The 144,179-nt window shown below is 39.4% G+C and overlaps 1 long non-coding RNA gene across 1 annotated transcript; it reads right to left on the bottom strand.

The window, feature by feature from the left end:
- Window positions 1-68,206: 68,206 nt before the first annotated feature.
- On the bottom strand, window positions 68,207-134,401 carry LOC113880917. The gene is made up of 3 exons (XR_003507878.1): window positions 134,190-134,401; window positions 69,140-69,272; window positions 68,207-68,512 (listed from the first exon to the last, which is right to left on the bottom strand). It is a non-coding gene; the product is annotated as an uncharacterized LOC113880917 (long non-coding RNA).
- Between the last annotated feature and the right edge of the window lie 9,778 nt (window positions 134,402-144,179).

Here is a 144,179-nt window from a genome sequence, read left to right as displayed (position 1 = left end):
GAAGAACAGACTTTTTACACTTTGATGAAGTCCAATTTATCATTTTTTGTTTAAGAGCTTAAGTTTTAAAAAATTATAAATTATAATTTACATACAAAACTAAGTTTCAGGTGTAAAATATATATTCAATATTTCTCTACAGCAGATATGATTGCCACAATAAGTCTACTTACTATTGGTCTCCACACAAACTTATTACAGTATTATTGACTATATTCCTATGCTGTACAGGATGGTTGGTGTGAGAGCAGCCATTTGTAGTATGATATAGGACTCCCTTACATGGCCACTCCTAGCTGCAAGAGAAGTTGGTAGGGTGAATCTTTTGCTTTGCCAGATTCTATAATATATAAAATTTGCTATCGAAAGAGGGAGGAAAGGGATAAATTCAGCCAAACAAAACACATGCCATGAGTACTTCCTCCAAATATCTCATTATAATATGCCTAGATTTATTTGGTGTCTTAATGAGCCCCTTCAATAAGCTCTTATATCTCTCGATTATTTAAAGAAAAATTCAGGCATTCTTTCCTTTTATCCACTTTTTCTTCATCCTGGGTTTTTTTTTAGAAAGATGATGAGGTATTTCTCTCCTCTATATCTCCTTTCTCTCATTTTTTCCCCCAGATCTTTCTTTTTTCCCTGTATCTTCCAGGAGAGACCCCAAACTTGAAATTTTAATTTGCTATATCATCTTTCAGCTGTATTTGATCTAGGATTCAATCCATGCATTGATTTATTTAATAGCTACAGATTTTATACCCATTTGCTCCTAATGGTTCTTCTTCACAAATTCTTCATACTCTTTCTCTTTCTCATAATCCTCAGTTATCTGTCTGAAAATAGTCTCTGTTTGCTCTGGCTTATGAGTTCTGTGCTTTAATGCATAGATTAATATCTTGTTTCCTTCTTCTCAAGTTTTTTTTTTTTTTTTTTTTAATATTTATGTATGCCTGTATTTGGCTGTGCTGGGTCTTAGTTGCAGTATGGGGGATCTAGTTCCTCGACCAGGGATTGAACCCAGGCCTCCTGCATTGGGAGCATAGAGTCTTAACCACTGGACCACCAGGGAAGTCCCCTTCTTATAGTTGTACCCTCTTCACCATTGTTCTCAAGAGTTTATAGACAAAGGGATTACAAGCATATTTTGCTTTACATGATGAAGGACAAAGTCTAGACTCCACTTAATGCTCTTCCAGGTGAAATGACAGCATGAGGTGTGGTGCTGTGCCTGTCAGGGAGCCTCTTATAGTACAGTCTTGGGTGATTCCTCATTTGCCTACTACTTCAGATGACTTTGACCCTTAAGGCACCTTTTAATACTTCTGCCCTGAAGCCTCTCATTTCTAAGAGTTTCTACCTGAGCCACAGTCACAGGTCCAAAGAATTGAAGGATGGGAGAAGAGTCAGTCCCAAGGCCCATCCATCCCACCTCTATTTGTTATGATGGGCTCCCCACTTAACCTGGGCTTCAGGACTGTTCTTCTGCCCCCCAACATCTCTGAGTGCTGTGGGCACTGACCTGTTCATGCCCTTCCAGAGGGGTGGAGTTAACTATGTTGTACCAGGAACAGTATAGAGAAGATGAGGGGCCATAAGCAGAAAGTTCTCTTACTCCCCATCTGTCTCCTATCTGTGATGTCTGTTTTTCTCCCATTCTAAATTAAGCATTTTTTTTTTCCACATTAGGACTGTAATAGGTTGAATTGTTGTTATTGTTTAGTTACCAGGTTGTGTCAGGCTCTTTTTCGATCCCCTGGATTCTAGCCCACCAGACTCCTCATTCCATGGGATTTCCCAGGAAAGAATACTGGCGTGGGTTGCCATTTTCTTCTCCAGCAGATCTTCCAAACCCAGGGATCCAACCCACACCTCCTGCACTGGACATGGATTCTTTACCACTGAGCCACCTGAGAAGCCCCAGGAGGTTGAATGCTGCTGCTGCTGCTAAGTCGCTTCAGTCGTGTCCAACTCTGTGCGACCCCATAGACGGCAGCCCACCAGGCTCCCCCATCCCTGGGATTCTCCAGGCAAGAACACTGGAGTGGGTTGCCATTTCCTTTTCCAATGCATGAAAGTGAAAAGTGAAAGTGAAGTTGCTCAGTCGTGTCCTACTCCTAGCGACCCCATGGTCTGCAGCACACCAGGCTCCTCCGTCCATGGGATTTTCCAGGCAAGAGTACTGGAGTGGGGTGCCATTGATTTCTCCGAGGAGGTTGAATAGTGTCCTTCAAAAGTTAATGTCCTCCCAGGACATTAGAAAGTAAAATTTGGGGGAAACTGAGTCTTTGCAGAGGATCCTAACTTAATTAGTAAGTTAACATGGATCATATTGGATAGGATGGGCCCTAATCCAATGACTGGTGTCTTTATAAAAAAGGACAGAGCCACACAGAATCCCAATGAGACAGAGGAAAAAAGGCAGTGTGAAGGCAAAGGTAGAGATCTGGTGTAGCTACAACAGAAAATGCCAAGGATGGGGTGCTATCAGGCCAGAAAGAGGTGAGAAAGAATGCTCTCCTAGAGCCTGCAGGAGGAGCATGGTTCTGCTAATACTTGTTTCCAGAATCATGAGAGAGATTTCTATTGTTTTAAGTCACCAAGTTGATGGAAATTTGTTATGGAAGCCCTAGGAAACACATACAGGGGCCCAATCACTTTTTTGTTGTTAAAGTCTAAAATTCTTCAACTCTTCTAGTATCTCTAGAGTTAGATGTGGAGAAGATTACCAGAAACTTGTATTGATTGAATAAACTATCCTCCACCCTGGTATATCAGTTAGCAGCAAGCTACTGAAACCTCAGTTTTCTCATGTAACATGAAGCATTACAGTTGGTGGTTCAGGGTTGGAAGTGAGGTTTCACAATGCTGCTAACAACCTAAATCTCCTCGCTGTCATTCTGTACTGTAATTCATAGCATGTGGCTTTTGTCACCTTGTCTACAGAATGTCTGCTTTACCTCTAGGCAATATCTGAGTTTCAAGTAATAAGGGGTGTGAGGTGCAAAACACAAAAGGAATATGCAAGGTGAATTCATTCCTGTGGAAAGTAATTGCATTCCCAGATGTTCCAACTAGTATACATCCACTCACAGCACATTAAGGAAAATATGCCACGTGGCCACTGCTAGCTACAACTGAGCCTAGGGAATTATGCATTATTAACTTGGTATATTTACTTCCTCTAGTAAAACAGAAAGGGAGAACAGATATTGAAGAAGCAACTTAACACTGTCTGCCACAGGTAAAAAGTTTGACAAAACTTCATTTTGGTGAGAAACTTTCCCTAAGAAAGCTAATTTGCAAAAGCAGTGCAAATACAAAACCAAATTTCTAGAATACACTTATATAACAGACTGTCACTTGGTCTTCCTAGTGGGATATACAGAGAAGAACAAAGGCTTTAGAGTGCAGCGGTCCTGGCTCCAATCCTTATTTCTCTAACTCAACTGCAGGTATTGGTTTCTTCTCTTATCCTAGTTTCATTACCTATAAAAATGAAGCATCTGCTACACAGAAGGAAGGGCTTCCCCAGTGGCTCAGAGGTAAAGAATCTGCTTGCAAAGCAGGAGACACAGGAGGCATGGGTTTGATCTCTGGGTCAGGAAAATCCCTTGGAGAATGGAATGGGAACCCACTTCAGTGTTCTCGCCTGGAGAATCCCGTGGACAGAAGGGCCAAAGAGTCGGACAAGACTGAAGCAACTTCACACACACACACACAGAAGGAAACCTACTAGTTTCTTTGTCTTCCACCTAATCAAAAATCTACCCAAGTCGAATACTATCTCTTCATGAAGACTTCCCCTATCATTCTGATCTCCACCTTCTCCTTCTACTTAAGAAATCTTGGATATTTCAGAACTCATTTTTATCAAATCGAAATACGTTACAACTTGCAAATATCTTAGAAATCTGTTACATGTCATATATTTTAATAACATGCGTGATCACCAAAGATACCAAAGACAGAGTAAGAATGGAACTCAAGTATTAACTCTGTCCACCACACTGTGTTCAGTTCAGTTCAATTCAGTCGCTCAGTCATGTCCGACTCTTTGCGACCCCATGAATTGCAGCACGCCAGGCCTCCCTGTCCATCACCAACTCCCGGAGTTCACTCACCACACTGTGTATTTCAGTACTAATCATATTGTCTGTTCTCTATAAAGACTGCTGCTTCTTTTCCTGTGTGTCGCCTCCACATCCAGAGCATGATTCATTCATTTGTTCACTCACTAACTTATCCATCAGTTAGTTAGTTAGTTATTGATCATGCACATAAATCAGGCACCATTCTGGATTCCAGGTATGCAAAAACAAAGAACAAATGGAACAGCTACCCCATTTTATACATACCCAATTATAGTATTAGTTACATACTGAGCACATAATTGCTCAATAAATACTTTTTTGATTGACCTTTTAGAAACAATTGTATCTAGCAATAACTAAATAAGCAATGATTTATAATTTAGGTTTCAAACTGGAAAAACAACCAGTGATTTTGTTCCCAAATCATGCTACTTTTCTTTTTTATTTCCAGGATAACTTTTTTCCCAGGAAACATCTTCAAGATTTAAGCAAATAACATGATTTGTATTTCTTAACCTATTTGCAAGAGATGGCCAGACATCTGAATCCCAGAAATGTGTATAAGTTGGGCTGAAGCTTGGGATCCTTGATGAATAATAAAAACAGAAAAGTACTTTAAAAAGGCAAGAACATATAAAAGAGGTTCCATACCCAATATTATTATAGGAAATGTGCTGGAAGTGATTAATATTATTCACTAAAAATTAGTATAACCAAAAATGCTTTTAGGCACACTTACTTTTAATTATATTTGTTTTAGCAAATTTGGTTTGGTTAAATGAATCTCTGGAGGAGTGACCCAGTAGAAACAATAGGAAGCTTCTTCCACTGAATTCCTGATATTTGGGAAACTGAAATGCAGGCAAACCAGGTATTTGTGTCCTGGATAAGTGAAAAGTATCTGGCAAGAAATTCAGTGTAATCCAGTCCTCATCTCCCCACCCCCGTACTCCCATGCACTGACAGCAGAACAATCTGCTAAATCCTAAGGACCATAAAACCAACTTTTTCTTTAAATCTGGAAGACAGACAGAGTGATGTGGCAGAAAAATCCCAGAACTGAAAACATATAGGTACTCGTACATTCATTGTGTGATATCTCCAGAGACTCTGATTCTATAATCTGGTGTTTAATGTCTTCACCTGTAAATTGTGGCGTGTGGCTCATGGTAGAATCCCAGTAACTGACCGCCAGCCACTACTGCCATCACCACCATCATCATCAACGTCACCATGACCCACCACCAGTGAAGAAGACGATAGAGTAGAAAGTAGAACTATTTAGATTTAGTGGCTACATGATTAAATATTATTATCTTGCACAGGTGAAGTGGTACGTATGCATCACTGTAGAAATGGATCCCATTTACCTTAGGATAACTTGCTCTAGACACCTGGCTAATGTTCAGCTCGTTAAAATCCTCCGTCCAAATCCTGCCCTTTACCTTACTTAAGGCCAGTGTTGTCTACCCAAGGACCTGAGACAACTTCAGTGGCCTTGACATCTCCTGTTTCTGTCCTTTTCTCTCCACATCTCTCCCCTCACTTTCTCCTTCTACCTTAATTTGTCTTTCTTTAAGTTTCTTTCTTCTTTCCTATTATCATTTAACCCAGGTTGGATATGTCAGATGAAACACAGCCAAGATCCCCTTCTCTGAAGTGATTATCATGATGATAATTGTGATAATAAGAGGAATTCACATTTTGAGCACATCAGACACGCTAGTCACTTTCTTTCTAAGGTTCTTTTTACGAGCTACCTTTAAGCACATTTCAAACACGGTCGTTCATTCCTTACAATAACCCTATGAGATGACTATTGATAAGTTTCCTTTTTACAGATGGAAAAATGAGGCTCAAAGAAGTTAAGGTACTTACTCAAGATAAAAACTGTTATCAGTTACTGAAACCAAAATTCTCTAGGTCCATAGAGATTTTCATACTGAATGAAATAAATCAGAGAAAGAGAAGTATAATGTGATATCATTTATATGCAGAATCTAAGAAGAAATGATACAAATTAACTTATTTACAAAAAAGAAACAGACTCAGACTTAGAGAATGAAATTCTCCTTCCCCAGAGGGCAAGGCTGGAGGAAAGGGATAGTTAGGGAGTTTGGGATGGACTTGTACACACTGTTATATTTAAAACAGTTAAGCAACAAAGACCTCTGGTACAGCACAGGGAACTCTGCTCAATGTTATGTGGCAGCCTGGATGGGAGGGGCGTTTGAGGAGAATGGATATATGTATATGTACGCCTGCTTGCTTTGTTGTCCACCTGAAACTATCACAACATTGTTAATCAGATATACAGCAATATAAAATAAAAAGTTCAAAAAAAATATCTCTAGGTCCAGAGTTTATACACTGGAAGGAATTTTGTGCCTTTTTTTTTTTTTGGAGCACATAGTAGAGGAGTTTTGGAATGTGTTGGCAAGGGCTTCTGACATTACAGCATCCCACAGTGAAATACTGCAGCCTAAGCATTTCACCACTTTCTGAGCTAAATCTTACTTGAATATAGCAGCAGCTGAACTTGCAGTTGCTCATAGGGAAGACTGGGACACAGATAGCGTGCAATATTTATTTTGTGTTCATATTATTTACCAAGAGGATCCATGCTCAGTTGTCTCAAAAGAAGATGGTGATGACAAGTTTTTATGCTCAGCATTTAATGAATAAATCCATAGTCTCTGTGAATCCCATTGTCTCAGAAGTGAGGGAAATAGAACTACCAAGGGCCTCATTGACTTCAGAATTATGGGAAGTCCCTGACTATATTACAGGCTATTTATCCAAATAAATTTCCGATCATTCCACAGTATGTCAATTCTAAGTGCCTACACACATGCTTCAGTTGCTCCTTGGGGGCCATTTTTCTCTATAGAACATGTTCCTGGAAAATACAGTACGTGACAAGGGAGCCCTGCCAAGCAGAAAACACACGATGGGGTTTGTGGGTGGGCAGTGATTCTTCAGGCATTCAGGAAATTCTGATCATAGAGTCTGAGCCACTTAAAAACGACAGTCAATGATACAGGCCTGGGTGTAGGTGGGGGCCGGGTATGGGTAGAATTCTAAGTAGCCCTGAGGAAACAAGGAATGAAATCTGAGCAACTTCATTTAAACATTAGAAGCATCTCAGACAAAGTGGGTTAAATGGTGATTATTGCTTTGCTGGGAAATGACATTAACTAAGCAGCTGTGTTTTTATTATTTAAAAGAAATTTCTTATTACAAAGTTTAGTGGGTTTACTGTATAAAAGAAATGTAAACAAAAAAGAGAAAAACATGAACTGCCACGCCACTAATCAAACAGTGTTATCATTCCGCCACATGTACTTCCAGATTTGTTTCAATTTATTCATTCAGTGTTATTTAAATATTGCCTATAAGTTAAGTCCATGGGGTCGCAAAGAGTCGGACACAACTGAGCGACTGAACAACAATGAATTAGCTAAGTACAGGTCTAGGCTGGGAATACAGATGAGATTTTTATCCATAACAAACATATATATATATATATATATATATATATATATACACACAAAAATTGGAGCCATAGGATACATACATTGTAACCTACCTTTTGGTCAGTCAACAATGTGTTATTAACATCTTACCATATAAATAATCTTAAGGATGTAATTTTAATCGTCATGAATCATTACATTGGCCATGCAGCAATTTAATTTACCCTGAGGTCAAAGTATGCTTATTTTTGCTTTTTAGCTATTTTCCAATTAAGAATAGCTAAATTTTACGCCCATTAACAATACCTTGATGAATACTTTTGTGATACTATTTGTCCATATCACATCGTATAAATAATCAAATATAAGTTTTAGGCATCAACAGAATGGTTCAAAAACACATCAGGAAGTCTTTTAAGTTTTCAGACAGGTTCCAAATTCCCATACAAAAACATCTTCCAGGCTGCGTAATTCCTGGGATAAATATGAAATGCCTATTTCACCTCAATCTTGACACTCTCAAAAAATATTAAACATTCTTTTGACATATTTTATGACAAAATACTATCTTATTTGGTTATATTTTGCCTTTATTTGATTATTAATGAGATTAAATAGTTTTAATATATATACTGCTTATTCTTATGTTGTTTTTCTATTTGCTAATGATTTTCTCTGTTTTCTCATGGAAATTGATAGCAGTCACTTTTTAGGAAATTTTTAGCTGTTTTCATCAGATTAAGAATTGACGCTTACTTCTTTGGAGAAACTAAAACCTGATTGGGGAATAAAAATATCACGTTTAAAATACAAACATGCAAACAAAGCAAACACTGCTCATACCCAAGTTAGTATTGTAAAAGTTAAGGACATAACATTAACTACATTAAATACAATATGGTAAATGCTGAGGCAGTTCACTGGGCAAGGGAAGGGGAGGCCTGAATCTTCTGCCACAGTGGAACATGCTGAGACTGCTAGTCAGGCAACCAGGTTCCTGCATGTACCAGGTTTATTAGCATTAAGCAAGCCAACGAAGGTGTCTGGAACTCTGTTTTCTCATTTCTAACACAAAGGTAGACAAAACTATACCTCTCTTCTCTGCAATTCTATGTAGCTATATTTGCAAGAGTTGACAAAAATATGGAAGAAAGGGGTATAGCATTAAGCATTGGAGAAATTAGAATAATCATAGATGTTAAGCCCACGGCCTCTACACTTCAGTGTCTTTGGTACTTAATAGTGTTTGCTAATATGTGTTCCATAGGGCATAACATTTAACACAAAATGTTAAAGAATGATATGAAATACAAGAGTCCTGTGGTCATGTAAGTCTAGAAATTAGGTGCATTTTTGCATTGCATGACTTTTCAGATTCTTTAAGATGCTTATGTGCATGCAGAACCTGTAAGAGGGAGACAGAGTTTCTGACATTTGTCAAGTTTATATAACCATAGAATCCTTTTTTGAAGTATATATTAGGACTAGGATCCAACAGCACATATTTAAGAAAACAGGCATAAACAAATGCCATATGGCATTCAACAGATATCTGTCAAGTGGACAGATAGCTCTTAAGCTTATCTAAACTTTCACCTAGTCCTACTCACGTGGTCATGTCCCCTTCATGGGCCAGGACACGGTGTCACTGAGCAGATCACCCAACTATCTTTAATGGCAAAACCTTTGTGCTAAATTAGATGCTGCTGCTGCTGCTAACTCGCTTCAGTCATGTCCGACTCTGTGCAACCCCAGAGACAGCAGCCCACCAGGCTCCCCCATCCCTGGGATTCTCCAGGCAAGAACACTGGAGTGGGTTGCTATTTCCTTCTCCAGTGCATGAAAGAGAAAAGTGAAACTGAAGTCGCTCAGTCATGTCCGACTCCTAGTGACCTCAGAGACTGCAGCCCACCAGGCTCCTCCGGCCATGGGATTTTCCAGGCAAGAGTACTGGAGTGGGGTGCCATTGCCTTCTCTGCTAAGTTGGATAGGGAGCATCATTTTCTGCTGAGATGCTGAGAACTTCCAAAACTGAGCCACTTTTTCCACCCTCACAATTCTTTCTTTAGAATTATGTTGAATCTAAAATAGTCTTCTTCCAGTAACAAGATAAAAGTTACCACACTGCATCATTATTTCTTGATGGTTGAAACTCAAGGATCAGAAAACATGATTTAAATAAAACAGTTTCATTCAAACACATTTATTTAGTACCAGTTACTTGCTAGTTATTATGCCTTGCTTTGAAATAAGACATTAACGGTCTTGATTTCAGTTCTCAGGAGATTGGGTCACATTTTATTGGTGTATGAGGAAGGGAGCAAAGAATAAATGGACAGTTTTGCACAAGATGATAAGAGCGTTGAGGAATGGAAAGGTTGTTTTGGAAACCCAAAACAAAAAGTCATCTCACCTATATCACAGATGCTTATGAAAGCCGCATGGAGACAGCAAGATGGATGAGTAGATTACCAAATAAACAACATAAGGGGAGGCATTCCACATAGAAAGACAGAATGTCAATCAGACAGAAATGAGAAAGAGCTTAGGATATAGCAAAGAGTTAAGTGTTAGCTGAACCTAGTTTTTTGCCAAGGTGTATGTAGTAGGAAATGAAACTATGGAGAGAAGCAAGACCTGATTATAAAGAACTAAATGCAGAAGATAAAGATTTAGGCTTTCCATTAAAAATAATGAAATAAGGTCATTTGCAGCAACATGGATGAACCTAGAGAGTGTCATACTGAGTGAAGTAAGTAAGTCAGACAGGAGAAGGAGAAATATCATATGGCATCCTTTATACATGAAATCTAAAAAGAAATGATACAAATGAACTTACTTACAAAACAGAAAGAGACTCACAGACTTAGAAAACAAACTCATGGCTATCAGAGGGAAGGGATAGTTAGGGGCTTTGGGAAGGTCATGTACACACTGCTATATTTAAAACGGATAACAACAAAGACCTATTGTATAGTACATCTGCTCAACGTTATGTGTCAGCCTGGACGGGAGGGGGATTGGGGCAGAATGAATACATGTGTATGTACGGCTGAGTCCCTTCACTGTTCACCTGAAATTATCACAACATTGTTAATTGGCTATACCCCAATACAAAATGGTTTTGGTGTTAAAAAATAAATAAATTAAAAAAAAAGATTTGGGCTTTCTTCTGAGATTATGGGAGAATTATTGAAGAGTTTTAAGTGAATGAGTCATGGGAACAGATTTGAGCTTTATTTTAAAAATACTAACTTTGGCAGTGATAAAGGATTCGATTGGAAGTTTGGATGAAGAACCCCCAAGACAGAAGCTGTTTATTCCAAATTTAGTTAAGAAATAATTAGGGCCTGAGCAAGGCAGTGGCATGAACTGCAAATCATTACTAAGACTAAGCCTTCCTTTTAAATGAACTTTTCCAGAAGGATGATGTTAATAAGAATTACTGGGCAAAACTTTAATAGACATGTTAATTTCTCAAAATTGCCATTGATCAAAATTAACAAAGTGTGATAAGTCAGTCCATTTCAGTTATATGCTCAACCAATTTTTTTTAAGCTAACCACAGCTGAGATTATCAGGAGTAGTATTTTTAACAGTCATATTTTGGGGGCATTTTCACAGTACATAAGGTACTAATTTGATTGCTATTTAAACACTGACTACTGTGAAGTTCTTCCTGTCAAGATCATTGTATCTGGTTCAGGAATAAACTGAGTTAAGAAGAAAGATGAATATGGTGGGAAGAATCCAAGTATTCTTCAAACCCAGGGTCCAGAGGCCACTGAAATCTTAAGGGAAACAAAGTCTGGACCTAAGAGGTCTTGGTGAGAGAAAACTCTTTCTCCCTCTAGACATTGAAGCAGAGCCACACTCTTTCAGGTTCAGAGGCTCAAATGTCTGAGCAATGATTAGTTGCCTCTGGCCTATTTTCAAAAAAGGCCCACTAAGAGTCATTGGTTTGGAGTGGACTCAAAAATCTTCCCTGAATTCTCCAGCTTAATGCCTGCCTTCCTGACCAAGCTTTTTTCTTAGACTAGCCCATGTTGTTGTTCAGTTGCTCAGTCATGTCCGACTCTTTGCGATCCCACAGACTGCAGTACATCAGAATTCCCTGTCCTTCACTATCTCCTGGAATTTGCTCAAACTCATGCCCATTGAGTCAGTGATACCATCCAACCATCTTATCTTCTATTGTCCCCTTCTCCTCCTGCCCGCAATCTTTCCCATACAGACTATGTCTATACAAAGATTATTCTGATGCTCCTGCTACTGCTGCTAAGTGGCTTCAGTTGTGTCTGACTCTGCGAGACCCCATAGATGGCAGCCCACCAGGCTCCCCCATCCCTGGGATTCTCCAGGCAAGAACACTGGAGTGGGTTGCCATTTCCTTCTCCAATGCATGAAAGTGAAAAGTGAAAGTGAAGACGTTCAGTCGTGTCCGACTCTTCGTGACCCCATGGACTGCAGCCTACCAGGCTCCTCTGTCCATGGGATTTTCCAGGCAAGAGTACTGGAGTGGGGTGCCACTGCCTTCTCCGATTCTGATGCTAGCTTCTCAATAAAGTTATTTAGAGTCCCCACTTTTCTCAGTAATAATAAGCAGTTTATGTAATTTAATTTAATTTCACTACAACCTATGAAATGGGTACTCTTATTATCCTCATTTTACAGATGAGAAAACTGAGGTCCAAAGAAGCTAGTTAAATTCCTTGAGGATTCACACCTAATAAACAGTAAAACCTGGGTGTGAGCCCAAGAATTCTGGGTCCAGAACCTGTGTGCTTAAACATGGATTCTCCACCCACTAAGTACTGTGTTCGCCATGGAGAGAGAGGCTGGTCCATTTCAAATGGTCTATAACTATCAGTTAAAATTTTCAGTTCAACTGATAATTTAAAAACAGGAATCTGCCAAGATGAATTGTAAAATACTATTTCAGAAGTGGTCACTTTCAACTTCTCAGAATATTTATGGCCCAGATGGTCTCAGGTGCCCAACAAATTATGGAGAGACCTTTACTGAGAACTCAGAGCACTGCCTTCCCAGGGGCACCGGTTTTTAAGAAAGGGAACAATGCTTGTCTTTGTAAGGAGATCTTGAATCCAGATTTACATGAGATTTTATTCTAAATAGAACAATTGCATAATGTTCTAAGACACCCAATTATTCCATTGAGTTAAGCGTTAAGAGAACAGCTATTTATTGATTGCCACCAGATGAAAGTCTGTTTGCTTTTACATTTTTTCCCCCAAGGGTGTTACAGCAATAAAGCCACAAAATCAGAACTCAGAAAAGAATTTTGAGTTTGACAAGTATTGAAGAAAGGATTTTCATGGTCAAGGAAAAGAAGAAAGGCTTAAATGTACACTGAAGAGTGTTCCACAGGACTTTTTGGTGAGAAACATTTATCCATCTCTCTCTCTCACACACACAGACACACAAACTTCTAGTAGTACAATAACCCACTTGCCTGTCACCCATGAGTACAACTGAACTCTTCCACTCCAGCTTATTATGATAGAACATGTCTAAAAGACAACCATAAACATAAAACCTTGTACAACATGTGAGTTGAGTGACTGTTGAATGTTTACTTCAGGATTTGAATAAGACTTGGAATCTGTGAAAAATAAAAGTACTGTGGTTATATAAATGCTGGTATATGGGATATTTAAAAAAAGAAAAAAGTTTCTTTTGATGAACCATTTCTAGCATATACACACCTTACATGGAAAGGAACTATTTGCTCAGAAACTGGTAATTTCCATTTTAAATGCATCTGAGATTTCAACTATTTTTAGTGGTATAAAATTTTTACAACCTTTGACTCGGTACCTCCTACTAAACGCATCCTTTCAAAAGCATGAAATGTTGAAGGTCTATCTATATTATTCAAACCAGCAATTAGAACCAGATGTTACTGCACTTTATATTTAGACACTACATTTCAATATCTAAAAAAGAAAGAATGCTCATGAAGGACAGAGAGAATAATTTATAAATGCAATTAAAGCATATTGTTTAGATTCCTTCTCACTAATTTACCTGATTGCAAAGTAAAATTAAATGAATTCATATTTAAATGCAAAATTGGGCCAATGAGTAATGAAAATTTTTAAACTGTGTGTATAGGAAAAGAAGATACCACGTAAACTATTGTTGTGTCAGATATATTTCTTTATCAATTTTACACATTTACTATAAAGGTATAAGATACTTTAAAATAAAGGTATACAGGCATTTTCTTCATGATGCAGTCAAATTATAGGTCACATAATGTCTAAATTTATATTAACTTTAAAGAAAATGTATGGACTGTTTAGAAAAGAGGAACTTGAAACTAACTGTATGCTGTATATCATAGCAAAGCTTTTCATAAGAATCTATAAATATTGCAGATATCACATGCCTTCCCTGAAGTTTGGCATGTTCTTTATTTGGGGATATAATAGAATGAAGATCATATGTCCCCTTCAACACTATTTGTAAAAGTATGTCATACATATGGAGCATAAAGTTAGGCAGAGCCAACAAAATAGAACTTCTTCAAGTTTGACTGACCCAAAATGATTGATGCTTGGAAAGATACAGAATGATAAGCACATTTTCCCTCAATTATTATATAATCCAGTAAGTACGCCTTTTAATATCGCATTTGCTTGTGCTGGATTTTCTTCCCAGCCATGGTCTCTGTTTGGGTAATATTAAATAGACTGGTCTTTTCTGAGCGTATGTCATAGGCTTGTGGTAGCCTGCCATATATGTCAGTAGCAGAGGAGCCCAAAACAGGTTAACAGCCTGATGCTATGAAAGATGCACAACCCTGAGAACTGAAAGCAGGGACCATATGAGAAGTTGCTGAACTAGTGAGTGGTGAATGGCTTTTGAGTCCTGGGGCTCCATGCCAACAGGGCACTATTGTATCTAGATGTCACCAGAACACAAGGTTAATAACCCTCTTTAATCTCTAATTGTTTTGCTTGTAATTCAAGGGTTAATGGAAGCTGCAGTGTTCTTAAAGTCACTTTTCAGGTTATTATGGTAAACTTAAAAGTAAATAGAAGTAGCTCATTCATTAATTTTAAAATGTTAATTAAGCACCCACTTTGTGCCAGGCATTACTTATATGTGCTGAGCATTTGCACTCACTACTATCAGCTTATGATGCTAAAGCTGAAACTCCAGTACTTTGGCCACCTCATGCGAAAAGTTGACTCATTGGAAAGGACTCTAATGTTGGGAGGGATTGGGGGCAGGAGGAGAAGGGGATGACAGAGGATGAGATGGCTGGATGGCATCACCAACTCGATGGACATGAACTCTGGGAGTTGGTGATGGACAGGGAGGCCTGGTGTGCTGCAATTCATGGGGTCACAAAGAGTCGGACATGACTGAACTAAACTGAACTTGTGCCAGGCAGTAGTTATATGTGCTGAGCATTTGCACTTACTATTATCAGCTTATTCTGTAATCTCAAAACTGTGAAAATAATTGTGGCTCAAATAATAAAAAATAGTTATTGTTTATATAGTGCTATCCATGTGCCAGCACTGTTCTAACCATTTTATATACACTATCTCATTGATTCCTTATAGCAACCTCATGGGTGAAGTTTATCATTAGACTATTTGATAAATGAGGATCAGTTCAGTTCAGTTCAGTCACTCAGTCGTGTCTGACTCTTTGCGACCCCATGAATCGCAGCACGCCAGGCCTCCGTGTCCAACACCAACTCCCGGAGTTCAATCAGACTCACGTCCATTGAGTCCGTAATGCCATCCAGCCATCTCATCCTCTGTCATCCCCTTCTCCTCCTGCCCCCAATCCCTCCCAGCATCAGAGTCTTTTCCAATGAGTCAACTCTTTGCATGAGGTGGCCGAAGTACTGGACTTTCAGCTTTAGCATCATTCCTTCCAAAGAAATCCCAGGGCTGATCTCCTTTAGAATGGACTGGTTGGATCTCCTTGCAGTCCAAAGGACTCAAGAGTCTTCTCCAACACCACAGTTCAAAAGCATCAATTCTTCGGCGCTCAGCTTTCTTCACAGTCCAACTCTCACATCCATACGTGACCACAGGAAAAACCATAGCCTTGACTAGATGGACCTTTGTTGGCAAAGTAATGTCTCTGCTTTTCAATATGCTATCTAGGTTGGTCATAACTTTCCTTCCAAGGAGTCAGTGTCTTCTAATTTCATGGCTGCAGTTACCATCTGCAGTGATTTTGGAGCCCAGAAAAATAAAGTCTGACACTGTTTCCACTGTTTCCCCATCTATTTCCCATGAAGTGATGGGACCAGATGCCATGATCTTCGTCTTCTGAATGTTGAGTTTTAAGCCAACTTTTTCACTCTCCACTTTCACTTTTATCAAGAGGCTTTTTAGTTCCTCTTCACTTTCTGCCATAAGGGTGGTGTCATCTGCATATCTGAGGTATCAAAGTCACATAGCTAGTGAGAAATAGACCCAAGACTCAATCAAATCCAATCTGGTCTCTGAGCCTTTATTCTTTACCATGATGCTAAATTTCCCTCAACTAAATTAGAGTGTAGTCTGTTCCAGCTATGCAGTCTGGGCTGAGTTGGTATGTAAATACATAATTGTCAAGGCCAAAGATTCCTTTATTGTATTGTTCTGCTCTCTTCTACATACAACTTCTAATCATATTCTAAAATGGCTGCTTTAACACTGACCACTCCAGTCAAGCCAGAAGATAGGAGAAGAAAAAAAAGGGGGGAGGCAATTAAACTCTCTTCTTCCAAGGACTCTTCTCAGAAGTTTCACAAGATACTTAGGATATATGTCACTGGTCAGAACTTAGCCACCTGACCATAATGGAGTCTGGAATGTGTAGACTATTCTAGATGACCCATGCTCACCTGTACTTAGAATCTAAATACTGAGGAAATAGGGAAGAGCAGCATTTTTCATCAAAATATTAAAAAACGAGCTCTGAAACAATTGCATCTTTCAGAATATTCCTCCTGTTGCCCTAATGTTTCTTTCTTTCTAAGTCAATCTTTTTGAATCCAGACGCTCTGGGGCCATTGGTCGACCTGGGTTCTGCTGGCTCATCCTCATGCGATATCTGAGAAACAGACAGCACCTGTCTCTAAGTTGTATGGGTAAATGGAAACTAGCAACAGTCCCCAAGCTGAAGATCACCAGTATTTCTCTCCATCCTTTGGTTAAAAAACTGATAAAATGATTTTTCATCAAGATAACATACTTTCATCAAATTGGGGGAAATGGTTTGTTTGTTGACTAATATCATCTATGTGCACATTTTTATTCCTATGATATTACAAAAACCAAAATAAGAGTAACAGAGCCATTGATTAAGAATTAAGAAAAGAATACAGTACTATCAGATTCATGACAAAAATATCCAGGTACCTTACAGTACACTAAAAATGCTAATGATTTGGAATGTTACAGAGTTTAAGACCCTCCTCCTTCTAAAAATATATCGTCATCAGTGGTCTGGAGTGCCTCTTCATTTCAGATCTCAACAGGAAGACATTCACCAGTGAACATAATTTCCCTTCCCCCACTCCACTTTCTGAAAGTCTTTAGATTATGTTCTCCTTGAAGTTGAAAGGTAATGAGTAGGAGTTATTGATACAACAAAACAGGATGCCAACTCTCATAATTCCAAGTTGGTGGAAATAGTTTAGAGTAATAACAGGAACCAATGTTCCCCCTTCTTCCCAAGAACATTAAGAAAGTAGTTAGCCTCCAAGGATCCTGGAAATACGTGGATTAACTTGGAACCATAAATACTGTGGAGATGACACTAACCTGAATTATGTGTATGAAATGGACCACTTTGGTTTCTGGTAGTCCTCATTTGATTTTCGGAACCCTTCCATGCTCCTGCTGTCCTCCACTTCCTTAATTTCTCACAAGCTCTTCTATGCATTCTCACTCCCATTGTACAGAAAGCACCAGAAGCCACCAATACCTTAGGCCCTAGTGTCACGTATTCACAAGAGTAAAACCTTTATAAAAGATGTTTTCAAAGGGAAGAGCCCAAATGAGTAGCTATTTCAAAGAAAATTCTTAGAGTTCTAGAACTTACAAATAGAAGGTATTTTAAATGACTATATACTCCTAGTATCATCTTCAAATTGCTTCATGAACCAGGTATTCCACACACGGCTTCTATGAGAATCACTTGGAAGCTTCTTAACCATGATTCTCTGGCTCCCCAAATCAAAATCCTTAACAGTAAAACCCAGGAATCTGTATTTTTAAGAATTTTTCAGCCATTTAAAATCTATAAACTATTTGAGTGACTCTGCTTTAAAGCCAGATTTGGAAACCACTAACATGAGCTAGCATATAACCTGTGAAAAATAAGATGTCCTTGCTTATAGAATGACTAGATTTGATGCAAGGTTTTTTTCTCCCTTTTTTGGCTGTTACATGGGACTTGCAGGATCTTAGATCCCTGACCAGGGATTGAACCCACGGTCTCAGCAGTGAAAGCGTGGAGTCCTAACCACTGGACTGCCAGGGAATTCCCTAAATTTGAGGGAAGACTGAATATTCTCTGAATCTATAAAAGAACATAACACTCAATTTTGTCATATGCAACTCTAGGTACTGTCTGTTATTAATTATCCAAAGAACAAGAATACTAAAATGAACAGAATTCCTTTGTTTGGTACCATTTAATGATAATTGAGGTTTACAATAATAACCTTGAGGTACTACAAGATACTCAATTATCTCTGACATTACTAAAAGAAGATTAAAATCAATCAGTATTATTTTATGTAGTTCTAAATATATTCCAGTTTTTGGACACTGGTTGGAGATCCAACCAGTCCATCCTAAAGGAAATCAGTATTGAATATTTATTGGAAGGACTGTTACTTTGCCAACAAAGTTCCATCTAGTCAAAGTTATGGTTTTTCCAGTAGTCATGTAGGGATGTGAGAACTGGACTATAAAAAAAGCTGAGCACCGAAGAATTGATGCTTTTGAACTGTGGTGTTGGAGAAGACTCTTGAGAGTCCCTTGGAGTGTGAGGAGATCCAATAAGTCCATCCTAAAGGAGATCAGTCCTGAGTGTTCATTGAAAGGACTGATGTTGAAGCTGAAACTCCAATACTTTGGCCACCTGATGTGAAGAACTGACTCATTTGAAAAGATCCTGATGCTGGGAAAGATTGAAGGTGGTAGGAGAAGGGGACGACAGAGGATGAGATGGTTGGAAGGCATCACCAATGCAATGGACATGAGTTTGAGTAGGCTCCAGGAGTTGGTGATGGACAGAGAAGCTTGGCGTGCTGCAGTCCAAGGTCGCAAAGAGTCAGATACAACTGAGTGACTGAACTGAACTGAACTGATTTTACATGTACTATGATGACCTTTCAAATAGCTGTGAAAAGAAGAGAAGTGAAAAGCAAAGGAGAAAAGGAAAGATATAAGCATCTGAATGCAGAGTTCCAAAGAATAAAAAGAAGAGATAAGAAAGCCTTCCTCAGCCATCAATGCAAAGAAGTAGAGGAAAACAACAGAATGGGAAAGACTAGAGATCTCTTCAAGAAGATTAGAGATACCAAGGAAACATTTCATGCAAAGATGGGTTTGATAAAGGACAGAAATGGTATGGTCCTAACAGAAGCAGAAGATATTAAGAAGAGGTGGCAAGAATACACAGAAGAACTTACAAAAAAGATCTTCATGATCAAGATAATCACAATGATGTGATCACTCACCTAAGCCAGACATCCTGTAATGTGAAGTCAAGCAGGCCTTAGAAAGCATCACTACGAACAAAGCTAGTGGAGTTGATGGAATTCCAGTTGAGCTATTTCAAATCCTGAAAGATGATGCTGTGAAAGTGCTGCACTCAATATGCCAGCAAATTTGGAATACTCAGCAATGGCCACAGGACTGGAAAAGGTCAGTTTTCATTCCAATCCCAAAGAAAGGCAATGCCAAAGAATGCTCAAACTACCGCACAAATGCACTCATCTCACACACTAGTAAAGTAATGCTCAAATTCTCCAAGCCAGGCTTCAGCAATATGTGAACCATGAACTTCCTGATGTTCAAGCTGGTTTTAGAAAAGGCAGAGGAACCAGAGATCAAATTGCCAACATCCGCTGGATCATGGAAAAAGCAAGAGAGTTCCAGAAAACCATCTATTTCTGCTTTATTGACTATGCCAAAGCCTTTGACTCTGTGGATCACAATAAACTGTGGAAAATTCTGAAAGAGATGGGAATCCCAGACCACCTGATCTGCCTCTTGAGAAATCTGTATGCAGGTCAGGAAGCAACAGTTAGAACTGGACATGGAACAACAGACTGATTCCAAATAGGAAAAGGAGTACGTCAAGGCTGTATATTGTCACCCTGCTTATTTAACTTCTATGCAGAGTACATCATGAGAAACGCTGGACTGGAAGAAGCGCCAGCTGGAATCAAGATTGCCGGGAGAAATATCAATAACCTCAGATATGCAGATGATACCACCCTTATGGCAGAAAGTGAAGAGGAACTAAAAAGCCTCTTGATGAAAGTGAAAGTGGAGAGTGAAAAAGTTGCTTAAAGCTCAACATTCAGAAAATGAAGATCATGGCATCTGGTCCCATCACTTCATGGGAAATAGATGGGGAAACAGTGGAAACAGTGTCAGACTTTATTTTTCTGGGCTCCAAGATCACTGCAGATGGTGACTGCAGCCATGAAATTAAAAGATGCTTACTCCTTGGAAGGAAAGTTATGACCAACCTAGATAGCATATTGAAAAGCAGAGACATTACTTTGCCAACAAATGTCCGTCTAGTCAAGGCTATGGTTTTTCCAGTGGTCATGTATGGATGTGAGAGTTGGACTGTGAAGAAGGCTGAGCGCCGAAGAATGATGCTTTTGAACTGTGGTGTTGGAGAAGACTCTTGAGAGTCCCTTGGACTGCAAGGAGATCCAACCAGTCCATTCTGAAGGAGATCAGTCCTGGGTGTTCTTTGGAAGGAATGATGCTAAAGCTGAAAGTCCAGTACTTCGGCCACCTCATGCAAAGAGTTGACTCATTGGAAAAGACCCTGATCCTGGGAGGGATTCGGGGCAGGAGGAGAAGGGGACGACAGAGGATGAGATGGCTGGATGGCATCACTGACTCAATGGACGTGAGTCTGGGTGAACTCCGGGAGTTGGTGATGGACAGGGAGGCCTGGAGTGCTGTGATTCATGGGGTTGCAAAGAGTCGGACACGACTGATCGACTGAACCGATGATATCCTTGGGGCTTCCCAGGTGGCGCTAGTGGTGAAGAATCCTCCTGTCAATGCAGGAGACGTAAGAGACGTGGGTTTAATCCCTGGGTTGGGAAGATCCCTGGATCAGGAAATGGCAATCCACTCCAGTATTCTTGCCTGGAGAATCCCATGGACAGAGGAGCCTGGCAGGCTACAGTCCACGGGGTCACAAAGAGTCAGACCTGACTGAGAAACTAAACAACAAGAACAAAATATGACTATTTCGGGGAGTCATAGAAGAGAAACCCAGACGCTGCAGGACACACTGCAGAGGCTTAAATTTGGGGTCATCACTTGGACTTTTTAAAATACCAAGTCCCCTCGTTACCACCAGAACTCTGAAGCAGGAGATAGGATGGGGCCCAAGAACATTTAACACATATTTTTGGTGTTACTGATGGAGGTTGTCAGCAAACCCTCACATGGAGATTCTCATCCTTTAGGATTACAATCACAAAGGTTAGAAGGTTGCTATATAGAAGTTTCCATGCTCTTGCTTGTGAACATTCCCTATTTTGAAAAAAGTCCTTCTACCACTTCTCCATCACCTCATCCCCCTGGTAATTAAGCACTACTTCATTTTCAATGCTTAGTCAGAACACTATGAAAAGTTAGCTTGACAAAGAGCAATTTGTCCCTTCTATTTTAAACCAATATTTACAAATCTGTTATATCTTGGAACACAGCTGTCCTTGTGTGCATCTTAAATGGTTTTGAGAGACCAAATACTGAAACCACTTCATAGGATCCTCAATTTCTTCACTTTCTTCCATAAAGTCTGTACCTTCTACCTGAAAAGGCATGCTAGCATATGAATCAGCAGGCACTGCTGAGTCTATAAGATGGAAGAGAAGGGATGGCATAAAAAGATTAAGAACAATGAAACTTACAAATTCAGTTACAAGGTTTGAAACACAATGGTGAATATCATCTCTGAAGTCTCAGGCTACATTTTCTATCCCATGAAAGGGGCAATCAAGAGTGTGGTTGAAGAGAAAACCTCCTCATCTTGCAAAGGCAAGCAAGCAAGGGCAGCTGATATAAAAGGACCAGAGGAAGTTCCATTCTCCATGGAAGAAACACCTTCCTAAGAAGGAAGCTGCTTGCAGTTTTTTCTGCACCTCATACGAAGGACTGGCCTCCCATATACACAAGATATGAAGGGCAATGTGGAGGTAATTATGAAGCTTCTAAACAATTACAAATAGCTATCTACAGAAAATAATCAGAACTCTTGATTTACCCACAAACTTTTCCCCCACACCTTGGTCTTTCCAAACTTAGTAAATGATAATATTACCTTCCAGCAGCTCAGTTCAGAAGCCTCCGTCATCCTTGCTTCCTACTATCCTCTCACATTCCATATCCAATATATCAGCAAACCCTCCCTGCAGGCTCAAACTTGGAATCATAATCAGAGCCAGACCGTGTTACACTCAGTTAACCGCTAAGTCACGCTAGCCAAGTCACCATCCTTCTTCACCTGGTTTACAGCAAAAGCTGCGTACCTGATCTGCCAGGATTCTCAGCTCCCTACACTTTATCTTGAAAACAGTACACAAAACGATGGATTGCTGGAGGAGTTTTCTCTTCCCACTCTATGCTTCGCCATCCCTGTTTGTACCTCAACGAGCGTCTCTCTCCACACTCTTGCATGGTGGACAGAGGTTGTTTTTAACATGAAGGCAGGGGTTTGATAAGTTCACGGTTGTCCTGGTCCAGCCTCAGTCTTAGGTAGGTCCTGTGTCCCTGGGTCTCGGTGATAGGGCTTAATGATACTGTTTCTCACCTCTAGCAGCTAAATCCTGCCCTGTGTCTTAGGCAATCCTTCTGTAGGACAGTGCTTCCTGTCCAGCAGAAGGGGATCTCTAATGCCCTTGGCTCAGCAAAGCTTCCTGTCCTTCCCCCAGGGACAGGCTTTTCTTTTACCTTCCTCCAGGTGACATTGTGTCTTCCCTCAGGCCCCAGGACAACAAAGTTTGGGGCCTTACCCCCAGTGGCCTCAAGCTTTTGTTGAGGAGACAAAGGTCTCAGCCAGGATTCAACCGTTTCTTGTCCAGATCTCTTTCTTCCAATCTTTCTCTAGAGTATCCTGTGGAGAGTCATGGAGAAGAGTCTACAAGCGAGGACGAACACCACTGTCTCTGCAGCGCTGAGGGGTCTATTTAGTTAATTCCTTAAAATTTTACCTGAATGCTTCTTACTCACTTGTGTGGCAGCCCTAATTCTGCCCACACTTTGCCACCATAGGCCAATGCTAACTTTTCAGCTTCCTGGAGGCACCTGTATTTTCTTAGATTTTAGACAAATTAGCTACTCTGTGAACTCAGCACTCTGATGGCACCAGAAAAGTTAAGATCTTCTAGTCTGCCCGGCTTTTTCTTGTTGTTAAGCTAAGGGATATTCTTTTTGCCTTATAACTGGATTTTTGCAATAGTCTTACTAATTAGTTTCCCTGTCATCCTCCTCTCTCTTATCTCAAGTCTATTTTTTTCCAGCGCCTATTTCATTATGTCCTCCTCCAAAGTAGTCAAAGGTTCTGTATTTCATAACCAGTCAATTCTTATGCTATAAACTGACAGTGCAGAGAATCACACTTTTCAGTGCTAGGAAGGACTTTCAGAGCTGTTCAGAGTCTAATTCCAATTACCTTTACAACCTTCTCTCTTTTCACCCTTCAACCCAAAGCCCTTCTCCTTTAGGCACAATTCCTCAATGTTTCAACCCACAAACACTCACTGGGAACCTGATTATTATGCCTCACATTGGGTACTTTTTTTTAAAGCTTTGTATTTTGTTTTGGGGTATAGCTGATTAACAAAGTTGTGAAATTTTCAGATGGACAGCAAAGGGACCCAGCCATATGTATACATGTATCCATTCTCCCCTGAACTCCCCTCCCATCCAGGCAGACCCATAATATTGATCAGGGTTCCCTGTGCTACATAGTAGGCCCTTGTTGGTTATCCATTTTAAATACAGCAGTGTATACATGTCCATCCCAAACTCCATAACTAGTACATTGGGTATTTCAGATTCAGAAATCAAATACAAACCCTTCTCTCATGAAGCTACAGGTGAATGTACATTTTGCTCATTTATTTTCATTACTGCTCATTCTGTGCCATCTGGCAATGGTCTTCCATATTCACATCTCTGTAACCTGTCCTCCATACAAACCTTAGACCAAGCATCACGATCTCCATGATGTTTTCTTTAACCACTGTAGTCTTATCCTTTATTCTTCCCTGTGTGTTTTACAGTACTGTGTTTTACTGAGTTTTATAGTACTTCATTTATATGATCTCCCTATATCTCTAATTAAATTATAAGGATTATGAAAGAATAGACCAACCTTAGCAAAACTTTTTATCATACCACAGTAGTATCTGACATTTGAGGTGCTTGATGCATACTTATTAAATGAGGTTAAATAGCACAGTTATTAAAAGTATGGACTGGGGTCAGACAAACTTGAGTTTAAATTCTGACTTTGTCATTGTGTGATGTGAGGCAATGTGTGATGTGAGGCTTTGTAACCATAGCCTTATTTTCTTCATTTAAACAATGAAGAATATAGGGTTACCATAAGGATAAATGAGATGTTGTATATAATGTGCCTCACGTGTCAAAAAGTATACAGTAAACAGAAAACTACCGTATTAGTTCTAAATTTTGTTGTTGTTATTGTTTAATCATAAAGTCGTGTCAGACTCTTTCCAACCCCATGGACTGCAGCATACAAGGCTCTTCTGTCCTCCACTATCTCCCAAAGTTTGCTCAAATTCATTTCCATTGAGTTGGTGATGCTATCTAACCATCTCATCCTCTCCTGTCCCTTTCTCCTTTTGTCTTAATCTTTTCCAGCATCAGGGTCTTTTTCAGTGAGTTGGCTCTTTACATCAGGGGGCCAAAGTACTGGAGCTTCAGCTTCAGCATCCGTCCTTCTAATGAATATTCAGAGTTGATTTCCTTTAGGATTAACTGGTTTGATCTTGCAGTCCAAGGGACTCTCAAGAGTCTTCTCCAGTACCACAATTTGAAAGCATAAATTATTTGACACTCAGCCTTCTTTATGGTCCAACTGTCACATCTGTACATGACTATTGGAAAAACCAAAGCTGTGACTATACAGACCTCTGTTGGCAAAGTGATGTCTTTGCTTTTTCATAGGCTAAGTTTGTCATAGCTTTCCTTCCAAGGAGCAAGTGTCTTGTAATTCATGGCTGCAGTCATCACCCACAGTGATTTTGGATCCCAAGAAAATAAAATCTGACACTGCTTCCACTTTTTCCCCGTCTATTTGCCTTCAAATGATGGGACAGGACGCCATGATCCTCGCTTTTTGAATGTTGAGTTTTAAGCCAGCTTTTTCATTCTCCTGTTCTACCATCATCAAGAGGTTTTTAGTGTCTCTTCAATTTCTGCCATTAGAGTGGTATCATCTGCAAATCTGAGATTGCCGATATTCATCCTGGCAACCTTAATTCCAGCTTGTGATTCATTTAGCCTGCTATTTCGCAGATGCACCCTTCACAGAAGTTACATAAACATGGGGACAATATACAGCCTGTTTTACTCCTTTCCCAATTGTGCACCAGTCAGTTGTTCTATGTAAGGTTCTGTTGCGTCTTGATCCACATACAGGTTTCTCAGGAGACAGATCAGGTGGTCCTAAATTACTGTGCAGTAACTGGCTCAGTGGTAAAGAATCCACCTGCCAATGTAGGAGACGTGGGTTCGATCCTTGGGTCAAGAAGATCCCTTGGAGAAGGAAATGGCAACCCACTCCAGGATCTTGCCTGGGAAATCCCATGGACAGAGGAGCCTGGCAGGCCACAGTCCATGGGGCCACAAAGAGTCGGGCATGGCTCAGCAAGTAAACAACAATGAGCACTCATATGGAGACATAGGCTATATCTATCCTGGTACAAAGGGTTTCCCTGGGGGCTCAGTGGTAAAGAATCTACCTGCCAGTGCTAGAGACATGGGTTTGATTCCCAAGTCAGGAAGATTACCCTGGAGAAGGAAATGACAACCCACTCCAGTGTTCTTGCCTGGGAAATCCCATGGATAGAGGAGCCTGGCAGGCTACAGTCCATGGAGTTGCAGAGTTGGACACGACCTTGTGACTAAACAACAGCAACAACAAACAGACAGCACAGTCGTTCATGGGGAAAGCTCCACAGCATCACTGCCTACTTTGAGAATGACAGAGAAACCAGATGACTCAGCTCTTTCACTTCTACTTGGAAAACAAATCTGAAAAATAACAGAACACTAATCTGTAAAGATATATGCATCTCTATGTTCATTTCAGTTTCATTGACAATAGCCAAGAAGGAAGATATGGTGCACATGCACACACACACACACACACACACACACACACACAGACCCCCCCTATGAAATACTACTCAGCTATCAAAAAGAATAAAATTCTGCCATTTGTGACTACATGGATGGACCTGAAACGTAGTATGCTAAGTGAAATGTCAAATGGAAAAAGACAAATATTGTATTATTTCACTCATAGGTGGAATATAAAAACAAAGAAATGAAACAATGGAACAAACAAAATGAAACAATAACAAACTCATAGATATAGGCAACAGATTAGTGGTTACCAGAGGGGATGAGGGTTGGGGGTAGGCGAAATGGGTAAAGAAATCAATTGTATAGTGATGGGTGGAAATCACATTTGTGATGGTGATCATTGCATAGTACATACAGATTATAACGCTGTACACCTGAAAACTATACAATAAAAAATCTAAGAAATTAAGTATAACAAGTTACCCTGAGTTGGGGGAGAAAAAGAATGACAGGTGAGACCTCTGACTTCTAGGAAGAAAACCAGACTGAGTGGCATTTAAGTAGCAATTTAAAATAAATATATGGAAATGAGAGTGTTTATCTGGGCCAAGCTGTAGTACTCACTGAAAAATCCCTTTCTAAACATGTGAATATAGGTAATTAGTGGTCAATATGTCTTTAGTTTTTTAATAGTTATAATTATATGACTTTAATAAAAAATGCTGTAATTGGTGTTCTCATGAATGTTGAAAGCTTAACTCTCTGTTTATCTCTTGGACTTTTGCTAACCCAACAAGGGTCATTCAGAAGAATCTTACCAAAATTGAAGGCAGGCATTTTGTTTAAGATGCTGTAACTAATTTCTTGGAGCTAGCTCTAGCATATTTAAGTGTTCTTTATTCTATCATTTATTCAACAAAGAAGCACTGAGCACCCAGTTTTCCAAGTTCTGTGACTCACAAGCTAATCTGCCTGTCCTGTTAGCAGTTGACTCACTCTATCTTGTCATCAGATGATAGCTTAATTATATATATATATATATATATATATATATATATATATATATCTCATGAGATTGGGGGTGGCTATCTGCAAGATTAGACCAGCTGTCTGATCTTGAATCAATGTCCTGCCTCACATGAAGAATAAGATAAGGTTCTGCTTCTGGCAATATGAGTGAAGTGAAAGTTGCTCAGTCACGTCTGACTCTTTGTGACCCCATGGACTATACAGTCCATGGAATTTTTCAGGCCAGAATATTGGAGTGGGTAGCCATTTCCTTCTCCAAGGGATCTTCCCAACGCAGGGACTGAACCCAGGTCTCCCGCATTGCAGGTGGATTTACCAGCTGAGCCACAAGGGAATCCCCGGCAGTATGAGAGGCTCAGTTAAATCTATTCACAAGGTATATGTGTTAGTGTTTGTGTATGTGTACACATGAATTTTTATATATTTTCTACAATGTGCAGAGGCATAGGCTGGTCCCCAGTGATCAGCATCACAAGCCTGAGGCGATGAAAGAGACCAGTCTTATCCTGGTAGGATAAGTTTAGATGGTGAAAGCTTCAGAGTCAATCAGGAGCTCTGAGCCCAAAGGCCTGGCTTGGATCACTAATGGGATAGCAGTGCCTTGGAGAAGATGGAGGATTGAGTGGGAAGACAAGAGACTGTGGAAACGTAGTGTATGTTGGAAAGAAAACTAAGTAGACACCACAGCATCAGGTTTCATCCAAATTCCATGAGATCACACAGCCCAGTGAAATCTCTCAAGGTCATCCACAGGAAGCAACAAAAGACAAGGACCAGCAACGGCAGTAAGATGTTGTAGCTTGAAGGGCGGATACCACTGGGGACCAAGACAAGGTTAGAAAAGAATAACACAGAATCCTCACATAAGGATGAAGTGCTTGCTGGGAAGTACTTGCAGGACCATGCACAGGGGAGGTCAGAAATTGGTGGAGTCTTTAAGGAAACTGGAGGTCTTGGTCTGCTATTTAACATTAGCTGTCACTTAGAAGAGATGCTAGGAAAGCATCCCTGAAAGCAAGTGTAGAGAGACTTACTTTCAGCATCAAAGTTTATGCTTACACATGAGAACGAGCAATCCAAATATAGGAAAGGCTATCAATGTCTCACTAAGCAGTACCTCTTGCTTTCTGTATCTGCACTTTGTCTAAAGTCTGGAAGAGTCAGAATGAAAAGGTTAACGATAAAAAGACAGTAGCTGAACAACTACCAAATTTTGAATAAGATCCATAGAGTAGATAACAATATTGTATCAAAGTGAATTTTCCAATTTTGATAATTTCTCTATGGTTATGTAAGACAATGTTCTTTTTCTTAAGGAATGTGCACTAAAATATTTAGCATAAAGAGGCATCATATTTTACAACTTTCAAATCACACAAAAAATGTACATAGATAAATAAAAATATAGGTTAGATAAATAAATATGAAGAGGAGGGGGAGAGAGCGCGAAAACAAATGCAGCAAAATCCTAACAATCAGAGTACGTGGGTAAATGTTATATAGCAGTTCTTTTATCTTAAAATTTCTCTAAGTTTGAGGTTATTTCAAAATAAAAAGTTATTCTAAAAAGACTGCCAATAACAGTAAGGCTAACACAAATTAGAGCTATTCTTAAATGTAGATAAGGCTTCATAAGCAATGGGATCTGAGCCATGTTGAAAATTTAGCATGTTCACTGCAAAATACACCCTGCCTCTCCATCCAACATCTTTAATTTTATGGCAATCATTCTCAGGGATTAAAGCATATTTCAGAAATCTCTGATAATAAATTAAAATGTCTTAGTTGAAGGGGTAATGACTTAATCACTGTTCATTATCCCAGTGGAAGAAAGTAGGATCCTAAGGATTCTTCCTCTCTGGTTTTTGTTGTACTTACCCAACCAATAGCCTTGCCCCTCTATTTCATAAATATAGGTTTCAGTATCACTAATCATGTAAAATCACATTAAACTCCCTGTGGGATAACAGTAATATTTAATGTGAAAATAATTTCTTTTGATTGATATACCATGCTTCCAGAATAGGGTTGCAAAAATAAAAGGTTGTTTGTGTTTCTTACAATCACCAGACAATAATACTAATGGCTTGGTCTATTATCCAGAGTAATTTTTGTTCTAAGTCCACTAAGGATTTAGTATTGAATTCCCACTTAAGTGATAGTCATTATGTTGATTTACATGTTTCACGTTTTAATGTATTATATTTATGAAGCTTTTATCCAATGGTGAAACTTTCTTAGATCAAAAAATATTATACCATTTTACAGGTGTTTTGGAGAGGGATCTTTTCATTTCTACCTCAGCATTTCAGCCTGAACTCAGAAAGTAAAAGCAACTATCCACTTGGCAATTTCTATTCATTCCCAAATGGAAGGCTGATATCACATTAGTGAAACTGAAAAGCAATTGGGTCTGCTCACCTTCCTCAATGGCACCCCACTCCAGTACTCTTGCCTGTAAAATCCCATGGACAGGGGAGCCTGGTGGGCTGCAGTCCATGGGGTCACTAAGAGTCAGACATGACTGAGCGACTTCACTTTCATTTTTCATTTTCATGCATTGGAGAAGGAAATGGCAACCCACTCCAGTGTTCTTGCCTGGAGAATCCCAGGGACGGGGGAACCTGGTGGGCTGCCGTCTATGGGGTCACACAGAGTCGGGAACGACTGACGCGACTTAGCAGCAGCAGCACCTTCCTCCTATCTCTGGATTAACTAGCATTCTTCTCTGTTCCTGTTTCAGGGGACACCAACACAGGGGTCAGACGAAGACCTACTTTCTAGAAGTTCTGAAAGCCCATCTCATTCCCTATTTTGGGACTAAAGAGTATAAAGCAACAGCCCTCAGCGTGTCTGTTTTGGAAAGACCATTCCTGTCTTTCCAATAATAATGATATTTCATTCTCTATCTTTCTGACTCTTTTGCCTATTCACAAAAATTTATTCAAAACTCAAAAAAGGAATAGAAGAGTACTATTTAATGCCCCCCTAAAATGTTATCAGTCTTATTGCCTAGTTTTTCTGCTTCTAGATATGTGGACTTTCCTTTCGTGAATTCATGTTACATTGAGGTTTAAAGGCAGCTTTGATTTCTACTAGGGATTGATAACTACCAAAGCCTCTATTTATATTTCGAAACAAATAGTTATTCACTTACTTCGCTGCCTGATGGGTTATGTGTTCATTATAAACCATTAGTGACCATTAAGAATTGCATTTCTTTTCATTCCCTAAGGCTCTGCTTGAACTTCACAAATTACATGACAAGCTCTGTCAATACCTTCAAAGAGATGCACCAACACCACTCTGATGATGTCAATAAGAATAAGCAGAATAACTGGACCAGGACTGGATGGAGCTTGACTCTACGGGCTAGGCAGGAAGTGAAGCAACTTGTGACTGGCAGAGACTACGTCACTGAACTGGGCAGAACCAAGGGAGCTGACCCAGCGATCAAGACTGACCACTTCCAGGAGGCTGGTAGTTGTTGGACAAGTAAATTCTTCTTTTGGAACTTGCATTATGATCAAGTGAGACTAAGCCTGAGAATGATGTCAAATCAGAGGGAACAAAACAAACAGACAAGAATTCAACCCAGTGAGATGAAGTTTGTCATGCCATGAGACCTCCAAACCACCTACAATCCATATAAGAGCCATTAAATATACAATTTTGCTTAAGGAAGTTTTGGCTGGTTTTCCCCATCTTGTGGTTGAATGAATATTAACTATAGTACAGAAGGCCTACTTACATTTTTCAGTTTTCTTTATTTTGTGCAGAAGGTAAGAGCTGTAATGGCATATCATTTAGCTTAAAGAAGGAAAATTAAAAATGATGCTAAATATTGAAAACAGAGGAAACTTAATACAGGGAATTGGTTCCTCAGGTCATGAAAGAGCTGAAAGACAAACAGAGAGGGGATGGTGAGACAGCTTGATGATTAGCAGCAAGGGGCCTGGAGGAGAAGGGTTACTGAAGCCCAACAGCCAGCATTACCGGGAGGAAAGTGAAACCATTGAGAATGAGAGCCATGGAAGACACTTGGACACTGAGACAGCCATTGTCTGAATCAGAGAGGGGGGTAGATATACCCTGGCTTTTCCCCCTTTATTCTCCCTCTGATCTCTCGTCAGTACCTCTCATTCACCAAACCCAAGTGGAAATCAGCTGACACAGAGCCTGGGAAGGCCTGCAGGGACTGCTGCTCCTCCCCCAGCCCCACATCCAGTGATATTCAGTGAAGCATGAATGCATCTGAATGCAAATGAGGTCCAGCACAAACAATATTTGCAAATCAGCACATATCTTATATCAAAGTGTCAAACCAGAAGTATTTGCTTTCTAACCAGAAGTATTTGCTCACCACTACCATTCTTTTCCTCATTTCTCCTTTGCAAACCATAAGGAATAGAGAAAATGGATATTATATCTTTAAAAGTATTCCAAGTAATTCAGATTATGTTTTTGTTGCTCTTCCTGCTCTTACCTCCCACCCCCTTACCTGGAGGCACTATCCTACCTCATGTCAAAATTCAAAGTTTGAGCAATGGTGTGCTTAAATGCTGATATCCTTGACAGTTTCCCCTTCTTTTCTACTTTAAAATTAGCAGAAAACAAAAACCCTACCAAAGAACAAATCGAAGGAAATGGTTTTCTACATTAGGGATCCCAAGACCACAGAATCAATACTACTGCTTAATTATATCAAAATGTCATACCACAGTTTATAATAGAGGAAACAAAATGTAAGGAAAACTTCATGACTTTATGTAGCACTTCAAAACAAACCTATTGTAAAGTGTGGTTTTAATATATAAATTGATTTGTACATTTCAGAAGGGAAAAAAGACACTCCCTGACCTCTCAAGTACCTAACTAGAAATCTTGGCACCATCTATAATGATTTGGCCCCAATCCTATCTATAATAGGAAAACTAGAGGCACCAGAAGCTGGGTCTGAAACTAGGGGATAATTAGTTCCATCCATTAGTGAACATTTTATGAGTTCAGTAAATGAGGAGTGTCTGGTTGAGTGCTTAGAAGGAAAAGGGGAATTTGGCACCATAAAATCATAATATACTATTTATTAGGAACTTTCCCAGGAATTTAAAGGTCATCTGCCTCCCAGTCCCAAAGAAATACAACCCTGCAGAAACCTCCCTGGCCATTTACAACCTACCTGGCTAAGCCTTCCCTCGGGGCCTGAAGGACTGACCTATCTGCAGCTCAGGCAGCAGACTATCCTGAGGCCTGCTCTAAATCTTCATATCCAGCCTCTTCTGTCCTACACGGGCTACGAGGCTAACATACTACCCATGCATGTGCCCAAGCTGCAGTTGTCAGACTGAGTCCCTGTTCCAGGAGGTGGTATTTGGGTAGGTAATTATAAAGTGAATAATGAGGTTCTTCACATAACCATGAGAAAGTCACCTCCATGAGAATTCAGAAATCTAAAGTCCAGTGTGATGAGATATGATCACAAATGGGGTGGGATTCAGCTATTATGTGGTTCTGACAAATCTTTTCAATAACACCTTTTCTATCAACTTGGAAATAGTTCTCTAAGATGCCCAATTCTGATGTCAGCTAGTCTTCAGGGAATGCAAGCAATATCACAGTGCACCAAGGACCACCTAGGGGGCAAACTATCTTGAAGATCCTTATTTATTTATTCATTTATTCCTTTGACATTGCCTTTCCTTCCTTTCCATGTATTTATCCATCTGTTTATTCATTCATCTATTTATTCATCTATTCATTTGTCATTGTCTTTCCTTCCTCTCCAGCTTTATATCAGAACAGGTTTGAACCACAGATGAACAAAATGAAGAAGTATTTTCCAGATTAACAAAATTCTCTCCCCATGCTGCTGCTGCTGCTAAGTCGCTTCAGTCGTGTCCAACTCTGTGCGACCCCATAGACGGCAGCCCACCAGGCTTCCCCATCCCTGGGATTCTCCAGGCAAGAACACTGGAGTGGGTTGCCATTTCCTTCTCCAATGCATGAAAGTGAAAAGTGAAAGTGAAGTCGCTCAGTCGTGCCCGACTCTTAGCGACCCCATGGACTGTAGCTTACCAGGCTCCTCCGCCCATGGGATTTTCCAGGCAAGAGTACTGGAGTGGGGTGCCAGTGCCTTCTCCATAAGATGTTATTTTCCACGGGGATGTTTAGTGCTTTTGAATGATGATAAAATTCTCTTGCCAATTGAAAAGTCACTTATAACTTACTCACTTATCATAATTCACTCTATCCCTAATTTTTAAATTGTTTGTTTTTATTTATTAATCTGTAATTAACCCTGCTCTGTTCAAAATTGATTAAATTTGCTTCATAAGGACATGTATATTTTATTAAAATAATATACCTTAAGTGTATAAGAAAAAAGAAAGCAAAATAAGGATAAGACATAAAAGGGTGCTGGAAAGTAAATCTGATGCCAAAACATCCACACACAAACATAGGAACACTACTCAGTCATAAAAAGATGAAATCTTGCCATTTGCAACATCAACAGACTTTGAGGGTGCTTTGCTAAATGAAATAAGACTTCAGGCAGAGAAAGACAAATGTCATATGATTTCATTCACATGTGGAATATAAAAAGCAAAAACAAAACGAATCAATGAACCAAACAAACACAAATCCATAGATACAGAGAACAGACTGGTGGTTAGTAGAGCAGAAGGGGCAGGGAGAGGGTGAGGTGAAAGGAGATCAACTGCATGGTGACAGATGGAAACTAAATTTTTGGTGGTGAGCGCGCTATAGTGTGTACAATAATTATAAATATAATGTTGTTTTCATGAAACTTACCTAGTGTTATAAACCAATGTTACCTTAATAAAAAGAAAGTTTCTACCAAGGGGGTTTTAGGTTAGGCAAAGTACTGATTAGATGAATTTATAAGTACAACTGGCTTCATTTTAAGGTAGAACTCTCCAAACTGCAAAGATGCAGAGCAGGTAAAAAGGAAGCAGAAATTCACTACACCAATTAATAAATTCATACCCATATTTTATCTTTTCAAACAACAACATAAAAGATGTTGAGAAAGTGAGACTGAAAGGAAAATACCAATAGCTAACGTACTGATGTACTGAGCATTTGTCTCTGTTCTAGTCATTTTCTTCACAACAGTCCTCTGAGATCAGCATTATTATTATCTTCATTTTATAAACAAGAAAATCTAGTTACAAAGACTCCAAAAAAAAACAACTTGTTCAAGGTCATCAGCTAGTAAATTGTTAAACTGAGGCTTGAACTTGGGTATCCTGGCTCCAAAGCCACTATTATGTCATTACTATTGTAACAAATATTTAAAAATCACCCAAGATGAAAAAGTAGAGGCATAATTAGGAAATTAAAAACAACATCTACTATATTATGTATCATTTGAAATAAGAAAATAAAGGAAGAAAGAATGGAAAGGAAGGAGGAAAGAAGGTAAAAAAATATTTGAAATAGAGAAAAATGAATAAGCTTATCTACATAGGAAAATCTTTGGTGTGTAGATAACCTCAGTAACTGAAAATTATTTATAGTAGTTTTTGGAATGCACACACACACATATTCACATCTTTATATATCACAGAGATAATATATTACATAACATATATGCATGTACTACCTACATAACACATTCATACACATATGTATGTTATATATATAATACATATAAATAGGTCTTCCCTATAGCTCAAATGGTAAAGAATCTGCCTGCAATGCAGGAGACCTGGGTTCGTTCCCTGGGTTGGGAAGATCCTCTGGAGAAGGGAATGGCTACCCACCCCAGTATTCTTGCCTGGAGAATCTCATGGACAAAGGAGCCTGGCAGGCTACAGTTCATGGGGTCACAAAGAGTCAGACACAACTGAGCGACCAATACTACTATGTATATACCAACATATAATAAATGCTCAATAGTATTTGTTGAATGAATGCATGAATTAATACATACATATATGCTTTTGAAACCTACATATGCACTGTTCAAAAAAGCCTTCAATAGAAAGGCTGGACTTGGGAGATAAAGGCTTTTACTTTCATGTTATACTTTTTGGTATTGTTTGCAACCATAATTATCTAGAAAACAACATTATAGGACATATGTGCTTTATATATTTACATTAAAACACTAGTACATAATAAGGAACACATTATCTATTGACTACTTTTTCTATATGCAGCACAACTTAACTTATATGCAGAGCACATCATGTGAAATGCTGGGCTAGATGTATCACAATCTGGAATCAAGACTGCTGGGAGAAATAACAACCTCACATATGCAGATGATAGCATTCTAATGGCAGAAAGTGAAGAAGAACTAAAGAGCATCTTAATGAGGGTGAAAGAGGAGAGTAAAAAAGCTGGCTTAAAATTCAACATTCAAAAAACTAAGATCAACTTCCAATTCAAGATGGTGGAGTAGAAGGATGTGCACTCATGTCTTGCAAGAGCACCAAAATCACAACTAACTATTGAACAACCATTGACAGGAGGACACTGGAACCCATCAAAAAAAAAAAAAAAAAAAATGATAGTCCACATCCAAAGACAAAGAAAAAGCTTCAGTGAAATGGTAGGAGGGGCACAATCATGATAAAATCAAATCCGATACCCACCGGATGGGTGATCCACCAACTGGAGAACAATTAATATCAAAGAAGTTCTCTCACTGTTGTGAAGGTTCTGAGTCCCACGTCAGATTTCCCAGCCTGGGGATCTGACAAAGGGACTGGGAATCCCCTGGGAATCTGACTTTGAACACAAGCCTTTGATTATAGGGCTTCCACAGGACTAGGGGAAACAGAGACTCCAGTCTTGGAGGGCACAAACAAAATCTTACACACACCAAATCACAGAGGAAAGGAGCAGTGGCCCCACAGGAGGCTGCACCAAAACTCCCTGCTTGTGTTTGATGGTCTCCTGTGGAGGTGTGGGTTAGCAGGGGCTCACCACAGGGATGGGGGCACTGGCAGCAGAAGTCCAGGAAGGTCCCCCTTGGCATAAGCCCTTTTGGAGGTCGCTATTAACCCTACCATAAAGCCTGTGCCCCAGGTGGTTCTAATGGCAAAGAACTTGCCTGCCAATACAGGAGACAAAAGAGATATGGGTTTGATTCCTGGGTCTTGCAGATTCCCTGAAGAGGGCATGGCAACCAACTCCAGTATTCTTGCCTGGAGAATCCCATGGACAGGGGAGTCTTGTGGGCTACAGTCCAGAGGGTCACAAAGAGTTGGACACAACTGAAGTGACTTAGCACACACAGCACACAAAGCCTGTAGACCCCAGGGCTCAGCCATACAGCTACCAGGGAGGGAGTGAAACCCAACCATCAGTAGATAATCGGATTAAAGCTTTACTGAGCAAGACCCTGCCCACCAGAGCAAGACCCAGTTTTTCTCACTGCAAGTTCTTCCCACTGGGAAGCTTACACAAGCCTCTTAGCCTCCACCATCAGAGAGCAGACAGAAGCAAAAAAACCCCCAGTCCCACAGCAGCTAAAACAAAAACTGCAAAGTTAATCAGGATGAAATAAAACCCCAGAAAAATAACTAGATGAAGTGGAGATAGGCAACCTTCCAGAAAAAGAATACAGAATAATGATGAGTAAAGAAGATCCAGGATCTTGGGAAAATAATGGAAAAATGCAAGAAATGTTACCAAACACCTAGAAGAACTAAAGAACAAACAAACAGATGAAAAAACTAAGATCATAGCATCTGGTCCTATCACTTCATGGTAAACAGATGGGGAAAAAGAGGAAATAGTAACAGATTTTATTTTCTTGGACTCCAAAATCATTGCAGACAGTGGCTGCAGCCATGAAATTAAAAGATGCTTCCTTCTTGGAAGAAAAGCTATAACAAACCAAGGCAGCTTATTAAAAAGCAGAGACATCACTTTGCTAACAAAGGTCTGTGTAATCAAAGCTATGGTGTTTCCAGTAGTCATGTATGGATGTGAGAGTTGGATCATAAAGATAGCTGAGCACTGAAGAATTGATGCTTTTGAACTGTGGTGCTGGAGAAAACTCTTGAGAGTTCCTTGGACCACAAGGATATTTGATCTCCAAACCAGTCAATCCAAAAGGAAATCGACCCTGAATATTCATGGGGAGAACTGATGCTGAAGCTGAAGCTCTGATACTTTGGCCACCGGATGTGAAGCTGACTCATTGGAAAAGACCCTGATACTGGGATAGATTGATGATAGGAGGAGAAGGGGACAACAGAGGATGAGATGGTTGGATGGCATCACCAACTCAATGGACATGAGTTTGAGCAAACTCCAGGAGATAGTGAAGGACCGGGAAGCCTGGTGTGCTGCAGTCCACGGGGTCACAAAGAGTTGGGCACGACTTAGGGAATGAACAGCAACAACGCTTTTTCTATAATGTTAGAAATCAAAGGAAAATACACATACACATTTTGTTTACATAAAATAATGCAGAGCAATACAATACATGTTATCCAAAGAATGGGATTTGGGGATTTGTTTGTCTGTTTTGGTTTGTTTTTGGTCAAAAGGCTCATTCCATGAATGTCCAGTTCCCCAAGTAAAATAAGTGAAAAATCAGAGGGGAGAGCATCACTGCAGTCAGGTGATAAACACAGTCACCTCTATTTCTTACTTTTAAACCTCAGTGGTTATCTTCTACTAAACATCTTGTCATTTTTTTCCTGTAGATCTCTAGCTCAACAATCATTTGGCCATAATTTAACTAAGTATTAAAACTAAAATCCTCTTAGAAATAATCCTCCTCCATACTCATCTTTTTGCCTTTCAGTAATTACTGTACTAGTGGGCAGGTGGTATAAAGGCTACGAAGTATTTTAATACATTTTTTGATTTCATGATTAACTGATACAAACCTGAAGTGTTACCACTCTTAAATGTAATCAAGTAAAGATTACGGTTTTGATTAGCCATTCAATAGGTCCAGTAACATAATCAGATACTTGCCTATTTTGTCAACCTATGATTTAGAGTCTTTATTGCAATTGAATGGCCTTAATCTACTAACAAATAAGATATCTGATTTAAGCAGACAAGGAAGAAAATGGTTTTGCTATGAAAAATTTCCTTCTCTCTTGTAAAGAGATTGGCTAAAAAAAAGAATATAAGGATTTGATATGAAAGGTAAGATGACTTTCAGTATTCTGATATGTTAGAATCTTTATTTTATTATCTCTTTTCTCAAATCAATCAAAAATACTTATTGGACTGTTACAATATAAAGCACCAGGGGAAGAAGAATCATAATCTCTACCCAGAAATGTTCACCTTATTAGACAAATAAGATACAACTAGGTAAGAAAGAGTAGAAAATTAAACTTTCTATTGAAGTATATGATTGCACCATACAGATAATAAATCTTCATTTTCTTTCTATTTTTGTCACTCACAAATTAAAAAAAAATAGTTCCTCTACTTTCTAATACTGGAATATCTTTGGCTCATTTTTCCACCTACCAGATCACCTGACCTGCCTCCTGAGAAATCTGTATGCAGGTCAGGAAGCAACAGTTAGAACTGGACATGTAACAAAAGACTGGTTCCAAATAGGAAAAGGAGTATGTCAAGGCTGTCACCCTGCTTATTTAACTTATGTGCAGAGTACATCATGAGAAATGCTGGGCTGGATAAAGTACAGGCTGGAATCAAGATTGCCAGGAGAAATATCAATAACCTCAGAAATGCAGATGACACCACCCTTATGGCAGAAAGTGAAGAGGAACTAAAAAGCCTCTTGATGAAAGTGAAAGAGGAGAGTGAAAAAGTTGGCTTAAAACTCAACATTCAGAAAACGAAGATCATGGCATCAGGTCCCATCACTTCTGGCAAATAGATGGGGAAACAGTGGAAACAGTGTCAGACTTTATTTTTTGGGGATCCAAAATCACTGCAGATGGTGACTGCAGCCATGAAATTAAAAGATGCTTACTCCTTGAAAGGAAAGTTATGACCAATCTAGACAGCATATTAAAGAGTGAGACATTACTTAGTCAACAAAGGTCTGTCTAGTCAAGGCTATGGTTTTTCCAGTAGTCATGTATGGATGTGAGAGTTGGACTACAAAGAAGGCTGAGCGCTGAAGAATTGATGCTTTTGAACTGTGGTGTTGGAGAAGATGCTTGAGAGTCCCTTGGACTGCAAGGAGACCCAACCAGTCCATCCTAAAGGAAATCAGTCCTGAATATTCATTGGAAGGACTGATGTTGAAGCTAAAACTCCAATACTTTGGCCACTTGATGCAAAGAACTGACTCATTTGAAAAGACCCTGATACTGGGAAAGGTTGAAGGCAGGAGGAAAAGGGGACGACAGAGGATGAGATGGTTTGATGGCATCACCGACTCAATGGACATGAGCTTGAGTAAACTGGGAGTTGGTGATGGACAGGGAGGCCTGGAGTGCTGCAGTCCATGGAGTCGCAAAGAGTCAGACATAACTGAGCGACTGAACTGAACTGAACTTTCTAATATTGGATTATCTTTAGGCTTTTTCCACCTACTTCCCTTATATGCACCTTCTCACATCTTTTCTCTTGGCTTTGAAACCATATATACAATTCTGGTGCTTCCTGAATGTATATGTTCAGTACAGACTTCAGACACGATAGTATATTGCCTTTTCTATATGCGTGCTTAAATATCTCAAATGTTCCTAAAATTCAATAGCTCCAAACCTGAACTCTTGATCACCTTCCTCCCACACCAAATCTGCTTCATCACTAGACTTTCCAACCTCAATTGCTATAGCCAGAAATCTAAGAGCTATCCTTAGTATTTTACCACCCATCCTTAACTCTTGTATCTAATCCATTAGGAAACGTGATCAATCCAGCCTCCAAAATATTACTTGAATTCACTACATCTCTCTTTTCATTCAAATTACTTACCTGGCCTCCCTGCTTTTGCCTGATTTTGCCCTCCTCCCTCCATCCATCTTCTACACAGTAGCCAAAATGATCAATTCAAAGTGAAAATTACATGACACTCTTTTTCTTAAAAGCCTTCAAAGAATTGCCATTGTACTTGAGATAAAATGGGAAAACAATTAGAATTATATCCCTTGCCACCTTTCCATATCAAATCAAATCATTATTTTTTCAACAAACCATTGTAATGTGTTGATATATTTTAAATGTGTGGCTTTCATTTCTGCTTTAGTTTTGTTGGTTTGCTGTATATCCACCTCCACTAGACTCAGAGCTGTATAAAGCAGGAACCATGTCTTCTTATATACCTGATCTTGTTTAATACTCAAAGTATCAACTTACTATCCCCATTTTACAGATGAAGAAAATATGACTTAGAGAAGATGAATCTTTCCTGAGGATACAAACCTGATATGATGAAAAACTGGATTTAAACCAAGATCTATTAATATTAGAAGCAGATGGCTATATAGTCGTTTATGATGCTGTATCATCCCCTCAACAAACATTCCCCACTGGAGATGCCCAAAATCATAGCCATACAAGAGAAATTCCTCTTAATAATTATTAATGAGTTAAAATCAACATGAAATAAACTCTCAAAAGTGTCAAATGCCAAGCAACTTTTTAATTGCATGATTATGAGGGGGGTAGACTGTACAGAGTCGGACACGACTGAAGTGACTTAGCAGCAGTAGCAGCAGAGTAAGAAACGGTTTCCCTATTTTTCAGGGGGTTGCACAGGGTATTTATATATATAGAAATCTCAAGTGCTAAGGGCCTTCAAGAAAGACCCAAATCTCAGTTCTTGTATTTCAGTTTCCTAATGGTTTTGTGTGTGTGTGTGCTCAGTCGTATACAACTCTATGCAACCCCATGGACTGCAGTTCACCGGGCTCCTCTGTCCAGGGATTTTCCAGGCAGGAATACTGGAGTGGGTTGCCATTTCCTACTCCAGGGTATATTCCCAACCCAGGGATCGAACCCATGTCTCCTACATTGCAGGCAGATACTTTACCACTAATGCCACCTGGGAAGCTCTCAAACAATTTTAGGATTTAAGAATTAAATGAAAAACACACCAATACAGTATACTAATGCATATATATGGAATTTAGAAAGATGGTAACAATAACCCTGTATACGAGACAGCAAAAGAGACACTGATGTATAGAACAGTCTTTTGGACTCTGTGGGAGAGGGAGAGGGTGGGATGATTTGGGAGAATGGCATTGAAATACGTATAATATCATATATGGAACGAGTCACCAGTCCAGGTTCGATGCACGATACTGGATGCTTGGGGCTGGTGCACTGGGATGACCCAGAGGGATGGTATGGGGAGGGAGGAGGGAGGAGGGTTCAGGATGGGGAATACATGTATACCTGTGGTGGATTCATTTCGATATTTGGCAAAACCAATACAATAGTGTAAAGTTTAAAAATAAAATAACAAAAAAAGAATTAAATGAGGCAATATATCTTAAACATTTAGCATAGTCTTGCATTCAAATATTACTTATTATTATACTAATTCATCTTTTTTTTTTCATTACAGCTGCACAATCATGTAGTGAGAGAAGAGACACAAAGGTGTGTGTTCTCTGTCTTCAGTCTGAAGGTACCAAGTAGTCAAGTAGCAGTGACTGCAGTCCTGCAAAGTGGAATTCCCCAAGGCTTAGGATTTGGAATGCACTCTAGTTTCCCTGTACTTGATGGTGAGTCCTCTAAAATTGATGGAGAGCTTTACAGATGAGTTGAGTTCATGGTTCTTTCAAGCCCTGACCTTATCATTCAGTTGTAACTATCAAGATTATTTTCACTTTATGTTATGCACTGAATCTCTCCTTTGGTATCCTTCAAGGCCTGGCTCATGCCTTGCTCTTAGCAGCCATTCTCAGGGACTGCGATGTTTGTATCCCTAGTTCCCTTCTTAGAGCCAGCTCTTCCCTTCTCCACCTGCCTGGACCAAGACATACCATGTAAGAAAATATTGGATTCCCTGTTGCTGTGCCCTGCAGACCTGATGAGAAACTCTCCCGTGAGTGGGAGTGATCTTAACAGTTGTTTGCAGTTCTGTTTTGGGGCACCTTGTTCTGCTAATAGTCTATTCCTCCTCCCTTCTCCCTGTCCACAACACAAATGGGTAGGTTCCGAAGTCCACTCTTTTACCAAGTGTGGATGTAGTAACGAAATCAGATTCAATCCCTTTATTCCAGAATCTGATGTAATTAATTTCTTTGCTAATCAACCCCTAGCAAAAAATTAAAATTCTAAAGACCCAAGACAAACACAGTGTACACTTACAGACGAAAATACTTGGGTGTGGGATAAATTTCTAACATCCCTTCAGAATTCAGTTAATATATTCAAACATAGCTGATTAATAGCATAGTTTTTTTAAAAACCACAGGGAAACTGCCATTTCTTTAAAACTTATTTTTAAATGTAGCTAATTATGAATTATAATCATTAAAACTACTTAAGGAAATAGTTTCAAAATGTTCATATATTATTATTGACCTTGGGGAAAACCAGGAAGGAAATCACTGAGGAGCCCTCCTAGTTTTCCTATCAGTCTTATCCTCTTATTTCAGGTGATCCTTCGTGCATTCGTGAATGCTGTCCACTTCTCTTACGATGGATAATCACCACCCAGCAGGGATACTTCTCCAGTCTGTTGTCTGTATCCATCACATCTCATCATCCTGGTCACAGACCCTTCCTTCCCAGGCCACACCACTTCCTGCTGACTGTTCTTTCCAAGTCCCTTGCTCTCTTCTCTTTCTACCTCTAGTGTCATAGGGCACAGACCACACTCCAGGCTCAGACTCCACTCACCCATGAAGCTTTATCATCCCCTTCCCAATAGACTCACAAGCATTCACTTCATAGTTGGGTGCTGCCAGGTTAGCAACTTGCCACGTTCTTTGTAACAATTTGTTGAAAACAAATGAATAAAGAACAAGTAAGGCTTATGAGAAAAGGGGGGCTGAATCCATGAGTCCATGACTCCTTTCCATTGACAATCAAAGATATTCAAGTAAGCCACTGAGCTAAGGGCAGGGTCCAAGTCAGGCTCTCTGTGTGTTTGTGCTCAGTCGCGTCCACCTCTTTGCCATCCCATGGACTGTAGCCTGCCAGGCTTCTCTGTCCATGGGATTTTCCAGGCAAGAATAGTGGATTGGATTGCCATTTCCTACGCCAAGGGATCTTCCCAACCAGGGATCAACCTTGCGTCTCTTGCACTGGAAGGCAGATTCTGTACCACTGCACCAACTGCAGATTCTAACTAAGAGCAACAGGAAGCCTAGCAGGGAACTTAACAGAGAAGACAGAAGGAGTTTGGAAGCACGAGTATGTTTGTTTATCAAAGCTATGGGTGAGGTGAGAGTACTAGTTCTCCCCACATATACCATTGAAAATTCAATTACTACTAGCACAGTTAATTTTGGTCATATGAGTGTATTTCATGGGCCATGGCAGAGTGAGGGGCTCTGAGCTGAAAGAGACTTTACCACCTGTGAAGCTATTGCTTCTGGAATAAATTAACTGGCATCCATGGAAGGAATGAATACAGAGCTTCAGTGGAAGGTGTCTGGATCCACTGACGGTAGCAGTGGAGGACCAGAAAGAGTGGTCATTATGGTGTTCATCCTCAAGGAGAGCATCAGTTTCTGCTTCCCTAGTAGGAAAATCATGAGAGAGTAAGAAATGGTTCATGAACATACTCCTGGGGACCCTCAGAGATATTTAGGGAAAACTCCTGGGAATATTAGGAAGCTTTACAGCAAAGTGGATAGGGAACACAAATTCTTAAAATTTGGGATAATATAACTGTACTTTTTTGTCTTTTATTTATAAAATGCTAAAATTTCTTTATACCCTTACTCTTTTCTACAAATGCTTGAACTTCAGTGAAATCCTGATTTCCCCAATATCATTTTCTGGATATGAGAGAGACCACCGCCTATCTTTAATAGCAATTTAACTTTTTACTGGATACATGGTTTCTCTGAGTACATATTACATTTCTCAATCTCTGTTCTCACCTAACCTCCCGAGACTGTTGAGTGACCAAGAGCTGCCTCAAATGACATTAAAGACTTTGGCAACATGCCTTCAAGACTGTCACTCTCCACACCTTGAAAACTCCCACCTTTTACCCAGGCTTTTTTCCCACCACTCAAATAACCTCCTTTTAATCAAGTGCAATAATGTGTGCCTAGGATCAAGACCATCAGCCACAATAAATATTAGTTTCAAAACAGAAACAAAATTCATATGTCATTTTCTTCTGAGATCACAGGCAATATCCCTAGGAAGAACTAACCATTGCATCTTCCCTGCTTCCCCAGAAGTTCATCTTATTATGCTTACATTTACTATAACACATACCACATTTTATCGAAGTTGGCTGCTTGAACATTCAGCCCATGCCCCTCTGTCAAAGGTTGCAAATGGGATCAAAAATCATGTCACTGACTGGTTGGTTTGGCCAGCACATTATTGGTGAACAAACGAATTTGAAGGGTTGGCAAGCATCCTTCACTTTCTCAAGTGCCAACTCTCCCTGGGGTCTTATTCCTGCTTTACACACATTACAGATGATTTTCTGCACCTCCCTTCCTTGGAAGATTAGAGATCAAGTCTTAGTAATCTCAGTTCCTAACATATCACACTACACCCTGTTCATTACAGATACTCAACACATGCTAATAAGAAGTGAGAGAAAACCTTCTTTGTTATTTTGGCCCTACCCAGAGTCTAGGATAAAAAAAAAAAGAATTATAAAGTGTTCCTGAATGTTTGCATGGTCACAGGAGATTTCAACACTATAAACCCTTCAGTGTTTCCTCTAAAGTTATCTTTAAGGGCAGGTTATAAGGCTGTTGCTGTTGTTCAGTCTCTAAGCCACACCCAACTCTTTGTGATCCTATGGACTCCAGCATGCCAGGTCTCCCTATCCTTCACTATCCCCCAAAGTTTGCTCAAACACATGTCCACTGAGTTAGTGATGCCATCTGCGATCTTGTCCTCTGTTGCCCCCTTTTCCTCCTGCCCTAATCTTTCTCAGCATCAGGGTCTTTTCCAATGAGTCAGTTCTTCACATCAGGTGGCCAAAGTATTAGAGCTTCAGCTTCAGCATCAGTCCTTCCAATGAGTATTCAGGGTTGTTTCCTTTAGGACTGACCTATTTGATCTTGCCATCCAAGGTACAGGATACTGGATACTGAGATAGTTCAAGTGCTTTCCTGAGTTCCGCATTCCACCCTGGGAATGAGCAGGTCAGGGAACAATGAACAGGATGTCTGACAAAGGAGTAATGGTTGTGTCTGCTTCCCCAGCAAGCTAGGGCAAGCACCAGTCAAATCATTGCCTTCATCCTCCTCCTCTTCTTTAAACCGGTCACAGCAGTGCCGAGAGCTTTCTCAAAATACAGAATTGTTTTTACTTGCTTTTAACATTAACATAGAAGATGAGCTTCCTTCCAGCATACATTTGAAAGTGGAGAGTCTTACTTAACCCAAATAAACTCAGTGCATCTCATTATAGAGAGGGAAAAAAAAAAGGAGAAAGAAAGAAAAATGCACCACCTAGGAATATGAATACATTTTTACAATTGCTTCGAGATTCGGGGCGTGAATTTTTTAATACTTAATATCCTAAGTTGTTTTCTTCATTTCCACAGAAATAACTCTGCAAGTTCAGAGTTTATTTTTTTAAGCTACCTTTTTTTTTCCAAATCAGTGGGAAAAAAATTACCATATCTTTCAGCTATATAAAATAGTTTTACAGTTTAGCACTTGAAGAACAACCCCCATCAATCACCTGCAGTAACTGAGGCACTTTATGTATCAAACAACTTAAGCTGAAATTGAAACAGCACTGATTGGCAAAACAATTTTGCCTTTCTAGTTTGTGGCCCGTCTTCTCATCAGTAGGTGTTATGTCTAAAGGCAAGTCCATCTTGTGGGCTTCCTTAAAAGATTTCTAGTCTTGGGAGTGGGAGAAGGAAAATTCTATCCCATTATTAAAAAGTATGATGCAACTACATGTGTTTGCCTGCAAATACTTACTGCCTGAGGAAAATTCCTTAAGGACGTTATTATCTTTCGAATGCCTTATAAGAAATATTTAATGATCTGATTAAATATATGTTGAATTTGCCAAGTAATGAAAGCACATTTTGGAAGGAAATAAAGTTGTTTATTCTTCACGAATTGTACTATATTAATATCTAAACCAGCTACCCTCTATGCCCTCCCCTTCCCCCACAAAGAAAAAAGTCTTGCTTTTCTCTTGTGTACCGTTTTCTGCCAGAAAGTTTCATTTCTGCCCAGTAGTTAGGGGGAAAGTTATTTTTGTGGGAAGGCATGCTAGAATAGCATTCTAGAACTTTACTGTGAACACATGAGCAGTCTGCAGTGTACTAAAAGATCAACTCTACATTAAGAAGTTTAATTTTCAATCTAAGTTACAGTATGCATATTACGTATTTATTAACACACATTTTAGATCTTCCCATATGATAAAAGGAATTATATTTAAGGTACTTTTCTAAAGTCTCCCACTTTTCCTTATGGGAGGGCAGCCAATTTCATAGCCAACAACACTGGAGAAATAACAGGATAAAGAAATAAGAGGGTTAGGTAGTAGATCTGCAATCTGTTTATTTGTTCATTCACCACCTATTTGTTACTCGTCTCTTCTGGGCCAGGCAGTGTGTTAGCTACTGACGCACTGTGCTGTAGAAAACTTACAGTCTAAGGAATAGCTTGTGACTTTTAGAAGCTAAGTGGTAACTAAGGAAGACTGTCCCCACCCCCAACTCTTCCTAGATCTGAAGAGAAAGATTCTCCAACATGTGAAATAAGTTCTACTTCCACTCTCTCTGTGATTTGTTCAATATAATATACTTACCAGTCCCTTTGCAGCAAAAGTGAACTAGGGATATAGACTACAATTAACCACGATCCAAGGGTGGAGTTTCTTGTAAGTAGCATTTTTTTCATTAGATTCTGTAATAAATTATAGAGATGGTATTTAAAAAATGAATACTTTATAAATGTGAGTCCTCATTAGAATGTATTAAATATTATTTATTAGAACATTAATAATTTATTAGTTTTTTTTAATTAATCATCAAACTGCTTTACACAATTAAGTCTAATTAATGCAGAGGGATTTCAGAGGGAGGGTGTTCTAAAATCTCTCTTTATTTTTATTAAGGAAACAGCACAATTTGAAGTTGCTACACAACCCTTAGCCACAGCTCAATTACTGGACAAGGAGGGAGTTTTGCAAAACAGCATACTTTATGGTTTGGGCACTAGGATCAGTTGGGGCTGAGAAAATGAAGTACTTTTGGGGGGTTATAAATTGTAGAGTGAGAAATTTAAGGGTTCCTAGAGTGGCTATCTGTTCGTTTGGGAGAAGCTCCACAGGTAACTCTAATAGTTCTTTCTTCTTTCTTCCACCTGCTGCACTAGGCCTTAAGTTCTTAAGGACAGGGTGATGTCTAATTCATCTCTGCATGCCATTATCTATCACAGTACCTGACGCCTAGTATTATAAACTCAATGTTTGCGTTGCCTCCAAAACTCACATGTGGAAGCTCTATTCCCCAGTGTTGCTGTATTTGAAGTAAAGAAGTAACTGAAGTAAAGAAGTTAAATAAGATTTTAAAGGTGGGGACCTGACGCAACAGTAGTAGTGTCCTTATAAGAAGAGATACCTTGTTCTTTCTCCATGCGGGCACCCAGGAAAGGCCATAGGAGGACATGGAGAGAAGCCAAGAAGAGAGCTCTCGCCAGAAACTGAACTAACCAGCACTTTGATCTTGGACTTCCAGTTTCCAGACTAGAAGTAAGGGCATCTCTTGCTATTTAAGTCGCCCAGTCTATGGTTTTGTTATAGCAGCCTGAGTGGACAAGCACACAAACTAACTATTCTGACTAACAAATGATCTCTTCAAAAGAATCCAGGCCTTCTGAGGGCTCATGCCAAGGGGCACCTCCCAGGATGCTGCTGCCAGTACCCCGTCCCTTCAGTGAGCCAAGCCTCCACAGGAGACCCTCCAACACCAGCCAGCCTTGACTACCGACATCTCTGAAGGCTCATCATTGCACCTGGAAAAGCTTTTGGCATCACTCTAACTTTGAAGTGAACTTTAACTCCTAAAAGAAATCTGTGATGACACAAAAGGCCTCAACTAGAAATCAGGAGGGAATATGTACATGAGTTTCAGCAACAAGTCACTCTGAGTTATGAGTGTGTGGACGAAGTTACAACAGAAGAACTCATCACCTGCTGTGTACTCAGGAAGTCCTGTGTTACACTGTCATGGAGAAAATTTAAAATATGCCCAAGAAAAAAAAAAATTCCAGGCTTTCTGGTTCAAACATTTGTTGAACATCTGCTGTGGCAGGAACCATGGCAGTCAAACTGTCATGAGATGGAAGAGGATTGCAGTTATCTGTTTCTGGCATCTATAGAATGGGAACAACATTAATACTTGCTTAGATGTATGAGGAATGAATGAGATAAAGAGGTCTTAACTCAGTCAGTGCTGAGGAACTACTTCACCATTTGTTATATTGTGTCTCAGGGTACAGTGCCACAGAAGAAAACTATAGGTGTTTTTTTCTCTTTCTGTTGACAGAGATGCCAGGAATGTTGCTCATCTCATCCGCCATTTTCATGGGTACAGTCCTTGTATTGTCTTGGGCACAGGGCTGGAACTTGGGTGAGGGAAGAAGAGAGACAGATATCCAAAATTTAAAGAGGCACCTGCTCTCAGGGTCATATAAGTAAAACCCTGTACTAGAAAGACACAGAGAATGAACACCGCCTACATTTTACACTCTAGTTACCTTTCTACCTCCCAGCTCTGTTGGGGAATCTTTTTTATGAGAATGAGTCACCTAATAACTATTAGCAGTATCCTTCTTAGGAGTGTTGGAAGCTATCCCCATTGTGTGAGGGAAGAGATAGCCTAAGATTGTCTGGATTTTGAACATTTAAGAAAAAACTGCTTTTACTGAGTTGAGTAGTGTTCCCCCAGATTCACGTCCACTAAGAACCTGCAAATGTGACCTTATGTGGAAATAAGGTTATTGCAGATGTAATCAAGTTAAGATGAGGTCATAATGGATTAAGATATGCCCTAAAATCCAGATGACTAGCATCTTCATAAGAAGAAGGAAATTTGGACACAGACACACAGGGCAGAAAGCAATGTGTAGATGGAGACAGGGATGAATAAAGCATCCATAAGCCAAGGAATGCTGAGGATTGCTAGCAACAACCAGAAGCTACCAAAGGCAAGGAAGGATTCTTCTCCAGAGCCCTAACAGGGTTTCAGACTTCCATCTTTCACAACTGTGCAACATTTCTCTTTTATAAGCCATTCATTTTGTGCTTATTTATTTTAGCAGCCTTGGGAAACTAATATATAGCTCAACTGTTAGATATGAATCTCTGGAAAAGAAGAGAAAGGGTGGCCTGGATCTGTGGGGTGCAGGACAGAATCAGTCAGGACCCAGTGTTTGTGTGGCCTCCTGTTTCTTTGGGAGGAAACTATCCATGCGAACTGAAAGGCTGAGCACTAAGATCTGAAACCCTGGGAGCCGAGAATAGGGCTTAGCTGTGACTAAGCTTAGCACTGGTGCTGGTGGTGTCATCTTCTTCAAAGACACATGGAAGTCCCTGGAGGAATCTCACCATCATTGTCAGGAGAGTAGAAGAGCATCTTCTCACATCCCTTGAGGGCCAGTGCTCATCAGAGACAAGTACCAGCAAGAGCCAATGGGAACAGCATTTGCCTTTCTATGTGAGTATGGAAGTTTCACTGGCCATCTTCTCTTCTTTGGGCTCCCTATACTCTCAGAAATCCTGGGCAGTTTGAATATGGGTAGGCTTAAGACAAACTGAAATGCGAGAAGGAGGAACCCTTGCAGAGGTGACACACACAGTGAAGGACAAAGGGGAGTCAGTCGAGATGAGAATGAAGGGGCAATTTTAAGAAGAGAGGCTAGCAAAAATCAGGGCTTTAACTTGATAGAAAGGTGGCACACTGAACCTGTGAAAGAACTGAGAAAGACTAAATGAAGGAGTTCTGAGGCATGAGATGGAGAAGTAAATGTCTCTATGTGGTAAGCTGAAAGTGATGGAGGTGGTGGGGTGGAGGAAAAAATATTAGACACTAAAACCAGGGCCACAGTAGAGGTAACTGAAACCCCAAACACATTTCCAAATGGGTATTGGTTTCATCAGTCCAATTATATCACACAGTTGCATTGTAAGTTCAATAGATGTTAGTGGGCTAGCCTAGGAATTATATTAGTATTCTTAATAATGCTTTGTATAGATTATGATCTTCCTGAATTTCAAACAACCAACCTACAAAGAAGCCCAATTCATTTCTAAAGGGCAAATTAGCTATGCTAGTGAATTACATACAGTTACAGTTGCAACAGTTAGAACTGGACATGGAACAACAGACTGGTTCCAAATAGGAAAAGGAGTATGTCAAGGCTGTATAATGTCACCCTGCTAATTTAACTTCTATGCAGAGTACATCATGAGAAACGCTGCGCTGGAAGAAGCACAAGCTGGAATCAAGATTGCCGGGAGAAATATTAATAACCTCAGATATGCAGATGATACCACCCTTATGGCAGAAAGTGAAGAACTAAACAGCCTCTTGATGAAAGTGAAAGAAGAGAGTGAAAAAGTTGGCTTAAAACTCAACATTCAGAAAACTAAGATCATGGCATCCAGTCCCATCACTTCATGGCAGATAGATGGGGAAACAGTGGAAACAGTGGCTGACTTTATTTTTCTGGGCTCCAAAATCACTGCAGAGGTGATTTCAGCCATGAAATTAAAAGACGCTTACTCCTTGGAAGGAAAATTATGACCAACCTAGACAGCATATTAAAAAGCAGGGACATTACTTTGCCAACAAAGGTCCTTCTAGTCAAGGCTATGGTTTTTCCAGTGGTCATGAATGGATATGAGAGTTGGACTATAAGGAAAGCTGAGCACCGAAGAATTGATGCTTTTGAACTGTGGTGTTGGAGAAGACACTTGAGAGTCCCTTGGACTGCAAGGAGATCCAACCAGTCCATCCTAAAGATCAGTCCTGGGTGTTCATTGGAAGGACTGATGTTGAAGCTGAAACTCCAATACTTTGGCCACATGATCCGAAGAGCTGACTCATTGGAAAAGACCATGATTCTGGGAAAGATTGAGGGCAGGAGGAGAAGGGGACGACAGAGGATGAGATGGTTGGATGGCACCACCGACTCAATGGACATGGGTTTGGGTGGACTCTGGGAGTTGGTGATGGACAGGGAGGCCTGGTGTGCTGTGGTTCATGGGGTCACAAAGAGTTGGACATGACTGAGTGACTGAACTGAACTGAACTGAACTGAGTGACTTACCACACCCTGAAAGGGCCTTGAAACTTGGGAGCAGATACAATTCAGCATAAATTATCCTCTGCTACCAATATGCTCCAAATTGTTGATAAGCAAAATCATCACTTCTCTTCAATATTCACATGCTCTTTTTAGAAAAACTGAAATAGCCAGAAGTGCCACAATAGATCCAGATAAAACTAAGCCAAAAAAACAGAACCAAAGTACAGTTTGAAACATACCATTCCCTTCATGCTTACCACTGAGCCATTAGTAGGGTTGCCCGGGAACTACCCAGAGAGCCTGTTCTACCTGCCCTGATCTCAACCCAGCCATCCTTGAATGAACTCCAGAGACAGCTGTATTTTCATAGGAAAACCTACCCTTTTGATTTTAGTGCAAGAGAAGCTGTAAGTCCAAACTCCTAGACTTACATAAAACACAATGGAGATTAAATAAGGGTGACAGTGAATTCCCTTCCTGTCCAAGAATTAAATCCTCTTAGAGGTGAGACTCGCATCACCACAGAGCCTGGGGAAAGGACATGACTGATTGAGTTCATATTGTAATACCTGGTACCTCTCCTGCCTTGGGGAAGGAAACATAAAAGAAAGATGCCTATACCATGAAATACTCAAATATGTTCTTCAGAATTCAAGGACTTAAATTATTCATTGACTGGGGCATTTCTTTTTTATTTTATTTTTTTGAAGGAGAATAAAAGAGGTAAAAAATACTCTAATCTTTCTGTCACAAAATAAAATATCACTCCTAATATACAAATTCACCCTCAGAACACAGCATAATCTCACATTATAACCAATTTTGTAAAAAAAGTGAAAGTGTATGCAAAATAAGATAAACAAAAGGAAAAGAAAGCAACTGAGTACAAGAAAATAGCTCACAGCAAATGACATTTGGAATGAAAGATAGAAAACCCACACTATTTTGTTCTTTACCTAAATAGACAGAGAGCAGAAATGCACTGGAGACATTTGATAATCAATAAAACATTACCCTGAGGGTGCTATATACAGCTATAATCTTTAAAACAAAACTCAAGGAAATGGAACATTTAAATTAGAAGGACTTTTAACAACAACATGGCAAAAAAGAAAAAAAGGCTTAATGTCCTTTTCTATCAGGGAGTTCTTAACGGTTATTTTTCACAGCCAGTTTTTAATCAAGCTATATGAGGAGAGAAAAAAAACCTTATGTCTTTCCTGTCACTGTAGCCTTCATAATCACCACAATTCAACATGACACCATGGCTTGTAAGAAATTCTCCCCGGCATCCATTTAAGTGGACACTAATTGGAAAGTTCAGTGAACAGAAAAAGGCTGTGAACAATATATATTTCACAAGCTGTATCCAATCCTGACCTTAAATGACAAGGAGGAAAAAAAATGGATCAACACAACCTCTGCACTCAGCACTGTATTGTGAAACCTATATGTGAGGTAGCCCTGGGATAAACCACAGGCTTGTGCTAAGGCTGCAGTCAAACCTGAAGACTCCAGGAGGGTCAATCTGCTCCAGACAGCTGGCTCTGTAAGGGAGCATCTGGGTGCCCAGCGCTGAAGGCGGGAACTCCACAGGCAAGCAGGTAACCATAAGATGTCACTGAAAACGGGAGCTCTCAACAGGTGAACAAGGATTCCAACCTTTGATCCATCGTATTCTAGATGTATGTATCACCTTGGGCAGAGAGCTCCACCTCTCACATATGTCATCTATAAAATACTCCAGTGTTCTTGCCTGGAGAATCCCATGGACAGAGGACCCTGGTGGGCTATAGTACAAGGGGATGAAAAAGAGTCAGACATGATTCAGCAATTAAACAACAATTCAGATGATGTAAATATAATATGTATGGACGTGAGAGTTGGACTGTGAAGAAAGCTGAGTGCCGGAGAATTGATGCTTTTGAACTGTGGTGTTGGAGAAGACTCTTGAAAGTCCCTTGGACTGCAAGGAGATCCAACCAGTCCATTCTGAAGGAGATCAGCCCTGGGATTTCTTTGGAAGGAATGATGCTAAAGCTGAAACTCCAGTACTTTGGCCACCTCATGCGAAGAGTTGACTCATTGGAAAAGACTCTGATGCTGGGAGGGATTGGGGGCAGGAGGAGAAGGGGACGACAGAGGATGAGATGGCTGGATGGCATCACTGGCTCGATGGACGTGAGTCTGAGTGAACTCCAGGAGTTGGTAATGGAACAGGGAGGCCTGGCGTGCTGCGATTCATGGGGTCGCAAAGAGTCAGACACGACTGAGTGACTGAACTGAACTGAACTGAAATATAGCATAGCACCTGTCACATCATAAGTGCTGCTGTGTTAATAGCTATTAATAGTATCCATCCAGGGCTTACTACACACTATTAAAAAAACTTTTGTCTCTTGAAATAACCCTGTGAACTAGATATTATAATTCTTCCCGTTTTATAGAGGAAAAAATTAAGGCACAGAAAGAATAAGTAACTTGCCTTGGTCACACAGGTGTTTAGCAGTAAACTAACACTTAACTCTGGAATTCTGGTTCCAGTCTACACATGCTGTTTCTAATTTAGTTTCATTAAATGAATGGTAATTATATTTTTATTCTTGAAGACTTGTAATCGTATTGAAAAGTGATAGCAACACTGTAATCATAAAATAAGATCCTATATAATCAATAGTTCTCTTTAAACCTCCAGAGAACCAAGTCCTACAAACAAGAAATGGGGACAGAAAGGGTTTAAGAATCATTATGAGAGTTTCTTCAGTGTCAGGGAAGGAACTACCTGACTGCCTACAGAAGATCCTAGGCAACCTAGGGTTTAGGGAAGCTGCCCCCATCCTGACTTTTGGTAGTTTCTTTTTTATTGTTTGTTTTTTTGTTTTTTAATTTTATTATTATTATTATTATTTTTTACTTTACAATATTGTATTGGTTTTGCCAAACATCAACATGCATCTGCCACGGGTGTACACGTGTTCCCCATCCTAAACCCCCTTTCCACCTCCCTCCCCATACCATCCCTCTGGGTCATCCCAGTGCACCAGGCCCAAGCTTCCTGTATCCTGCATCGAACCTGGACTAACAATTCATTTCTTATATGATATTGTACATGTTCTAATGCCATTCTCCCAAATCATCCCCCCCGACACAGAGTCCAAAAGACACTGTTCTATACATCTGTGTCTCTTTTGCTGTCTCGCATACAGGGTTGTCGTTACCATCTTTCTAAATTCCATATATATATGTTAGTATACTGTATTGATGTTTTTCTTTCTGGCTTACTTCACTCTGTATAATAGGCTCCAGTTTCATCCACCTCATTAGAACTGATTCAAATGTATTCTTTTTAATGGCTGAGTAATACTCCATTGTGTATATGTACCACAGCTTTCTTATCCATTCTTCTGCTGATGGACATCTAGGTTGCTTCCATGTCCTGGCTATTATAAACAGTGCTGTGATGAACATTGGGGTACACGTGTCTCTTTCCCTTCTGGTTTCCTCAGTGTGTATGCCCAGCACTGGGATTGCTGGGTCGTTGCTCTGCTAATCCATCTCTTTCCCGGCAGCAATGAGGGAACTCACCTTTATTTTACACTCTGGATCCCAAGATTCCCAAATAACCAGTTTTCTGTGTCTAGATCTACACTTAGCATCTAAACTTAACCTTGGGAGTTGCAGTTCCATGATCCTAGAGACACTGAAAGGCTATGCCTCAGAACGGTTAAGCCTTGGTGATTGGGGACCAAGGGTAAAAACTTCATATATTATATCTGCATAATCTTTTTTTATAACTCACATTTCTTGATCCATGCAAAAATCCTTCACAACTGAAAGGGCTCAGGTCCAAAGATATAAAACTCGCACAAGGTCACAGAGTATAAAACACCGATCTAAACCCGGGTCTTTCTAGCTCTGTTCAGCATCCTCTTTGTCCTGATCCTTTACAACTACATAACGTGCAAATTCATCCCCAAGTTGCAATTATGCCTTAAGGTTAATTCTAAGAATTCCTAGAATTTTAGAAGGCCGTTGATAAGATAACTGCTTGGTCTTCTGTCATATTAATACTCTGGTTGCTAGATATTCTGACCCAGCAAAGAGGACTCTGGGAGACTATGAAATCTATGGTTTGATTACCTTTTGTGAGTCCTGCCTTCTGTTAACAGATTCTACCTCATAGTCCTTGGGTCCAGTCTATGGTCCAGATTGATCAATTACAAAATCCATTTCCCACAACACAGTGGTTAACTCAGAGATGAGCACATAACCCAAGGGAAGCTGATCAGAATCCTTTCCTGGATTTGCTACACACACACTAGGAGAAAGAAGTTCTCTATCACGTGATGAGAAAATGTGAATCTGGCATCTTCGATCAGTCTTCCAGGTTTTCAGCATCTACATTTCATGCCATGGGTCAAAGCCTGTTTTCACAATGCTGAGACTCTCTACCTCGCCTTGTATACGACCCCTGTACCAGAACATGGTGAACAATCCTCCTTTCTCCCCAAACCTACAAGTGCTTCACAAATCATGCAGACTTTACTGACGGTTTCTGAGAAGGGAGAGCTTCCCTCAGACAGCAGAGGCCTCCAAAATCCACTCTAAACATACTTCTCTTTCCTCAGAAAACAAAACAAAACAATTTCTCTCTAGAACAAGCATATCTCCTCTCCATTTTTCCAATGACCACCTTGAGCTCTGGTTTCCTGCCACACATACCTCTTAATATCCCCTCACCTAAATCAAACCCTGCTGGCTGACTGAGGAGTATCACTGGGAAAAAATAAATAAGTAACAAAGCCAAAATCAACCAGGGGAATAAGGAGAGTTTCCAATCACCCTTCCAAAAGCAAGTAATACATTTAAGCATGTACTATGTGACAGGCATTGTTCTTGGACCTGGGGATACAACCATGAAAAAGATAGCTTAGAGCTTATGTTCTAGAGAGAAGATCCAGACATTCAACAGCAAATACATATGTCAGTCTGGTGCTATGGTAACAATGACCAAGACTGGTGGGAGAAACCTACTTTATATTTCACAATAAGCAAGTGCTTCTCAGAGGAAATCTGAGATCTGAATCCTAAAAGAAAGGGAATGGCCATGAAAAGATGTGCTTTCTAGAAGAGAAATCACCAAATATAAAAGTCATGAATCAATCCTAAGAGGGTCAGGAAAGCTGGGGCTAAATGAGGGAGGAGGAAAGAGAGAAGACAGAGAAGTATGTGGGAAGGCATTTATGAAGTCTGGAATTCATCCTCCATAGAGTGGGAAACCTGTGCAGGAACTGAGACAGTGATGGACATTTTGTAAAGTATGATCTGACTGCTGATTGGAGAATGACTGTGGAGGCTCAGGGAGGAAGAGTGAATGGAAGCTCCTCACCCGCTCCACCCCAGGCTGTTTGGTGCTGGCTTTCTCTGGGCTCACGGTATCGTGTGGGTTCTAAAATATTAGCCATCCTGGTGGATGTGTAGTGGTATGTCACTGAGGGTTCAGTTTTCTGTTCTTAGTGTCTAGTAAGATTTAGCATCTCCTCATGTGTTTACTGGCCATTTATAGATCCTGTTTTATCAAGTACTAGTTAAAGTCCTTTGCTCACTTTTCTATTAGGTTACTTGCTTTTTCCTATTATTTTGTAGAAGTTTCTTAATTATTTTATACCTCTCCTGAGTCAGTAAGTTGTTGTTCAGTCACTCAGTTGTGTCCGACACTTTGAGACCCGATGGACTGATGCACTGCAAAAACCTTTCACTCTGTGGCAAGCATTTTCACTTTTTATATTTCTTAATTTTAACACAGTCTGGTTAACTAGTACTTTTCTTTTTAGTTAATGATTCTGTGTATGTGTCCCTTAGCTTGTTTTAGCTTCCACACTTAGCTCCATGCACCAGTTTCTTTTTTTTTTTTACATATATGAGAGAAAGGTCAACATTTCATTTTTTCTATATGAATATCCAATTAACTCAGCAACATTTATTGAAAAGATCATCCTTTCCCACTGCACAGCAGCATTATCTTTCTCATTAATCAAGGGACTATAAATGTGTGAGTTCATTTCTGGAATCTCTCTTATATTTACACTTATTAAAAAGGTTTCTGTCATACCAGAATCTCATTGCTTTGAAGTTTTTCTCATCTATTCCAAGTCTATATGTCTATTCTTGCTCACGTATCACATTGTCTGAATTAGATTTGATATCTTGTAGTATAAATCACTTCTAGATCCCACATGCCATGGAGCTACTAAGCACCACAACTACTGAGTCTGCATGTTCTAGAGCCTTTGGGTCACAACTAGAGAGAGGCCCACATGGGGAAGTGAAGAGCCCTCAGGCTGCAACTAAGACCTGATGAAGCCAAAAATAGATACATTAGTAAACAGAAAAAAATCACTTCTCTTAGTGACAGCTTGTATTATATGTAGTCACCTTTGTTTTCATCTCTCTGATTGGCTTACTATACCAGAAGCAGAAGATATTAAGAAGAGGTGGCAAGAATACAGAGAAGAACTATATAAAAAAGATCTTAATGACCCAGATAACCAATATGGTATGATCACGCACCTAGAGCCAGACATCTTGGAGTGTGAAGTCAAGTGGGCCTTAGGAAGCATCACTACAAACAAAGCTAGTGGAGGTGATGGAATGCCAATTGGGCTATTTCAAATCCTAAAAGATGATGCTATTAAAGTGTTGTACTCAGTATGCCAGCAAATTTGGAAAACTCAGCAGTGGCCGCAGGTCACTTTTCATTCCAGGAAAAGGTCAGTTTTCATTCCAATCCCAAAGAAGGGCAATGCCAAAGAATGTTCAAGCTACCACACAGTTGCAGTACATGCTAGCAGGGTAATGCTTAAGATCTTTCAAGCCAAGCTTCAACAGTATATGAACTGGGAACTTTCCAGAGTTACAAGTGGGATTTAGAAAATGCACAGGAACCACAGATCAAATTGTCAACATCTACTGGATCATAGAAAGAGCAAGGGAATTCCAGAAAAACATCTACTTCCATTTCATTGACAACATTAAAGCCTTTGACTCTGTGGGTGAAAAATTCTTAAAGAGATGGGAATACCAGACCACCTTACCTGCCTCCTGAGAAACCTGTATTCAGGTCAAGAAGCAACGGTTAGAACAAGACACAGAACAATGGACTGGCTCAAAATTTGGAAAGGAGTACATCAACATTGTACATTGTCACCCTGCTTATTTAACTTGTATGCAGAGTAGATCATGTGAAATGCTGGACTGGATGAAGCACAAGCCAGAATCAAGATTGCCAGCAGAAATATCAATAACCTGAGATATGCAAATGACACCACCCTATGGCAGAAATCAAAGAGGAACTAGAGACTTGATGAAAGAGAAAGACAGTGAAAAAGTTGGCTTAAGATGCAACATTCAAAAAACAAAGATCATGGCATCTAGTCCCATCACTTCATGGCAAATAGATGGGGAAACAATGAAAACAGTGACAGACTTTATTTTCTTGGGCTCCAAATTCACTCCAAATGGTGACTGCAGCCACAAAGTTAAGATGCTTGCTTGCTGGGAGCCAGCATGAGGAACTCTGCCCATGGGAAAGGTCATGAGGAAGGAGGCTCGGCATACGCAAAGGCGGGATCGAGCCTCAGGAGTCCCCCTGGAAATTCTCGAGCATCTACCCCCAAAACCAGAGTCTGCCTACTTTCTGCTTTGTGCTCTCACCTACACCTCTGACTCTAGTGGGGGCTGTCCCCCACCACCATCTCTCTCCTGAATAGTTTCTTCCAGTCACATGTGATTGTTCAGAGCCTTCCAACCGTGAGAGGCATGAGATGTTCTAAACTGTCTAAATATAGATTCCTTTGAGCAGTTAAAAGATTGATTAGAAATTGTATTGGTGAAGGGTTTTTCACTTTTTGGGCCAATGTTTGCTGCTAAGTTTCCATATCCCTTACCTGCTGTGTCCCTGGCAGTGTATTGATTAATATGATTGGTGTAAGTAGTAGCTTTAATGTTTGTAACCTTGGACCCTTGAGTTAATTCTTTTTCTTGTTATAGCCCACCACACCTTTGTCCTGTAGGAATGCAACTTTATCTAATGCTTTTGGAGGGTGGCGCCTGACTAATCACCTTTAGAGAAAAATAAGTTTTCTGAAGAAAGGGTCTTAAAATGTTAACAGGCCTCCAGGCCAGAAGATGATGCAAATCACCTAAACTTTTGCATATGATAAGTTTGCAGGAAGAAAGCCTGGCTTACTGCATGACTCTACCCCTTCCCCCATTATCTTCTACGCATAATTTAAGGTATAAAAACTACTTTGGAAAATAAAGTGTGGGTCTTGTTCACCGAAGCTTGGTCTCCCCATGTGGTTCTTTCTCTCACCTTCTGGCTGAATTATTCAGCCTCTTTTCTCTACTGAATTTTCTCACTGAGCTATCCTTATTTAACCACTCTTTATATCCTTAATTAACGTTTAATTAAGCAATTGTTTCCTGATCCTCGCCGACGCTGTCCCTGCTTCGAATTCCCTGGATCCACCATGGCTGGACCCCAGCATTTGCTCCTAGGAAGAAAAGCCATGACAAACCTAGATAGCATATTAAAAAGCAGAGACATTACTTTGTCGACAAAGGCCATACAGTCAAAGCTATGGTTTCTCCAGTAGTCATGTATTGATGTGAGAGTTGGACCACACAGAAGGCTGAGCACTGAAGAAGTGATGCGTTTGAACTACGATGTTGGAGAAGACTCTTAAGAGTCCCCTGGACTGCAAGGAGATCAAACCAGTCAATCCTAAGGGAAATCAACCATGAATATTCATTGGAAGGACTGATGCTGAAGCTGAAGCTCCAATACTTTGGCCACCTGATGTGAAGAACTGACTCACTGGAAAAGACCCTGATGCTGGGAAGGATTGAAGGCTGGGAGGAGAAGAGAACAACAGAGGATGAGATGGTTGGATGGCATCACCAACCCAGTGGACATGAGTTTGAGCAAACTCCAGGAGATGGTGAAGGACAGGGAAGCTTGGTGTGCTGCAGTCCATGGGATCCCAGAGTTGGACATGACTGAGACTGAACAATAACAACACCAGGTTGTCATTTAAGGTTTTTGATGAGAAGATGAAATGCTCATTGTAGTATGTTAGGAATCTTGTGATACCATGGGTATCTTGACATGGTGTGAAGGATGATCAGTAAGGACAAGAGAAAGGAAGTGAAAATGAACTTAGATAAATTATGATAGGGGTCTACATTTAATATTAGAAAGAGAAATGAAAAGACAGATTTAAGGATGTAACAAAAGTAGTCAGGAGGGTTCATGCTTGACCGGATGGCTGTAGGAAGAAAAGGCAAGGGAGTCATCAAAGATTATAGAAAGGATTGAGGCATAGATATCTGAAAGACTGGTGAGACTACTCACTGAAATAAGAAAGAAAGGATCAAGAGCTGGTTTGAGGAATGAGGGGAAGATGAGTTCAACAGACCAGAAATGGAATCCACAGGATTTAAAGAACCATAGCTAAAAGTGTTCTGCAAGCAGCAGTGAACAGTGGATTGGATGTGAAAAGAGATCAGGGATGGAGAAGGAGAACTGGGATGATATATACAGTGTGCTCTCAAAGGCAGAGTGCACGGAGAGAGGACAAGGGAAGAGGGATAGTAGAGGACCCAGACAGAAAAGGAGACCAAAATCAGAAAGAGACAGATGAGGAATGAACAGAGGAAGGAGAGAAAGAGGAAGAAGGGGAAAAGTGAGGAGGGAGGAAAAGAAAGAAAAGGATTTTTTTTGTCAGTTAATAGAAAAGCAAACTGGAAGTGTCCAACTCTTTGCAACCCATGGACAGTAGCCCACCAGGCTCCTCTGTCCATGGAATTCTCCAGGCAAGAATATGGAATTGGTAGCCATTCCCTTCTCCAGGAGATCTTCCTGACCGAGGGATCAAACCCAATTCTCCTATACTGCAGGCAGATTTTTTACTGTCTAAGCCACCAGAGAAGTTAATAGACAGAGCTAATGTCAAATCCATGTATTGCTCAAGCATTCTACTAGAAAATTACCTTGGTGGGACATCACCACAGAGCTTTTAAGATTCTATCTCCCTTCCTGATGTGCTCTTCTGTGTCCACAGCTGTCTCCTTGCCAGCAGAAGACCTGTGGGCTGATGGGGGAATATTTGGGAGCCCCTGGATTTCCTATTGTTGGGTATGCATTTGAAGTGATGGTAGGTGGGTGGGTACTGATTCCTTATATTATTAGAGTGGTCTTCCAAAGAGGAATTAATGCAGAAATTCATTGACTTGGGGATCAGGGGAAATTATGTTGCATATTATAATAAAATCATAAAAATAATGCCTTGTTTCCTAATTGCATTCAAGAATTTTTATTGCATTGCTTATCTTTTATTACACTTAGTCAAATTTTGGAATGTTGATGATTCACAAATAAAAGATCATTAAGTATTCCTAATGGCCTGTATACAAGGTTAATTTATACCTGGAAGCCATATGAGGTGTTAACTATATTCAGGTTGCACTTCAGTGGTTTGAAAGGTAATTGTTTTATATTCTCAGAGCTTAAAAGGACTTCCTAAAACAGAGTTGACTATCAAACACAAAGAGACAGTAAAACACTTGAATTGTTTTCTTAAAATTCTCTTCCATTCTCTGATTTATCTAACACCAAAGTATTTCATAACACATATTTAATAGTGAGACATTTTGGAGAAAGTTCTACCATCATTGATTAGAGTTTTGGGCCTTGAACAATTTTTTTGCTTAAACAAAATACTGAAAAATTAGAAAATGAAAAAAAAACAATCTTTCGCCTTAATCAATCTGATAAATTCAAAGAACTAAAGCATACTCAGCAGTCATGTCCGTTCCTCTTTCACCTATCTGACCCCTTGGGGAAAACAAGCTGAACGTGAAAAGTGGAGAATTCATCTTATGTATGATGTCACTTAAAAAAAAGCACTCCTTACTTGGACATGGAGAAGTAAATTTAAGCCAGCAAAGAGGTCTCACCGCAGCATTTTTCTCCCCTCTCCCCCACTTTTTTAAAGGATAATTTTGTTAAAAATATTAATAAGTGAACACACCAAGTTAACCTGCAGTCACACACATGAAAGCCCACGTGTCCAGAGGCACAGTACCGTGATTGGGAACTTGACTACTTGACTGCTAGAGCAACTATCTCATGACACAGTTATTATGATACTCAATAACCAAAATATTTCTGGATGGTTTTCAGAGCCAAAAAAGAAACTGGAGTGTAGCAATCAAAATTATGATGCAAAAAGAAGACAAAATAATTTGGCCATGTGAATAAACCCAGAATTATTTTTGAACTGAATTTCAATAATTCCCCTGGCCATCTGAGAGATTCTCACTCCTAAGACCTCAAATATCATGTGTTATCATCTTTACATTTTTGAAATAATAAAAGTTGTAAAGATCAAGTACATATAATCTTTGCTTGTCTTTCAAAAAAGTAACTTAAAAATGTGAGAGAGAGAAGGTTGGTGTATATGTACTTAATCCATTTTTCTATATTTAGTTATCTTGATTAATAAAAGTCAAATAAATTAAAATAGATATTTCAGACTTCAGAAGTTAATCTGTTTTAAAAAATAAGCATTAACTTTTAATAAAGACTCCTGAACACAATCTAAGAGACATTTGGAAAAAAGTCCCTCAAAATGTTGATTTCTAACCAGGAAGTGGATCTGAAAAAAAATCATAGCCCAATTAGCGTCACTCATGACTTTATAGTCTTCCTTTTATGTTTTGAAGAATGCAAGAATTTGAATTAGATGAAAATTACAATTCCGAGGTTGAATTCAGTTGTGTACTTGAACATTGTGTAAATTCACTGAGCTGAGGCCCACATTTGTTTACCTGAGAACATTTCAATAAAGTCTTTATAATGTGCTTGCAGCTCCAAAGTGCTGCTAAACTCAAAAATTCTAAAGCTATGAATAATTTTTGTGTGAAATGGTACACTGAAATTAACACTACACTTTTTGAATAAAAAACCAAGGTGGTACATAGAAATGTCTTCAATTTTCTTGGCTCGGGAAACACAGCTGAAGCCGTGTCTATCAGGAGGCTAGGTAGCAATTTCTTAAGGTAGTACTGGAGCAACCTCCAGTCAAAGACAAAAAAAAAAAAAACCGCCATCCCACATTGGACATGCTGTGAAGTCTTCTGCTTCACTCATCCCCTGACTTGTGAAGCACCTGGCAGGATTCCTAACATCGCCTATTAAACTTTCCCCTCCAGCTCTCCTGGAGATCACAAAACCACATTTTATTTTCAAATGGAATGTATCCCACTTAAATTGTTTTCAATCCCCATTAATCTCCAACAGAACAGTATGAAAATGGGAGACCTTTGTCATTTGATGATGCTAATAAAATGGCCAATGTGTATTATACACTTATTGTGCATTAATCACAGCAATAACCCTTTACCTATGTTATTTCACTGAGTCCTCACACAGTCTATGAGATAGATTCTGTATTTCATCATCTCATGGAGGCCATCAGCACATTATGCTTTTTTAAATATACAAATAAAAAAGAGGGAAAACATTGCCAAGTAAACTATGACATAATGTTTTCTGTTACTTCGAATTTATATTTTACATTTGTTGAAAGCACTCTTGTACCATACCACCAAAAACTCCTTTGCAATTTTTTCCTCAATATATGAAGGGATTTGGAATTTTTCCTCTGTGCAGTTCAGTTGCATGACTTGGTGTGTGATAAGTAATCCTTTTGGTATACCTCAGCAACAAAATAAACACAGTTTCAGCTACATGTGGGTATCTTCCTCTTTGGGATATCATTAAGCACTTGATTTTCCTTTGCAAGAAAGTGTGTCAAGATGATCATTCTTCTAATGATGAATGTTTGCTTCACAAATATCAAATTTAAGCCCCCTGTTCTGTTTCTGTGTATACAGTAAATTTTTGTCTTAAAGCCAGTGCATTGTGTAATCTTTCTGAAAACAACTTAAATGAAAATTAACTTAGCATGTGCAGTAACATCAGTGCCCATAAACTCCGGTAAAGTGATAACAGGAACAGCAATGACCAAGTATGGTTCAATGCCAGCTGTGTCTCAGCTGCCACGAGGCCAGTGGTGACCGTAAAATATACTGTTCTTTGTATGAGTCATCTCAATTTCTGAGATATGAAAATGTATAAATAAAATGTTTATTTTATATCTATAAAATATAGTGAGTTCAAAACAGTATATAATGGTTAAGATGCCAATCCAGAAACTGTTACCCAGGAAATCGGACTCTGGACCACATTCTCTGAATTGCTACAGTATACTAGTCATAGGAAAATTAAGGAAATAAGTCCATACCCTTATCTTAACTTTGCCATAATGAACTAAAGTTGGAACTCAATATAACTTTCACCTTAGGTCTGTGGATTTAATTTAAAAACTTTGTTGCTGCTTCTTGGGTTTTTATTAAATAGTGACACCAGCCTTAGTACTCTGTACAAAGAGGTGATGGTTTTTGACTGGAGAGTTTATTATCTAAATTAGACTGGACAAAACCTGGGAAATGAGATGACAAAAGATCATGAGAAGTTGGTGTTGGTTTCGATTTGCTTAATTTTCATGGCGCCGATTTTCTTAGTGCTTCCTCAATTTACACTTTCTGTCTCTTTTCTCCCATTATTTTGAGGTATGTCAAGCAGCTAGTATGTTCCCTTTGTTGAAAGTGAAGAATCTGTGCGTACTAGTATTCACACAGCCAGTAAGTAGATAAGATGGTTCTAGCCTCATACTATCCCTGTATTAAGAGCACATCTATGTTCAAAAAATTATAATCTTGTTGCTGTGTTTAACAAATGGCTGAATACAATGATCCTATATGATGACACAAAAACTCTCCTTCAAGAGGAGAATTTGACGATGCACCAGATGTAAACATTTACCTTGAATTTAGTGAAAACAGCAAAGTGGAACGGTGAACAGCATGTGCTCTGGAGCCAGCCTGTCTTGGTCCATATTCTGGCTCAACCACTAAGGAGCTTTGCAAGCTTGGTCAAGTTACTTAAACTTTCTGTGAATTGGCTTCCTTATGTTGTATATGGCAGGGATCATATTAGCAACAAAAATTCTGGATGTAAAGAAAATGAAAGACTAAAACTCTATCAATAAATAAGATTGCATATATACTAGAAAGAATGGTCTTTAAAATAGACAGGAACCTAGAAAGGATGAGTAAAGAAATTTGAGGGAAAAAAGGAGGCACTCTGTTGTTATATTAAACTTGAATTGACTGTCAGTTCACCTCACCTTTGGTTTTTATATACGTTATTATTCATCCATACACATCTAATCTTTGTAGTGACCCTCAAAGGGTTATCAACTCCCAGTGCAACTCTTTTGCTCACTGAATAATACTTCCTGTTTAAATTTCCAGAAACATATCCACATATCGTATCATAGTCCCAGTTCTATTTGTTTATATGTCTGGGCAAGAACATCTGATAAACACATGCTGTTGTCCTCAAGCCACTCTGACTTCTTGGTATTCGTGAGCACACTCAAGAGACTTACTAAGTGAATGAACGCCTGCGGAATCCATACTTTCACCTACTGCCCTTATAGTACCAGAGATAGTTACCAGCTCTTCTCAGGACTGTTAAGAAGCATGTTTACACGAAGATAGTATGGAAAATAATTTCTCATTCACAGCGGTATTAAAGTGCTCCAAAAGGGTCATGGTGAAGAAGCATAGTACAGCTGTGGTGAAATTTCTTAATTCATCAAGGAGTCTGTTTTCCCAATACGAAAATCTAGGCTTAATATGTGTCCCATAGGCATATAACTACTACTTCTGCTTAACACACTCTTCATATTATTGCAGGATGGAAGGGTGGGGAATAACCTCAAACATCAGGAAATCATAATGCTTTTGTTCATGGTAGACAGTGGTAACTCTAGCTGGCCTTTCATATTTCTCTTCTTTGAGCCTTCAATCACCAACATTCTCTCCACACATCCCACCCGCCCCTGCCCCCCATGCATACTTAGGAGAGGACCACATGACCCCGGCTCCTATAGTCACAAGACTCCATCCTCAAGGCCTCAGTGGCTCAGGAATAGGCACGTGACCAAGACCAGGCCAATCAAGAGTCCTTCTTGGGAAACTTTTCACTTAAACTGAAAGGAAAGATTTTGTTTTCTTTCTGTTACAGTGTTGGAAGAGTAGCAGGTTCCCAGCCTGTGGTGTTGGAGAAGACTCTTGAGAGTCCCTTGGACTGCAAGGAGATCCAACCAGTCCATCCTAAAGGAGATCAGCCCTGGGTATTCTTTGGAAGGAATGATGCTAAAGCTGAACCTCCAGTACTTTGGCCACCTCATGTAAAGAGTTGACTCATTGGAAAAGACTCTGATGCTGGGAGGGATTGGGGGCAGGAGGAGAAGGGGACGACAGAGGATGAGATGGCTGGATGGCATCACCGACTCGATGGACGTGAGTTTGAGTGAACTCCAGGAGTTGGTGGTGGACAGGGAGCCCTGGCGTGCTGAGGTTCATGGGGTTTCAAAGAGTTGGACACGACTGAGTGACTGAACTGAACTAAAACAGTTTTAAGGTAGGTGTTACAGTTGTCCTTACTTTATGCATCAAGAAACAGAGGCAGAGAGAGATGACAGGTTACATAACTTTCCTGGGTCACAACACTTATACAGATTCAAATGGAGGAAATGGCACTCCAGCATCTGTCTTTGCCCAGAGTCAATACATGGTGCTCGGATGCTCTGCCCCAGACCCGAGAGTACATTTTTTAATAGCCTGTGCACCTGGGTGCCTGCCCTTTTTAATTTCCACTCTCATATCTTGAGTCTGTGTTTCCTGTTGCATGAGCTCTGCAACCTGTGTGCCTATGGGGCCTGACTGCCCCTCCTGTTCTGTCTACCTTGGCTCTATCTTCGTACATGTGGCCCATGTGACCAAAGGTAAACTAATGCTCACTGAAACTGCCCAGATAATATTTGCAGTACTTGATCCCATACGCTGACAACAGAAGGATGGCCAAACATGAGGCAGCCCTGAATGAACTAACATTACCAGCAGGGAAGACCCAGAGGACCTACAAGTAACAAAAACTGCCTCTAATATTTACCTCCTTTTTTTTTTTAACCTGTTGACATTTGATAATATGAAATATTGCCTAAGATAAATTATTCTCTTCCTGAGAATTCTGGGGCTAGTTATCTGGTTTTACTCACTGTGTTTACTAAAAGAATTTGCACTATATTTGCAGAGAGTTCAAATATCAAAGATTAATTTTTATAAAAATATAAGTTACTAAAGGGATACTAGGTGTTGAAACTGGAAAAGGCTTTGAGGTTGATAAAAGGGTACAAACTAAGTTATAAGATGAATAAGTTCTCAGGATCTATTATATAGCATGATGACTGTAGGTGATTACAGCTAATACTACTGTATAGTATACTTGAAATTTTCTGAGAGTATTTGCTATGCATACTCACCAAAAAAAAAAAAAAAAGTAACTATGTGAGATGATGGATGTGCTAATTAACTCAATTGCAGGAATCATTTAACAATGCATATGTACATCAAACTACTTTGTATACTTAAATATGCTGCTGTTTTATTTGAAAAGAAAGGAAGGAAGAAAGGAGTAGGGATAGAGGGAGGAAGGAAAGGAAACTAGCCTTCAAAACAGAACAGGGAAAATCACAAACCAAGACAGCTTAGTGATTCGACTGACTCTTGGGTCCAAAGTCCAAATGCTGGAATGAATGAGCTTCAAATAATCTTTTTCTCGATGCAGTCAGCCAAAGGTTCCAAGTAAAAGCAAGCATCTAGACTAGCTTTCAGTTAGGACAAGGCAGGACACATGACTGACATATTCATTCATGGAGTTTCCCTTTTGGCTCAGATGGTAAAGAATCCACCTGCAATGCAAGAGTCATGGGTTCAATCCCTGGGTCAGGAAGATCCCCTGGAGAAGGGAATGGCAACCCACTCCAGGGGAGGACACATGACTGACATACTCACATTGCCCACAAATAGATGAAATTCACCCAAAAGTCACAGGAAAATTAAGAATGGTTGATGGTTGCTAGGCAGCAAAATAACACACCAAGGTCTCCTCTATAGTACTGACTTTAGCGCTACATCCTTGACCATGAGTATTGGGTAAGTTATTCCCAGTTTCAGTATCTACATCTAATGGTACCAAGGGGTGCTCCTATTCCGAACTTCATGAAGATGACAAAAATATTTACTGAGATCAAATAACTCCATACTTGGTAACGTTGCCTAGATACATGTTAAAATACAATGAACTAGAAAGGATACATACAAGGTTCTGACAACCTATCTGTCACACAAAGAACTTATGATTAACCTGGAACCAGGAGGCTAAGGGAATGGCCTGGCCCAGAACAGTATCTCTCTCTGCGTTCCATATTTTCTGTGCTGGGGCATGGACTTCAGTCTGAAGGGTTCCACAACTTTGCTCCTGCACCTATTTAAAGTCACCACCATTATCAGTGAATAGTTGTTAAGGTTTGCCTTACCTTAAGTATTCTGTTACACTTGGCTTTGTAATAAATACAGAGGTTCTCTGCCTCTCAGACCAGCACTCTCCAAGTCTGTGGCTGTATTTTTTTTGATGACTACCTTCTCATCAGAGGATCAGTCATCTTCAGGCTGCAAGTATGACATAATATATCTTTTAAAAAGGGGATCACTCCTTCGACATAACAATTGAACACTGATTCTCCTTTTCAAGGAAACATGGGCACCATGATAACTGCTGGATAAGACCATATAAAATCATTAATCTTTGCTCACTCCAGTCCTTGCAGTGAGTCCTCAGGATTAGGTACAAATATTATTTTTAAATATCTAATAAGATAAACTTTCTTCCTAGAAGTTATTCCACTAACAGGATCAATGAAGTAAATCAAAATCCCACCTTCCTTCTTGATAGTAAACATTTACTATCCTGATGAGAACAGAATTTAGTTCTCATACATAATTGTTGTCAGATTTTAAAACTTGACTTTTCCTTTTTTTTTTCTTTTTCTAATTTTATTTTATTTTTAAACTTTACATAAATGTATTAGTTTTGCCAAATATCAAAATGAATCCGCCACAGGTATACATGTGTTCTCCATCCCGAACCTGCCTCCCTCCTCCCTCCCCATACCATCCCTCTGGGCCATCCCAGTGCACCAGCCCCAAGCATCCAGCATCGTGCATCGAACCTGGACTGGCAACTCGTTTCCTACATGATATTTTACATGTTTCAATGCCACTCTCCCAAATCTTCCCACCCTCTCCCTCTCCCACAGAGTCCATAAGACTGTTCTATACATCAGTGTCTCTTTTGCTGTCTCGTACACAGGGTTATTGTTACCATCTTTCTAAATTCCATATATATGCGTTAGTATACTGTATTTATGTTTTTCCTTCTGGCTTACTTCACTCTGTATAATAGGCTCCAGTTTCATCCACCTCATTAGAACTGATTCAAATGTATTCTTTTTAATGGCTGAGTAATACTCCATTGTGTATATGTACCACAGCTTTCTTATCCATTCATCTGCTGATGGACATCTAGGTTGCTTCCATGTCTTGGCTATTATAAACAGTGCTGCGATGAACATTGGGGTACACGTGTCTCTTTCAATTCTGGTTTCCTCAGTGTGTATGCCCAGCAGGGGGATTGCTGGATCATAAGGCAGTTCTATTTCCAGTTTTTTAAGGAATCTCCACACTGTTCTCCATAGTGGCTGTACTAGTTTGCATTCCCACCAACAGTGTAAGAGGGTTCCCTTTTCTCCACACCCTCTCCAGCATTTATTATTTGTAGACTTTTGGATCGCAGCCATTCTGACTGGTGTGAAATGGTACCTCATAGTGGTTTTGATTTGCATTTCTCTGATAATGAGTGATGTTGAGCATCTTTTCATGTGTTTGTTAGCCATCTGTATGTCTTCTTTGGAGAAATGTCTATTTAGTTCTTTGGCCCATTTTTTGATTGGGTCGTTTATTTTTCTGGAGTTGAGCTGTAGGAGTTGCTTGTATATTTTTGAGATTAGTTGTTTGTCGGTTGCTTCATTTGCTATTATTTTCTCCCATTCTGAAGGCTGTCTTTTCACCTTGCTAATAGTTTCCTTTGATGTGCAGAAGCTTTTAAGGTTAATTAGGTCCCATTTGTTTATTTTTGCTTTTATTTCCAATATTCTGGGAGGTGGGTCATAGAGGATCCTGCTGTGATGTATGTCAGAGAGTGTTTTGCCTATGTTCTCCTCTAGGAGTTTTATAGTTTCTGGTCTTACGTAAAACTTGACTTTTTAATTTGAGCAAGTGTTCTTCACAACTGACAACCAAAGAATTATACAAATTCATTCAACAGGTAAATCCATTTTTACATCTGGGGTTATATTTTACTATTAACTCAATTGACACATGCATCAGAATTAATCAAATAACATCCCATATAAATGCTATTAAGGCTTTTTTTTTTTTTTTTTTTTTACCAGTGAGAATAGGATAGCTGGGGCTATGCCACTGACTCCCAAATCTCACTGAATTTACACAACAGAAGTTGATCTCTCACAGAGATGGCTGATGACCTCCAGGGCAACTGCCCTCCCTGTAAAACTCAGCTTCTTTTAATCTCCAGGAATTAAAGCTTTATGACGTCTTTGTGCTACACATACTTGTTCCTTCCGAAACTGTAGACTTTCTCTCTCTCTGACAACTATCTTTAGCCCTTAGACATGCAGCTGCCTCCCCTCATTAGTTCTCCTTTCCTCTCCAAGGCTCTTCCCTCGCACACTCACATGTGTCATTTCCTCCTCCACATTTCGGAAACTCCCAACTAAGATGTCATCAGCTGCTTAGTTACCCTGACTACTGCCATTTTCCTCTCTGCCAGTGCTCCTTTGTCACCTATCCAATCTATTTAAAATCCCTCTGCCAAGATATTCTATTCACATAAGCTAAGACCAAGACAGCTGTGTTTCTTCCCACCCACCTCTAACTTCCCTTCCTTCTCTGACTTCTGGCTACTTTCAATCCAACAGTCCACAAAATTTACTAATTTGTTTGCAGGATACTATAAACTGCACTAGGAACTCTATTCAGGAGAAAAGGATAACATAGCTTCCATCATCAAGTATATTTCAGTGTTTCAGGAATTTTTATTTGATAATCCAAATAAAACTGAAATGTAATACATTATACTTTTAGGTGTATGACCATCAGAGGGAGTTCAGTAGAAGGAGATGGATGCTTGGACTTGACAAATTAGAAAGCCTCTAATTCAGTGGTTTCCAATCATGACTGATCATTAGAATCATCTAGACATGGTAAACAAAAAATACCTCAGATGAATGATTCAGCAACTCCAGGGATAGCAAGACTGGGATCTACAATTTATGTGTGTGTGTGTATGTGTGTAGATATTTTAAGTGCATAAATGTATACACAGGCATCTATGTATATGAGTAAAAATGCCTGGTGGCTCAGATGGTAAAGAATCCGTCTGCAATGCAGAAGACCCAGGTTTGATCCCTGGGTCAGAAAAATCCCCTGGAGAAGGTAATGGCTATCCACTCCAATATTCTTGCCTAAAGAATTCCATGGACAGAGGAGCCTGGCAGGCAACAGTCCATGGGGTCACAAAGAGTTGGACATGACTGAACGACTAACACACACATGCATTTATATACAAGCACATATGTATAAAGCATGTATGTATACATAAATACATACATTCACACATTATAAGTAAAAATAAACACCTCTCCAAGTGATTTTTATGATTTCTATGATCTTTATGATCAAAGTCAACTTCATTCCTATATCTTGTTAACCAAATTGAAAAGTGAATTGTAGACAGGTTTAACCATTTTAGATAAATCACACAGCTAAATACTGACAAAACTGGGATGTCAGAAGAGCTTTCTTGACTCACTGTCCCCAAACTCCTCCAATGTTTTGTACTCCAATAAGATGGTGGGAATATTTGGAGCTTCAGTTGGAAAATGAATTGTGGCTAGGTTTCATAAACATGAGGAACAGATAGAGTATTCAAGAGAAGTTTCTTCTCATCTCTGTTCCTATCCTACTAGTTTAAATTCAAGGCATATTTTGCATATTTATTGAGAGGCTAAAATATATAAGGCATCAACCTGGACACAATCAGGGAAGGTTTACCTTTGAGAGGATACTGCCCTTTAAAGTCTTTGTTAGCAATGGGGAACCCCTGAGGAGCATTTTCAACATTCAAGTTCTTTTTGTCTACCTCAGACTACCGAACTAAAATTTCTAGAGATGGGACACAGAAATATGCATTATTAATGTGTTTCTCAATTGATTCTTATGCACAGTAAATTCTAAGATACATGGTAAAGGGGAATAAAGACAAGACAATGGCACAGATAACGATTAAAATCAAGATAAGGGTTTTCAGCTCAGAGAGGGAAAGAGTGTTGTTTCAACTTTGTAGCAAGGTCAAAGTTGTACAAACTTTTCTTCACCCATTAAAGAACTGAGGTTGCAGGGCCACCAAGTAACCTGAAGTCTGGGGAGATAAGGGTGCTTTGGGGGAGAAACAGAACCAAGTATTTGTTTACCTGGAGCGGACAACACTAGACACCACCTTAGCTGGAAAGAAGGATGCAGCTAATTTTTTAAACAAATTGCTAGAGGATAAGGGTGAGCTAGCATGAAAGTGCCAAGTACCTAAGGATCTCAGCTACAGGGGCCTTCATACCCTCTTGCAGGATTTGACTCCAGGAACCCCACCCTGGCTCAACCCTTCACCTCTATTTTCCTACAAAACAAAAGCTTTAATCTGCAGGAGGAAGAGCATGAAAACTGCCATGTTAAGGCCTGAGTGAAAACCCACTGCAGCTAGAGGATAGGACAGAAAAATAAAGCAAGAATCACATTACCTCTCGGAGAGGGGCAGAAGCATATAAGAAGGCCATAAGCCAGAGACCCATGAATTACTGAACATGAGGTTATATGAGTATACACATACATGTTATAACCCATACCAATTTAGAAAATCTAATTGTCTGAAGTACAATTAAGAATTAGTAGGGTCTGGAAATGTAAATGAGTGCAGCCTCTATGGAAGAGAGTATGCTGCTGCTGCTGCTGCTAAGTTGCTTCAGTTGTGTCCAACTCTGTGCGATCCCATAGATGGCAGCCCATCAGGCTCTCTGTCCCTGGGATTCTCCAGGCAAGAACACTGGAGTGGGTTGCCACTTCCTTCTCCAATGCATGAAAGTGAAAAGTGAAAGTGAAGTCGCTCAGTCATGTCCGACTCTTCTCGACCCCATGGACTGCAGCCAACCAGTCTGCTCCATCCATGGGATCTTCCAGGCAAGAGTCCTGGAGTGGGTTGCCATTGCCTTCTCTGGGAAGAGAGTATGGGGATTCCTCAAAAATTAAAGATAGAATTACCATATCATCCAGCAATTCCACTTCTAAGCATATATTGAAGGGAAATGAAATTCATTGTTCAAAGAGATATCTGTGTACCCATGTTCACTGCAGCATTATTGACAATAGCTCAGACATAGACACAACATAAGCATCCATTGATAGATGGATGGACAAAGATGTGACGTGTATACATATATACACACACACACACATATATACATACATATATATATATATATATATATATATAATTTAGCCTTAAAAAGGAAGTCCTGCCACTTATCAATGAGATCGGTAGACCTTGATGGCATTATACTAGTGAAATAAGTCAGACAGTAAAGACAAATACTGTTAAATCTCATAAGGCAAAATCTAAAAAGACGACATTCATAGAAACAGAACAGATTGGTAGGTACCTAGTACTCTTGTCTGGAAAATCCCATGGGCGGAGGAGCCTGGTAGGCTGCAGTCCGTGGGGTCACTAAGAGTAGGACATGACTAAGTGACTTCACTTCCACTTTCCACTTTCATGTATTGGAGAAGGAAATGGCAACCCACTCCAGTGTTCTTGCCTGGAGAATCCCAGGGACGGGGAGCCTGGTAGGCTGCCGTCTATGGGATCGCACAGAGTCGGACATGACTGAAACGACTTAGCAGCAGCAGCAGCGGTGGCCGGAAGTGGGGGTTGGGATAAATAGGTGAAGATGTTAAGAAAATAAAAGGAAACCTTGAGTAAGAACCTCTCAGTTGAGCCAGGCAGTCAACAGAACTGAAAGAAATAACAAAATGGTTGTTTTACACCAAAGAAATATTGGTCTACGTCCTGTCTTGAGCAAAACTGAAGTAACTTGTATCTAACATAAAGTTGGGTCAACCATAGACTTTCTAGTCCCACATCAAATTTCTCAAAACCTCATGTTTCCTTTGCATTTGATTCATCTTGAGTTCCTGTCCATCCTTCATAAGAGTAATTCTGTTTGCTGAAAGATCTGGTTGCCTATCAATTATCTTCAAAAGGTTCATAATATCCATTCATTTTATTTATTTAATATCCAAAAGCTTGCTTTACCCACAAAATTTAATGAATTCAAAGTAAACTATTTAGGTAACTTTCTTCTGGCCCAGAATTTAGGTCTGTACATTAGCTAAACTGCCTAATCTAATCAGGTTTTAAAATTTTGAACTCAGATATACATGGAACATTACGCCAGATACACTATCACTGGGAAGATAACTTCTGAAAGAGATCACTGTCTTATACCAAAGCAATACGTTCATTTTCTAAGAATGCATTTGTGAAGAGATTCCTTACTTTTAAAAGACAGATTGTAAATACCTTATATAGTAAGCATATGGAGAAAGCAATGGTACCCGACTCCAGTACTCTTGCCTGGAAAATCCCATGGATGGAGGACCCTGGTGGGCCACAGTCCATGGGGTCGCTAAGAGTCGGACAGGACTGGGCAACTTCACTTTCACTTTTCACTTTCATACATTGGAGAAGGAAATGGCAACCCACTCCAGTGTTCTTGCCTGGAGAATCCCAGGGACGGGGAAGCCTGGTGGGCTGTGCCGTCTATGGGGTCGCACAGAGTCGGACATGACTGAAGCGACTTAGCAGCAGCAGTAAGCATAACGAAAGAGTAAAGGTCTAGGATTTGCACTCAGAGACCTAGCTTGCAGTTTACTATCCATATAAATTTAAACCTCTCCTAATTCTAATTAAATAAGTAGTGCATGTGTAAGCACCATGTCTCCAAAATACCATGTAAAAATGTTTAATTTTGTATTATTAACATACACACTATTGTCTTTCTTTCATTCATTCAATAAACTTCTATTTAAACCTCTTTAGAAATTAGACAATATTTTCTTCAAGTGACTTTTCCCAACCTTCTCTTCCCTATCTGGGCTCTTCAGACTGAGTCTGATTCATCTAAGTAGCTATGTAATTTAGTTCATGATCTGACACATAGCAAGTACTCAATAAATATTTATTAAATAATTTCAGTCACTGTCAGCTTCCTCTTCCCCTCTACTTCCAGCAACTAATATATTCTAAATTATGTGTGGTAAAGTTATTCAACAGCACCCAGATTCACTCCATGACAATGTGTAGTTTTTAAAAGAACATTTCCACTTTGAATCTGTCTAAATTTGCCAGAATTAAGATAATTAATGGACATTCATACTTTAAATTTTACATCTTTATTCAAACTTCACCTTTATAAAAAAAAAATTAATCACGAAAGGCCCACCATATGTTCAAAAGCTATTATGATTGTTTAGATAGAGAGAGACGGGTGCTCCCTCTTCTGGTTCTACAGAGAAAGATGATGACAGAAAACCCTCTGCAGAGTCAGACTCACATCCTGGGTAGGGAGGCCTGCCTACGCAAAGCATTATTTCAGAATTCTGGGGTGTGGGAGGCTACATAATGACTAAGTTTGCTATACATCCTTAACTGACTTAAAATACTGCATTGATACAAATGCTTGCCAGATGGGAAAAATATTATGAAAAAAGAGATCCTACTAATCTTACTCAAGGTTTGAAAAGCTATTATTTAAAAAGAAAGAAAGAAAGAAACCCAAGATATAAAACAGTAAAATATATATATATATATATATATATATATATATATATAATAAAACTTGACAGTTTATCCTAAAATGACAAGTATAAAAAAAAAACAGACAGTTTCTTTCTTGGTGTGAATGGCTGTTAACTTTGCAACCCCCAAATAATATATGTGTAAGGTATTTTAAAGTTGCAACACAGAACGATGAGCATTATTTCAGTTGGTCCTCACAATAGATGCTATAAGTCAATAAACCAGGGAATGAATATTATCATTGTTGTTTCCTCCAATTTCAATGGAAGTACCTATACAATGATGCATAGCTTTTTCACAGGGCTTGCAAAACAAGCCCATGACCACTTCTATGCTTCAGATATTAATAATGGCTAAATTCTAAGTGAAGGTTTTCTATGGTCAGGCACTGAAACAATCGGTTTACAAGTTATGCCTCATTTAATCTTCATAATAATTCTATGAACCATTATCACTCCCATTTTACAGATGAGGAAACTAAGCACTTTTACAGATGAGGAAATTGATCACTTTTCAGGGCCAAATTCAAGATTATGCCCTATCGTCTAAAGTAAACATGTGAAAACTCCCTAAAGTCAACTCAAATACACATGAGGAATTGCTTGGAAATCACAGCACTCTTCACAGAATGCCACAAAATATTGATATATTTAGTCCCATTTTATAAACTAGAAACACATTTTCTAGCAGAAAATGTTACTACAATATATATATATATGTGTACCAACCAAGTTATACTTCCATCATCTATGTTTAAACATAAAAGTAAGACATAAATCAACTCTAGATTTAAATAGGGATCTTATGTCTCAGAATACCTTTAACTCTAACACATACAGACTACCCCATGTCTTGCAGAATTATGTATTTTACTCACCGGATTTTACAAAAGTTGAAAATTCTCCTGGATATGTTTCAGCTGTTTTCAAACCAGTCCAGAAGTCTTCCCATACCCCTCTCCAAGATAAAAGTCAGCATGAATTAAAATTTCTTGACACCTTAGGGCCCAGGGCTTCCGTGATAGCTCAGCTGGTAAAGACTCCGTGTGCAATGCAGGAGACCCCAGTTCAATTCCTGGGTGGGGAAGATCCACTGTCAAAGGGATAGGCTACCCACTCTAATATTCTTGGGCTTTGCTTGTGGCTCAGCTGGTAAAGAATCTGCCTGGGATATGGGAGAACTGAGTTTGATCCCTGTGTTGGGAAGATCCCCTGGAGAAGGAAAGGCTACCCACTCCAGTATTATGGTCTGGAGAATTCCATGGACTGTATAGTCAATGGGGTCGCAAAGAGTCAGACATGACTGAACGACCTTCACTTTCCAGCCCCCATGATTAGGTATAAGGTTTGTTTTTTTCTTTTTTTAAGATCAGCATGTCCTCCCTGTAGATCTTTAAATAAATTTGACTGAAATCTTGGCTTTTCAAATGACTTGAAATAATCTGCAGTAAAAATGTATGGCAAAAATTTGCACAGAAACAGAAATAACATGAGACTGAAATCAAAGATCTTTTGCTGACCCTAATTTTTTATAACTACATCTTCCTCTTTGCTTTGCAGTATTTCTCCACAAGACTACTCTGAGTTTCTGCAGGCAATGCAAAAATTTTTAATCTCTAAAATGATACAGGTCTCCACATTCCCAAAACACACAAAAATTTTCAAGAAAACATTTTATCAAGTTAAAACCATGTAAGATGAACCCAATTACTTTATGAAGTCATGAAAAAGCTTGATTGGCTGCCCAATTTGCCATTTTCATGCTCATTGTTTACCCAGCTGCATGAGCCACTGAGCAAACAGTCAGCAGCAGTTGCCAAGGTTTTACCATAATAACAATTATGAGGGAAAACTTAGAATTCAAAAAATTCTACACAGAAACTTAACTACTTTCTGAGTACTGGGGAACATACCAGTTTAGTGAAATGTGGCAGCAAAACCCCACTGTTCTACGGGTGTGTGGGAGAGTAGTTTGAGAAGCACATTTCCTTGGATTCAGACTTTGCTCCTCTTCGACCATCTAACTTCCCTTCCATGGATGCCCTAATAGGAAATCCACAGTAATTATCATACAAGAAATTAAACGGTGTGAAATTGCTCTTAATTAAATTTTATATTTGAAAGAAATTGAATTAAAACAAGCACCAGTGGACTAGCTCAGAGGTAACAGAACATGGGAGAAAATGCACAGGCTGCCATGAAGTTGAGTAAGAAAAAATCAACTGACCCTTTAAAGAATCGGTAGTGGGTCCAATTCCTGAGTTGGAAAGATACCCTGGAAGGGGAAATGACGACCCACTCCAGTATTCTTGCCTGGAGAATCCCATGAACAGAGGAGTCTGGTGGGCTACAGTCCAAGGGCAGCAAAGAGTCGGACACGACTGAAGCAACTTAGCACAGCACAAAGGGCTGTGGGTAATACAACAGGATAGGCTCCCTGGCTGCCCCATACACAAGTGCAGTTGGTGCTAACTCCAGGTTCTTTTCCAGAGACGTCAGCAAAGGTGCTCATGACAAAAACAGGGGCATGGTGGATACCCTGAGAGAGTCCCCCTTGGAAGTAGAGGCTGGCAAGAGGGAAACAGCTGCTTCTGTGCGCAAAGCATGAAATTCAGGCACCTGGCTCAGACCATTCTCTCACAAACAGCAAAAGCCTGTAGCTTCCATGAGAGGAGCAAAGGTGAAGACCCATTGCTGATGGGAGAATGCAGAAGAAAAATTGTCTACCCTGGAGTAGGGCCAGTCCAGAATCCTGGGTTAAAGCCATTAGAGGTGTGCTGTTCCCGCTGGGAAGGGCCAGGAGACTCTCTCTTCTGTACCAGGATAGCAGAGAACCTATCCTGTCCTCTTCCTTCACCACCCTTAATCCCCACCAGCAACATACAATTACCAGAACAGTCAGCAATTTCATTCGAGGTATGTGCCCAAGAGAAATAAAAGCTTACATCCTCACAAAACCTGTAGAGAAATGTTTAGAGCAACTTTATTCACAATTGCAAAGGAAATAACCTAAATGTCCATCAACTGGTGAGTGGATGACAAACTATATTATAGCCGTTCAGTGGAATACTACTCACCAATAAATAGAAATAAACTACTATTAAATATAACAACATGAAGGAATCACAAATGCAGTAAGTGAAAGAAGGCAGACACAAAAGGCTATATACTATTAATATATACTTCTATGCATACAACATTCTAGAAGAGCAAAATTCTAGTGACAAAGAGAGTTCACTGGTTTCCTGGAGGTGGAAAGTGAAGGTGTGAGTTGCTCAGTTGTGTCTGAGTCTTTGCAAGACTCAGTAGTCTTTGCAAGACCCATGGACAGTAGCCTGCCAGGCTCCTCTTTCGATGGAATTCTCCAGGCAAGAATTCTGGAGCAGGTGGCCATTTCCTTCGCCAGGGGATCTTCCCAACCTAGGGATCAAACCCAGGTCTCCGGCATTGCAGGCAGATTCTTAACCACCTGAACCACCAAAGAAGCCCAGAGGTGGAAGAAGGCACAAAGGAATTTTGGGGGAATGTAATCTTCTACATCGTAATTGGAGTAGTGGTTACATGTCTGTACAAACCCATCAAGTTCATAAACAGTGAATTTTAAAGTATATAATAAACCTGACTTAAAAAGTCAAAATACTCCATTGATCAATATTTCTGTCTTTGTGCCAGTACCATACTGTCTTGATAACTGTGGCTTTGTAGTAGAGCCTGAAGTCAGGTAGGTTGATTCCTCCAGTTCCATTCTTCTTTCTCAAGATCGCTTTGGCTATTCGAGGTTTTTTGTATTTCCATACAAATTGTGAAATTATTTGTTCTAGCTCTGTGAAGAATACTGTTGGTAGCTTGATAGGGATTGCGTTGAATCTATAAATTGCTTTGGGTAGTATACTCATTTTCACTATATTGATTCTTCCAATCCATGAACATGGTATATTTCTCCATCTATTAGTGTCCTCTTTGATTTCTTTCACCAGTGTTTTATAGTTTTCTATATATAGGTCTTTAGTTTCTTTAGGTAGATATATTCCTAAGTATTTTATTCTTTCTGTTGCAATGGTGAATGGAATTGTTTCCTTAATTTCTCTTTCTGTTTTCTCATTATTAGTGTATAGGAATGCAAGGGATTTCTGTGTGTTGATTTTATATCCTGCAACTTTACTGTAGTCATTGATTATTTCTAGTAATTTTCTGGTGGACTCTTTAGGGTTTTCTATGTAGAGGATCATGTCATCTGCAAATAGTGAGAGTTTTACTTCTTCTTTTCCAATTTGGATTCCTTTTATTTCTTTTTCTGCTCTGATTGCTGTGGCCAAAACTTCCAAAAAGGAGGCAAGAATATACAATGGATTAAAGACAATCTCTTTAACAAGTGGTGCTGGGAAATCTGGTCAACCACTTGTAAAAGAATGAAACTGGACCACTTTCTAACACCATACACAAAAATAAACTCAAAATGGATTAAAGATCTAAACATAAGACCAGAAACTATAAAACTCCTAGAGGAGAACATAGGCAAAACACTCTCCGACATACATGACAGCAGGATCCTCTATGACCCACCTCCCAGAATATTGGAAATAAAAGCAAAAATAAACAAATGGGACCTAATTAACCTTAAAAGCTTCTGCACATCAAAGGAAACTATTAGCAAGGTGAAAAGACAGCCTTCAGAATGGGAGAAAATAATAGCAAATGAAACAACCGACAAACAACTAATCTCAAAAATATACAAGCAACTACTACAGCTCAACTCCAGAAAAATAAACGACCCAATCAAAAAATGGGCCAAAGAACTAAATAGACATTTCTCCAAAAAAGACATACAGATGGCTAACAAACACATGAAAAGATGCTCAACATCACTCATTATCAGAGAAATGCAAATCAAAACCACTATGAGGTACCATTTCACACCAGTCAGAATGGCTGCGATCCAAAAGTCTACAAATAATAAATGCTGGAGAGGGTGTGGAGAAAAGGGAACCCTCTTACACTGTTGGTGGGAATGCAAACTAGTACAGCCACTATGGAGAGCAGTGTGGAGATTCCTTAAAAAACTGGAAATAGAACTGCCTTATGATCCAGCAACCCCGCTGCTGGGCATACACACTGAGGAAACCAGAAGGGAAAGAGACACGTGTACCCCAATGTTCATCGCAGCACTGTTTATAATAGCCAAGACATGGAAGCAACCTAGATGTCCATCAGCAGATGAATGGATAAGAAAGCTGTGGTACATATACACAATGGAGTATTACTCAGCCATTAAAAAGAATACATTTGAATCAGTTCTAATGAGGTGGATGAAACTGGAGCCTATTATACAGAGTGAAGTAAGCCAGAAGGAAAAACATAAATACAGTATTCTAACACATATATATGGAATTTAGAAAGATGGTAACAATAACCCTGTGTACGAGACAGCAAAAGAGACACTGATGTATAGAACAGTCTTATGGACTCTGTGGGAGAGGGAGAGGGTGGGAAGATTTGGGAGAATGACATTGTAACATGTAAAATATCATGTAAGAAACGAGTTGCCAGTCCAGGTTCGATGCACGATACTGGATGCTTGGGGCTAGTGCACTGGGACGACCCAGAGGGATGGTATGGGGAGGGAGGAGGGAGGAGGGTTCAGGATGGGGAACACATGTATACCTGTGGTGGATTCATTTTGATGTTTGGCAAAACTAATACAATTATGTAAAGTTTAAAAATAAAATAAAATTAAAAAAAAAAAAAAGTCAAAATACATATTTTAGCTTCATTTTTATCAGAGTTTGAATCATTTTGAAAAAATTTTAATTTACTTGATAGATCAGCTTTTATGGAATACATACTAATATGCTATGCCATGTTCTATCTAACATGAATTAGTTACGACCCTTTGAGATTATACAGTGTCATACACTACTTCTTAAAATATCTTCAGCAGCTTATGGATTAAATATGAAAATTAACATATATAGAATTATATATGAGACATATGGCTCAGCAGGTAAAGAATCCACCTGCAACGCAGGAGATCTAAGAGACGTGGGTTGGATCCTTGAGTTGGGAAGTTTCCCTGGAAGAAGGAATGACAATCCACTCCAGTATTCTCGTTGGGAAAATCCCATGAACAGAGGAGCCTGGAAGGTTACAGTCCACGGGGTAACAAAGAATTTGAATCAGCTGAAGTGACTGAGCACACACATACACATGAGATAAGAGGGGGACAGGGCACAATCTTTAAATGAATGACACAGCTGTGGAGGACACAACATGAACTAGGTAGAGCAAACTAGGTCCAAGATGGTGGATTTGCCAACTTCCACTAAACCCTGAGCCTCATTATGCACTCACTGTAATACATCAGCAAGCTAGATGACACATCGACCAGCGCCATGACATTTCTGAGGCCAACCATAAAAGGCCAAAGTGAGCAGCGACCCAATTCCTGGAAATCCACCCCTTACCCAAATAGTTGCAATAATCTTCCCACTTATTAGCCTATGAAATTACCCAGCCCATAAAAACTAACCACCTCATATTTCAGGACTGCTCTCACTTTCTGAAATGGACTGCATTTTGTTTAGGGAGTGTGTGTGTGTGTGTGTGTGTGTGTGTGTGTGTATTAGCGCACACAGACACTAAGTCGCTTCAGTTGTATCTGACTTTTTGCAATCCTATGGATTGCAGAGCCCACCAGGCTCCTCTGTCAATTCTCCAGGCAAGAATCCTGGAGTGGATTGCCATGCCCTTCTCCAGGGGAATCTTCTCAACCCAGGGATGGAACCCAGGTCTGCCGCTTTATAGGCAGATTCTTGACTGTCTGAGACAGGTACAGAGGAGGGAAGATATAAAACCAATGTGAGAGATCTGCAGTTAAGTTACAGAGAGTAACAAAGAGTAAACAGTGAAATAAGCACTTTTTAAAAAATATCTATATTATAAGTTTCTACAAACAAAAAAAGAAAAAGACAATTGACTAGAAAGGTGGGGAAAGGAAATGATTTGGTAATTCACAGGAAATAAACATCACTGCATTTTTTTAAAGAAGCAGTGAAAACTACAATGCTGAAAAAGTAATGTTCTAAAACTTCCTCATCATTTTTGCCTGAATTAGTTATTTAACTTATACAAACATGTAGGACAGAATACTTTTTTCTCCATGCACATTCTTTCCAGGCTTCTCAGCAATGCTAATGGACTCCAGATCACTCCAACCACAAACATTTATCAGGGAGAACAAGATGGCAGAGGAGTAGGTGAATGTGGAGTACATCTCTCTCAATGAATACATCAGGAATACACCCTCAGACACAGAAGAGCCTGCAGAACATCAGCTGAGAGCAGGCATGAGTACTTGACTGTGGGAAAAGAATATATAGAACCACGTAAAACTCAAAACCAACAAAATTTGGTAAAGCAATTATCCTTCAAATAAAAAAAATTATCAGGTATCTGAGAACAAGTACATTCTCAAATAGGATGAATTTAGTCTGCTTCCTTAATCAGAACCTTCCCAACTTGTGAATTAAAACGGATGTCATTACTTCTCAATAATAACAGCCAAGTTACCACTACTATTTTTAAAATTTCAACTTGCTTTTTCTCACACCCTTGTTAGCAAGACCCCAGGTAAGTTGAGTAGTGCCATTTTAGCTAAACTGGCTCCACTTATTTAGAAAATTGATTTAAGAAACAATTTTTTAACCTGATGGTATTTGAAACACTGAATAAGTGCTGTTGCTTCTTAAGAAAAAATAATTGGGAACTAGGTGATAGAGACTTATTTATTTTAATGTAATCCTGACATGTACAAAACAGAAAAACAATATAGAAAACCTACTCACTCTCTAATGGAAATGGCTTCATAAAACTAAAAAGATTTGGTAATACTGAGCATCAGTCCATGAGACAATGGTTATTATCAACACTCAGTGCCTAGCTTGCTAGTTAATGAGGTGAGAAGAAACCAAGAATGGTTAATAATCCCACAAACTGATCATAATCAAATCATCACAGTGTTAATAAGAGAATTAAGGGGGTTATAACCTGAAAAGAAATATAAATATAAAATCATTATTTTGACTATATGTATTATGGCAAAGCTATTTTCTAAACCTACATGGAAGTCAAAAAAGATTAAACTTTCTTCCACAAAAACTTTTTTCAAAAAAAAAAAAAAAATCAGGTCAAGCAGATTTTATTGATAGCACTTAAAAAATATTTATTCTTGCTTTGTCATTTAAGTCTACAAAGGAAACTCTCAATCAATTTGCAGAGATATTTAATTTCCTAGACATCATATACACTAAGACAAACTGTTTTCTGATTATGCTATAAACTTAACTCTGTTAAATTTAAGTTACAAATCTAGTTTCTCAATCTCTTACCTATATTTTCAAGAGCTAACTGTTTTCATTCTACAATATTGATATAGATATTCTTGTTTATATACATGACACTAACAAATATTTTCTCATTACACATTTTAACAATAATCTAACCTCAGGACAATTGCCTCTTTTCATTGGATTTGTCAACCTTTATAACAAACATTTAACCTAATGAAGACAATACATTCCCAGTTATGTACTGAGAACATAAACTTTTTTTCTGAGTATAAAATAATTGATTCTCATTGCAAATATTTGAAAAACCCTGAAAAGCTGAGAAAAAATGGACCAGTATAATCTCACAAATCAAAGGCAGCTACTATTAATTTGTATTCCTTCCTTGTTTTTATCTTTTTAAATAGTTAAAATCTCAGAAAGATATAAATTTGTTTTACACTATTTTCACTTGAAATGATTAAGAAAAAGCACTTTCTACCTATAAGGAAAAATAAGCTGGAAAAGAATATATATAATGGGATTATATATGAAACATACACAAATTATACATGAAACGTACATGATCAGTATCAGTTCAGTTGCTCAGTCATGTCCTACGGCAACCCCATGGACTGCAGCACGCCAGACTTCCCTGTCCATCGCCATCTCCTGGAGTTTGCTGAAATTCATGTCCATGGTCAGTGACGCCATCCAAACATCTCATCCTCTGTCGTCCCCTTCTTCTCCTGCCTTTGATCTTTCCCAGCATCTTTTCTAATGAGTCAGCTCTTCATATCAGGTAGCCAAAGAATTGGAGCTTCAGCTTCAGCATCAGTCCTTCTAATGAATATACAGGATTGATTCCTTTAGTATTGACTGGTTTGATCTCCTTGCTGTCCAAGGGACTCTCAAGAGTCTTCTCCAACACCACACTTCAAAGGCATCAATTCTTCAGCACTCAGCTTTCTTTATGGTCTAACTCTCACATCCATACATGACTACTGAAAAAACCATAGCTTTGACTATACGGACCTTTGTCAGTAATGTCTCTGCTTTTTAATATGCTGTCTAGGTTTGTGATAGATACCAATATATGTAATGAAGGTTATTAATAATTTGTCATATACATAGAGGATGAGATGGTTGGATGGCATCACCAACTCAATGGACATGAGTTTGAGCAAGCTCTGGGAGTTGGTGATGGACAGGGAAGCCTGATGTGTGGCAGTCCATGGGGTTGCAAAGAGTCAGACACGACTGAGTGACTGAACTGATATACATAGTCAAATAACTTGTCAGTTTCTCTACCTTTAAACTTATTCATAACACTCCTGATTTTGAGAAATTTTACATTTTTCTATAGTCAAAACTTGGAGAAGGAAATGGCAACCCCACTCCAGTTTTCTTGCCTGAGAAATGCCCTGGAAAGAGGAGCCTGGTGGGCTACAGTCCACAGGGTCACAAAGAGTCAGATGTAACTTAGTGACTAAACAACATAGGCAAAACTATTACTCCTTTCTTTTGTGAATTCCCTTATCTAGAAATTGGAAAAAAATCACCTTTTATTTCTACTATAGATCTATTAAGTTTGATATTGTTCAGTTACCATTTTAATTCTAATGTTTTGGTTTATGCTGTTAAATGAGAATCCAAGTTGAATTTTTCTCCAATTAGCTAAACAATTTCCCAAATAAGATTTATAAAATAATCCTTCTCTTTCTCATTAACTCATAATGTTTCCTTTATGATATATAAAACTTTTATACATAATACTGTTCAATCTTACAAGGCACCAAAATTAATCAAAGACATTATCCATTGTACCTGATCTGCTTTTGAAAGAGCTGCAATTAAAGATTCCTCTGCAACTCTCCACGAATTGTCTCCCTTACCTGCTGGGCTGAGGAAATTTCCCAAGACAAGAAGGAAGGATGCACAAAAGAGGATACAGAGTAACAGAAAAACATTTTCCACATTTTCATTCATGGTCAGTCCTTTCCTCTCGCATTGCCCACAAACCTACACCATTAATGAAACGAGGTAGAATAGAGGCAATATTTACCAAGCCTTTATGGTGTTCCAGATCCTTTCATCCCCTCAAAACCTATGATACAGACATTCTTCCCTAATTTTGCAATTATGGAACTACCTTCAGTAATTTTACCTAAACTGCCCATTCCCATACAACCAATAAGTAGCCAAAATTGATAGGATTTGAGCCTCAGTTGCTTTGAATCAAAAATCATGTGTTGAAAAATACCCTTAGTTGGAAAGAATCAGCCTCTTTCTCTCTCATGTGATCATTCCTTTCCTGGAATAATATTTTCATATTAGCAGGCCCGTGCAACACAGACCATAAGTTGGAGCTTTTATACATTTCAAGAGTAAGTCTGAATGTGAAGTTGAAGGGATGAGAAGGGAGGACTCTCATGACTGGGATGAGGGAACCCAGCAACAAAGGGAGTTACTGTCCAACAGAAGGTTAGAAGAGGATGTGACATCTCAATAAGTCACCAAGGTTAATAAGGACAACATCAGGACCAGATAATACCTGTTATAAATTAAAGGATGCAAGTTCAGTGTGAAAGAGAACACTAACAATGGACACTCCCTCTTTACTAATGCCACCAGTGATTAAAGCTTAAGGTCCTCAGAGTCTCAATCCAGGTGAAAAGAGGGAAAAGAAGGTAAAACAATCCTAATTAGGACAGTTTCCAACCTAAAGTAACTGAATAAATTTGACTCTATTTTTAGATTTCATTTTGTGTGTCATGAAGAATGGGGGTTAAGGTTCAAAAATTTAAATAAGCTACAAAAAACAATTGCTAAATTTATAACAGATGTTCATGGAATTGAGCCCCACTCAAACTAGTAAAAGAGGAGATGACTGTGAAGAATAGACACAACCAGCCTGCAAGTACATTAGAAGGGAAAACAAGATAATGGAAAATGAGGCTTCTCTCTGTGTTTCCCAGAGACACAGACCCTCCTTCTCCTTGGGCAGCTAAGTGCTGCTCCCTCTCCTGGCCTCGTCCTGGCTGCCTGGAAAGGCCTGGTGTCAATCAAGAAGTCTCTTGCTCATAATACCAGTGGCTCCTGCCATTTCAAATTCTATTTCCTCCTTCCTTGCTTGACATTTCTGACTTAATGCACTCCTACTGATTTTTTACTCATTTCAGTCTTCCCTTCTCTTTGCCAGCACTTTTTCCTCTATTTTATAACCCAATGCAAATATCATTTGCATTGTCATTTGATGCAGATAAAACTCATGGATTCCGCGTGTGTGTGTGTGTGTGTGTGTGTGTGTGTGTGGTATGTGGGTGAGGGGGGATACATATGTATTAATAATATGGTAGATGTAACACTGGACTTATGGATTATATGAGGTGGATTCCAAAACTTATGTTTTATAAGTGTAACATATGTCTTTTTCTGTAAGTCAGCTTACTTACTATTTTGAGTCTATCCTGCTATGGTGGTGGAAACTTAACATTAACCACTTTGTGCCCAGTCTCCTCCCTTTCCCCAGGATTATGGTAAAGTTCTAGAGTCTCACGTAGTGCCAAGAAATTGGAGTCAGACCCCCCAAAATCTTCCATGTGTCCCCTCCAGATTCATTCTTGACCCATCTCCATACTACTCTGCTCTGGAGCCTAAACTGAATGGAGCACAGGGACATGATTCACTTCTCTCTGGCTTCCACAAGGAAGCAGCCTTCTCCCTGTGCTGTTTTGCTTCTAGCTTCTAGAATCCTGCCCTCTCTTCATCTGGTTGGCCCAGCAGTGATGACAGTTCTGTTCTACATGCCCCTCGGTTCCTACACTCTACACTGTGCCCGCACCTTTGGGATCACTCCTCCTGCAGATAATGCCTCCTCAAATTATCTTATTGTGGCAGTGCCAATTGTCTCCTGCTGTGATATAATTCTAGAAGTCCAGTGTCCACATAGTGATTCTGAAAGACCTTTCATTCTGTCTGGCTCCTGGTAGTCAGACCACAAGGTTTCTGCAGCGACATCACTCATGTTTGTACACTTCACCCTGAAGGTCTTAACTCTCTCTGCTGCTGTCTCCATGTTACACTGGAGACAGAAATATCCGTGAGGTTGTTAAGGTGCTGTCTGCCTAGATCTTGTGTGTACTCACTCGCTCTCTCCGTCTACGACTGAAAAATGCAGGAAGACCCTATCTGTGTCTATACATGTCCCACTCCTACTCTGTGAACCTTGTGCAGCCCACATCAGGGGACAGGTTTGACTGGAGAAAGATGGAAAAAAGGAGGTATGTAAAATACTAAGAAAAAAAAAATAAACGTCATAATATAGAGAAGTGTGTTAATATAGATATTTAAACAACACCGCCCTGCAACAAATCCATGAAACTGAACATTTACATGGCCACTAGAACCATGCAGCTTGTGAGCTCTAAAAATAAGGATTTAAACATTCCTAGTGCCAAACGTCTGGAGAAGGAAATGGCAACCCACTCCAGTGTTCTTGCCTGGAGAATCCCAGGGACACAGGAGCCTGGTAGGAGGCCGTCTATGGGGTCATACAGAGTTGGACATGACTGAAGCGACTTAGCAGCAGCAGCAGTACCAAATGTCAGGTTTTTCATTTATTCAGAAAAGTATATTCTGAAAACCATATAAAAACTCACTGGATCTTCAACTCTTAGGTTATAAAATATACTCTATGTTATAGGCTGGACTGTGTGACTCCAAACTGTATATGCTGAAGTCCATGCAAGGTAATTCTATTTAGTTGTAAGGTCTTTAAAGTGGTAAGTAAGTTAAAATGAGGTCTTCGGAATGGTTCCAAATCTAATATGGCTGGTGTCCCTATAGGAAGAAGAAATTTGGACACAGACATGCACACAGAAAAAATTATGTTCAGGCAAAGGGAAAAGATGGCATCTGCAAGCTAAAGAGAGAGATCTCAGAAGAAGAAACCAACCCTACAGACACATTGATCTTGGACTTCCAGCTTCCAGACAGTGAGAAAATAAATGGCTGCTGTCTAACCCACCCAGTCTGGAGGAGTTTTTTATGGCAGCTCAAAGAAACCAATACACTCCATTTTACAGATTAAAAAAGTGAACTTTAGAGAAGTCACATAGTCTGTCAAAACACTACTATTATTTTACAATAAATTATTTACAGTAAATCATTACATTAGTAATCCTAACACTTAAATCCAGGCTACCTCGCATCCTATATTCTGTCTCTCATAAGATGATTCCCAAGGGTTCTACAACTTGTATAATATGATTTTGATATGATAATGTTCATGAGCATACGTGTATAAACTTCAAAGTCAAGGAGTGCATCTGCAGGCTTAGGCCACCAGGCTGTGGCTGCCACCAGCCCGTTTCCAGACTCCCTGCTCCCCTCCTGCCTCCATCCATTGACTGACTTTCCACTCCTTCCACACTCCCTATCAGTTCCTGAATTACAGGTCCATTCAGAGACTGTACAAAGAGGGTAAGAAGTGAGGGAGTGAGCCTAGAGCAGCAGGCAAACCGCACTGAAATGCCGTGTGTGTGTGTGTGTGCATGTGTGTGTGTTATGAGGCACACAAAGGAGAGGACACTATCACAAGGGTTACATTCCCCTACTGTGGAGAAGGAGCAAACAATGAACGCCATGGGGATTTTCAATTTCATTCGGAATCCAAGCATAAGCAATCGATACTGTGTGTGCACTAAGGTTAAAGGACAAGATAGAAATGAGAAAACCTGGGTTATGGTCTCAGATTTATGGATTCCATATCAGGAACTTAGGGCAAATTAATTATTGGGCTTCTGTTTGCTTACCACCAAAATGACTACATTATATTCAAGGTTTATTCTTTTTAACATTTGGTGAGATGTTTACCTGACACTGTATTGTTTTGTTTTTTTTTGTGGAAATATAGAATCACACCACGTGGTTCAGCTGCCATTTGAACATCAATGCCAAGTTTTGATAATCATGGGGAGCAATGTTTTGAAATACTAATCTCACTGCAATAGTGTTATTTTGAAATCAACCAATCAATTAATCCACTATCAGTAAACTAGGGGAAATTTTGATTTATTAATTTATTTAACCATAACCATAGAAAATGCTCCATTCATCTATTCATTCACTTAACCAAAATTGAAGGAATAACTACTGTGGCCTGAGTACTTACTATATATTCCCTTAGACGTTCATAGTTTCTCTAGTGGAAAACAGACAATATGGTGTGGGAAGTGCTGAGGTTAGAATATGTGTAGAATATGGGTTAGAATATGGGTAATCTCAGAGCAGCATGACAGCTTATGAAAGCGCAAAAGGGATTTCTAGCTCCATGCTTGCAAAGAGGATGAATCAAACCCCATTAAGACAAATGGGTTAATTTGCATAACATCCCAGAGAGGGTTTGTTGCAGTTTAGGAATTATAAGAAAATAGAAACTCAGTCTATCAAAAGGGCTGAGTACTTTAAGACTGAATCATAAAAGACTCATACACTGCTTATAAATGAGCCCAATCACAGAAAGCCAAATTTCTTTGCTCTTTGTCACCATTAGAAATGTTTCCAAAAGATGTGAATTCTATATGTCAATCCCTAGTACTTACTATGTCTTTCCTTGCTTTATGAAGCAAGTATGTCTGAAGTCACAAAAATTAAATATATAAAGGACCTGATAAATCAGTTGGTTCAACTCACTCAGAGATAGACTGACGACCCCCAGGTCTCAGGTCTCACAGCAGCAGAGCAAAATCTAAATCCCAATTATCTGAACACCCATGTCAATGTTTTGGGGGGGTGGTTTCCTACTGAACTTCCTTCTGGTTCCCACCAGCTATTATACAAAAACTCCCAGAAATGAAGTCAAACATTCTCTGTCATTCAGTTAACCAAGCAGTCTATCATTTAGGAAGCATGGCACATCTATATGTGCCTTGGAATCAACCATGATTATGTGTCAGTTGTGCTATTTATATATAGCTATCTGCTGATAGCTATAGCTGTTGTCTTGGCTGGAAATATCCATGAATGGGAACAGTGAAAGGAGATTGCAGTAATTTCCCCAGAGTCGACTGAGGAAGTGGACAGTGGCAAATGACAATGAACATTGATTCACAGTTCTTTCAGCAAACATTTTGTGAGCACCTAATATGTGTCAGGCACTGTCCTAATCAGCATCAGTGAAAAATAAAATAAGTGTAATTTCTTCCTCAGTGGTAAGGAATCTGCCTGCCCATGCAGGAGATGTGAGTTTGATTCCTGGGTTGGAAGATCCCCTGGAGAAGGAAATGGCAACCCACTCCGGTATTCTTGCCTTGGAAAATTCCATGGACAGAGGAGCCTGGCAGGCTACAGTCCATGAGGTTGCAAAAGAGTCGGACATGACTTATCAACCAAATAACAACAACAATTAAAGCAGCATCTATCTCAATGGCACCCCACTCCAGTACTCTTGCCTGGAAAATCCCATGGATGGAGGAGCCTGGTAGGCTCCAGTCCATGGGGTCGCTAAAAGTCAGGCACAACTGAGCGACTTCCCTTTCACTTTTCACTTTCATGCATTGGAGAAGGAAATGGCAACCCACTCCAGTGTTCTTGCCTGGAGAATCCCAGGGACAGGGGAGCCTGGTGGGCTGCTGTCTATGGGGTCGCACAGAGTCGGACACTACTGAAGCGACTTAGCAGCAGCAGGCCACACGGTGCTTGTCTGCTGAACAAAACAGCAATAAGAAAGAAACAAATACACAGTAACATCAAGCAACAGTAAGTATATGGTAAAGGTTCAAACTGCAGAAAGTGAAAAGAAGTTTTAAATTCTGAAGGAACAGAAAGTGCAATGAGAAGAAACTGTAATGACTCACTTTTAGAAAAGAAAGATGTTTGGATACATTGAAACCTTTCACATTCACCTTCCTCTGCCTTGGAGTCATTCTTAGAAACCTAGTGGGAAGAAGTAGGAGGCACTCTTGAATTTCTTCTGGAGTGTCAAGAACCACCCTCTTAACTCTCACTGGACTGGTTTTTAGAGAGACATCACTTTGTTCCCAAGCACCCAACACTGTCGTCTCCCAACACTCAGTGTTCTATGTGTTTTTACACTATTGGGCAGTAGTTCTTTCAACATTCCTAGAAGAGTTCACAGTCCCCTCTGAATAGATCTGATTTTAAATAGAGATCTTCCCTCTCCAAAACACTCACAAGTACCTACATAGAAAATATTGCATTAAATACTGGAGAGTTGATTGAAAGCCATCAAAGATCATCTTCCTGGAAATTCTCAAAAAAAAAAAAAAATCATCTGTCTCTGCATTGTGAGGAATGGGTTCTAACTGGCTTCAGCTTAGGGGTCTGCAGTCCAAGAGTTTCCCAGTTTAAACACTGTGCATGTGCAGAGACCTCTCAGCCAAAGAGTTTTAGGTTGTCAGGCTGCAGTGCTCAGGGAGTGAAATACACATGTATATTGTTGATTGCTGTTTTTTAAAGAGCAAATACAATTTCAGTGCTGTTCATTTAAAAAAGAATTTGAAATGCATATGTGAAATTAGTTGCTCCTGAACTGCACAGAATGAACACAATGAAATTTCAATCCTACCCACATATTAAAATCACCTGGGAAGCTTTCTAAAAAGATTGATGCACAGGCCCCTATCAGATCAATTAAATCAGAATCTCTCAGGATGGAGTCCAGGAATTGGTGATGGTTCAACTCTCAGATAGGACCTTCCTGGTGGTCAAGTGGTTAAGACTCTGTGCTCCCAATGCAGGGGCCACGGGTTTGATCTCTGGTCAGGGAACTAAGATCCTGCATGCTGCATGGTGTGGCCAGAAAAAAATTAAACTCTCAGATAATTTCAGTAGGAGCCTGATCTTCACACACTGTGGATCTGACTTTACTTAAGAAGAGAAATATTTTAAACTAAACCCAATTGATCATAGAATTGTTTATTCAGTTTATCTGAATAAATATAGCTCAGTGTAGTTCTGAATAGTCCTAACATTTCACAAAACATATGAGGAACAGAAAACTTATCAAAAAATAGGTAATTTGTTTCCATACATGGGTCCAAAGACCTGTGAAGCAAAGATTCTTCTTACTTCTTCCTAGAATTCCAGTACCTAGTATAGAGCTTGCCATATATGAAGGCTTAATTAATGTTTGCTAAGTTAACCACACCATTTTGGTCCTTCTTTCCTCTCAAAAACTATAGGGAAGAAAATGTCATGATCATTGTAAGTTGTCTACTGAGGCATTCAACTACACCCTTGAGAAACAATATTATTGAAAACATCCTTTCATTAAAACATTGATTATCTACCATGTGCCAAATGATATAATTGGTGCTGGCAATGATAATGATAATCCTTTTAAAATCATTCTTGACATTTTCTTTTAATCCAGTATTAGAATTCTGTTTTAAGAAGATTCAGAGATACTCAAGACCACAGAGTTAGTGTGTGAAACAGGATAAACTGAAAGTCCTGTCTTCTAGTTCCAAAGTGGTGCTATTTTGGGGACAGCAAAATAAGTCAGTTTTATCATGTACACATTTAAAGTAATGAGACTAATTTTAACAGCAGATGATCATGAAATAAAGACAAGGAGAATCAATCTACATAGAGGAACTTTCTGGTTGTATCAGTTTTGTGTAAGCAACTATGGGATTAGAAACAGACTCCTTTCATGTGTGGGTTAAAATGTATTTTGTACTTAGAACAAATAGCATCCAGTTCTGTGTAAAGGTACAGAAAATTGTCTCTGAGACTCCAGGAGAATAAGTGAGGTAAGCAAGGCAAAGAGTAGCTGAGACTGGCACACAAGTTTAAGGAGAAATAGAATATTTTGATTTCAAAATCAGTTTCTAATCTCAAAAAAAATATGCAATTGTTCAGCAATTCCAGCTATTCATATAGATTACTATAAGAATGTATAAAATTTAGGGGAAACCCCCTGAATAATTACAGATACTAATTGCTGGGAGAAATATCAACAATTTCAGATATGTAGATGATAGCACTCTAATGGCAGAAAGCAAAGAACTAAAGAGCCTCTTGATGAGGGTGAAAGAGAAGAGTGAAAAAGCTGGCACAAAACTCAACACTCAGTAAACTAAGATCATGGTATCTGGCCCCATCATTTCATGGAAAATAGATGAGGAAAAAGTGGAAACAGTGACAGATTTTATTTTCTTGGGCTCCAAAGTCACATGTGGATGGTTACTGCAGCCATGAGATTAAAAGACACTTCCTCCTTGGAAGAAAAACTAAGACAAGTCTAGACAGTGTATTAAAAAGTAGAGACATCACTTTGCCAACAAATGTCCGTATAGTCAAAGCTATGGTTTTCCAGTAATCATGTATGGATGTGAGAGTTGGACCATAATGATGGCTGAGTGCCAAAGAACTAATGCTTTCAAATTGTGAGAAGACTCCTGAGAGTTCCTTGGACAACAAGGAGGTCAAATCAGTGAATCCTAAAGGAAATCAACCCTGAATACTCATTGGAAGGACTGATGGTGAAGCTGAAGCTCCAATACTTTGACCACCTGATGTGAAGAGCTGACTCAATGGAAAAAGACCCTGATGCTGGGAAAGACTGAGGGATGAGATGGTTGGATGGCATAATCAACACAATGGATGTGAGACTGAGCAAACTCCAGGAGATAGTGAAGGACAGGGAAGTCTTGCTGTTCAGCAGTCCATGGGGTTGTGAAGAGTTGGACAAGATTTAGCAACTGAACAATAATAATCACCCTTCTCACCCCATCTCCCACCACTCTTTCTCTCCTCTATTCTTAAGCAGCTTCCACCTTCTAACAGTACCTCAGGAAAGCCAAGGTTGACCCCCTTGGGTGTTTCCATATGGACTTTCCTTTCCCCAACACTTTCTAAGGGCATTGCTTCCCTCTTTCAGTCAGTTCAGTTCAGTCGCTCAGTCGTGTCCAACTCTTTGTGACCCCATGAATCGCAGCACACCAGGCCTCCCTGTCTATCACCATCTCCCAGAGTTCAATCAAACTCAGGTCTATCAAGTCGGTAATGCCATCCAGCCATCTTATCCTCTGTCATCCCCTTCTCCTCTTGCCCCTAATCCCTCCCAGCATCAGAGTCTTTTCCAATGAGTCAACTCTTCACATGAGGTGGCCAAAGTACTGGAGTTTCAGCTTTAGCATCATTCCTTCCAAAGATATCCCAGGGCTGATCTCCTTCAGAATGGACTGGTTGGATCTCCTTGCAGTCCAAGGGACTCTCAAGAGTCTTCTCCAACACCACAGTTCAAAAGCATCAATTCTTTGGCACTCAGCTTTCTTTATAGTCCAACTTTCATATCCATACATGACCACAGGAAAAACCATAGCCTTGACTAGATGGACCTTTGTTGGCAAAGTAATGTCTCTGCTTTTCAATATGCTATCTAGGTTGGTCATAAACTTTCTTCCAAAGAGTAAGCGTCTTTTAATTTCATGGCTGCAGTTACCATCTGCAGTTATTTCTCTCTCCCAGACAGGAATTTTCTGAACACCCTACCCAAAACTGAGTTGTCAGACCTCATCATGTCCCCTATGCCACTACACTGCTGTATAATTTTCCTCTGAGCACTTACCACTCTCCGAAATTATTTTTATTTCCTTGTTTACAAGGTGGTTTCCTCCATTTATGCATATGCCTAATGAAGGCAGATTCTGGCTCTTTCTGTCATTGTTGTGTTCCTTGCAAATAATTCTAAAATTGATATGGAAACACAAAAGACCCTGAACAGCTAAAGGAATCTTGAGAAAAAAGAACAGAGTGGAGGCATCATGTTTCCTGACTTCAGACTCTACTACAAAGCTATAGCAATCAAAGTGGTATGGAACACAGGCATGATATCTATGTGGCTTTTGACCCAGAACATGGTATCTTAGTGAATATTCCACTTGAGCTGCTACCCTGTTTTGAACCATGTTCATCAGAGATATTTGCTTGTAATTTTCTTTTTTTGCAGGTCCTTGTCTGCTTTTAGTATCGGCGTAATGGTAACCTTGTAGAATTAATTTGGGAGTGCTCCCTCCTCATCAGCTTTTTGGAATAGTTTGAGGAAGGTAAGTATTAGGTCTTCTTTATATGTTTGTTAGAATTTCCCTGTGAAGCTTTTGGGTTCTAAACTTTTGTTTGCTGAGATTTTCTTGATGATTAATTCAATTTCAGGCTTCCCTGATGGCTCAGTGGTAAAGAATCTGCCTACCAATGCAGTAGACATGGGTTCAGTCTCTGGGTCAGGAAGATTCCTCTGGAGAAGGAAATGGCAACCCACTCCAGTATTCTTGCCTGGGAAATCCCATGGATAGAGGAGCCTGGCAGGCTACAGTTCATTGGGTTACAAAAGAGCTGGAAACAACTTAGCAACTAAACAACACAATCCATTTTCACTAGTGATCAGTCTGTTCTATTTCTTTTTGATTCAGGCATAGAGGATTGAATATTTTTAGAAATTTCTCTATTTCTTCTAGGTTGTTTGATTTGTTGGCATATAGTAGTAGTTTTCTCATGATTTTTTGTATCTCTGTAATAATGGTCGTAATTTCTTCTTTCATTTATTTTACTTACTAGGTTCTCTCACCTTTTTCTTAATGAGCCTAGTTAATGGCTTATCAGTTTTATCTTTTCAAAAAAAATCTTAGGGAGTGTGGAGAAAAGGGAGGCTTTCTACATTGTTGGTGGAAATGTAAATTGGTGTACCCATTATAGAAAACAGTATGAAGGTTCCCTCCCAAAATAAAAATGAGCTGCCATATGACCCAGCAACTCCACTCCTGGGCATCTATCTGGGCAAAAGTATAATTCAAAAAGACACATGCAATACTATGTTCATAGCAGCACTAGTCACAATAGCCAAGATATGGAAACAATCTAAATATCCATTAACAGATGAACAGATAGAGAAGATGTGGTACAATGGAATACAGAATGGAATAGTTTTCATCCATAAAAAGGAAAGAAATGATGCCATTTGCAGCAACATGGATGGACCCAGAGATTATCACACTAAGTGAATAAGTCAGAAAGAGAAAGACAGATACCCAAACTAATATGTGGAATCTAAAATATGATGCAAATGAACTTATCTACAATACAACAAGAGACTCACAGACACAGAGACTAGACTTGTGATTGCCAAGGGGGAGGGAGGGGTGGATTGGGAATTTGGGATTAGCAGATGCAAACTATAATACATAGAATGGATAAACAAGGTCCTAATCTATAGCACAGGTCACTATATCTAATATCCTGTGATAATGGAAAAGAATATATATACATACACACACACACACATATATATATACGTATGCACGTATAACCGAATCACTTTGATGTAGAACAAAAATCAACTCCAAAATTAATTTTTTTAAAAAGCCTTGGTTTCATTGATCTTTTTATACTGCATTTGTTGTTGTTGTTCTCTTTTATTTCCTCTTGATCTTTATTATTTCTTTTCTTCTGCTGACTTTGGGCTTTGATTGTTCTTTTTCTAATTCCTTTCAGTGGTATGTTAGGTTGCTTATTTGAGATTTTTTCTGTTTTTGGAGGGAGGCCTATATCACTATGAATGTTCCTTTGGGACTGTTTTTGCTGCATTCCATAAATTTTGGAAAGTTGTGTTTTTATTTCCATTTGTCTCAAGGTACTTTCTGATCTCTCTTTTACTTCTTCATTGATCCACTGGTTTTTTAGTAGAATGTTGTTTACATTTGTTGTCTCCATGTGTCTGTGTTTCTCCCGTTATTCTTCCTGTAATTGATTTCTGGTTTCATACACTTGTGGTCCAAAAAATGCTTCATATAATTTCTATCTTCTTAAATTTGTTAAGACTTGTTTTGTGGCCTAGAATGTGATCTATCCTGGAGAATTTTCCATGTACATTTGAAAAGAATGTATATTCTAATCTTTCTGGATGTCCTATAAATATCTATTAAGTCCAACTGGTATATGTCATTTAAGGCCTGTTTCTGTATTGATTTTCTGTCTGGATGATGACTTCATTGATGTATGTGGGGTGTTAAAGTCCCCTACTATTATTGCATTATTTTCAATTTCTCCCCTTACATTTGCCAATATTTGCTTCATATATTTCAATGCTCTCTGGTAGCTTTAATTTTAATTGATAAAACTTGAAAGCAACCAGAATGTTTTTCAGTAAGTGACTGGTAAATCAGATGTAGAATATTATTCAGCACTAAAAAATAATAAGCTATCAGGCCATGAAATATATGGGAAAACTCAAATGCATACTACCAAATGAAAGAAGCCAATCTGAAAAGGCTTCATGTTATGTGATTCCAACTATAAGACATTCTGGAAAGGATTAATGAAACAGTAAAAAGATCGGTGGTGACAATAGCTGGGAGAATGAGAGGTGAACAGGAAAAGCACAGAGGATGTTTAGGGCAATAAAACTATTCTGTATGATAGTATAATGGTGGATGCTATGCTTTGCTTAGTTGCTCAGTCATGTCTGACTCTTTGAAACTCCATGGAGTATAGCCCACCAGGTTCCTCTGTCCATGGGCATTCTCCAGGCAAGAATACTGGGGTGGATTGCCATGCCCTCCTCCAGCGGCTCTTCCTAACCCAGGGATCAAACACAGGTCTCCTGCATTGCAGCCAGATTCCTTACCAGCTGAGCTATTAGGGAAGCTCAAAATGGTGGATACATATCATTATATATCTGTCCAAACCTGTAAAATACTACAGACTTTGAGTGATAGTGATGTGTAGGTTCACAAATTATAGCAAATGTTCTACTTGGATGTACAGTGTTGATGGTGACAGAAGCTGTGTGTGTTTTGGACTAGGAGGTGGTATATGAGAATTCCCTGTACTTTCTGTTCAACTTTTTTGTGAACCTACAAGTGCTCTAAAAATATAAATTACATTTTAAAAGACAAAATAATTATTGCCACTTGCTGCAACATGTATGCATCTTGAAAACATTATGCTACATTAAAAAATAACAATCACAAAAGACCACATACTGTATGATTTCACTTATTTCAAATATTCAGAAATGGTAAATCTATATATAGAAGCATAAAATAGATTAGTGTGTGCCATGGCCTGAAGGTTAAGGAGTAATGGGCAGTTAGTGCTACTGGCTATAGATTTTTTTGGAAGGAAAAGTGATGAAAATGTTTTAAAATTAGATAGTGTTGATGATAGCACAATTCTGTGAATATACTGAAAAGAATGAATTATACAGTTTAAATGTGTGAATTTTATAGGATGTGAATTATATCTCAATAAACCTATTATATTTATTAAAAGACTAACTTTAAAAATATTTTATACAAAGATTCAATTCAGTTCAGTTCAGTCACTCAGTCATGTCTGATTTTTTGTGATCCCATGGACTGCAGCATGCCAGGCCTCCCTATCCATCACCAACTCCTGGAGTTTACTCAAACTCGTGTCCGTTGAGTCGGTGATGCCATCCAACCAGAGGATAGTTGTATCATATTAAGTGTGTAGCTTTAACCATAAGTCAATGCATAAACATGACATTTAAATAACTTTGAATCCACTGGCTCCATCATTTGCTTTCTTTGTACCTGCAGACAATCACTTAAGCTTATTAAAGTTTAAGTGTTTTCCTATCAGTAAAACTGAGATAACTCTCATAGCATAGCTGAGCAATTTAATACAATATCACAGGAAAAAGCATCTGGCAGGAGTTTCCTCACTGCTGGAGAATGAAATTACAAATATGTAAGACAGGAAGGCAAAAAGTAATCCTGTGTTACTATATTGGAGTTAGAGATATCAGTATGAATTCATGTTTATTTTAATATATTTAGAGATAGATAATGAGAATAATTATGTCCATGGTGATATCGATGTTGATCACTGATGCCATGGACATGAACTTGGGCAACCTTCGGGAGATGGTGAGGGACAGAGAGGCCCAGCATGCTGCAGTCCATGGGCTTCAAAAAGAGGTGTACACGACTGGGTGACTGAACAACAACAATGAAAATAACTACAGTTATGTATATACATGGTTTAACAAACATACAGATATTTCCTAGCTCTGTTACGAGAGAGGGCCTCAGCAGGGATATTCCAGTCAGCAATCGGCACACCTAAAGTCCGGATCTGAGTTTCTAAATACCATTTTCCAATAAAAGGAGATATTTTTCAAGATTCCCTGAAGAAATAGAAGATACTAGAACAGGAACAGGGAAAATATAGATAAATCGAACCATCTAAAAGTTATTTTAGAAAAAAAAACAAACAATAAAGGATGATGACAAAACAAAAGGACAGGAAAGCCAACCTGAAAGAGCTCTCAACAGTCAGAACTAGAACAACATAATAAAGATAATATTGGATTATGACCCCCCAAAAATAAAGTAAATATCCATAAGTCCAAAATTATTTATAGAAATGACTGAATCCATAAATAAAATGAGGAGAAGATACGTTCCCTTGAAAAGAATTCCAAAGGATAAACAGAGAAAAAATGAGGGGAAATAATATCACCATTAGACACAGCAACACCTGCTGCAGCCAAGACCCATGGATGTTTGCTTAAATTGACTTTGGGTGAAACTTTATGGAGTAAGAGGATATTTCCTTAGCCCCAAAGTATTACTGCCCCAAATTCTTATCAATTACTAGGTTGATTTACAGAGAAGGCAATGGCACCCCACTCCAGTACTATTGCCTGGAAAATCCCATGGATGGACGAGCCTGGTGGGCTGCAGTCCATGGGGTCGTGAAGAGTCGGACACGACTGAGCATCTTCACTTTCACTTTTCACTTTCATTCATTGGAGAAGGAAATGGCAACCCACTCTGGTGTTCTTGCCTGGAGAATCCCAGGGACGGGGGAGCCTGGTGGGCTGCGGTCTATGGGGTCGCACAGAGTCGGACATGACTGAATCGACTTAGCAGCAGCAGCAGCAGCAGGGTGATTTAACATTTGTTTACAAATTTATAGTAACTTTTCAGTGAAGGAACCTGCCAGAAACCACCCTAACCAAAATGATTAAGGTTTACACCCCAGTTGGAAGTTATGCTGATATCATGTACTCCTGATAACATGACATGATGTGAAAAAAAGGGCATATCAGTTCCATAGTATTCTTCCCACCCTTAACCACAGTCTAATCATGTGAAAACATAAAATTAAACCAAATTGAGGGACATCCTATAAATACCTGACCAGTATTCTTTTAAAGTGTCAAGATAACAAAAAATAAGAGAAAACTAAGAATCTGTCATCAGTTGGAAAAGACTTGACAACGTGATGACTATGTGCAATGTGTAGTATCTGAATTGGACCCTAAACAGAAAAAGGATATTAGTTGAACACTGGTGAAATCTGAATTAAAGTCTACAGTTTAAACAACAGTATACAATGTTCATTCTTAGTTTTAGTAAATGTGTCATGATTATGTAAGATATTAATATTAGGAGAAGTTGGATGAATAGTATTTCAGGAGTTCTGGATATTATCTGTACAACTGCTCTGTAAATCTATAATAACTTCAAAATAAAAAAGTTAAGAAACACAAGGACCTGGCTTGCTATACATGCTCAATGAATAATCCTCAATATTACATCACTTTGCTAGTTCAGAGAAGGCAATGGCACCCCACTCCAGTACTCTTGCCTGGTAAACCCCATGGACGGAGGAGCCTGGTAGGCTGCAGTCCATGGGGTCGCTAAGAGTCAGACACGACTGAGCGACTTCACTTTCACTTTTCACTTTCATGCATTGGAAAAGGAAATGGCAACCCACTCCAGTGTTCTTGCCTGGAGAATCCCAAGGACAGGGGAACCTGGTAGGCTGGTAGTCTATGGGGTCACACAGAGTCGGACACGACTGAAGTGACTTAGCATAGCATAGCATTGCTAGTTATTACCACAGCCTTCTAGAGTGACACCTCTTGAACTGATTAAATAATCTACTTTCCACTTTCTGTAAACTCCCTCTCCAGGCTCAAATATCATTTTTGTTTTAATGCAAAGACTCCAAGGAATCACAATAGCCAATATGATGCTTCCTATCACATACCTCCTATGCCATGCTCTGTGATAAGTCATTAGACCAAGAATGGGTACTTGACCCAAACTAAGTCAATAAGCCAATGAGCCTTTCTTAAGGGAATTTAAGATTTCAGGTACTTCTGTCTGAATTCCTGAATGGAGAAGATCTACTTCAGAGTTCTTAGAGGCTATTTTCTAACACCTGGCCTGGGAATTAGGATTAATAAATCAATCCATTTATTATGGATAGAATGCTTTCCCCCCAAACTCACATGTTGAAATCCTAACCCAATATGTGATGATATATGGTGGTGGAGACTTTAGGAGGTAATTAGATCATAAGGAACCTTACGGCTATATGGGTATAGCCCTCATGAATGAGACAAGTGTCCTTATTTTTTTTTAAAGAGAGACAGAGAGAGAGAGAGCTTTCTCATTCTCTTTCTGTCAAATGAGGACACAATAAGTCAGCAATATAAAACCAGAAGAGGGTCCTCATCAGAACTCAACCATGCCCCACCCTTATCTTGCAATTCCAGCATCTAGAACAGTGGGATATAAACTTCTGTTGTTTATAAGCCACCCAGTCTATGGTATATTTGTTGCAGCAGTCCAAGCAAACCAAGACACCATTATACAGCAAGAGGACAAAATGAAACAGATAGGCTCTGAGAGGCAGAACTGATAAATGAAGAAAAAATTACCTAGGTTACTACGGTGCTCTAACCTTTAGTTCCTACTGGTTCCCAAAGCCTAGCTGCTCCACTACCCCTAGATTCCATGAAATGCCCACTTATTTCTATTTCTCCTTGGGCTTAAACTGGCTGGATTTGGTTTCTGTTAATTTAACTTTAATGCACTAATTAATACAACTACTTTGTAAGACATGACATGCATTTACATGTATGGTTTCTGTTGAATTTGCTTTTTAATAGTCAAGGTCAGTAATTTTTTTTTAGTCACAGTTTATATAAACTATCTGGTTAAACTACCGCTGCTTTTTCACATATATAGGCATAAACCACATCTTTTCAATTCCAGTCATTTGACCATTTTTTTGCTCTCTGAAATACTTTTACTATATCTCATCATGTCCAAATTCCATCCACACTACCAGGTTTGGTTTAAATGCCGTCTCTTTCATACAACCTTCCCTGCCACCCACCTAAAAAAATAATATCAATCCATGCCATGTTTTCTTATATGTATCTTTTATTCCTTTTATCCCTTCCTATCTTTGCATAGTCATTTACTTATGCTTATTGTCTCCCTCTTATACATGAAGCTACTTGAGATCAACTTATCTGTTCTCATGCAGGTAGCACTTCAAGAAACATTTAGGGAAACACTGCATTGCATAACAATACAAATACATCAATAAATTCCAACTGCTTAAGAAGGACAGAAATGAAAGACAGCAATGACAGTCATTTGTATTCTTTTACTATACTTAGTATGAAAATTATTTTTAAGAAATAAAGCTGGGACTTCCCTGGTGGTCCAGTGGCTTCCACTTCAAGGAGCACAGGTTCAATCCCTGGCCTGGGAACTAAGATCCTGCATGCCATGAAGTGCAGCCAAAAATTAAAAAAAAAAAAAAAAGAAGAAGAAGAACTAAAGCTATCTCACACATCTAAAAGAAAATAATAGAAAATATCTTCATCAAATTGGGTCAGGCAAAGATGTCTTAAACAGGAAATTGGGTCAGGCAAAGATGTCTTAAACAGGAAACAACAATAACAAAAAAAAATTAGCAAAAGAAAAGTAGACACAATAACTATATTAAAATTAAGAATTTCTGTTCATCAAAAAGGATTAAAAGAGAAGATATAAGCCACAGAGTCAGAGAAAATATTTGTAAGATATATAAAAGACTCAAACTTAGACACACACACACAATCCCCTATAAATTAATTTTTTAAGAAGCAAAAAACATCCTGGGACTTCCCTGGCAGTCAGTGGTTAGGACTCCATGCTTCCACTGCAGGGGGCAAGGGTTTGATCTCTGGTCAGGGAACTAAGATCCTGTATGCTGTGCAGTGCAGCCAAAGAGGGGAGAAAAGAGACAAACATCCTAATAGAAAAACTATGACAAATACTTGACCAAATGCTATACAAAAAGGGACATCAAGGTGGCCCAAAAACTCATGAAAATGTGTACATCATTAGTTACCACATTACACATTAAAACCACAGTGAGGTACCACTATTTGCCCACCAGAATGGGTAAACCATGGCAAAAAAACATGTTGACAAAGTTCTTAAGGTAACAAACAAGAATGCTACTAGGAGTATAAACTGATAACGACTTTAGAAAAGTTTGGCTGTATCAGCTAAAGCTGGACATGGGCACACTCTGACCCAGCAGCAACTCACAGTTATGAAAGCATGCATGTTCATCAAAAGTCACACCTAGGAATTTCCATAACCCCACTACTCATAATAGCTCAAACCTGTTCATCAACAGAAAATGTGATATTCATACAAAGGCATATTACAAAGCAATCAAAAAACTATTACTAAATGCAAAAATGTAGATGAATTACTGAAACATGATGTTGAAGGTTTTCTTGTACATTTGTTAAAAGCAAGCACAAAAAGTTTCTGGTTGTAGGATTCAACTTATGCAAAGTTCATTCTCAGGCCAAATTAATTGATGGTACTAGAAAACAGGTTGTGGTTATCTTTTTCAGGGGATACTGACTGGGAGGGGGGAGCTTCCAGGGGACAGATACATTCTATTATGTTTTAATCCAGAGACTGTACAGGTGTGCTCATTTTGTACAAATCCATACAGTTGTAAATTTATAATTTGTGTGTACTTTCTGTATGACTGTTACACTTCAATAAAAGACTTCTAAAAGAAAAGTTTTCACATATTGCTCATAGCCACAGTATCAATGCCTTAGGCATCGTGCTAAAGGGTTTGAATGCATAAATTACATATTCTTTTAGTAGCACAAAAGCCTATTAAAATCAATATTTTTATATTACACCTTTGAGAATTAAGAGGTAAAATTACACAGTGATTTATTCAGAGGTACAAATAAGGACAATAATAAATGTTTATTGATTCTGAAGTTATGGAGGCTTGAGAGTTTAAATCAGAGCTTTGGTATGCAAAAGCAATCAATTTGTTCAGATGACCTTGGTATTTATGATTGGCTGGGAATTTGATTAAGCAGGGGTTCATGTCATTACCCTGCAATGTGGAAGTGTTCCTTTTACTTTTTTTTTTTTTATCCTTCGGTGTTTGTAACCTGAGGTGTTCTGGAAATATCATTAATGTTAGAAGCTATGTTGGAAAAGTAGGTGATGCTTAAAATTCAGCTAAGTGGGCTATGGTTGAATCAAAAGAATGAACTCAAGGTAATTTCTAGGACTTCAGGCTAGAACAAACCTTTTGTGTTAGGTCTTTGGGGTTTCAACATTTTTACTCAGTAATTAGGTTTAAATTTGGATAGACATTGGTCACAACCTTGAAAGATAAAAGAAGCCACAACAAGGCAAAGAGCAGTGTGAAGGGGAGGTAGGAGGGCTTAGAGGAGGAACGGCTACTAGGTCAGGAAAGAGGCTTGATGCTTTTGAGCTGTGGTGTTGGAGAAGACTCTTGAGGGTTCCTTGGACAGCAAGGAGATCAAACTAATCAATACTAAAGGAAATCAATCCTGTATATACATTAGAAGGACGGATGCTGAAGCTGAAGCTCCAGTATTTTGTCCACCTGATGTGAAGGGCCGACTTGTTAGAAAAGACCCTGATGCTGGAAAAGATCGAAGGCAGGAGGAGAAGGGGATGACAGAGGTTGAGATGGTTGGATGGCATTACCAACTCAATGGACATGACTTTGAGCAAACTCTGGGAGAGAGTGAAGGACAGGGGAAGCCTAGCGTGCTGCAGTCCATGGGGTTGCAAAGACTCGGACACAACTGAGCGACTGTACAATAAGGAAAGAGGATTCCTTACACTTGCTATCTCAATCCATTCAGGCTGCTGTAACAAAAGAACCACAGACTGGGTGGCTTATAAGCAACAGACATTTATTTCTCGTAATTCTGGAGGCTGAGAAGTCCAAGATCAAGGCACATCCAGTGTCTGGTGAGAACCTGCTTCCTGGTTAATAGATGGCCCTTGTGCTCACATGAAGAACAGGTGAGGGAGTTCTGCAGGGGTCCTTCATAAGGACACTAATCACATTCACAAGGGCTCCACTTTCATGATCTAATCACCTCCGAAAATCTCCACCTCCAAACACCCTGACGTTAGGGATTAGGTTTCAACAAATCAATTTGGGAGACACACAAACATTTAGTCTACAGCATTTGCCATACTTCAAGTGCCAAGTAAATTGGTACTTACTTGGCAAAAGCATTTTGCCAGAGACTGAACAACAACAAGGGCATTTGCCATTTGCCTCTGCAGAAACTGAATCTTGTGCTGCTGCAGCTGCTGGCCTTCAATATCCCAAGGGGAAGGCAGGCTGGAGAGTGAGGCACTCTGTGCTCTAGGGAAATGGTGGAACAAGTCTTTAGATAGTTAAATATTTTCAGGAACTGATTTCATGATCCCAACACTTTCATCTTTTCATATCTAGAAAAGCACTAAATCCCTTCATGGTGACATCAGCTCCTCATGACTAACAGAAAGCCTTCTGTAAAGTAAGTGCTTGATTGCACTGAACTCTCCCTTCACCAAAATCTTGCATATTAACATCCCCCTACTGCCTCTTGAGCCTTTGACTGTGTGGATCACAACAAACTGTGGAAAATTCTTAAAAGAGGTGGGAATACCAGACCACCTTGCCTGCCTCCTGAGAAACCTGAATGCATGTCAAGAAGCAGCAGTTAGAACTGGACATGCAACAACAGACTGGTTCCAAATCAGGAAAGGAGTACGTCAAGGCTGTATACTGTCACCCTGCTTATTTAACTTCTATACAGAGTACATCATGTGAAATGCAGGGTTGGATGAAGCACAAGCTGGAATCAAGATTTCTGGGAGAACTATCAATAACCTCAGATTCACAGATGACACCACCTTTATGGCAGAAAGTGAAGAGGAACTAAAGAGCCTCTTGATGAAAATGAAAGAGGAGAGTGAAAAAGTTGGCTTAAAACTCAACATTCAGAAAACTAAGATCATGGCATCTGGTCCCATCACTTCATGGGAAATAGATGGGGAAACAATGAAAACAGTGACAGACTTTATTTTTTTGGGCTCCAAAATCACTGCAGATGGTGACTGCAGCCATGAAATTAAAAGACACCTGCTCCTTGGAAGAAAAGCTATGACAAAGCTAGACAGCATATTAAAAAGCAGAGACAATATTTCGCCAACAAAGGTCAATATAGTCAAAGCTATGGTTTTTCCGTGGTCATGTATGGATGTAAGAGTTGAAACATAAAGGCTGAGTGGCAAAGAATTGATGCTTTTGAACTACGGTGTTAGAGAAGACTCTTGAGAGTGCCTTGGACTACTAAAGAAAATCAACCCTGACTATTCACTGAAAGGACTGATGCTGAAGCTCCAATACTTTGGCCACCAGATGCAAAGAGCTGATTCATTGGGGAAGACCGTGATGCTGGGAAACATTGAAGGCAGGAGGAGAAGGGGATGACAGAGGATGAGATGGTAGGATGGCATCACCAACTCAATGGACATGAGTTTGACTAAGCTCTAGGAGATGGTGAAGGAGGGAAGCCTGGCATATTGCAGCCCATGGGGTCACAAAGAGAAGGACATGACTGAGTGACTGAACAACCACCACCACTGCCTGTTTGGAGCAGTCTCTCAGAGATATCTGAGGTACTGGTTCCAGGCCTGAAGTCCTCAATTTGCCCCAAATAATACTTAACTCACAATGCTCACATTATGTATCTTTTTAGTCAGTACTTCCTTTGCAATTTAAAGATGTCAGTGATGGTTCTGGACAATTACTCCTAAAATCCCACAGAGTCACATCTAAAAAGCCCACCATCCAATGCCTTCAAAATGGGTAATAATGTTACAAATGACCTTACTACTTCACACTCTCCTCCCCAAGAAGTCCAGGCCTCTCCTTATGTCTGACAGTTTACAACATCCTACATATTCCCAACTCACATACACAAGCATGGAATGCATATGAAGACTACAAATAGAAGTGATGGAGTATTATCTGATTTACTGCAGACTAGACTTTTACATCTGCAAATCCAAGATAAGACAAGCAAACAAAATAAAACAAAATTGGGACTTCCCTGATGGTCCAGTGATTAAGACTCCTTGCATTCAGTGCAAGAGGCTCCAGGTTAGATCCCTAGTCATGGAACTAAGATCCCACATGGCCTCTCAGTGTGGTCAAACAAATAAATAAAACCAAATAAATAAACCAAAAAATAACAAACCGGTAGAGATAGAGAACAGAGTCGTGCTTACCAGAAGGGAGGGAGAGGGAGGAGAGCAAAACAGGTAAAGAGGATCAATCGTATGATGACAAATGGAAATAGACTTTTGGTGGTGAGAACACTGTAAGGTGTACAGAAGTCAAAATATAATGTTGCACACATGAAACATATTATAAATCCATGTTACCTCATTTTAAAACTTCAGAGTCAGTTAAGAGAGCAAACAAAAATCCTTTTTGTTGAACATAAGGCAGAGAGAGAACAGGCTTAAGGTATGGCTTGCTGATAAAAATCTGATTCGTTTCAAGTGTCCAGAGTTAACTTTAAGAAGAGAAGCATGTATCAAAAGAATTGTTGGTACGGATATGGGTACAAGGAGCTAAATGAAATCAACTAGACCAGAAGCCATGTATGTTTTTGAGGGAATTGTCCTCCAAAAGATTATCCATCTCATACTAAAAATGAATTTGAGACATAAAATGACTCTTGCCCTCAACTTTCCATGGGTAGCCATCATTTGAAGTTAAGGGCTTCCCTGGTGGCTCAGACAGTAAAGAATCTGCCTGCAAAGCAGGGGACCAGGGTTCAATCCCTAGGTCAGGAAGACCTCCTGCAGAAGGGAATGGCAACCCACTCCAGTTTTCTTGCCTGGAGAATCCCATGAATAGAGGAGCCTGGCGGGCTACAGTCCACAGGATTGCAAAGAGTGGGACATGACTGAGCAACTAACACTTTGACTTCACTTCACAGGAAAACCGAGCCACTGTAAGTATTACAAGGAATAAGAGATTTACTATGGGAATTTGAGTTTACCCACCTGCGTACTGAACTAGGTTAGTGAAAGTCTCAGAAGTAGGAGTTGAAGGATTGGAGAAGTAGTCACTGGTGACTTTATCCTGACACACTGGTACAAGGGGACAAGCTGGAGCCTGCAGGAAAACACAAGAAACCTGTGCATCTCACTGCCAGAGAGGAGCTGGAAGGCCGAGCAAAGGAGGAGCTTTGTGGAAAGCTCTGTGCAAGCCTCTGTGGGCCTCAGTCAAGCTTACAAGGGCTTGAGGTCAGTGCCGCCAGCAATCAAGATTAGCTGGAGCAGGAGGAGGGAACAGGACACCCACCAGGCACCTCTACATATTGTGTCTGATTGTCATAACCTTCCAAGAAAAGTATCTTCTGCTTCTGTCTGCCTTCTCATCTCATCTAAGTTCCACTAACTGGCCAACTCTATCCCACACTATCTAAAGAAGGGGATTCTGAGAAATGTTAGTTCCCAACCTTAGAAAGGAGTCCAGGTGCTAAGCCAACAATAAATAATCCAGCCCAGGAAGCAGACTGAGGGGCTGCTCAGCTCCAGGGGAGAGTATTTTCAGCTAGGGCCAACAATGATAACTGAAAACGCAAGAACTCCCAGAAGGCAGAGCTAACTAACGTCAGAGGATACAACGATCTGAAAATCTACTTACAGGAACCAAGACAATGGGTATAAACTTGGAACAGTCCCCACTCCACAGGAGCACGCTGTTCAATAGGATTCCAGTATTTTAGTGGACCAGTAACTGCTCTGTTCCTCTCATTGCTCCCCTTTCCAAGTAGAAGGGCTCATTCACTCTTGTCTCAATTCTTCTATCCAATCAGTATTCAATTTGTCTCATTAATTTCTTTCAAAAGTCTGTCAGGTGTCTGCAACTGTAGCCAGTAGGCTGAATCTGGCCATTGCTCATCTTTGAAAGCAAAGTTTTATTAGAAAGCATTTACATCTAGCCCATTTGTATACATGTTGCCAATGCCTTCTTTTGCATCACAAGAGTGGAGTTTAATAGTTGTGACAGAGACTCTGTGAGACCACAGAGACTAAATATTTAGTAATCTAGCTTTTACAGAAAGTTTGCCAATTCATTAATAAGCTCTATATGCTGCAGCCAGTGGTCACCTCTCTTGAGTCTATTTTAATCTTTTCATTCCAGTGATGAGTTCATAGTGTATATGTATATGATCTTTCTCACTTCTCTTTATCCTTGCACAGTATCTCATTGAGTGGATGTAACACAGCATTCAACCAGTCCCCTAATGATGGGCATTTGGGTTTTTTCCCAGTCTTCTGTTGCAATGAATAGCTGTGTGCAAATATCTTCCTATTTTCCCCTGGTGGTTTATTCAAAATAGGTTCCTAAAAGTAAGAATTCGGTGCCAACTAAGTGATACTGCCAACTCACCCTCCACTAGAAGTTTTACCATTCTGAAGTCTTACCAGTATGAAATTGCCTCATCAAGCCATTAGTGGGTGCTATCAAGCTTTTGGGTTTTGGCCAATTCTGTTAATGGGAAATAGGATCTCTGTGTACTTTTCAAATTGTGTTTCTGCTACTATCAGCAATGTTGAACACCTTGCAAATGATTAAGGTCATCTGTATTTCTTTTTCTATTAATCTATTTAAATTTTTGCTTATTTTTCTATAGGACCTATAAGTTGTTTTTCTCCTCTGTTACGTATAAGCTTTTTACATATTAGAACTATGAACCTTTGTCTTTGATACAAAACGCAAATGTTCTTCCCATTTTGTTATTTTTGCTTTGCCCTTCGTGGTTTTTATTTACTTGTTTTTTCCTATGCAAAAATTTGTTGTTTCTAAGTCTTCAGTTCAGTTCAGTCTCTCAGTCGTGTCCAACTCTTTGTGACCCCGTGGATTGCAGTATGCCAGGCCTCCCTGTCCATTACCAACTACCAGAGCTTGCTCAAACTCATGTCCGTTGAATTGGTGATGTCGTCCAACCATCTCATCATCTGTCATGGAACAACAGACTGGTTCCAAGTAGGAAAAGGAGTACGTCAAGGCTCTACATTGTCACTCTGCTTATTTAACTTATATGCAGAGTACATCATGAGAAACACTGGGCTGGAAGAAGCTGGAATTAAGATTGCTGGGAGAAATATCAATAACCTTAGATATGCAGATGACACCACCCTTATGGCAGAAAGTGAAGAGGAACTAAAAAGCTTGTTGATGAAAGTGAAAGAGGAGAGTGAAAAAGTTGGCTTAAAGCTCAACATTCAGAAAACGAAGATCATGGCATCTAGTCCCATCACTTCATGGCAAATAGATGCAGAAACAGTGGAAACAGTGTCAGACTTTATCTTTTTGGGCTCCAAAATCACTGCAGATGGTGACTGCAGCCATGAAATTAAAAGACGCTTACTCCTTGGAAGGAAAGTTATGATCAACCTAGATAGCATATCCAAAAGCAGAGATATTACTTTGCCAACAAAGGTCCAGACGTCTAGTCAAGGCTATGGTTTTTCCAGCGGTCCTGTATGAATGTCAGAGTTGGACTATAAGGAAAGCTGAACGCCAAAGAATTGATGCTTTTGAACTGTGGTGTTGGGTGAACACTCTTGAGAGTCCCTTGGACTGCAAGGAGATCCCACCAGTCCATTCTAAAGGAGATCAGTCCTGGGTGTTCATTGGAAGGACTGATGCTGAAGCTGAAACTCCAATACTTTGGCCACCGCATGTGAAGAGCTGACTCATTGGAAAAGACTATGATGCTGGGAGGGATTGGGGGCAGGAGGAGAAGGGGATGACAGAGGATGAAATGGCTGGATGGCATCACCGACTTGATGGACATGAGTTTGAATGAACTCTGGGAGTTGGTGATGGACAGGGAGGCCTGGCGCTCTGCAATTCATAGGGTCACAAAGAGTCGGACACGACTGAGCGACTGAACTGAACTGGATTATATTTTGAAAACAATATGTAACCTCAAGTTTAAGAGTGTTATCTATTATACAATTGGTTAGTTACAAAGAACAGGAACAGCCCCAGGCAGAATTGTCAAATGGTGGGTCTGAATTCTTTTTACAATTGGCAATCTTTTCTTAACGCTCCTGTTCCCCCGTAAGCCTTCATTTATCATACTGACCCATTATGCTCAGTGTGAAACTTGCTCAGTCTATGTGGCTTTTTATAACCCCTTGTACTATACAGTCCATGGAATTCTCCAGGCCAGAATACTGGAGTGGATAGCCTTTCCCTTCTAAAGGGGATCTTCCGAACCCAGGGATCGAACCCAGGTCTCCTGCACTGCAGGCAGATTCTTTACCAGCTGAGCCACAAGGGAAGCTCTAGCTTCCTAAATGAACCAACAGAACAAAACAAAGAAAAAGCTAGTGTGAATGAAGCAATGATGATTAAACAAACTCAAAAGGACTTTTAAGACCTTTATCAAAAATGATATTCCCTCATTAGCTAGTAATCTTTTAACCAGCTATAAGGGGTCATAGAGTTTCAGGTCTAGAATATAATTTAGCGTCACTCAACTCTTCCCCTACTGTTTTCTCTTGAATTCAAACTTGAATGGTTTGACTATTCTAACAACAACAAAAAATGCCTGACAGAAGCTCTATGACTACATTTATATTTATCATAGATAAAAAATATCTAGATATATAACATAAATCATAAACACAAATATAAAGTAGTATAATATATGCAAATGATTATATATTATTGACAAAAAACAAATGCATACCTTGAAGATTGAGAATTATATTTTATTCAGGGCATTATTGAGAACTATCGGCCAGAACAGCAGCCTGTCAGATAATTCTGAGGGACTATTCCAAAGAGGTAATGGAGAAGCCAGTATATAGAGGAGTTTTTGCTGAAAAAACAAACAGATGTAGTCTAAATTCAAATATTACTGCTAATCACAAAAACAGACATCTTAAATCAACAAATTAATGATTTTAGTGCTTTTCCATGTATGAGAAGATGCAAGAGTCTGGGTTTATAATCATTCCTTTGTTATGTACCTTTACTATCTAGGGGCAATACCTTGTTTTTCTTCTTCCTGAATTTCCCTCAGGGTGGAGCACTAGAGGAGGCTCCAGGGATATAGGCTTTATGATTAAAACATCCTTTGTTTACTGAAACAGCAGGAAACATTCTTTGTTCACAACACAAATGTTATGTTGTTGTTGTTCAGTCATTAAGTCACTTAGGACTTTTTGCTACCGCATGGACCGCAGCACCCGAGGCTCCCCCATCCTTCTCTGTCTCCCAGTTTGCTCAAACTCATATCCATTGAGTCCATGATGCTATCCAACCATCTCACCCTCTGCTGCCCCCTTCTCCTTCAGTCCTCAACCTTTCCCCACTTCAGGGTCTACTCCAATGAGTTTGCCCTTTGCATAATGTGACCAAAATATTGGAGCTTCAGCATCAGCATCAGTTCTTTCAATGACTATTCAGGGTTGATTTCCTTTAGGATTGACTGGTTTGATCTCCTTGTTGTCCATGGGACTCTCAAGAATCTTCTCCACCACCCCAACTCGAAAGCATTAATTTTTCAGTGCTAAGACTTCTTCATGATCCAACTCTCACATCTATGCATGACCAGTGGAAAAACCATAGCCTTGACTAGACGAACCTTTGTTGGCAAAGTAATGTCTCTGCTTTTGAATATGCTATCTAGGTTGGTCATAACTTTCCTTCCAAGGAGTAAGCATCTTTTAATTTCATGGCTGCAGTCACCATCTGCAGTGATTTTGGAGCCCAGAAAAATAAAGTCTGACACTGTTTCCACTGTTTCCCCATCTATTTCCCATGAAGTGGTGGGACCGGATGCCATGATCTTCATTTTCTGAATGTTGAGCTTTAAGCCAACTTTTTCACTCTCCACTTTCACTTTCATCAAGAGCCATTTTAGTTCCTATTCACTTTCTGCCATAAGGGTGGTGTCATCTGCATATCTGAGGTTATTGATATTTCTCCCGGCAATTTTGATTCCAGCTTGTGTTTCTTCCAGTCCAGCGTTTCTCATGATGTACTCTGCATAGAAGTTAAATAAACAGGGTGACAATATACAGCCTTGACATACTCCTTTTCCTATTTGGAACCACTCTGTAGTTCCATGTCCAGTTCTAACTGTTGCTTCCTGACCTGCATACAGATTTCTCAAGAGGCAGGTCAGGTGGTCTGGTATTCCCATCTCTTTCAGAATTTCCCACAGTTTGTTGTGATCCACACAAAAGCTTTGGCATAGTCAATAAAGCAGAAATAGATGTTTTTCTGGAACTCTCTTGGTTTTTCCTTGACTCAGCGGATGTTGGCAATTTGATCTCTGGTTCCTCTGCCTTTTCTAAAACCAGCTTGAACATCAGGAAGTTCACGGTTCACATATTGCTGAAGCCTGGCTTGGAGAATTTTGAGCATTACTTTACTAGCGTGTGAGATGAGTGCAATTGTGCGGTAGTTTGAGCATTCTTTGGCATTGCCTTTCTTTGGGATTGGAATGAAGACTGACCTTTTCCAGTCCTGTGGCCACTGCTGAGTTTTCCAAATTTGTTGGCATATTGAGTGCAGCACTTTCACAGCATCATCTTTCAGGATTTGGAATAGCTCAACTGGAATTCTATCACCTCCACTAGCTTTGTTCATAGTGATGCTTTCTAAGGCCCACTTGACTTCACATTCCAGGATGTCTGGCTCTAGATGAGTGATCACACCATCGTGATTATCTGGGTAGTGAAGCTCTTTTTTGTACAGTTCTTCTGTGTATTCTTGCCACCTCCTCTTAATATCTTCTGCTTCTGTTAGGTCCATACCATTTTTGTCCTTTATCGAGCCCATCTTTGCATGAAATGTTCCTTTGGTATCTCTGATTTTCTTGAAGAGATCTCTAGTCTTTCCCATTCTGTTGTTTTCCTCTCTTTGCATTAATCACTGAAGAAGGCTTTCTTATCTCTTCTTGCTATTCTTTGGAACTCTGCATTCAGATGCTTATATCTTTCCTTTTCTCCTTTGCTTTTCATTTCTCTTCTTTTCACAGCTATTTGTAAGGCCTCCCCAGACAGCCATTTTGCTTTTTTGCATTTCTTTTCCATGGGGTGGTCTTGATCCCTGTCTCCTGTACAGTGTCACAAACCTCATTCCATAGTTCATCATGCACTCTGTCTATCAGATCTAGGCCCTTAAATCTTTTTCTTACTTCCACTGTATAATCATAAGGGATTTGATTTAGGTCATACCTGAATGGTCTGGTGGTTTTCCCCACTTTCTTCAATTTCAGTCTGAATTTGGCAATAAGGAGTTCATGATCTGAGCCACAGTCAGCTCCCGGTCTTGTTTTTGCTGACTGTATAGAGCTTCTCCATCTTTGGCTGCAAAGAATATAATCAATCTGATTTCGGTGTTGACCATCTGGTGATGTCCATGTATAGAGTGTTCTCTTGTGTTGTTGGAAGAGGGTGTTTGTTATGACCAGTGCATTTTCTTGGCAAAACTCTATTAGTCTTTGCCCTGTTTCATTCCGTATTCCAAGGCCAAATTTGCCTGTTACTCCAGGTGTTTCTTGACTTCCTACTTTTGCATTCTAGTCCCCTATAATGAAAAGGACATCTTTTTTGGGTGTTAGTTCTAAAAGGTCTTGTAGGTCTTCATAGAACCGTTCAACTTCAGCTTCTTCAGCGTTACTGGTTGGGGCATAGACTTGGATTACTGTGATATTGAATGGTTTGCCTTGGAAACGAACAGAGATCATTCTGTTGTTTTTGAGATTGCATCCATGATACATAAATATAATTCATACATATTTCTATAATTAACTATAATGTATATTTATTATATAAGATTCAGTTTTATTTATGATAGATCTGTTTTGTGTCTTTTGCTTGTCTTTTAAATTGAAAATTTTAAAATGTGAGCCTTTTGTTTCTAGTGGGATTAAACTAGAATATGTGCAAAAATCAGTACAAAACCATTTCTATGACTGTTGAAACATAACAGATGTTAAGTACCCATCTACTGAATGAATACATTAATGATACGTTTAAGTCAGTAACAGTACAATTACCTATGAAGGATGCTACATTTTATTAAATAGCCAGAGATGTACTGAGAGGATTTTATGACCAAACTTAAACTGCACAAAAAGCTTTGCACATTCTTTCTCTCTTATGTGCAGAGCTAGTTACAAGTGAAGACTTTCTTGGAATTTCCCTGGAGTCCAGTGATTAAGACTCCATGCTTCCAATGCAGTGGACACAGGTTTAATCCCTGGTCTGGGAAACAAAATCCCACATGCCGAATGGAGTGGCCAAAAAAAATTTTTTTTCTCCAACTTTCGGTGGAGTCACTTTCAAAATCAGAGCCAAGAAACAAACTTAGAGAGTCTCAGGTGTACGGTCAGTAAATGTCTTAATGAATTGGAATTTCCAGAACCCCAAAAATAAGAGTAGAAATGCAAAATAATACTCATAGGGGAAAAAAAATAAACATATCTCTTTGCCATATACTTAGTAATTTTTAGATTTCAGTTAGACTCCAAGTTTGGACTGAGGTTAAAAATCATAGTTTTAATGACTCAATCTTAAATCTCTGAATTGTAGTGGGGAGGGGGCCCATCACATGTTGGAAGCACTTTCAGTCACAAGGTAATCAATAGGTAATCAATCTTTCTTAGGCTTCCCTCTTTAACCATTCATTAATTTCTAATTAATATATTCAGTTTAGTACTGGCAGTGTGTAATATTTAAATATACGTTGGTTAATAAGCTCTCAGTTTTTTGAGCTCAGAGATCCTTAACGTACTTTCTTCATACCATCCACAAAACCTAATGAAGGACAGACAACAAAGTGCTGTTCAGTATATGTGCACGGCTGATTGATTTAGTTAGATTTGTAAAATAATAAATATACTAAACTTATGACTGATGACCCAGGAGTTAGCTGGAACCAAAGATTCAAAGGGCTTTTAAAGTTTCTTGAGGCCTGGAATACTATCTTTCTTCTTTTTATTTTAGGAATCCAGCACAGCAACAAAGCAATGCACAGTCAATGAGCATTGAGTAATTAGTAAGTCATTAGACCAAACTGAACAACAAGAGAGACGTTCTCCAATGGTACACAAAGGGGAGGCAGGCTTGTTCCAGAGCTTTTGCCCTACCCGGAATAAGCACCCATTGCTGGTTCTGTTCTCCTCCTCCTCAGATGCTTCTAATTTTTGCAAGTGAACTCCACAAATCTGTTACCTGAAACATTTTACAAAGTGATCCTATTCAGAGACCTTAAATTATCAGCACCCTCTTAACAATCCAAATAGAATTAAGTGGTGGATTTAACAAATTGCACTAAAAAAACCCTGGTGGTCATAGTGTCAAGTGTACACACACAGGTAAGACAGTCAGCTTAAGGTTTTGTCTCCAAACCCTACAACAGTCTAGTGAGGGAGGCACTACTGTCCCCACTTTAAAGATGAGAACACTTGAAGGATTTCCCTGGCATTCCAGTGGTTAAGACTCTGCCCTTCCACTGCAGGGGGCATGAGTCTGATCCCTGGTCAGGGAGCTAAGATCCGCATGCCACATGGCACAGCCAAAAAGCAATTAACAATAATTATTACTATAATTATTTTTAAAAAGATGAGAGAACTGACAATTGCTGTGGCATTTCTCAAAATATGCTCCTGGACTGTGTTAGTATCACGTGGGCCAATTTGCGGCCACACTCTGGACATATTAAATCTGAGACTCTGGTGAGGGGTCCAGCACACTTAAGTTTTAACAAGTGTGCTAGAGTTTGAAATCACTGTGTTAGAGAATATAAACGACTTGATTTGCTCAGGTCACACACAGATTGGAAAGGCAGAACTGGGAACTGATTGGCATCAGCATCCAATGCCACTCTGCCCACTGCAGCCCATTTCCTCATGCTAGGGAGTCAAGTCACTTGCAGTTCAGTTCAGTTCCATTACTCAGTTGTGTCCGACTCTGCAACTCCATGGACTGCAGCATGCCAGGATTCCCTGTCCATCACTGACTCCCGGAGCTTGCTCAAACTCATGTTCATCGAGGCAATGATGTTATTCAACCATCTCATCCTCTGTCATCCCTTCTCCTCCTGCCTTCATCTTTCCCAGCATCAGGGTCTTTTCAAATGAATCAGCTCTTCGCATCAAGTGGCCAAAGCATTGGAGCTTCAGCATCAGTCCTTCCAATGAATATTCAGGAATGATTTCCTCTGGATTGACTGGTTTGATCTCCTTGCAGTCCAAGGGACTCTCAAGAGTCTTCTCCAACATGACAGCTCAAAAGCATTAATTTTTTTGTGCTCAGCTTTCTTTATGGTCCAACTCTCACATCAATACATGACCACTGGAAAAACCACAGTTTTGACTAGCAGACCTTGGTTGTCAAAGTAATGTCTCTGCTTTTTAACATGCTGTCTGGGTTGGTCATAGCTTTTCTTCCAAGGAGCAAACGTCTTTTAATTTCATGGCTGCAGTCACTGCCTACAGTAATTTCGGAGCCCAAGAAAATAAAGTCTGACACTGTTTCCACTGTTTCCCCATCTATTTGCCACGAAGTGATCAGACCAGATGCCAAGATTTTAGTTTTTTGAGTTTTAAGCCAACTTTTTCACTCTCCTCTTTCACTTTCATCAAGAGGCTCTTTAGTACTTCTCAGATTCTGCCATGAGGGTGGTGTCATCTGCATATCTGAGGTTGCTGATATTTCTCCTGGCAATCTTGATTCCAGCTTGTGCTTCATTCAGCCCAGCATTTCGCATGATGTACTCTGCATGTAAGTTAAATAAGCAGGGTGACAATATAAGCCTTGGCATACTCCTTTTCCTATTTGGAACCAGTCTGTTGTTCCATGTCCGGTTCTAACTCTTGGCTTCTTTACCTGCATACAGATTTCTCAGGAGGCAGGCAAGGTGGTCTGGTATTCCCATCTCTTGAAGAATTTTGCACAGTTTATTGTGATCCACACAGTCAAAGGCTTTGGCATAGTCAATAAAGCAGAAGTTGATGTCTTTCTGGAACTGTCTTGCTTTTTCAATGATCCAACAGATGTTGGCAATTTGATCTCTGGTGCCTCTGACTTTTCTAAATCCAGCTTGAACATCTGGAAGTTCATGGTTCATGTACTGTTGAAGAATTTTGAGCATTACTTTGCTAGCTTGTGAGATGAGTGCAATTGTGCAGTAGTTTGACCATTCTTTGGCATTGCCTTTGAGATTGGATTGAAAACTGACCTTTTCCAGTCCTGTGGCGACTGCTGCATTTTCCAGATTTGCTGGCATATTGAGTGCAGCACTTCCACACCATCATCTTTTAGGATTTGAAATAACTCAACTGGAATTCCATTATCTACACTAGCTTTGTTCATAGTGATGCTTCCTAAGGCCCACTTGACTTCTCATTCCAGGATGTGGCTCTAGGTGAGAGATCACATCATCATGGTTATCTGGGTAATGAAGATCTTTTTTGTATAGTTCTTCTGTGTATTCTTGCCACCTCTTCTTAACATCTTCTACTTCTATTAGGTCCATACCGTTTCTGTCCTTTATTGTGCTCATCTTTGTATGAAATGTTCCCTTGGTATTTCCGATTTTCTTGAAGAGATCTCTAGTCTTTCCCATTCTATTGTTTTCCTCCATTTCTTTGCATTGATCACTGAGGAAGGCTTTCTTCGTCTCTCCTTGCTATTCTTTGGAACTCTGCATTCAAATGGGTGTATCTTTCCTTTTCTGTTTTATCTTTTATCTTTTGCTTCTGTTCTTTTCTTAGCTATTTGGAAGACCTCTTCAGACAACCATTTTGCATTTTTCCATTTCTTTTTCTTGGGGATGGTCTTGATCACTGCCTCTTGTACAATGTCAGGAACCTCCATCCATAGTTCTTCAGGCACTTCATCTATCAGATCTAATCCCTTGAATCTGTTTCTCACTTCCACTGTATAATCATAAGGGATTTGATTTAGGCCATACCTGAATGGTCTAGAGGTTTCCCCTACTTTTTTCAACTTAAGTCTGAATTTGGCAATAAGGAGTTCATGATCTGAGTCACAGTCAGCTCCCGGTCTTCTTTTTGCTTACTATAGAGCTTTTCCATCTTTGGCTGCAAAGAATATAATCCATTTGATTTCAGTGTTGACCATCTGGTGATGTCCACGTGTAGAGTCTTCTCTTGTGTTGTTGGAAGAGAGTGTTTGCTATGACCCCAGTGTGTTCTCTTGGCAAAACTCTGTTAGCCTTTGCCCTGCTTCATTTTGAACTCCAAGGCCAAATTTGCTTGTTACTCCAGGTATCTCTTGACTTCCTACTTTTGCATTCCAGTCCCGTATGACGAAAAGAACATCTTTTGGGGTATTAGTTCTAGAACGTCTTGCAGGTCTTCATAGAACCATTCAACTTCAGCTTCTTCAGCATTACTGGTTGTGGCAGAGACTTGGATTACTGTGATACTGAATGGTTTGCCTTGGAAATGAACAGAGATCATTCTGTCGTTTTTGAGATTTTTTTTGCAGTACCCAAGCACTGCATTTCAGACTCTCTTGTTGACTATGATGGCTACTCCATTTCTTCTAAGGGATTTTTGCCCACAGTAGTAGATATAATTGTCATCTGAATTAAATTCACCCATTCCAGTCCATTTTAGCTCACTGATTCCTAAAAAAATCACTCTCCCACTCCCTCAAAAGGCCAGGTGTGTGCAAGACTGAAATTCAATAAGGGAAAAGAATCCAGTTCCTAGAAGAGCTTCATAATCTCAGAGTTTTAAAGACCCTTAAGAATAAACTCACATACAAAGTCCAAAGAAGTAAATATATAATTTTCCTGACTAAAGTTAAATACATGTAATGATTTTTGCTCTGAAAATGAAGAGATCAGCAAGGACTTTAAAGTAGAGTGTTATACTCATTTTATTCAGTGCTTTTTTTTAAAAACTTTTTTACGGTATTGAAAACAACCTTTTCCTCTTTGTATCACCTGGTACTGACTATGAAATGATGCTTTAGAGGTATAGTAGTTCACAGAGTTCATAATTTAAGTACATGTAATTTGTGTCCTAATTAGCCATTTTTCCTTCCTTGACTTAAAAAGACCTATAAAACTTTCTGAGAGGAGAATAAAAACTAAAGAACACTCTGAACCGGTCTTGTTGAAAGTAGCATAATATCACTCAGGCCTTGGTATCAAAATCAGCTGGATTAGACACAACTTGAAAAACTTACTAGTCAAACAATTCATGTGGGCTCCCCATGCCTTAGTTCACCATCTAAATGTAAATAAGAACTGTAACTATTTCATTGAGTGGCTTCAAGAACCTCTGTAAATAACTCAGTGAAGCACTTAAGACAGCTCCTGCACTTAATAAAAGCTTAGTAGATGCTCATCCTCATTTTTATTATTGCTATTATTAGCCACGTGAGAATACTACCGCTGAGCTCCAGGTCTGCCACTGGCACATTCATCCATTCAGTGCTGTTTCCTTTATGTCATCCCTCACAATGTTTTATAGAGCTGTTTTAATTTTCAGTAGCTATTTCTTCTGCATGTGTTTTGTTTCCCCTAGTATACAAACCATATACACTCATAAACCCACTCATTCTCATGACTCAGACTTTATAATCATGGTCCAGAGTAGGGGCCCCTGTCCCAAAGCTAATTAGAGGAGTGATGCTTATTATGAAGGGTCCTTTCTCTGAAAGTATCCTTGCCACCAATCACTGGAAGTCTGTCATGCTTAGTGACTCATTCTGTTGTGTCATCATCAGCTCTTCCCTCTCCAGACTCCCTTTCAAACAAAATGCTACTGAAAATGGGTAACCTATTCAACCAACAGTATCAATAGTCAGACTGAATGAGACATGTGTGGATCTTGAGTATATTGGATTCTGCTGTGAAACAGAGTGAAAGAATTGAACATTCCCCAATAGTTGACTCTAGGAGCCAAAGGCAATGCTGTTCTGTGCCTTAGACATTCCTTTGTAAAAGTTGGTAAAGGTGTTTGCCTTGGAAACCAATACAAAGTTTCAGAAGTGTCTTTCCATAAACACAGTTTCAATTGGAAAATGTTAGCTCCATGAACTACCCAAAATCAGGATAAAAATACTGAGCATGAATATCAGCAAGCATATGCATAGCAGTGTCATCTGGCAAAAAGAAAGGAAAGAAGGAAGAAATGTGTGTGACCGGGGTTGGGGCAGGGGGGCGGTGGAGGGAAGGAAGATCCATAATTTCTCATACATGCTACTCCATGAAATCTTTAACCAGAACCAAACACACGGAGTATGAAGATTAAAATTAAAAACCCAATGTCAATCTTTCTATCTACACACATTAACCTAACAACTTTGATCTGTTGTTCAGTCACTCAGTCGTGTCCAACTCTTTGAGACTTCATGGACTGCAGCTCTCCAGGCTTCCCCGTCCTTCACCATCTCCTGGAGCTTACTCAAACTCACGTCCATGGAGTCCGTGATGCCATCCAACCATCTTATCCTCTCTTGTCCCCCTCTCCTCCTGCCATCAATCTTTCCCAGCATCAGGGTCTTTTCCAATGAGTTGTCTCTTCAAATTAGGTGGTCAAAGTATTAGAGTTTCAGTATCAGTCCTTCCAGCGAATATTCAGGATTGATTTCCTTTAGGATGGACTGGTTGGATCTCCTTGTAGTCCAAGGGGCTTTCAAGAGTCTTCTCCAACACCACAGTTCAAAAACATCAATTCTTCAGTGCTCAGCTTTCTTTATGGTCCAACTCTCACATGTATACATGACTACTGGAAAAAACTTTGATCTAATTAGCACCATAAAGGTATACAGTTTAGACAAAAGTTCAGTGCTAACAATGAGATAAACAATGGTGATTGTCAATATCATCTTGATATTAAGAAGTCTGGGTCCTCATTAAATTAGCTAATTTGATATCCCAAATTTGCAATATTAGCATCTCCACCCTCCCAAAGCCACCACTATGTAGCATGGCCAATTACACTCAACAAGCATCAGCATGCCTGGGCTTTTAGACGCTACAGTCAGTTACTACAGATGAGTTGAGCATGTTTCCAAGCCACCCTAAGTATGAAAACAAACATATATTCAAATGAGGATACACAATGACCTAATGGGAAGCATTCAGTCAAGCGTCTATGGACCAGTTCAGACTGGCACCTTTATCCCTTTTGGTTTCATCTGTCCCTCCCAGTCAGGGCACCAGTACAGAGCTGAGGTGGGGAGGGGAGTGGTGGTCCTTGCAGAAGCCCAGGTGTTTTGCCTAAACTCTGATTATAACAACACATCCAACAGCGGCAGGCATCCTAGCTGCACAGGCCTGATAACTCTATCAGACCCTACTCATTCAAAGGACTCCAGAGACCCCCCTTTCCACCCTCAGCTTGAGGCAGATCTCAATGGACTGACGAGTATGAGAAACTGAGATAAGTGCTAGCTACAATTACGGAGATAACGTTTGTGGTGCTGCAATTAGGCTTGTGTCAGCGCTTCCATTAACCTTTGCATTGCCAGCATTTTCCCACTTGGCATTCTAAGTGAGTCACAGCATGTAAATTAGGAAGGAACACAAGCTGCTGAGTTACAGGGCCAGTGAGAAGCAGCCAGTGGGAGATCATGACAGCCTCTACTGAGCTGCTCAACAAGCACAGCAGGAAACGAGGAGCTTTACAAGAAGCTCCCACACCACTGTTCTTGCATTCTCTGATGCTGAAATGATTTCTGGTGATGATGTGAACTTATAACTGTATCACCTGAGAGAATGTGGGCATTAGAAGGATCTCGAAAATTTATCAGGGCCTTTCCTTTGGCTGACTTAGGTTTCCTGACCAAATAGTCCTTTTAAACAGTGCTGTTGCTGCTAAGTCACTTCAGTCGTGTCCAACTCTGTGCGACCCCACAGACGGCAGCCCACCAGGCTCCCCTGTCCCTGGGATTCTCCAGGCAAGAACACTGGAGTGGGCTGCCATTTCCTTCTCCAATGCATGAAAGTGAAAAGTGAAAGTGAAGTCACTCAGTCGTGTCCAACTCTTCGAGACCTCATAGACTGTAGCCTACCAGGCTCCTCCATCCATGGGGTTTTCCAGGCAAGAGTACTGGAGTGGGTTGCCATTGCCTTCTCCGTTTAAACAGTGCAGAGTAATGCTTTTTAAGGCCATTTGAGACAAAGTACATAGGTTTTATGATTATCAGTGGAGTTTAGTAACTCTGTATTAACACCCATTATCTCATTTAACATTCACAATAATTGAACAAGATTTATAGAATATGTGTTGTTACCTTTCTTTGACAGAGATTAAATGAAAAGCAGAGCAGTTAAGTAGCTTTCTCAAAATCACTCAGTAAGTTAAGTCCAGGACCAACACAAACCTAAGCATATAGATTAATATCCAGAACAGATCACATTAGTCTTTACCACTAAGGACTGAAATGCTAAAATACCTTTTCTTCCCTGTACCACAAGCCAGCCCTGAGTTGCCTAATCAAAAAAGAAAAAGAAACAAAAAAGAAAAGCTCAGGGTTTGAGAAATCTTATCATAATCACCATTAAGAAATATTTGCTAGGCATTTTATATATAAACAGATTTTTTTTTTCTTTACTAATCCTCCTCTAGGATTCAAAAACTTTGTCACTAAAATTCTTGGTCACCCCTTGCTATTCAGCCTTGAATTCTATTAAACTGAAAAGAAAACAATAATCTTTTCCTAAAAACTAGATTGGGCTTCCCTGGTGGCTCAGTGGTAAAGAATCTGCATGCCAAAGTAGAAGCAGGTTTGATCCTTGGGTCAGAAAGATCCCTTGGAGAAGGAGATGGCAACCCACTCCAGTATTCTTGTCTGGGAAATCCCATGGACAGAGGAGCCTGGCAGGCTACAGTTCATGGAGTCACAAAAGAGTCAGACACAACAGAGCAACTAAACAACAACAATAACAGCAACAAAAACAGAATTCCATCTTTCCTATCATATTTGATTTGCTTCAAATATTCATGTATAAACCTACAATGAATGATACCACCACCATCTTTTTACCTGCACCATATGATTCTCTTCCCTCAAAAGTTTAATGTTAGGAATTTTTAAATGACACTGATATGGTTTTTCTTCCCTTTATTAATAGGTTAAAAATTAATAACCTCAAATTTTGTTCACCTAACTCTGGTTTGGAATGCTTTTTTCCCATCAAAACTTAAGGCCGATTTCAAGTACATTGGGCCCATTGATCTGACTGACATTTGCAGCTGTGTGCCCAACCAACTTGGACGGTGTAAGTCTGAGCTGATTATCATGAAATCAAAGGCTAGATTTCAGTGGCTTTGGGCTAAATTAGTGATTTCCAAATTTGCTGATGATAAAAAATAAACTGGGGCCATTGTTAAAAATATAGATTTTCAGATTTGGGGGGAATCTCTAAGTTCAAGAAGTACCCCAAGGGATTACTTTTTTCAATTACATTTGGGAAACATGGTGCTAAATGTTTGTTTTAAATGAAAACCTAATATAAAGCAAGAATCTTGGTTGACTTGGTTGATCTTAGAGGTTCTCTTAATTCAAGAAACTGAAATTAAAAAAAAAAAAAAAGAAACTGAAATTAGTTTATGTCAGTTGAACTTGGGAAGATAAAAAGTATGAAAGATGACTTTTGTGCCCTATATAACATATTTTACAAATTTTGGTTATAATTTTATCTGTAAGCATCAATCTTTTTTAAAATTTGTCACAAACAACTAAACCAGATATAGCACTGTGCTTGGCATAAAGTCCCTAATAAATATTTCATTGAGGAATGAATGGAGAAAATGACTCAAGTCTCCACCTCTCCATAAAGTCCTCACCCATCTTTCCAACAGTCTGTAATACCTTTTCCTTTTTTCATATCTTATAAATACAGCCAACTCCATCCCACAGTGCACTAGATCCAATTACATTCTGTTGTTCCTGTATGGGAGCACAATGTAGTGAAGAGAAATATGGCTTTAGATTCAAACACACGTAGACAAATTTCTTCTGATCTGTAAAATGAGGATATGCTAAGTATCTCACAGGGTTGTTGAGGGCAGTAAATGAATGATGGCTGCCAAATACCAGACTATACACCATATGAAGGCATGAATCTTTGTCTTCTCGGCACTTAATACAATATGAGGTCACTGTAAGACCTACGCTTATGGTATTTTCTTTTTTCCTTCTTTCCTTATATACTCTAAAATACCTCAAAATGAGGGACCAAGTCTTATACTTATTCCCTTGCCCCCATTCTTCATCACTTACCTGAGCATATAATAGATACTCAAATAATTACTTGTTTAGAAAGAGAAAAAAGGAAGGGCAAAGAGAAGAAGCAGAGGAAGGAGGATGGAGCACTGAAGGGGAGAAAAAGACACATTTAAAAAAAGGGTTTTTTAGGAAGGGTTGTCTTACTCTCAATACTCCCAGGCACCACAGAACCAGCCCTCAGAGTCAACATTCTAAGATCGACAAGCAGGAGTTCTTTCTCACAATAATTGTTTGCAATTTTGTTCACTTCTAATAACTTAGGTTTCAGTACAAAGAATAAGTGATTTTGCCTACACTGCATGTTATTCTCTCTGAAATACAGTTTTTATTTACTGAGCCATCTCTGCTTGCTTGCAAAACAAAGTTTCTTTCAAATATAATTCATATAATGGAAAAGAAAAGTAAGAATCATAGAATTATATATTATGCATATACCAGAATTCTCCACATTCCTAGCTCCAAGAAAAACAAACACTGAAAACAAGTGGGAAAAATTTCTCAGGTGGTTTTCATTTACTAGTGTTTATAGAGCTAAAAATTTATTAGAGGTAATTGTCAGTGGGCTCATCTTTTTACAGATGAGATCCAAAACTAACACCCAAAGAGGTTAAGTAGCTCACCTAAGAACACATGAGTCAAAATTCCAAGCAGGACGAATCATTTATACTTATAGAAATTGTATAGAATTCTTACATTTTAGATCCATAAGTGATCTTGGGTGCTGTGCCTGTGTGCTCAGTCGCTCAGTGGTGTCCAGCTCTTTGCGGCCCTTTGTACTGTAGCCTTCCAGGCTACTCTGTCCACAGGATTTTTCAAGCAAGAATACTGGAGTGGGTTGCCATTTCCTGCTCCCCACTGGAGTGGGTTGTCATTTCCTTCCCGACCTAGGGATCCTACCCAAGTCTCCTGCATTGGCAGAGGGATTCTTTACCGCTGAGCCATCAGGGAAGCCCCATAAGAGATCTTAGAAACTCCCAAGACTTTCATATCATTGCCAAGTCAAAATACCTAATACAACATTCCTTATGTTGCTGCCTGAATAGCACCTGTGAGAGCTCATTCCCTCACAGCCATTCTATTTATGAGTTTCGTTTTTATATCAAACCATAATATCCCTTCTTCCACCTTGTATTCCTAGTTCTCATCTTCAAAAAATAGATTCATTCTGTGCTTTTTCTCTTTATATTTTCACTGTTCTCTCCAACATTTATTATATTCCATATTTCTGAGTATTTCCAGACATTACTTGGCCTGTATTGATGTTGATGAGAATGATGATGATGATAACAATGAAAATAACAGTGAGAAGAACCTATGTTTACTGAATGCTTTTTATATGTCAGTCATTGTGAAAAAGCACAAGCATTGATTATCTGTTTTGTTCAGTGCTTATACACAGCACCTAGAAGAATGCCTGCGATGTATCAGACATTCAATAAACACCAGTAGACTGAAGGCATCCTCATCAAAACTCTCTGAAGTTGAGAGCTGGAGGGTTTCCCCTGTGCCTTAGCAGTAAAACATCGCCTGCAATGCAGGAGATGCAGGAGATATGGATTCGATTCCTGAGTCAGGAAGATCCTCGGAAGGAGGGTGTGGCAACCTGCTCCAGCATTCTTGCCGGGAAAATCCCAAGCACAAAGGAGCCTGGCAGGCCACAGTCCATGGGGTCACAAAGGGTCGGACACGACTAAAGCAACTGAGCACATATGTTGGAATTGTGAAGCAAGACAAAACTTCGCATATGCACTTAATCATTGTGCTTTATGCTTACAAATGTTTTTCTCTTGTAAACACAGTAACACAGCTGTGACCATAGATTTCATTTATTAGCTATTATATGTAAAGATTCTACATCTAGAACTAGCCTATAGCATTTTAGAGTTCTGTCCACCAAGATTGATTCCCATCACATAGAGATAAGCCATTGTTTCTCTCTTCTAAAAAAAAAAAAAATAATAATCAGCTCTTGTCTCCAACATCTGCAAGCTGCCACCCCATCAATTTTCAGAAAAATTCATTTAGACTTATCTACCTTGCTACCTCCAATTCCGCTCCTTCTGTTGTTATTTAAAACCACTTCATTTACTTTTGCCCAAATCCCCATGAGAATTACTCTTGTCATCATCAATGAATTTCACTGTTTGAATCCAATAATCAATTCATAGTTCTAATCTTATTTATCAGCCACACTGAACATTAATCCTCACTTCTCCTCTAACCACTGTCTTCATTTGCTTTCTAGGACACCCACTACTTTAGACTCCTCACACTTCACTGAGCAACCCTTTTCGTCTCCAGTTCTCTCCCTCACCCTGAGCTCTTGGTAGAGTGCCCCAAGGCTCAGTCCCTGGTATTCTGTTTATACTCACCACATTGTTCATCTAATCCCTTCTCATGGCATTAAACATAGTCTCTATACAAAAACTCTCACATTTACAATTCATGTCCACAACTCTCTTCCCAACACTTTATCTAGTTGTCCAACAGAAAATCAAAATGCAACTCCCTTTACACCAAACAAAATCCCACTTGATGGAAACTCCATCACTGCTAAAGCTAAAATCCCTCCAATCAATATTAACTCTTCCCTTACAATCTGTCATTTAATCTTCCAGAAAATTCTAATGGTAAAAACTTCTATTTTTAAAAAATATAAATCTGATAATTTTACTCCTCTATTCAAAACCTTTCAATGGCTCTCCATATCACTCAGAGTAAAAACTAGGTCATTACAGTGATCTATTGTGTCCTGCCTAACCCAGCCCTCTGTTGCCTTTTTAACCTTATCCTAATTAATTCACTTGATCCCATAAAAATTGTGATCGCTTGCCATCCCTTTTTTATAGATGAGACTGAGACTCAAAGTTGAGTGAGTGATCTAAGATTAAAAGGCCAGCATATGGTATACAAGATGGGAACTCAAGTGACTGCTCTTCAGCATTATTCCATCTCTCTAACCAGGAAGCAACTTGACTTTCACTGCAGAATCTTGAGGAGCCTCAAAAACCTGTGGTGCTGTGTACTCCTCAACATGGGAGATGAATGTGGGGCTGAAAACAGGAGAATTCATTGAACGTCTGATTAAGATTCCACACACCATCCTGCACAGATAGGCAACCCTGGAGCAGGAATAAAGATCTACCTGATGGCAACCATGAGCCAGAAAGATACTAGACTGAAGGATAGGCAGCCCTGGAGCAGGAATAAAGGTTTACTTGGTGGCAATCATGAACCAGAAAGATACTGGACTGAAGGACACTAGACACTAGAGAGGGCGTGGGGAGGCACACCATTCCCAGTCTGAAATTAGAAATATTCTTCCTATACATCTCATCACTATTCCTACGAACATTTCAAAAACAGTTTTTAGAGTATTAACACGGAGCAGTATAGATCTGGCTAAACAGCTTAGTCAAAAAATTAATGAAAATGACAAGTCTGCATTCAAAGACAAACTATTTAATGACTAATTTTTTTAATTGGTTCTAGGCTGAAACCTTGTATAACAAGTTTCAGCACCGAGAAGAAATTTTATGCTACAGTTATGAACCTCGGATAATAAAAGATTTAATGGAATTTCAAATAGGCCATTAATTATAACATGCCAATATAACAAGAAGATTAAAATATGTCCAAACTAAACAAGTTCAATACAGTTTAAGTACTTTGTTTGAAATTAAATTTTCCCAAGTATATATTTTGATATCAAATCTTGAAAAGTTAAATACTGAAACAGATAGCAAAAGCTTTTTTTGTGGAAAATTTCCATAAAATATGCCCACACGGCTTACTTCAAATATTAACAACTTTTTAACCAAATGAATTAGATATTAGATCAAGCATACAGAAAGTGGGGATAAGACGGTTGTAGGATATGTATATTTATACTTTCTTATATTTTTGAAAGAAATTTTTCATGGTAAATTTTGAGATGTTTGTGACAATATATTTCCCACAAAATAAGCTTCCAAAATAAGAAAAAGGATTGGGTAGTGTTGCTATTGAATGTTTTGAAGTGTAGACTTCTGAAGAAACAGATGGTATATAGAGGGCGCTCATTCTGCAGAGATAAAGGAAAAGATAGGAGGCAGTAATAGCTACTCGGTTGTTTTTCCTAAGAGGGTTGTGTGGTGTTGAGGGAATTATATAGATTCCAGCTGTATCTGGGGTTGGCATCAAAAAGATTTGTTTGTGGGTTGGATGTGGGAGGTGAGGAGAGAGAGGAATTAAAGATGACAAACAAGTTTCTGGCTTGAGCAACTGACAAAAGATGATGCCATTTACTGAAAACAGAAGCGGGTCGGGCAAACAGGTCTGTCGGGTGTGGAATCTCAAGGTCTTTGGGGGACTGCCTAAGTTCAAGAAGCTTGTTTGAGTCATCTAACTGGTAAAGTCAAGTGGGATGTAGAATATCCGAGTTTGGAATCATCTCCACTAAATCAGCAGCAGTGATCGTGGTGCTGACCAGAGTCAGCATCACATGTGTACAGAGTAAGCTGCCACCCTGAGAGTGGTGTGGTGGCATAGGAAAAGTCCAGCAGCAAAGCAAGGAAGTCAAGGCTCTTGTTCTCCCCTTCCAGTATTTAGACGTGGGATTCATTCCAACTTTCTACGTTTCACAATGATGCACAAACACTTCACAATCATTTATAATATATACTCTGAATTCAGAATACTGGGGTCAAATTCCAGCTGTACCTCTTACTAGCTATGTAACTTCAGAAAAGGTATTTGTTAGGGCCTCAATCTCCTCATCTATAAAAGAGGAATATCATAATGATTTCACCAGTTTGTTTTGAAAAATAAAGTAATATGTGTTCCCTTGTGGCTCAGCTGTAAAGAATTTGTCTGCAAATCGGGAGACCTGGGCTCAACCCCTAGGTTGGGAAGATCCCCGGGAGAGGGGAAAGGCTACCTGCTCCAGTATTCCTGCTTGGAGAATTCCATGGACTGTATAGCCCATGGGGTTGCAAAGAGTCGGACACGACTGAGCGACTTTGACCTCATTCACTTCACCAGTGTTTGACACACACATTACTTAGTGTACCTGACGTAAAAAGTGCTAGTTAAGTATTTGTCCTCACTATTTTTATAAGAAGATTAGTCTACAGTAGCATTTCCCAAGATCTGTCTGTTGACAAGATCTTTCTTGAAAATAGCATTATGCAAAAACCCAATACGTAAAGAAAGTATAGACAAATACTTGTGGCTAAAAGGTAGCATCCCTCAGCCACCACCTGAACTTAGCACTTTTCCTTGCCTTACATCATGTATCCACTGAAGGTGGTCTGTGAAGTTTCTGAAAAAGCCATCAAGCTAGATAATCATTCAAAAGCAAGAGAAAAAATAAAGATGTTTTCAGACATACAAGCAATAAAGACTCCAACATCCATAAATCTTCACTTAAAAAAAAAAAAACAACAACTCTGTGCATTGGCAATAAGAAAAGTGAAGCTGGAAAGTCAGTTGTCTAACTGGAGTGATGCTTCTCCATTTATTATGCTTCACATTCCCTGGAGGGCCCTTCATGTGTATTATAAGGCCTTCCTCATCCCACCTCACCTTGACCTCACTCAGTCCTCCTCCGAGGAAGAATGAGTTAACAAGATTGGAAAATTTGAAGAGAGAGACTGGGTGTAAGAAGGCCAGTCCTGGGACCTAGGTTACCTGCAGGGAAGTACCTTGTGGGGTACACAGGGACCAAGTCGGGGGAGCTTGCCCTCGTCCTGAACTGCCTATGCCTTGGTTAGTATGACCATCTACTGGGATGGTAGCTCTGGGAACTGGTATTAGGAAGCCCACTTGTCCACCAATGTGAATTTTTCTAATATCCTGTCAGTAACAGAGGTCATATTTTGGTTCCCATATGCCTTTATACTTTTGCCTGATCTCTCAATTGGTTTTGAAAAATTAAATGAGGAAGAAGTGTGCTACTTAGAAGACCTTGATCTTCAATAATGTGGGATAACAGTGAACTCAGAAAGGGATCAAATTCACTGGCAGATTCCTAAGATAAGAAAGGCCCATATCACAAAACCAAAATTTATTTATCCTGCAGAGAAGTTGGATTTTATTCTACCAGGAGGCAAAGGCCATTGGACCACTTTCAATCAAAGGTGACATGACCAGATTGGTATGTTGATTATTTTCTTAGATAGTGTGGGAAAGAAACAAAGAGAGCACTGAAAAGGGGGATCAGGTTAGAAAGAGAAGGCAGCAGTTTCTGAAGGCTGAATTCACCTGTTTTATAACTTTGTCTAAGACTGTCGCAAATGACGATGTCATGTTTTGCCAACCTGTTATCTAATTCTGAATAGCTGGTCTGCTGGCTCAGTAAGATTGCATTAAGCCAAGCAATCAGATAAGTAAAACTACAACTACATTTAGGATCTTCATCACGATGTTTCAAAATATGCTTTACAACTTTTCATTTAAGAAAAAGAATGAAGTAATGTTGCTCTCTTCTGACTTCCAAAGTTTAGTTTCCTAAAGTATCCATGATAAGTTTTTAGAATTTTAAAAGGCAAAATATTACTAGTCACAAAGTGATGGCTTGAAATTTTGTGGCTGTAAAATAGACCATTTTGTCATTCATAAAATCAGCACAATATTAAATTTTGATACAAAACAGATGTATACTACTTGCTGCAGCCTTGAAGATAATTTTTTAGCAATGTCAAAGTAGATCAGATGCTTAACGATACTTTTAAGCCATAAGCTGGTCCTTGGTCCCTTACCTTTCTGAGGTTTCTATTGTTGTGCCATTCCTTGGAGCAAGATACCTCCATTAGACCCAAGGCAACTGTTTTTGATTCCGAGTTAAAGTTTCTGGTTTCTGTCGCAAACACGTTCTATGCTCCATGATTGGTGTTGTCCAACATTGTACCAAACACTAGGTGTCTTGGCATAACAAGGTATGATATAATCCATGTTTCCAAAGAACTTGCAGTCTCTGGGAAAAAAACAGGAGTGATAAAACTTATAAAACAGCAAAATTTGTAAATAATTACAAATTTTTGTAAGAAATTACAAAACATACAGTAATAATAACACCCCCATGTTCACTTCCTAATGCTTCCTTCCTCCATAAAGAAATCCCCTGACATTATCCAATACATGGTAAGAAACAAACTTCTTTGGGAAAACAAAAAGAAAATATTCACCTAGCCAGGCAAATCAGATGTATTAAGTGGGGCTCTTGGGGATTTAAGTTCTTCCCCTGTTTTGTTATTATTGCTTGTTCTGTTATCTTTCGTTTGTTTGTTTGTTTTCCACACAGTTGCTCAGTGCTCTCTTTCTTCATTGACTACATTCATCCCCTTCAAAAGGGTCCTCTTTTCCAAAGTGCAGGCCTAGCTATTTCTGAAGTTTAACCACTCTTCTCCCTGCTGATCCATAGGAAATATAATATATTAATAAGGAAACTCCCTTGTGGCTCAGCTGGTAAAGAATCCACCTGCAATGCAGGAGACCTGGATTTGATCCCTGGGTTGGGAGGATCCCCTGGAGAAGGGAAAGGGTACCCACTTCAGTATTCTGGCCTAGAGAATTCCATGGACTGGATAGTCCAGGGGGTCACAAAGAGTCGGCCATAACTGAGTGACTTTCGCTTGTACTTGTACTTCAGTAACAGAAATCTTACCCAATGTAGTTGAAACAAAGACTTGTCTAGCTTTCTAACTAACTAGGAAATTCAAACAATAAACTTGAGGTATGGCTAGATCATGGTGCTTCAATGATGTCTTCGAGGGTCTGACTTTTTCCCTCTGTCTCTGTTTTGCTCTGGACTGATTCTCCCCGCCTCAAAGTGGCAAAGATGGCCACCAGGAGCTCTAGGATTGCATCATTTTTATAGATAATAATTCTACCCGCTTCTTCCACTCCCTGCCCCACCCCTATTCTCCCCATTCCTTAAAACTAGAGCAAAACTTCCATGGACTCTTCACCAGAGAGATGCTATGAAGAAACAAATGCATATTCACTTTACACAGAACTCCTTTAATATTTTCTAAAGATTGTTTTACTTGTCATTGTTCAGACGACAAGTCATGTCCAACTCTTTGCCCCATGGACTTCAGCATGCCATTTTACTAACAGGGAATAAAACATAACCAAATTATAGTGGTAAGAAACTGCCACAGTCATCAAGACAGTATGGTACTGGCACAAAGACAGAAATATAGATCAATGGAACAAAATAGAAAGCCCAGAGAAAAATCCACACACATATGGACACCTTATCTTTGACAAAGGAGGCAAGAATATACAATGGATTAAAGACAATCTCTTTAACAAGTGGTGCTGGGAAATCTGGTCAACCACTTGTAAAAGAATGAAACTGGACCACTTTCCAACACCATACACAAAAATAAACTCAAAATGGATTAAAGATCTAAACGTAAGACCAGAAACTATAAAACTCCTAGAGGAGAACATAGGCAAAACACTCTCCGACATACATCACAGCAGAATCCTCTATGACCCACCTCCAAGAATATTGGAAATAAAAGCAAAAATAAACAAATGGGACCTAATTAAACTTAAAAGCTTCTGCACAACAAAGGAAACTATAAGCAAGGTGAAAAGACAGCCTTCAGAATGGGAGAAAATAATAGCAAATGAAGCAACTGACAAACAACTAATCTCAAAAATATACAAGCAACTCCTACAGCTCAATTCCAGAAAAATAAATGACCCAATCAAAAAATGGGCCAAAGAACTAAATAGACATTTCTCCAAAGAAGACATACAGATGGCTAACAAACACATGAAAAGATGCTCAACATCACTCATTATCAGAGAAATGCAAATCAAAACCACTATGAGGTACCATTTCACGCCAGTCAGAATGGCCACGATCCAAAAGTCTACAAGTAATAAATGCTGGAGAGGGTGTGGAGAAAAGGGAACCCTCTTACACTGTTGGTGGGAATGCAAACTAGTACAGCCACTATGGAGAACAGTGTGGAGATTCCTTAAAAAACTGGAAATAGAACTGCCTTATGATCCAGCAATCCCACTGCTGGGCATACACACTGAGGAAACCACAAGGGAAAGAGACACGTGTACCCCAATGTTCATCACAGCACTGTTTATAATAGCCAGGACATGGAAGCAACCTAGATGTCCGTCAGCAGATGAATGGATAAGAAAGCTGTGGTACATATACACAATGGAGTATTACTCAGCCATTAAAAAGAATACATTTGAATCAGTTCTAATGAGGTGGATGAAACTGGAGCCTATTATACAGAGTGAAGTAAGCCAGAAAGAAAAACACCAATACAGTATACTAATGCATATATATGGAATTTAGAAAGATGGTAACAATAACCCTGTGTATGAGACCGCAAAAGAGACACTGATGTATAGAACAGTCTTTTGGACTCTGTGGGAGAGGGAGAGGGTGAGATGATTTGGGAGAATGGCATTGAAATATGTATAATATCATCTATGAAACGAGTCGCCAGTCCAGGTTCGATGCACGATACTGGATGCTTGGGGCTGGTGCACTGGGACGACCCAGAGGGATGGTATGGGGAAGGAGGAGGGAGGAGGGTTCAGGATGGGGAACACGTGTATGCCTGTGGTGGATTCATTTCGATATATGGCAGAACCAATACAATATTGTAAAGTTTAAAAATAAAAGAAAAAAAAAAGAAACTGTGTAGCTTAATACTTTCTGCGGTCTTCTGGAGTTCATGGAAATGGAACTAAACCAGCTATTTCTTAGCTCTTTTCACTGACCCATTTCTCACTGTACTGTTTAGAAACATCTCTATCCAACTCCTTTATTTGGGTTTCTGTTTCTACAATGATGCTCGTGGGCTTTCCCAACTTCTTGGTTAGTATCCTTTCTTTCTAATTCATAAAGCCAACATCAGAATGAAATTATGTGGCTGCTAGTTATCCATAATAACTTAAAGAGAGCCAAGTAAAATATCTCTTCTCAGAGAAATATGCTAGGCTGTCTGTCTAGATCTAACATCTTCTGACTTTACATAGGAAAGTCAACTTATTTAATTCTGCGATGCTCTCCTGTTTCTGGGATTCCTTGGTGGCTCAGACAATTCTTCAGACCTGTTCTTATAGCAACACTCCTTTTTTTAAGATTTTTAAAAATAATTAATTATTTTATTAAAGTATAGTTAATTTACAATGTTGTGTTAGTTTCAAGTGTTCAGCAAAGTAATTCAGTAATACATATACATTGATATCTATTCTTTTTCAGATTCTTTTCTACTCTAAGTTATTATAAGATATTGAATATAATTCCCTGTCCTATACAGTAGGTCCTTGTTACCTATTTTATATATAGCAGTGTGTATATTAATCTCATACTCCTAACATATCTTCTCCCTCCTCCTACCACTATTCCCTTTGGTAACCATTAATTTGTTCTCTATGTCTGTAAGTCTACTTCTGCTTTATTAGTATGTACATTTGTATCATCTTTTTAAGATTCAACATATAAGTGATATCATATGATATTTGTCTTTGTCTGACCGACTTCAGTTAGTGTAATAAGGTTAAGGTCCATTCAATGTCAACATTCTTTAACAGTGGTTGCCAAACACAGCTGGATGGCTGTCTCCTTAGACTGGAACACAGCAAGTTGGTGCAAAGCTTTTAAGAAACTCTCAAGAGATAGGACAGAGTCCAAGCACTCAAAGAAAATGAAGATTGCATATGCTCCCCTCAGCTGAGCTGATCCTTTGACCCTACCATTCCCTCAGGCTATAGCAAAGTGGATAAAATGTAAATACTCAGCCCACCACCTGTATATGTGAGGAAAAGAAATAAATCTTCCTCAGATGGTAGGAAGAAGGCATCAACATTGTATCACTGGAGTATTACCTGAGCATGATCAAAATGAAAATAATAGCATAGCAAGAACAAACAAATATTTAACATGAAATAAGAGTCCCACTTAGAAGATATTCTAACTTAAAACAAGAAGGTAATATCTCCCAATTATTTCAGGCAATGGCTGGACTTAGTAAGAATAAAAATTCAACTTTTTATGGCTCAAAAACAAATCAAAGCAAAAGTATGAGATAAAAAGAAATTTGCTAGTCTGAGAAACTCTGGCTATAAACTTTTGTGGCTCTTCTCTCTTTCTTTAAACAAAATAGAGCTGATGAATACAGAAAATGAAGTGGACTCATTATTTACAGAGATTTTCTAAGATACCATCTGTTTCTTGCTTTAAAGATTATACCTTCCCTCAAATTTGTTAAGATCAGGCTTCATGAAGATACTGGTGGAAACTCGGCAAATACACACATGTACATATGCACATATACATGTGTGTGTGTGTGTGTTTGTGCATGTGCAGACACACACTCTCCAGTGGACAGAAGTAAATATTTGAGACTTGTGGAAGGGTTAAAATCTGTGATTCTCTAAGACAGTAACGTAAGTTGACAAGAAGACAAGAACGTGCTGGTTACTCTCATTGGCCAACCTCCACCCACCAGTCACCACCATTCCCTGCCCCTCTCTGCCTTGCTCTGATCCAGGTGAAGCAGACCCCTGAGACTCACCACCTTTGTTCCCATGTCCTCAGGCTTCCAGAGGGTGGGAGGAGGGAAAATCTTAGGTATTTCTTCCTTCTCTCTCCCTGCTCCCATGCATATGTGCATGCGCAATCATGCCTGACTCTTAGCGACCCCATGAACTGTAGCCCACCAGACTCCTCTCTCCATGGGATTTTCCCTCCAAGATTAATGGAGTGGGTTGCCATTTCCACAACTCTAGCTTACATGCGAGGGATCCCCTCTTCCATGTGTTCACTGTCAGTGGACTCTAGGAACACTCTTTCCTCCCCTTGTGCCATAGTCCTAGGGATGGTAGCATCTTCAAGCAATTGTTAGTCCCTGGGATCTTACTATATCTTGGGTTTTTTTTCTCTTAACCTCATCCCCATCCCAACAGTAATCCCTTTCATAATAGCTCTAAATCTTAAGCATGGTAGGGCAAATCTGTTTCTTGCCACGATTCTGAGTTGTAAAAACTGAAACTGATTTTGGCCAAATTAAGAGAAGATAAACAAATTAGAAAGAGCAAAGGGAAGAGAAAAGGCTCTGCTGACTATGGAATTGCTCTCACAAAGAAAAGCCTAGAAATAATAAATGCAAAAAGGTGAAGGAGAAAGAAGAGGAGGAAGAAAGATCTAAGAGATTAGAGAGAAGCTAAGAGTTAAGAAAGAAAGTTAAAGAGGCTCTAGCATAAAGATATTGGGATATAAGGAACCAAAAAATAAAGCAGGAAAAAAAAGAAAATATAGAACAAGAAAAGTTTCCCAGAAATGAAGAAAATAAATACTACAGACTAAAGGCATATGCTGTGTTTGAAATAAACTTGATGCCTAGCAGTCAATACCAACTTACATTCTAGGTATACTATCCTTTATGTGCTAGCTAGGTCATTATCAAGGATAAAGAAAAACAAATCAAGCAAAATACAAAAAAAAAAAAACCAATCAGTGTCACAGGGGAAGAAACCATGCTGCCCTCAGATCCCTTTACAACAGAGCACAGTTCTACAAAGTTCTCAGGGAAAAAGAATCATTGTTATAGTACTTTATATATTTCTGTAAGTTAAAAAAGAACTCTTAATACCTGGAAGGTGGATAGAGTGAGATGAGAGGAGGTATCTCGTACATGCTAATGTCCTCATCACACATAGCAGGGAATCACTCTTTCATATTTGTTATAGTGATCAGTGATCAACTGGGGCCATGTGTTTGGGGTCTTGGTTCTGACCCTCCTCTGGGCACCTCCCTTCTCCTTCACATGGCCGGTTTGGGTAGTCTCATAGTTCAAACAGGAAGAACTGCAAAGAAGACAAGCCCCCAAAGAAAAAGCCCTTATGAGCTTCTGCTTACATCATGCTTGCTAATATCTCATTGGCCAAAGCAAGTCACAGGGTCAAGCCAGTCTCTGGGTGTAAGTGTATATACAGGGAATTTGAATCTCAGCTACCATTTTTGGCAAGTAATTTAATTTCTCTGCATCTCAGTTTCCTCTTCTGTAAAATAAAGACAGTAGTCAGTTCACTTTATTTGGGGGGCTGAGACAATAAAAATGTAGCTAGCAGAGAACTTAAGAAATAGTAATTGACTGGTAGACAATAATTCCCATTTGTCATACACTTGCAAAAGGGGGGTGCATGCATGTGTGCTCAGTCACTTTAGTTGTGTCCAACTCTTTGCGATCCCATGGACTGCAGCCCATGAGGCTCCTTTGTCCATAATATTCTCCAGGTAAGAATATTGGAGTGGGTTCCCATGACCTCCTCTGTAAGAGAAATAATCTATTAAAAGAGAACTGGGAGCTCCTCTCATAAAACCGACTTTCAAATAAGTCTCCCCTTTTTTTTTAAATCTTTATGAGATGGTTGGATGGCATCACCAACTCAATGGACATGAGTTTGGGTAAACTCCGGGAGTTGGTGATGGACAGGAAGGCCTGGCATGCTGCAGTCCATGGGGTTGCAAAGAGTCGGACACGACTGAGCGACTGAACCGAACTGAACTGTGGCATGTGGGATCCTAGTTCCTCAGCCAGGGGTCAAACCTGTCCTTCCATTGGTAGCATGGAATCTTAACCACTGGACTGCCTGGGAAGTCCATTTTTGTTAAAGCCTCACATTTTTGTAGAGTTGTGATTAGCATTGTTTAAATTTGCTTTTCAATGGTTTCATTTATTTTGGGTCCTCTATGCAAAGCATGTAATCCTTTGCATACAGTGACTTAATTATTTTCTATTCCTTTTATTTGTCATCTTATCTTTTACTTTTATGGGCTCCTAATTTAAAGAATACTTCCCTTGAACTACTTGAAGGGCACCTCATTTTTTTCCAGCTTTACTGAGATACAATTGATATACAGACATACCTCATTTTATTGTGACTCACTTTGTTTTGATTCACAGATATTGAGTTGTTTTTTTTTTTTTTTTTTTTAGAAACTGAAGGTTTGTGAGAACCCTATGTTGAGCAAGTCTATTGGCATAATAATTTCGACAGCATTTGCTCACATTCTGTCTCTGTGTCACACTCTGGTAATTTTTGCCACAACATTCCCTTAAGCCAAAGCCTAATTCAGAGGAAAGCCCCAACTCTCTCCAGTTCTATGAAGGCTGGGAGAGGTAAGGAGACTACACAGAAAACATCTGAAGTCAGCAGAAGTTGGTCCCTGAAGTTTAAAGACGCTATCTCCATCCATAACATGAAAGTCCAAGGTGAAAAAGCAAGTTATGCAGAAGGTCTAGCTAAGAAAATTCACAAAGGTGACTACACTAAACAAACAACAGATTTTCAGTGTAGGTGAAACGGCCTTCTATTGGAAGAATATGCCATCTAGGATTTCCACAGCTAGAGAGAAAAAGTCAGTGCCTAGCTTCAGAACTTCCAAGGACAGGCTGACTCTCGTTAGGGACTAATGCTCACTTGCGTGAGTCCATGTTTAGTCGCTAAGTTGAGTCATATTCTTTGTGACCCCCTGTACTGTAGCCCACCAGGGTCCTCTGCCCATGGAATTTTCCAGGCAAGAATATTGGAGTGGGGTGCCATTTCCTCCTCCAGGGGATCATCCCGACTCAGGGGTTGAACCCGTCTTCATCATCTCCTGCATTGGCAGGCAGATTCTTTACCCTACTGCCATGTGGGAAGCCACTGCACACTTAACCATTCTTAAAATCCTTGGGCCCTTAAGAATTATGCTAAAGCTACTCTGCCTCTGCTCTATAAATGGAACAACAAAGCTCGGATGACAGCACATTTGTTTATAACATGGTTTACTGAATGCTTTAATCCCATTGTTGAGAACTACTGCCCAGAAAAAAAAAAAAAAAAAAATCCTTTAAAAATGTTACTGCCTATTGACAATGCACCTGGTCACCCAAGAGCTCTGATGGAGATGTATGAAATTCATGTTGTTTTCATACCTGTTAACATAACATCCATTCTGCAGCCCATGGATCAAGGACTAATTTCAACTTTCAGGTTTATTACTTACAATACACATGTTGTAAGGCTATCGCTACCACAGACAGTGATTCCTCTGATGGATCTTGGCAAAGTAAACTGAAAAGCTCTGGAAAGGGTTCACCATTCTAGTTGCCATAAAGAAAATTCATGGTTCATGGGAAGACATCAAGATATCAACATTAATAGGAGTTTGGAAGAAGTTGATTCCAACTATCATGGATGACTTTAAAGAGTTCAAGATGTCAGTAGAGGAAGTCACTGCACATGTGGTGGAAATAGCAAGAGAACTAAAAGTAGAAATGGAACCTGAAGATGTAACTGAATTGCTTCAATCTCACAAGAATACTTCAGCAGATAGGGAGTTGCTTCTTATGGATGAGCAAAGAAAATAGTTTCTTAAGATGGAAACTAGTCCTGGTGAAGCTGTTGTGAAGACTGCTGAAATGACAACAAAGGATTTAGAATATTATGTAAATTTAGTTGTCTCCAATTTGAAAGAATGTCTACTCTGGGTAAAATGCTATCAAACATTTCTCTGATTACAGAGAAATTGTTCAGAAAAAGCAGAAGCAAACTTCATTTCTGTCTTATTTTAATAAACTGCCCCAGCCACCTCAACTTTCAGTAACCAGTATTCTGATCAGTCAGTAGCCATCAACATCAAGGCAAGACCCTCAATCAGCAAAGAGTACAGAAGTGCTGAAGGCTCAGATGATGGTTAGCACTTTTTAGCAATAGAGAATTTTTAATTAAATTATGCACATTGCTTTTTTAGACAACGCTATACCATACTTAATAAACTACAATATGGTGGAAACGTAACTTTTATAAGCAGTGAGGAACCAAAAAATTGGTGTGACTCATTTTATCGCAATATTCACTTTATTGTGGTGGCCTGTAATCAAACCCACAATATTTCTTCTGAGATATGCCTGTATAATATGATGTACTTTTAAGGTGTACAATGTGATCATCTGATACATGTATATACTGCAAAATGATTACTACAGTGTTAAAACATGCTTCACTCCACATAATTGCCATCTTGTTGTTGTGGTGAGAATACTAAAGCTCTGCTCTTAGAGAAACTTTCAATTATGTAATACAGCATTGATAAGTTTATTCATCTTATAAGTGAAAGTTTGAAGCCTTTGATCAACATTACCAATCCCCCCAACCCCTCAACCTCTGGCAACTATCAGTTTACTCCCTGTTTTTATGCTGCTGCTGCTTAGTCGCTTCAGTCGTGTCTGACTCTATGCAACCCCACGGACTGTAGTCTGCCAGGCTCCTCTGTCCATGGGGTTCTCCAGGCAAGAATAGTGGAGTGGGTTGTCATCCTCCTCCAGGGGATCTTCCTGGCCCAAGGATCGAACCCAGGTCTCCTGTATTGCAGGCAGGTTCTTTACCATCTGAGCCACCAGGGAAGCCCTGTTTTTGTGAGTTCAGTGTTTTTAGATTCCACATATGAGTAGGTCATACAGTATTTGTCTTTCTCTCTCTGACTTATTCCACTTAGCATGATGGGAGGGCTTCTTAGTTGATCTTCATATAATCTTGTGAGGTAGATAAATAAATTGTCATCTTCAGGACTTCCCTGACAGCCCAGGGTTAAGACTCTGTGCTTCCACTGAAGCGAGCACAGGTTTGATCCCTGGTCAGGAACTAAGATCCCCCATACCACATGGCATGGCCAAAAAAAAAAAGAAACAAATTGTTATCTTCCCTTCACT

This window comes from Bos indicus x Bos taurus, chromosome 2, assembly GCF_003369695.1.
Source record: "Bos indicus x Bos taurus breed Angus x Brahman F1 hybrid chromosome 2, Bos_hybrid_MaternalHap_v2.0, whole genome shotgun sequence".
In the NCBI taxonomy this organism is placed as follows: domain Eukaryota; kingdom Metazoa; phylum Chordata; class Mammalia; order Artiodactyla; family Bovidae; genus Bos; species Bos indicus x Bos taurus.
This window is presented reverse-complemented; position numbering and strand designations above follow the sequence as displayed.